The 137,830-nt window shown below is 37.1% G+C and overlaps 1 protein-coding gene across 1 annotated transcript; it reads right to left on the reverse strand.

The window, feature by feature from the left end:
* Positions 1-17,066: 17,066 nt before the first annotated feature.
* LOC131437040 (LIM/homeobox protein Awh-like) lies at positions 17,067-121,569 on the reverse strand. The gene is made up of 6 exons (XM_058606085.1): positions 120,990-121,569; positions 47,840-48,021; positions 17,996-18,213; positions 17,684-17,902; positions 17,496-17,621; positions 17,067-17,417 (listed from the first exon to the last, which is right to left on the reverse strand). The coding sequence occupies exons 1-6, from the start codon at positions 121,014-121,016 to the stop codon at positions 17,392-17,394; spliced, it is 798 nt and encodes a 265-aa protein (XP_058462068.1). The 5' UTR covers positions 121,017-121,569; the 3' UTR covers positions 17,067-17,391.
* Positions 121,570-137,830: the final 16,261 nt, after the last annotated feature.

The following is a 137,830-nucleotide window of genomic DNA, read 5'->3' on the forward strand; positions in this document are numbered from 1 at the left end:
CGATGGACACGGACTTTCAAAACCTGCTTTCGAGAAAAACGCGTTTAAAGTTTATTGTCTATAAAATCCAAGGAAACAATTTTTTACTCAAGGGAGCCCGTTAGCTCTAACATTCTCAAAAAGCCATATTTTTTCTTTTGTATTTTGAAACATTTCGAGAATGTTTTGTCAAGTTTTTAAGTCAATCGAAGTAGAAATCTTGGGCCTGTGTGCGCAGCTCTTATTTCTTCGTAGTATGAGATCGGCAAAGATAAATGCCCATAACTTGCTGAGTTTTGTTCCGATAGGCTTCAAAATTTCACAGAATATTCTTGAAATGTTTTACTATCAGAAAATAGAAAGAAAACAATAAATGATTTTTCAAAAGTGTGAGACCCTACCCGCCCCTTAAGCAGTAAGAAAACAACGCGTTTTTATACCATTAAATCTCTAGAACCAGAAACGACAACCAATTCATCTTGAAGCAATAGGAAAGTCTGAGAAATCAATCGAAACTTGAAAAGTAACTCCGATAACATGTGGGATGTTGCACGGAGAACCCTTCGATCATAAAATTGCGATATCGCAGTTTTTGATTTTTGCGATAGTTGATTTAACTAATTTATTTTTGATTCAACCAATAACGTTTTTGATTTTCATATATTCAAGTAGTTGAAAAATATGTTGTTTTGAATGCTGTCAAATGCCGGAGACAGTTGAAAGCAAAACAATAATTGCAATGCAAAATCAATAACTTTTTTAGTTGAAATCTGTTCGCGTCGCTTCAAAATGTCAATGAAAACAACATCGATGGTTAAAGCGTTTGGTGAAATTGTGTTCATTCGATTTGAGAAATTTATGATAACAAGTGTTTATCTAATATCGGTGTTGTGATAAAGTTAACCTCGTTTAAGATGAAAAAGATTTGGTGACAAATTATAAAATGTTAATGAATGATCATCTCGTAATCTTTCAGGTATGCGCAAAAATTTTATGCTTCAAATTCGATCATTTTACTTTCAGCAGACTGTTTTACTTCCAGCTGTTTGATACCGATGATGATGTTCATGCATTAGAAATAAAACGCTTTTTGACATGAATTTAATTTATGAAAGTAACAGGAGCGAAGGGTTTCAAACACACAGAACGCGCTGCGATTGAATGGCGCGTTTGAATTGCCGTCGCAAAATTCCAATTCCCATTGTTCGAATTGATTCAACTATTTGCAATGTCTAAAACAAATAAAACCGATTTATTTTTCAACTAACAGAATTTTGTTTCAATAACAACACCAGTTATTTCAACTAAAATATTTGTTGAAATTGAAAGGTATGTGTCCTCACTAATTGACAGCATTTTTTTCAAGCAGTTAAATTAGTTATTTCAACCATCGTTTCTGCTAATCGAAAAACAAAAATGACAGTTTAGTTAAAACAACAATCGATTAGTTGTACCAAATTTTAACCAATCGAATTCAGAAAATCAACTAATATTCTGGTTGAAATGGGATCGCGGGTGGTTCCGTGTGGATTTGAAAATTACATGGCTTGAAATTGAATGAGAAATAAAACAAAACATTGATAGCAATAGCGCGACTAGAACCGATAAACATTAGATCACAGAGCACGTTAATCGACTGAACCACAGAAGCCCATATTTACATAATGAATAATTGATACATATAAATCCATACACCGGCACTTTGTAGCCGAGTTAAAATTACGATCGAAGCCTGTAAAATTCTGTACGAGTAGAATATTACGTAATTTGAAAATTCAAGCAGTTATGTCACCTGTTAAATTCATAACTTTTTTCTGTTTAGACGATTCGTCAACTATAACAAATATCAACGAAAGTTTTCAATGTTGTATTTTCACGCAGTAGAATAAACGGTAAAGTTCGATAAAATAAATCTGATAATAGATCAAAACAAACCTTCGTTAGTAGTCATCTGGTGAAGACGCACTTAACAGAGGAAGTCAATGTTGGTTTGTTTTCGACTATCGGTTACTAAATGCTAAACTGTTTTTTCTTATTCCAGGCACACTGGAGAAGTTTCTATATATGACAAAAGTGATGTAAAAGTGGATTTAAAATTATGTGATACAAGAACAGGAAATTGGATCTTGTCAGTCAGAGCACAAATAGATCGATTTGGTGTTGTCGTTACTGTCGTGTATCTGTCAAATAATTCAAGTAACTTCGAATTTATGAGATTTCTTAATCGACGCCAAATAGAAAATCTGTTTTGTGGGGATTTTAACATGAACTATAGTGTAGAGTCAGATAACTGAGAATTATGATGACTAATGGAAACTACGACTATTTCGCAGATAGCATCGCTGAAATATTTCAAATTTTTGCGCCAACCCGCCTTTCGAACCCCTCCTCCCTTGAACCCCCACACCCCTTAAACCCCCTTGGTTGACTCCTGCGAACGGGCCTGGAATAGAGATTTCAGTGTTGAAGACTGGCCTCGCTCTGGACAAGCAAAAAAATCGAAGACAAACAGTTGGAAGTGGCTCGACAAACAGTTTCTGTATGATTAAAATCCATGAGAATGATTCAAAAGTAGTACAGTGTAGTGCCTTAAGAAATGGAACCGAGAGACATTGAAAGGCGATTTTTCACTCGCGAGTAGCTGATTCAAAGGGATCAAAGTAAGGGTTGATTAGGTACTGTGTATGAAAAATGGATATTCTATGATACTACTACGCTAACCTCACCATTAACACCAAAGCCGAATATGTATGGTTCGAAGGTCATGTTGTGCATCTACTGATACTGAAAATGGTGTGTGTTTTGTAAGCTGCTGCAACGTGGTGATACTATGACGAGCGGTCGGAAAAAGCTACAATCGATGCGTTTGAGCCGTGCATTGCGAGAAGAACGTCCGGAATACAAGCAAAGACACGATAAAGTTATTCTCCTGCATGACAACGCTCGGCCTCATGTCGCAAAAGTCCAGAAAAAATATTTGGAAATTCACAAGTGGGACATTTTGTCGCATCCGCCTTATTCTACTGACATTGCTCCTTCTGAATACTGGTCGTTCCGACGAATGCAGCACGATCTGGCAGGCCATCGGTTTACTTCTTTCGCGGAAATCTAAAATTGGCTTCAAACATCACTTCAAAAGACGAAACATTTTTTCGAGATGGAATTCGAAAATTGCCTGAGAGGTGGGAAAACTTTGATTAATCTTTAAATTTTGAAATAAATGCATTTTTGACCCCAAAAATGGATCGAATCAATTTGTACTCCTAATAGTATTGGATGCACAAACAAATTCTACACTACTGTTCGAAAGTTTCGAAGTTGTTTCGGAATACGAATTGTCAAATAATATCAAGATTTAAAAACAACTACAGGTATTGACGATGTTACTACAGGTGTTTTCAAAGATGCTACTATTGTTTCATTCCTAAAGACAACAAACACGAGAGATACCACGCTTTACAGGCCTGTCAACTTGTTAGAGTTGCAAGAATAGAAGATATTTGAAGTTATAGTAAAAGAACAGTTATTAAGATTTGTAAATTTAAATAACACTTAAATTGCGAAACAATAAGGTTTTAGGAGGCACTCAACGAAAACAGCGATAAATCTTCTTTTGCGGAACTGGAAATATAATGTTGACGGTGGTAAATTAACTGTAGCGATTTTGGTAACTCCTTTTCAAATCTTCGACACAACGATTTGGGTGTGCCTCAAGGAAGTGTCTTAGGTTCACAATTGTTCATCATATACATAAATGATATAAAAAATCGTCTGGACAGAGAAAACTTTTCGCCGACGACTTTGCCTTATACTGCCCAGTACCAGTAAATATTCTACTTAGAATTTAAAAACTTTGAAATTTTGAACATTATTTCCGAACATAATTTATGCAGGTACGCTGGAGATTTTTTTTTTTAATTTGTTAATCATTTTTATGTACCAATAACAAATTGACGCGTCATTTTTAAATATTTTAAACACAATTTTTTAACAATACTAAATCCTATATTTTGTATCTGTAACTATTCAAACATTCTAAAGCTTTTTTATCTACTTCTTCAAAATCTGGGTAGGATCTTGCTCAACACCACCTTATAATTCATTTAAAATTGTTTGGGTGGTCACACATAAAAACATTCAAAAAGATCTAGAATCAAATATAGTAATCACGCTAGTAATTTCAATTATATTATACACAAACTCACCCTGAACTACTTGCACTTGCTGGTCAATGACAGCCAAACGATCTTTTCATATCGCATTGCCGTGGCCTATACGTAGCGCTCTGAATACGAGTACTTCGTCTTGTGCACCGAAATTGCGTGTATTTATACACATTTCATTTACACATAACTTCAAATTTCAAGTATCTCTTGTCACTGTTTTAGTGTCTTTTCCGTGCACATAGGTTCCTGCATAGATTCAAGAAAAGTAGGAATGACTTAGCTCAGCTCTAAGATTTGTTGTTCTTTGTCACTTTTGGCTCCGTGACAGCTTGTATGCACACCTTCAGGAGAGGTTTCAGTAGCTTATGCTTATGGTAGTTGAAAACAATGTGCTGTCTCAGTTGCAACTTCGAAGCGGTTTTATTGATGAAGTTATTAACAGGTTTGCTCGACGTACAGAGGGCCGAATTCTTCTCTTGTATCATGAAACGTTTAATAAAAAAATTCCCATCCAAAAATATACCGCTCTTTTATTGTATTGGAAACCACAGGCGATTATCCATTCCTCAATCTTTAGTTATCACTTACAACGAATTGTTACAGTTGATATCATACCACATAAACAGTGCACAATCTGTAAAGTTTCCATGCAAAAATCAATACATTTGCTCTGAAAGTGCCGGCTAAGATTTTATCCGGTTAATACGAAAATTTGCTTATTTCCACCTCTGGTATATGTAATATGCTTATATCTTTGGAACCGGAAGCATCTGAGATTTATTCATCGAATTTCAATGATTTTTCAAACGAGCCTAGAATTGTTAAAATCAGTTCAGCCCTCTTCTAAAAAATTGAGTGGAGAAACATGAAAGCGTTTCATTTATTACATCACTTATACTATTACTATAATTGCTTTCAAACGAGCAAAAGCTTCGTTTAAACTATCTCCGAGAAAAATTAGCAGTGAAAAACAAGGCATTTTATCGGTTACGTCACTTATGCAATTATATTTTCGAAATCAGAAGTGACAGCCATTTGATCTTCAAACTAGATTAATGATCAAATAGTACTTATAAAACAAGCCTAATCTTGTTAAAATTAGTTCAGTCATATCCGAGAAAATCGAACGGCTGAAAATCTTTGAAAGGTACACACACAGACTTTTTCCGTTCTTGTCGAACCACCTAATGATGTGATAATGCCGTTCTATTGCAATTTAAATAGTCTTATTAAAATGTATAGATTATATAGCCGGCTTTTACTGCAGCGAACACTTTTTGCCTTTCTCTATAGAAAGGTAGAAGAATTGCTGAACGAACGCAAGACTTTCGAACGGAGCCTCGTTCAACTTTCTCGAAAATTACTGATACGATTTCAACAAACTTAAGCTCATTTGAAATCTTCTATTGAGCCATTGATCAAGTTCGACGATCAAATAGCAGTGGCTCATAGTTCCGGAGATATAATGATATAAGTGACATAACCTACAAAACGCGTTGATTTTTTCTGCTAAATTTTCTCAAAGCTGGCTGAATCGATTTCAACAAATTTGAGGGCGGGGGGGTTAGGGTCTAAATGATGAAAAATATCATCATTTTTGAGAATTTTTTTCAGAGTTATCGTGCAACAAAATAAATAAATAAATTCAAATTTTTTGCATGATAAAAAGCATCATTCGAACAACATTTTGTAATCTTATTAATTTTTTCGTAGAAAAATATTGAGAAATAAGTCGGTGAAGAGGTATTTTTGCGAACGCTTCTTAAAAATCATGATTTGCGGTGTCCACTGTATCTCAGCGCAGACTGATAAGAAGTCAACAAATCAAAGCAGCATAGATAGAGTAGAACTTTTTCTAGACCCCATTGTTGATATGATATTTTTTTAATTTTTTAAATTTTTGGTGGTTGTTCAAAGTGAATAACAATGTATAACATCAATGGAAACAATTTATTACTCCAAACAGACAGTAGGGTCTAACATTTTCTAAACATCATATTTTTTTCTTTTATAATTTATTATAATGAAACATTTCAAGAATGTTTTGTCTAGTTTCGAAGTCAATCGAAGTAAAAATTTTGAACCTGTGTACCGAGCTCTTATCTCTTCGCAGTAAGAGATAAGTAAAGATAAAGGCCCATAACTTGCTGAGTTTTGCTACGATAGGCTTGGAAATTTCACAAAATATTCTTGGAATGTTTTACTATAAGAAAATACAAAGAAAAAAATAAATGACTTTTTAAACGTGTTAGATCCTACCCGCCCCTTGACACATGAACTAAGCAATCCATGGCAATGCCATGAAATGAAGAGTTCGCTTTCGTTAGTACTGTACAGGTTTCTTGGAAGTTTACACTATGTATCCTAGGAACACTAAAAGTAATGTTCTATTTAATATTCTTTTTAATAATCATTGGAACTAAAAGATGTGAATCTAGTTTTCTCATAGGCATCTACAATATGAGAACCATTCTGCGAACCGCATGAAGCATAGTCATCAGCTGGTGCACATATTCATGAACTAATGAATGGATTGCGTTGTGAATTTTACCCTACATACGAATGTGTGTGAATAGTACAGAGGGTGAAACTCTTTTGTTAATATTCGTTGCTTCACTTTGCAAGCCCTAAAATGAGTAGCGAATTGCAGTGCAGTGAACACCCACACAAACGAATACATATTTGACATACCCACATACCGCACCGCACTGTACACCGACCAGATGACTACTCGCTAAGCGGATGGTGAGACGAATTTGAACCATTTTTAATACTTATATTATGCTTCATAAGACTATATCAATTTCTAATCATCCAATTAGGTTACATGATTATTGTTTTCTTTCAATAATAGTAGCTAACGACTTACGCTGCACGGAACGACTGAAATTAGCTCTGCGCCTAATTCGTATTACTGTTTTTGAATTAGTTGATTTTAACAACAAAATTTTTAAAATAACTATGAAATTAGTTAAAAGTGATAATTTAATTTGCTGAAAAAAACTTTTATTTTTAGAGGATGTGTTTAGTTGGCAAATATCCTGGACACAAACCAGCAATATTTCAATCCAACACGCAATTTTCATTGACAACTAATTTTGTTATTAAAATCAGAAAATTTGTTTCTATTTATCTATCACCAGAATTGCTGAAGGACAGCACAAAGAAAACAAAAATTAAATTGGTTTTATGACAAAGTTTCTTAGCCAAAAACTCATAATAAGTGGTTTAGAAGTGATTTCAAAACCCATATTCAAAAATGCCGTAAACTCTTAGTGGAAAGTGTATTTATTCGAAATTTGTGCGCATTTGAAGCGATTGTGTGTAATAATGTTTTTACGCGGAACAGTGAAGTGAGTTTCGAATGTTGCACTCTAGTTGTATATGTCAAATGATATTTTTTGTATCTTCCAACCTTCCGGGCTACGCCGTCCGGTGTAATACTTGTATTCGGTTTTTGTTTTCCGAGTGCTCAAAGTTTTCAGTGAGCGAGTCGATTTTGCGAAGTCGAATGAAGAAAACAGCGATTTAGAAGAAAAATTTTCTAAAAGAAGTTTGTAATTCGTTTATGTCTTTTTCTCCAATGCAACATCGTATTTATATTTGCCAATATAGAAAAGATATCCGCGACTGAAATTTGGTAGTGTGCCATCTAGTGGCTAGTAGTCATAACGGTGTTAACGTTTTTTCGGTGACAGTACGTCATATAGCTGCAAATTGCAGAAGCCAATTCGACCATTTGTGTCGGTTGAAAACAACGTTTTATTTCTTTAATTCAACTAGAAAATTAGTTGAATGGAAATGAAGTGTGCCTTAGCTAAGAAATGACAGCACGTTTAATTGGTGAATTCAACTAAAAATATAGCCAATTCAACAAATATTTTAATATTATTAAGGGAATGAGAATTAAAACATCTAAATTAGCAAAAGAAAGATATTTTTAGTTTGCTGAAAAAATAACTAACTAAAATCAGAAAATCAATTATTTTTTTTGCCTACATGCTGATTTCGGTCTTTCCGTGTGAAAGATAGCTCATTGCGTTTAGCCACATTTAAACATTTCAAGAAAATAAATAAATTGTTTCCTTCGATTTTCTAGACAATAAACTTTAAGCGTGTGTCCGTGTCCATCTTCATTTGAAAACTATTTCACCTTTTTTTCAAATTTTGAACACTTTTTCTTCACGTAAAATACCAGTCCTTAACGTTTTCCTTTTCGTTTTTTGTTACTGCGTGGAAGTTTCACAGCTACAAAATGGCGGAATTTTTTTGTTAAAAACCGCAGTTTGACTTTAAGCAACCACCAAAAATTTAAAAAAAAAGTCAAACAAAAACGTTGGACTTAATAAAAACATCTACTATAACTATGCTCCTTCGATTTGTTGACGTCTGATTAGTTTGCCCTGAGAGTCCTCAAAAATACTTCTTCGCCGGCCTATTTCTTAATATTTTCCCGAAAAAATTACAGTGCAGTGCCTTCCCTTCCCATAGTTGCCACGTCTGGTAAAGTTTTATTTAAATTGGAGAAAGTCGATCCTGATTTTGCCACCATTTCGGCTGTTAATTTCTGGAAATACTCTCGTGACCTAACCTAATGGTAACGTTTCAAAATGTTCAGTGGTGGTGAGGGTGCTTCATGTATCATCAATGTTTTCAATTTCAATGTTTTATTTAACAATTACTTCACAAGTTCACAGTAACGGCTCTTTTCATCTTCAATATCGTCCCCCTGTCATTGAAATTCATATTTCCAGGACGGCTTGAATTCCACAAGGGAAATTTACCATAGAACACGTTTACAATTGACAATACGTCAACGTCAACCTACCACCACCAGCGTCCAGGCCACGTCAGCATTGACAGAAACACTTTTCAAATTGTTACTGTATGCAGCCACTCTCGTTCGCAGCGGGCTACCTATTTAAGGTACAGTAAAGAAGATTATGACTTCCATTCAATCGGGGTATGATTTTTGAGGACTTCCGCATTTCTTCTCTGTACGTTGGTACGAATTGTATATCCGAATACAGGACTCGTTTACCAGGTTTTGCGAACGACCGGAATCTATCAAGAGTCTACCGTCTAGTTTTTCAATTGCATAATTGCGCTCTATTCAAATGGAAATATTGCACTGAAGATTTGTCATCCCGCGCAAAAGGACGATTGCCTTCAACATTGCAGGTAGATTTGGATTCACGCGTTTTAAAGCAATTGAAGATTTTATATCAGTTGAAAAATCAGTGAAATACCCGCCTTACATGAACTAATCCTTCTGGACACATCTGGACAGTTTTAGTCTATTAAATGTAAATTTCACACTCTGCGTCGTTCTTTAATCCAGCAGAAGAAAAACTGACAGATGTACAACCTGTACGCTTATGCTATTACGCCAAACCAAACAAGATTATTGCTTTCGTTCGGAACTTGCGGAAATCTGAAACTTCACCCGCAGACACACCCTTCACTTGGAAGTTAACACCCCGAGCGACCGAAACCGTGCAAAGTTTGAGCATTCAAACAATAATTATTGTTTGTTTGTTTGTCGATTTACTTTTTCGCTTGCAACATACTTTTTCCGCTGCCAGCTTTCGGGACGTGCTGCAAATCAAATAAAATAAATATACACAAACAGAAGGACCCAAACAAGCGCTCTTTCTGTTAAATAGAAATGCACACCCTCATCGGGAAAATTTTGCCAATGCGGGAATGCGTGGGTGACGAAAACTGTTCTTCGATTCGATACACCATCACCGTCTCGGTGGTCCGCCGTTCGCTGCCGTACATTTGCCGACTGGTTTTTGGTTCTGGACTGGGAGGGAAACGATTTATATTCACCTAATTTAATTACCAATTTGGTCCCTTTTTCAACCAAGCGCATCACTTGAAAATTCGATGAGTCGATGGCTCGAGACGGAACGACCATCGGCGGCGAGGTAGTGGAAAGGGGGGAGGGGGACGTGAAGGGAAAACTCCGTTCGTGCTTGGCATACATCCGATCCGTCCGACCGACCGACCGAGAACGCCAGGAGAAATTCGCCAACCGGAATACGGGTGGCTGTGGGATGAGGATGAGATTAAACAATTCCTTTTCTGTTGCGTTTAAATACTGTCTAGGGGATCGAGTGCTGGATATGTTTTTTTTCGAGCTTGTAGGATAGGATTGCTCAAAAATCTTCTGTTCCTAGTTTGTGTTTTAATTTCTCAACCTTCACATATATATTTTTCCAAATTACAAGTCCCGCGAGAGAAATACATATTTCAAATTCATGACATCCCTACCACTCATTACTGTTCTGTTTCCGACTACCTAAAACGGTAGCAATTGTCTGTCAGCTACCGGAAACGTCGCTCTGTTCCAATACACCCAGGAACGTCACAGTATTATTGTTCGTCATCATCCTCGAATAGGGGTTAAAGCGACTGTTGCCTGCTGTCACATTCTATCGCAACCCCACAACTTGAGTAGTCACTTGGTGAGAGGTTCGAACTTACCACTTTAATGTCTTTATTAGTGACATCTAACGCCTTCTCAATGCCGCCGGAGACATTAACATTCAATGCGCGCGCGATGCAGTCTTGCTGCCCGTCGAAAGGGGTGCGCGGATTGTGGTTGGCTTGCCCAGCAGGGTGTGAGGGTGGGCCTTTGAAATACGAGATGCCTTCAGCTCATCGGTTGGGTCGGCGGTTATAAATCGGCGATCACCTGAGGCGCTCGGAGGTAGCGCGATGAAAGACCAGGCAATTTACCAGTAACGCCGTCAGGCTGAAATTGATCATTTATTTATTCGTTTGTGCGCGAGTTCAGATTACACAAACGGTTCCCAACACCAATTTACACCTCTTCTCTATAACTACGGCTTCTACGGCTCCCACTAATCTGACTCCGGGCTGTTTGTTCGATCTATGCTACTATCGGCTGCATAGCACCTTGGTGCATGTGGGCCAGAAGGAGGAAAAAACTTTAGTGATGTGGCGATTTTGTGCGGAGAATGTGCGTAAATGCAATCTCTGGAGGGTGAATGTTCTAACGAACTGCCCGGAGGGAAATGTCAAACACCGGATAAGTGTGTGATAATTGGAACAATCACCCGGGAGGTGATTTGTTTTCTCTGGTGTATTTCATTAGTGAGCAATTCACGAAAACTTCTAGGAGATTCGTAGAAATGTTTCTTACGGCGGAAAGCAGGCGATACTCTACACACTTCGAAAAAACCCTGTGATTTTACATCTTATTAAATGCACATAAATGGAGCGTCGCATTTCACGCAAATTTACGTGAAAGAACATTTAATATTGTGTCTAAAATTCCATAACATGAAATTCGTTGAAATAAAAAAATGAATACTGATAGCGACCGTCGCGACTTGAACCGAGAATCGTTGGATCGCAAAGTACGTCTGATAATCGACTGAGCCACAGAAGCACACATTTGTTTGGCTGCTAAAAAGGTGCATTTAAATACATACAGTCGCACCTGCTAGAAGATGCAAGTTACAGTCGTAACCAGTAAAATTTGTATGCAAGTTACAGTCGTAACCAGTACATCGTATGAGGGATTATGTCACCTGTGAAATTCAAATTTTTTTGGTGTGTACTCTTAAAACTCTTAACAAAAAAGAACTTATGCTAGACGTAAATTCAAGCATGCCGTAATGTCTTCGTTGATGTCACAATATTACATCTATTAACATGTAAATATAAATTTTGCTTTTGTATCGATGAAAGCTTCAGCTAAAAGAACCGTGAAATTAATGATATGACTTATTTTTACATGATTTGAATTGTGAATGTCAGTGAATCGCGACGCTCCTTTTATGTACATCTATAGAGATGTAAATTTTTCTATGTGTGTACACACCTAGAAAAAATTGTGTAAATTTACGTCTTCTGAGACCGACATATACGGGCGTCAAAAATAACTCATTTTTATAGTAGATCTGACACTTATTTAATACATTATGTTATATTTTTAAGTGCTGAAACAAGTAAATTTACATGTTTGCTTAAAAGGCGGAATGCATTTAATACATATTTAAATCATTTTTGCACTCACTTCTCTCGGGTAACGCTGAACCGATTTTCTTAAGCTAAGATTCAAATAAAAGGTCATATAAAATTCCTGAGCGTAATTCGAATCCGACTTCCGATTCCAGAATTACAGGGTGAAAAAATGAAAATAAGTGCACTAACTTTTCTCAGAGACGGCTGAACCGATTCTCACAAATTTAGATTCAAATGAAAGGTACGATCATCTCATACAAAATTCCTGTATTTTCTTTTCATCTGAGTTCTAGACTAACAGGGTGATTCGTGTAAAAATTCCAACTTCTAATTACTTCCCTCACTTTTCTCCAAGATGACGAGACCGATTTCAGTAAAGTTGGGTTCAAAAAAAACTTTTACCCGAGCCCGAGGTAAATTTTCCTTCCAAACCGGAACCCGACACGTACTCGATAAAAAATTAAAGATCTTTACCCATACCCGACACAAAACCAAAAAAATACCGAAATCCGACCAAATTTTTTAATCCGAACCTATCCCGTACCCGTTAAAAAGTTGAAAAAAATCGACACCCGTAACCGGCCCAAACCCGACCCCCCCGAGGGTTCGGGTCGAGTTTCGGATACAAATAACCGAAACCCGACCATCTCTATTGAGCAGTTACTGAAACTATTTCGTTGTCCCCCATGTTTCTTTGACTTTTGTAGAATGACCGACCGAAACCGATGGTTTTTTATTACCTTTATGACGTAAAGTAGCTTTTACAATATATTTGTGCCTTCAATGAATAAGTACCACTCGTTTGTGTAATGGTTTTCTCTTAATTTAATAAACAAATCGTAGTAAGTCATTTGCTTAAAAAAATTTATTCCAACTTCTCACCCCGGTTTTGATAATACATGACTTTTGTCCCTGACTCCAAATACGTGCGTTCTTGTAATCATAAAGCTGACAACACAGACTTTTCTTTCGATAAGTGTAGCTCACGACATCAGAGATGCCAGATCTGCAGATTTGTCTGTAAACCTGGAGATTTCGGATATACATATATATATACTACACTGCTGCAGACATTTTTAAATGTGCAGAATTTTGCAGACTTTTGAAAATCGAGTTTTTCGCAGACTTTGCTCGCCAAATCAGTTTACTTAATAGAGAAATTGCTGCCATCAAGGCATGCTAGCTGAATGCAGAATTATTTTTCACATTTACAGACTTTTGAAACGCTGTCTGCAGATATTTGAAATTTTTACCTGGCATCTCTGCACGACATAGATCATTCAGGACCTGCCATCTCTGCACGACATAGATCAATGCGAACAGTACCATTCGAATTTGTTTCGTTTTCTGACTTTTGATATTTTTGATAATAGTGGCTCTTGTTTTGAATACTGTTTAGAATGTGGTTTTGTTTTGGTCACTGATGATACGTCGGATATATAGCTTTGCAAAATATTCCTCCTTCTTTTCCTTTCATGTTAAAATGTTTATAGTTGAATTTTTTCGTGCTCCTTCGTTGAATATATACGAACCACAAACAGAACAAAATGTATCTGTCGAGTTCTTGCACGATTTGATTTTATTTCCAGAGAGACTTATCTAAGGCAAAAACAAAAGACAATTGTAAAGATCAGAGATGCCAGGTAATTTTTTTTTTTAGACAGGGTTCCAAAAGTCAGTAAATCCGAAAAAATATCTGCAGTCAGCAAGTATGCCTTGCTGGCACCAATTCTTCTATAAAGTATGATACGCTAAACTGAGTCTACAAAAAATTCGATTTTCTAAAGTCTGCGAAAATCTGCACAACAAAAAATGTCTGCAGCACTATATACGAAATCTGCAGATTTACAGACAAATCTGCAGGTCTGGCATCTCTGGTAAAGATTATTGACAACTGTCACACAAAAGTAAAAACTACACGCTGCAAAAGAAGTACTCAATTTTAAGTACTTTAAATATTCCTTGTCTCCTAAAAGAGTAAATGAAAAGTACAATTTCGAAGTACGTAAGTAAAAAGCACCCAACTGTTGGGTACTTTTTTGTCTCCGAACGATCTCTGCCGGAAAAAAATTTGATAAAACTATACAACAGTCTATTGTTGTTCGATGCTCATACCACCACAAATTTCTTCGTTGATAACTATACCAATGCACAGTGAGAAAAAATCTATAAAAACCCGCAAAGAATTCTGTAACTAATGAACTAATTGAGATAGGTCAACAAACTAAAGCGTTTCTTATGTACAAATGTCCAAGAAATTCAATGGAATGGTTAACAATGGCCGCACGAATAGCAATCCTGCTCGTTTTACCCCAAATGTACAGCAGTTTTTGGGTTTCCTATAACATTCGCTCTGTAACTTAAAAAGAAGTCGATTGCGGTATTCTGGAATAGCCTACTTTCATGTAAAAAAGTCTAGAGAATCGATTAGAAGAAACCACACTGGCCGCACGAAACGTTTTGGTTGCTATTTTACCCCAATTCCTCTATTTCAGGATATCTTATTGTAAATCATCCTTAAATCTCGGTAAATCTTATTGTAAGTTTACTAAATCTAGCTTATCTTATGTGAAAAAGTCTGTAGAATCGAATGAAAGAACCTACACTGGCCGCACGAAACGTTTTGATGACTATTTTACCGAGATTTAAGGACGATTTACAATAAGATATCATGAAACGGAGAAATGGGGTAAAATATTCACCAGAACGTTTCGTGCGGCCAGTGTAGGTTCTTCCATTCGGTACTACAGACTTTTTCTATAAGATAAGTTTTACCATGGTTTAAGACCGATTTACAATAAAATACCATAAAATGGAGGAAATTGGAATGTTTTCTTCTTCCATGTTATTGATTGTCTTTCAGGGTTATAAATTGAATGGTAAAAATTAACTATTGCGCAGATCCGTTGATATTACAACGTTAATAACAGAGATAACATATATCGGTATATTGAATACATAGTAAAAAAACACTTGCTATTAATATTGAAACAATAAATTAATATTTTTCTCGGTAACCGACTGCCCAGATCAACCGGTATAACCAATTAATAATGTTAATAAATAGTTAAAATAATAAAGCGGAAATAATACAGAATCAAGACGCGTGTGAAATCTGTTGACCTCTGTTTGGTGATTTAAAATGATTTTATAACAACTGTTTAGAATATGTCAATGCAATGAATCAAATATTTTGTCCAAATTCTATTCACTCGTTTATTTTGTATCACGTAATTTCATTTATAAAGAGCTGTGCAATTTCGAATAAGAGCTGTGAATCAAGACTTCTCGGAACTTCAATATAGGATGTTGTTGAGGCGTTCACTCGGGAAGTCAGTGAGTTTAGTGGTGCATCCGAGCATCTTGAAACCGGAACATACTGAGTCGCGTGCGAATAATAACAATACTGAAATTTTAACTAACAAATATCCTTCAGCCGTGACACTTGTGGAGTGCGCAGTAGTATATACGGCCTCTAGTAACAACAAGTGTTGGACTAACATCCCTTCCCATTTCTTAGACGATCTACGATCGGGCTGATCAATGAATTCTGGTGTTACCAGAAGATGAACATTGAAGGATGATTTACCAGTCTTAGGTAGGATCATCTAGAAATTCCTTGTATAATTTCAGCTAATCCCGATCAGTAACGGAGTAGCAACTAGGGGTGGTCGCTCAAGCTCAAGCTGAAAACAAAATTGTAAAGTTTTAAAGTCCTACCTCGAAGACTTTCTGAGATATAGTTCTTTGAGTTTACTCGCGCCCAGCTACTCGAATACATAATTCACTAGGAACTCAATAAGATCGTACCACTAGCTATGCAATGTAAGATTAGTCAAGTTCTAAAAATGAAATATAATTCCTATACTTTACTTCCACACGAATCTTGCCGATTTACCAAACTGTTTTTTTTTCTAGGTACGGAACAGTTCTTGGAAAACCCCTGGAATATCACGTAGGCTGAAATTATAAATTGTGTTTTTTTTTTCCTTATTGTTCGACCGGTAAAGACATTTGAGGTTAATTGTAAGCCTATCTACGCGGTCTCATATAGGACGAACATTCTCGAAACATTTCAAAAGTCGGAAGCTACCTTTTTTGAACAAAAAAGTATGCAACTTTTGGTTTTTGAACAAAATTTCCCCATGCAGCTGGTTCAGCTTGGTTCATTTTTTTAAATTTTAATTTTGGCGTAAGTTACGATACGAACGAACTTTAATAGAAAAGCTGTGATTAGAGGTGTCAATTATATTTACCATGTCCTTAGGCTGGTTAGAAATAAGTCTATTCAAACGACCGTCCGAAATGGCTCTATTTGCATCTTCCTAAGATTTTCAATGACCCCTCGTTAGTAATTGAAAAATTAAATGCATACAAACCTATAATACTACTTCGTGAAGACTCTGAGCACTAGTTTATCCGCGTAGAATAGAATACGAATTGAAAAAAAAACTAGAAGAAACCACAGATGGATAGCTTACATCAGCTTTAACCCAAAGATTTTCTTAAAATAAGATCATGTTTTTACATCGTCAGCTCAGCTGAATATTCTTGCTGCAAATGTTGTACAAAGTATTTTCTGAGTGCTTCTTATTGTGAGCTATTAAAAGTCATCGCGACGTTGAACTCAACAGATCCGATTTATTATCCCAATATCACATAGCTACGCTCGAGCTCACGTAATCAAACCTGTTAAAACCGACTTGAAAATGTCCGATCGGGAATTCGAACTGCACCACCACTTTCATTCCTCAGATATGGCGCCAACCGATTTTCACTTGCTCCGTTCTATGGCTAGTGGAATACAATACGACCTAAATTGCTTCTTTTATATATTTAATATTAAAATTATTTCGGTAAAAATCAAAACATATGATATCAGAACAACAAAATTTTATTTACAATACAACTATTTCCAGCAATGTTCATTGAAATCTATGTATTTACAAGCATAACCGGCGAACCATTGGTCACATAAATTTGACGTGCAAACATTTTTGATCGCAAGTAATTTCTTTCGAATATTTTACTACAAAACTTACAACAATTGATGTTTTAGTACAATCTAACTAAAATGCACGAATAACGTACTTTGAGATCTTTGGTGCCTAAACTCCTGATGATACATCCGAAGAAATTTATTTTATTTGTAGTACTCAATAAGCTCAACTGAACCGTCTCAGCAATCATCCATTGGACAGCTTGCTCCGGATGGCAAGTGCAATAATGATTGCATTCCCATGTGCTACACCATCAAGTTGATGAGATTTACTGTTTAGAGAAACATAATCAAATCAAATAGAGCGAGATTAGTCACAATGATTTTAAAATTTCTGGAAATCTGCTCACCGTGTGAATTAAACATGGATGGAGATTTGCCCATTCCACTGTCGTTATCACTGAGACTTGCGTTGCTGTTGTTGTTCAGATCTTGCCTCAGGGCACTAAACATCGCTGCACTGTGATCCCGAGGAACTGCAAATATGAATTCACACCTGAATCAGTCTGGACTGCCGTCTGTGGTGACTGTGACCTACCGTGAGTGTGCTTTTTCTGCCTAGCTCGGGAGTTCTGAAACCAAACCTGAGTGACCCTCTTGCTGAGCCCCGTCAGCTGTGCTATCCGCTCGAGGTCCTGCCCGTCCGGATTGCTATCGATTTGGAAGTTAGCCTGCAGGATGTGAAGTTGCTCTTCGGTGAACGTGGTCCGCACCCGTTTCGATTTGTTTTTATTGAAACCGTCGGTACTGCAGCCATCTGCACGATAGAACATTCACAACAATTTATTGAGCCATTAAAAACCCATATAAACAATCAAGCCGCTCGGGTCCGAACCACCGCACAACATACCATCGCTCGAGTTGGAGCCCTCGTCCGCGGTGTCCATGTAGTGGATCTTGCACATGACCTTATCATCGATCAGCGCAAACTGCTCGCCGGTGGACAACTGCCGGCCGCAGGTGTCACAGGAGAAGCATGCCAGATGAAACACCAGATCGCGGGCTTTCCGCACCCAGTCGGAGGGTGCAATCGTGCGGCAGCATTTCGAACATTTGGCGCCAAAAGTTCTGGAAGGGAAAATAGTTTAAATATTAGAAAAAAAAAACTCTTTTGATACTATTGCTTTTGTTTTCGTTTATAGCTAACACGAAGAACAGTTTGATTTATTCAAACAAGAAACAGTTACACCTTATAATCAATAATATCTTCTAAATCAGATCGCTTTTTACACAAGTTCTTTAAATATTGAAAATATTGTACTTGATCACCGTCCAATTGACAGGTCATATTCTTTATCGGAATGTAGCACAGGGGCTTTGCATTGTTTTTACAAAACAGTTTATTATTTACCAGTTTATATGGAAATAATGCTATAAAATGATGCCAATATGTAACTTGTTGCTTCAAAAATATTTAATTCACGCTAACGGCCAATTTTACTTGACGAAAAATAATTGTAGTCGTTTTGTCCTGAAAATAAGTGAATAAACCATCGAAAAGTTGACCGTTAAAGCAACAAATAACCAAATATCCATCTTTTAATGAAATAAACAAAAATGTTCGTACCCGTTACCAGTAAAATCAGCTATAATATATATTCTAACGAAAAGAAAGTGTGAAAGAATTTTTTACCCATAATTTGAATGGCATACGTTTATAAAGCATTCGTTTGAAGAATGTGGTTTCTTTGTGACTTTCTGTCAGGCACAAGAATTTCGTGTAAGTCGCTTGTCACCTACGATAATCAGCTGGCTACATTTCATTACTGTCAAAACAAAGTTCGTTACGGTAAACCCTGAGATGAACTTGATCAGAAGATATCTACACCAAAAAACGCAAAGCTTTTTATTTGAGCCCCAAAGACCCCTAGTGCTACCTACTATTCAACTTCACTCAACGAGATTGGAAGATGTCGGCGTGTGTGCACCTTTTTAAGGATTTTTCTCTAAGCGCAATTTGCTCATTGATTACTGAACCGATTTTAACGGGCTACGTTCGAAAGCTACTACACCGAAACCTCCATTTACGAACTAAACGGGGGTTCGTAAAAAGAGGTAGTTCGTAAAAAAAGTTTACGTTATTTGGGATTTGGTTCGTAAAAAAAGTTTACGTTATTTGGGATTTGGTTCGTAAAAAAAGTTTACGTTATTTGGAATTTACTTCGTAAAAAAAGTTTTGTGTGATTATTGTGGAAACCGCGCATCATATGTTTATTTTCGGAACGGATGTGAAGAGTAAGTGCAAGAAAATGATGTTTGGGTTCGTTTCAAAATCCAAGATGGCGGCTTCCGGTTTATTGAGATTGCCTGAAACCCCTAACAATATGGGTATCTTTGGAACGGAATTGATGAGTAGATGTCGGAAAACGATGTTTGAAGTGGTTCTGAAATCCAAGATGGCGACTTCCGGTTTCTTGATATTCCTTGAAAACCCTTACAATATGGATATTTTCGGAACGGAATTGATAAGTAGATGTCATAAAACGGTGTTTGAGGTAGTTTTGAAATTCAGGATGGCGACTTCCGTTTTGTTGATATTCCTTTAAAAATCCTTACAATATGCGTATGTTCGGAACGGGGTTAAGGTGTACATATCACAAAAGGATGTTTGAAGTGGTTCTGAAATCCAAGATGGCGACTTCCGGTTTCTTGATATTCCTTAAAACCCTTACAATATGGATATTTTCGGAACGGAATTGATGAGTAGATGTCAGAAAACGATGTTTGAGGTAGTTTTGAAATTCAAAATGGCGACTTCCGGTTTGTTGATATTTCTTGAGAACCCTTGCAATATGGGTATTTTCGGAACGGAATTGATGAGTAGATGTCAGAAAACGTTGTTTGAGGTAGTTTTGAAATTCAAGATGGCGACTTCCGGTTTATTGATATTCCTTGAAAACCCTTGCAATATGGGTATTTTCGGAACGGGGTTAATGAGTAGGTATCAGAAAACGATGTTTGAGGTAGTTTTGAAATTCAAGATGGCGACTTCCGGTTTGTCGATATTCCTTGAAAACCCTTACAATATGGGTATTTTTGGAACGGGGTTAATGAGTAGATGTCGGAAAATGATGTTTGAAGTGGTTCTGAAATCCAAGATGGCTACTTCCGGTTTGTTGATATTCCGTGAAAACCCTTACAATATGGATATTTTCGGAACGTGATTGATGAGTAGATATCAGAAAACGATGTTTGAGGTGGTTCTGACATCCAATATGGTGTCATCCGGTTTCTTGATATTCCTTGAAAACCCTTACATAATGCGTATTTTCGGAACGGGATTGATGATTAGTTGTCAGAACACGATGTTTGAGGTGGTTCTTGAATCTAAGATGGTAACTTCCGATTTGTTGATATTCTTTGAAACCCCTTACAATATGGGTACTTTCGGAAAGAGATTTAAAAGTAGACGTCGGGAAATTATATTTAAGGTGATCTTGAAATACAAAACAGTGACTTCCGGTTGATTATTATCTTTTGAAAGTTTTTACCATTTTCCCTTAACTCTTTATTCCTTTAAAACACTATACCGTTCCGAAAATACCCATATTGTATGGGTTTTCAGGGTATATCAACAAACCGGAAGTCGCCATCTTGAATTTCAAAACTACCTCAAACATTATTTTCTGACATCTACTCATTAACCCCGTTCCGAAAATACCCATATCGTAAGGGTTCTCGAGGAATATTAACAAACCGGAAGTCGCCATCTTGAATTTCTAAACTACCTCAAACATCGTTTTCTGACATCTACTCATCAATTCCGTTCCGAAAATATCCATATTGTATGGGTTTTCAAGGAATATCAACACACCGGAAGTCGCCATCTTGGATTTGAGAACCACTTCAAACATAATTTTCCGACATCTACTCATCAATTTCGTTCAGAAAATACCCATATTGCAAGGGTTTTCAAGGAATATCAACACACCGGAAGTCGCCATCTTGGATTTGAGAACCACTTCAAACATAATTTTCCGACATCTTCTCATCAATTCCGTTCCGAAAATACCCATATTGCAAGGGTTTTCAAGGAATATCGATAAACCGGAAATCGACATCTTGGATTTCAGAACCACCTCAAACATCATTTTCCGACATCTACTAATTAACCCCGTTCCGGAAATACCCATATTGTATGGGTTTTCAAGGAATATCAACACACCGGAAGTCGCCATCTTGGATTTGAGAACCACTTCAAACATAATTTTCCGACATCTACTCATCAATTTCGTTCAGAAAATACCCATATTGCAAGGGTTTTCAAGGAATATCAACACACCGGAAGTCGCCATCTTGGATTTGAGAACCACTTCAAACATAATTTTCCGACATCTTCTCATCAATTCCGTTCCGAAAATACCCATATTGTATGGGTTTTCAAGGAATATCAATCAACCAGAAGTCGCCATCTTGGATTTCCAAAATACTTAAAACATCATTTTCCGGAATCTACTCTTTAAACCCGTTCCAAAAATACCAATATTGTAGTAGTTTCCATGGAGTCGGAAATCACTTTCGATGAATGACAAAACCTCTTTTTACGAAGTAGGTTCGTAAACCTACACTACTTTTTGATGAAAAAAAGTGCCGCCGATACCAAAAAAATGGCTTGATGAGTGTTATCCAGACTCTGCACCGGGCGAAGCAACAATTGGTAAGTGGTTTGCAAAATTTCGTACTGGTCATATGAGCACCGAAGACGATGAACACAGTGGAAGTCCAAAAGAGGCTGTTACCAATGAAAACGTGAAAAAAATCCACAAAATGATTTTCAATGACCGTAAAGAGAAGTTGATCGAAATAGCTGACACCCTAAAGATATCAAAGGAACGTGTTGGACATATTATTCACGAATATTTGGATATGAGAAAGCTTTGTGCAAAATGGGTGCCGCGTGAGCTCACAATCGATCAAAAACAACAACGAATTGATGATTCTGAGCAGTGTTTGGAGCTGTTATATCGAAATAAAACCGATTTTTTTCGTCGATATATAACAATGGACGAAACATGGCTCCATCATTTCACTCCGGAGTCCAATCGACAGTCAGCTGAGTGGACTGCACGCGATGAACCGAACCCAAAGCGTGGAAAGACTCAACAATCGGCCGGTAAGGTTATGGCGTCTGTATTTTGGGATTCGCATGGTATAATTTTCATCGACTACCTTGAAAAGGGAAAAACCATCAACAGTGACTATTATATAGCGTTATTAGAGCGTTTGAAGGACGAAATTTCAAAAAAACGGCCTCATTTGAAGAAGAAAAAAGTTTTGTTTCATCAAGACAATGCACCGTGTCACAAGTCGATGAAAACCATGCTGAAATTGAACGAATTGGGCTTCGAATTGCTCCCTCATCCACCGTATTCTCCAGATTTGCCCCCCAGTGACTTTTTCCTGTTCTCAGACCTCAAGAGAATGCTCGCTGGTGAAAAATTTAGAAGCAATGAAGAGGTAATCGCTGAAACTGAGGCCTATTTTGAGGCAAAGGACAAATCGTACTACAAAAATGGTATCGAAAAGTTGGAAGATCGCTATAATCGCTGTATCGCCTCTGATGGCAATTATGTTGAATAATAAAAACGAAAAAATGTATGTTTCTATTAAACGATACGAACTTTTCAGCCGAACTGTTATATTGTTATTCCGCTCGATTTTCTTCGAAATGGCTGATCCGATTTTTACAAGGTTTGGCTTATTTGAAAGCTACTATAGAGTTGTGAGCGAAGTTGGAAAATCAATTGGTTATTACTTCCGTAATAACGTAATGACGTAACCGCCAAATACATATTTTTCTCTTCGCTCAATTTTCTCATATATGACTTAACCAATTTTAATGAATTCAGACGCGTTTAAAAGCTACGTTAAAGCTAAGTCTGCAACAATAAAGGTCTTGAAGTTGTTTCAAAGGCTCCCTTCAGATCCAAGAACACAGCAAAAAACTTTTTTTAGCTTCGATTTTCTCCTTTCATTTTGCCAATACTAGGATAAAAAAAAAATATTGAAAGTGTCGTATCCGACAAAATGCATTTTTCTTTCCACTTTATTTTCTCGGATATGGATTAAAAAATTTCACTTCAATTGACAGCTACTATTGGGTTGTAAATCAAGTTTGAACAACTGTCACTTCCGGCTCCGGAGATATAAAGACATAAATCACATAACCGACAAAATGCATTTACTTTCTCTCCGCACAATTATCTCCGAAATGGTTCAACCGATTATAATAAACATAGGCTCAATTGAAAGCTACTATTGAGTTGTCAACCAAGTTCAAAGATAAATTGACTGTTACTTTCGATTCCGGAGATATGACGGTATGAGTGACGTAACCGACAAAACCCGTTTTTTGCCTCTTTTCTCTGAAAGTAATTAATGATCCAGTTCGAAATTTTTGATTTCGATAATATAGGCGGATTTGCAACGTAAGCGTTGAATCACGCTCACCGAAACAATCTGAATTATTTTTTTGTCGGAAAATTATTCTAACGAAAGAAAATGTTTTAATGAAACTCTTTGAATTAGAAGAGAAATGCATTATCAAACCACTAGGTGGATAAAGAAGAGATTTTTTTAATACTTTCGAAAAATTTTAGACGCATTTGAAAGTTATCAGACGCATTTGAAAGTAATTTGATAAGTTTACAGTGCACTTGGCTAGCACTTTTTGTTCCGAGGATATATTCGTATAAATGACGTAACCGTAAAGTCCATTTTATTCTAACCGCATTCTCAGATGAGTGGCGTAAGCACTGAAACATGAGCTTGTGAACTGCAGGAATCAATCTGAATGAATTTGTTTCAAAACTGCCCAAATCCTTGTCAAAAATTTTTCTGAATGAAAAAATTAAATGGTTTGAATGGTAAGAAAAAGGCATTATCACAATACTAGGTGAGAGGAGGGTTTTCCTGAAATGGCTTAACCGTTTTCGTAGACCTAGATTGAAATGAAAAATTTTACTACCTCTTCGACTACTACTGAATTTTGTCCCGATATGTGTACTAAGAAAAGTGAGTTTATTAGGAGATTTGAAATTAGATTAAAATGAAAGGTTTTATAGCCCAATAAAAAATTCCCGGATTCCATCTTGATCCGACCTCCGGAATTACAAGATGATGAGTGTTCAAAAGTTTTAATCTCCATATAATACGCAACGGTAGGTATATGCACTGGTACGGAAGAAGAAAACACAGAACCACCTCTACGAACGAAACACGCTGTGTGTGGTGTTCGATTTCATACACGCGGTAAAGGTAACGAAAACCAACACCGAAGCTCGATTTTGAAAACACCAGCAATTCCATCGGCACCGAGCACACATAAGCCCGAGTTTTCAACCGTTTTGAAGTAAATAGAATCACGGCACAGGCACAAATGTCTGTTACCGGTGTGTGATTTTTGTTGAATACGGTGCTGAGGTAGAAACAAATCATAGCTACCTTACGAGATGTACAATCGGGAGAAATAAGGGATATCAATGGATTCAAGTTTATTTGAGAAGATATTTGCATCGGAATGTACATAAAATTTTGCATGCTTCACGATATAAAAAGTGTATCGAAAAGTAGTTAGCAACATTGATTATTCAATAAAAAAGCGAAAAAAAAATGACAATTTCGTATAAAATTGCGGTCCGGGCGCTCGAGAGTCTTCCTTGGCGTAGGTTTCGTCGTCGATCAGGATGCATCCGTCTTTATTCTGTAGAATCCGGTTAAACAGTTTTCGCGCTCTTGTTTTGGCCTGAACTTGCTGTACCAGGGACTTTTTCGGTACCGTCTGTTTCTTGTACGTTTTCAGGGAGTTCCGAACTTTGATTCGTTGAATCATCCCGATGCTGGTATTGAACTGCTATTGCCAATGGGTTTTTCCTGATGTACTCAACCACTTTTAGGTCCCGTCCGGGCTGGCTGGGACCCGTTTTCCTACCGGATCGGGGCAAATCCTTCATAGAAAGGGTCTTACCGAACTTCTCGATAGTATTTTTGTCACTGGTGTGGTGCACTTTCACCCGTTTTGCAATTTCGTTGTACGTGACACCACTTTCTGAGCACCAAGTGTGCAGAATTCTCTTTCGCGTTTCCGGATCAATTCGACTCATCATTGAAACGATAAACCGTACCGAAACCAACCTATTGCGCAGCTGTTATTGACATGTAAACAAACATGTCACCGCAAAACACGCTGCAAAAAAAATAAGCCATTTCAGAGTAATAACTGTTTGAATGTTGCTAACTACTTATCGATACACTCCTTACATAAAATTTTTACAGCCGGTAGTACAGTAATATCGTACCGGTGGTGTAGTAATGTAAATTAAACCTATAAATAATATTTTCATATATGCTATGACCATGCACCATCATTTATGCAGCTGATTTAAAAATAATACCCTGTTTAGCTTGAATTTCATATACAAAAGTAACATAAGTGCAGGATTTCGCTTATTTCGTTTATTTTCGAATAATCGGTATAATCGATAAGAGCATGAGAGGTAAGCCAAACTGGAATGTATCTATAATCAATATTCGGGATGAAATATTTTTTATTGAATTTATTGTTAGTGGGTATTGATCCCGAGTTAGCGGTTCATTGCAACAAACACTGGTCTCACAAGCCTGTTGTCATATGTTCGAGTCCCGACCTAGAAGGATTCTTAGGGTCAGAAGAATCGTAGTACTAGTCATGCAATGATTTTGTACGCTAAGAATCGGCTGCGAAGTGTGTTGAAACAGAATGGCCAAATCCCACAAAAGAAATGTAATGCCAAAACTCTGCTTTGCACTACGTAATAGCAATAATCAATGCAAAATTAGTGAAAAAATATTTCACACTACATAGTTATTATAGTAACAAAGACCTTGTTTTTCTTTCATCTGGTTGATGCTGATTGTTGTATTTATGCACCCAATAAAACGCTATTTGACATGAATTTGATTTATAGAAATAACAGGAGCACAGGGTTTGGCATGTTTCAAATACACAGCAGGCGCAGGTTTTGAATGGCGCGTTTGAGTTGGTGTAGCAAAATCCTGCACGGTATTACTGAGTAAATTTCAAATACAGCATGAAGCATAGAGTTTCGTTGCGACCGACCAAATAAACTCATTGAAATATTTCGATTCTTTCTGCTAAACAGTGAGAACAGACTTTCGTACCGGCTCCGTGATTCTGGTTTTCCCAACACGGTTTAAAATTCGCGCACATATCAAACAAAACCAAGTTTTGCTGCTTACCACCTATCATTAGATTCCCGAAAGTTAGAAAATTGATAATTCCCAGCGATTGGTGTGCCAAAGTTCATACAAATTGACTAAAATTATCAATGGTTTGAAGGCATCATCTTTCAATACTCATATTATGCAAAATGCTCTGTTGCGCGACTCCTTGCGATCTGTCAAGTTTCACTTCGCGTCGCGTGTCGCTTTCTCTCTGGCTTCACCCTTAGATTACCAATGATTTTTGATTTTCAGTGCTTTTCCAGTCCTGTGCGAACTTTTTTCTTAAATATCATCGTGGTGAATGTTCGCTAGTGAACTTTTCACAACTGTCCATCAGTAGTGGACTTTTCTTCAGTAAGTTTTCTGATCGACGATTATTTTGTATGTAAATCACTTGCGAAAAATTACGATTTTCAAAATTTTGATTTGGTCCCAATACTATTAACGTACTAGGTGGATCAAAACAGTTTATGTTCATAAAAATTTTATAAACAGTATACGTACATCAGTAAAAATACACATAATTACTATGAAATGTATGATATTTACTGTAACATCTGTTATTTCTTATGTTCGTCAAATGCTTTCGTCGAAAATGATACCAAACACTTTAATCAGAGTGAGAGAAAAATATTCCAAATGGAAAATAGTATTAAAAATATCTTAACAAAATTACCAATGGCGCTCCGTCTCATAGCGCATTACCAAACCGGGAACTGCCTGCTTAAGGGTATCTTCTACTGTCATTTCAGCTGAATTTGCTGACTGTGTACTTGTTTTCTTTTCCCCAACTCAATTTTAATTATAAGCATTTCTTTGCCGGATACCCCAAGCATTTGCTTATTCATGTTCGCTGTTGTGTTATTTTCTCGCGAATCATGTTTTCGTGCGACTCGCGCGCTTTTATATTTATTCCATTTGTTATTTATTTAGTTTTAATTGAGAGAACGCTTCACGCGATCATCGCGCCAGCAGCAGTGGGAATCGGGCAAGCGGAGGGCTTTTTTCCGTTGTTCAAACGACAGTTTCGCGAACAGAAGACAAACTGTGCAGACCAAAGTTCCGGCTGGATGCCGAAACCGTACCACGGGAAAGACTGTCCATCCCAGAAGCAACAGCGCAGCCTGCCGAAAGAAACCTCGACAAAGAAGTGCTTTTTTTTACACTTCACACGTACTTCTTTCGGGCATGGTCATGGTGCATGTTTAAAAGTGTTTTGCTCCCGAATCGCGATTTGCATATTACAACGAGATCGAATTATCGTCAATGTTTAAAGCATGTACGGGCCACCCTCGCTTGCTTGTTTCGGAACACGGAACGGAACCTTGCGTTCGGATCACTTCACAGGAATCCTCAAAACATGTACGATCAACATCGCGTTAAGCGACTGTATTTTATTCACCAGTGAGTTTCCTTTATTTTGCAACCAAACAAATTGTGCTTCATAGATTTGTATCGGAACAGAGTTATTGGTTTCATTACCCAAAATCTCCAAGATCGGAAAGCATAAAAATAATCTGAAGAAAATTTGAAAACTTTGTTGAAAGGAGAATAAAAATAAACCTCGCCCAATGTGACAAAGCCCTCAAATCGTAATATCCTAGGTAAAACCACATCTTAACCTAATTGAGACTTAACATATGATCGGATGATCATTTCCATCGGTCCTCGGAACTAATCCTGAGCTCAATCATGGCCACAGCCAACGCAACTATTTAGGCGATTTAAGAACATTAATAACCGTTAAAGTTCGATGGTACCACACAGGTCCTGTCAATCATGCCGGAGGCCACAGAAAGCAAACAAAAGACCCTGGTCATAACTCACATGGCTAAATCAAATCCATACGATAGATCCGCAACGAGCAAACAGTGCCGAGCCACCAGTGCCCCCACGAATACCGTGGTCCCTTCCGTGGCCGCTGGTCACGGCACGAACTGAGATATTTCCATCAATAACTCAAAACACAACAAACAAGCGTCACGGCAAAAAAAAAATAGTTGAACTCTTTCACTTCACCGGTGGTGAATTCGTGTGATATGTTCGTGCTTTATTGATCGAAGGAAATTAATCATTTTACCGAGCTTATAAAGTGGAATAATTTATTGATATTCGTTCCCGGCGCATTTGGAACTGCTGGCCGCAGTTGATGTTTTTCTTTTTTCGCTGGCTTGCTGAAAAGGGTTCACATTCCTTCTCACGTACCCGACGGTCTGAGCCTTCAATGCCGCTCACCTGCCTCAACCACCTGATCCTCTTCGCGGCACACCGAGAGGATTATTAATCTTTCGCTTTTAGTGTACCCTGTTTGATGTGTGTTTATGCTGTACGATCGCACATGCACAGTCAATGAATATTGAGACCTCGCGCGCCGACTGGTCAATGCGATCTCAATAAGTTTTTTTTTCTCCATTTGTTGCTTTCTGAATAAAATACAGAGATATTGGAAATTCCAGCCGATGGGACAGCCAGCGGAAGGGGTACAGACTCTGCCAGTAAAGTGACTTGTTTTGACAGTTATTTATTTATATGAAATTGAAATTATTATATCAAACTATTTTATCTGACGTTTATTCAATGAGTGTTATTGGGCAAAACAAACGAGCCAGATGGGCAAAACTAGCAGGCGAACGTTGAGATTGTTTTCACCCTTGATGATGATGTTTTCATTTCGTGTCTGCAATTCTCCTATAAAACCGTAAAAGAGAACGTTTATAACAGACGCTGTCGGACGAGATCAATCTAGTGATCCGACATGAGAACGATTTAGTCAGGCGCCACTGGTATTAAGAATGTTAAGCATTCAGTAACTTACATGAATACTTCCAAATCTCTGATATCATTAGAACAGTACATTTTCTTCTTTCTTTTAATCGAATATTCAAAAACGCATTTTTTGATGTTTTATTAAAAGTATTAGCCGTTGCTACCAAAAACTTTGCTCCTTCTCCTGGGCAATTGAATAAATATTACCAAAAAAACCCTAGAAGAGGCAGCATTAGGGCGTATGTATTTATATATGCAGTGCAACGTGCAAAGTGGTTTGAACGATTGAGTTTAAAATAATCTTTTTTTGGCAATAATTTATTCTCATACGAATGTTAAGCCTGACTTTTTGGATGAAATTTCAGTGTTGAACCAATGTTTGATGGAAAATTGCTTACATTTTATGAATTTAGATTTTATTTATCTAATAAAAAAAAGTTGGCTACACTGCTTCAATGAACTTGTATTAGATCGCGCTACACAAAATAAACAAAACTCCTAAATATTTTCTGTTAAAAAGCAGTTTTCCGGAAAAATAAATAATTTTACGACAATCTTCCATATCCATTGCCTTTCGCGTGTTAAATTAAAGATTCCTATTTTGCGGGATTACTAAAAGAAGGTACGTAAATTTTTATTTCGCAACAATTTCTGCAAGATAAAATCCATACAGAAATGTGTGCGTTGCCAATCAAATGTGTTAGTGGAGGTAATCTGAAATTGAAATAATTTTTCTCAAGCAGTTTTCAGAAAAATGGAAGAGTTTTAAAATAAGATTTTCGCTTTACTTGAATTGCAATTCTAAGCTGGATGAACTGATTTGTTTATTTTTCAGGAATTTGTTTTTACACATACATTGTTGACATTACTCATACGCTTGCAAAATGTCTTGCTCCTTAAGGACTGGACAAATGTAACAAATGTGTTGCCATCCAGTGCGTGTCCAATCGATCAAAAGAGGTGATAATCAGAAAGTGCCTGGTCTGGTAATATGGTAAGAGTGGTAGGAATACTCAACTAAGCGTAGACATTGCGTTGTTAAAATTTGAATGAATTGTTCAAACTGATCATTTGTTAATGGTATCATATGGCCCAAGTAATCACAAAACCGTATGTATATATAGAATTATTGTACGGCAGTGTAGTCGTATATCTGCTCATATACGTGTCAGAGCCGTAGTGAAAATTTTTAGCGCCCGAGGCGAACTCAAAAATAATCGCTCCCTTCAATTTTTTAACAAATACCATAAAGACCATTTCATTTTCCTGTAAGGTTATCTCAAGTAACATTTTCAATTTTATTAAATACTTGTATGGAATGAATGAATGGAAAGCTGAATTCTGAAAATGCATTATGAACCTGAGCCCTAATATTGAACTCTCGACTTACTCCTGCATTCTGGATTCTGGACCTGAATTTTAGATTCTGTACTAGAATTATAAAAATTGATTCTATATCTGAGTTATAAATTTGTATGCTGGAGCTGTATTCTGATTCTGGGAATGAATTCTGGACCTTAGATCTGAGCTTTTATTCAGGACCTGGATTCTGCATCCGATTCATGGACTTGAATTATGGACCTGAATTGGGAGTCTGAATTCTGGACCAGAATTCTAGGACTGTATTCTGTATCTGAATTCTGGACATGAATTTTAAGTTCTGTGTTCTGGAGTTGGATTCTGTAAATGAATTCTGGATCAGGAACTGAATTTTAGAGCTGGATTCTGGTTCTGTTGTCTGGGAATGAATTCTGGACCTGGGTTCAGAGCTTTTATTCAGGACCTGGAGCAGGTGAATTACTGAAGAATCAGTAAAATGTCGTGTTGCCGATCTATTTCGGCATTTCAATATGTCGAGCTCGAAAATCGGTTTTAAGTGTGTGGACTTGGATTTTGGACCAGAATTCTGGATTCTGGACTTCTAGAATTCTAGATCTTAAAAATAAATCTGGATCTGGTTTCGGTACCTGAAGTCTAGACCAGAATTCTACAACTGGATTCTGTATCTGAACTCTGGATATGAATTCTAAATCTGTTCTGGAATTGGATTTTGTAAATCAATTTTGGACCTGGATTCTGAATTGATAACTGGATTTTGAACTTGGATTCTGGTTCTAGAATCCGGAGTTCTTGACTTGACTGAACTTGACTAATGAACGTTAATTCAGAACCTGGACTCTGTATCCGATTTCTGGACTTGGATTTTTAACCTAGAATTTTTATCAGTATTGTTTTCGCATCGCATTCACTCTGACTTGCTTTGGATCAAATGGAACCAGCTCGCATGTTGAGGTTGAAGTAGATAGTTAGTTAGTATTCTTTATGACTTTCAGCCGGTGGCTGGTTAAAGTTGAAGTAATTATTTTCATGCCAAATGTAATAAAATTGCATGAAACATCAAGATCTAGGGTCATCTCGAAAATAATTTGAAGAAATTAACAGGGGAAAAAATTGACAATGGTAGTTTTGAGATTTCAAAAATCTAATTATTTCTTTATTAAAAATCTCTTTGAATTGCATGAAAAGTCGAGATCTAGTGTCATATAAAACAAAATTATTTTTAAAATCGATTTTCTAGAACTTTGAATTTTTAGATTTCCGAACTGGAATTTTGAGAATTCCGAAATCGAAAATTCTCTTTTTTGATGCCAATGTCTTAAGAATATCTTAAACATCGAAAACTAGTGTTACCTCAAAAAAATTTGTTGGAAAAAAATCGACTCTGGAACTCCGGAATCGATTTTTTTTATCGAATGTATTAGAATTGCATAAAATGTCGTGATCTGTTGTTACCTCGACGTTAAAGGCAGTTTTAAGATATTTAGCATCAAAAATAAATTTACGATCTCAAAATACCCAGCGTTCAGCATCTCGAATGGAAAAAATAGGCAGAACTCCTACAAAAATCATTGCCTCTCAGACAAAAAAGCACATTAAAACCCATAGAAACCTGATGAGCATAGAATCTTATTCACGGCACAAACGAATCGCACAAGTCGATTCAATACTAGTTCCGATTGTGGGAAGAGGCTCAGTTTAAATAATCGACCTTTGCTCAGACTTACAACTGAACTAAAAACAAAACAACTTAATATTGCTTTCAAACATTTTGATCAATTCAGTTCTTTCAAAAAACTAATTTTGTACATGTATGTGTGTTCGCTGGATGACAGTTTTACTCGCAGTAAATTTTATGGTTTTGAAGGACATTTATAACGCATTTGCTGTGGGCTATGGAGTTTATCACATTTTAGATTAAGTGTAATTTGCTTTAAACCATTATGTACTAGCCACACACCTAGAAAAAATCGTTTAAATTTAGGTCTTCAGAGACCGACATATTAAAGCATCAAAAATGATTCATTTTTACCGTAGATCTAACAAACATTTAATGCATTCTGACAGCCTGCCTGAAATGCGGAGTATGTTTGACACATATTTAAATTATTCTAGTAAAATTCAGTCATTTTACGAATTACGTCCTTATGTATTATGTCATATATGGATTCGGGTCACTTGTAAGTTTCATAATTTTTTGCTGTGTAGTGATCCTAAAACCGGAGAGTAGCGGAAATTAAAAACGTTGAACTGGCAACAAGATAAACATAACAAAAATTCTGGCACCGCTTGCATTTGTAATTGTGTGCGAGTGACTTTTTGAATGTTCGAGTTTGTTCATTTGTAAAGTATCACATACACTATTAAAAGCCGCTACTTAATTTTGGATCAACACCTAACCCAAAATCAGCTAAAGTGCATCTCCCCAATTTTAGGTAACGAGTAATGACCTCAAAATTTTGGTAAATGTAAATTTACCCAAAGTGTCATACCATGGCAATGCACGCTACCCATTTTTTACGATCTAGTCAAAGTTTGAGTGGATCACGGCCTAATTTTGGGTAGCTTATACAGGGTGATTTTTTAAGAGCTTGAGAACTTTTTTAAACAATAAAACGCATAAAATTTGCAAAATCTCATCGGTTCTTTATTTTAAACGTTAGATTGGTACATGACATTTACTTTTTGAAGATAATTTCATTTAAATGTTGACCGCGGCTGCGTCTTAGGTGGTCCATTCGGAAAGTCCAATTTTGGGCAACTTTTTTGAGCATTTCGGCCGGAATAGCCCGAATTTCTTCGGAAATGTTGTCTTCCAAAGCTGGAACAGTTACTGGCTTATTTCTGTAGACTTTAGACTTGACGTAGCCCCACAAAAAATAGTCTAAAGGCGTCAAATCGCATGATCTTGGTGGCCAACTTACCGGTCCATTTCTTGAGATGAATTGTTCTCCGAAGTTTTCCCTCAAAATGGCCATAGAATCGCGAGCTGTGTGGCATGTAGCGCCATCTTGTTGAAACCACATGTCAACCAAGTTCAGTTCTTCCATTTTTGGCAACAAAAAGTTTGTTAGCATCGAACGATAGCGATCGCCATTCACTGTAACGTTGCGTCCAACAGCATCTTTGAAAAAATACGGTCCAATGATTCCACCAGCGTACAAACCACACCAAACAGTGCATTTTTCGGGATGCATGGGCAGTTCTTGAACGGCTTCTGGTTGCTCTTCACTCCAAATGCGGCAATTTTGCTTATTTACGTAGCCATTCAACCAGAAATGAGCCTCATCGCTGAACAAAATTTGTCGATAAAAAAGCGGATTTTCCGAATGGACCACCTAAGACGCAGCCGCGGTCAACATTTAAATGAAATTATCTTCAAAAAGTAAATGTCATGTACCAATCTAACGTTTAAAATAAAGAACCGATGAGATTTTGCAAATTTTATGCGTTTTATTGTTTAAAAAAGTTCTCAAGCTCTTAAAAAATCACCCTGTAGAAGAGTTCGACAATGAGTGATTTCTCCTCATAAATGAGGGAAACCTGATTTTCAGTGTAGCAAAAGCATCTAGTGTATCCATCAGTTTTACTCAAATTCAGTGAGAAAAAACATTAAAAAAAATGGTTTATTATTTCAACTTCAAATATCACATACTCACTATTTGGTATCAATACTTCCCAGTGATGGTGAACAACGAGCAACAAGACGATTGTAAATCATAACAATGTCTCCGTTGATCTCTGGTTAAAGGATCACAAGTCCTAGCGTAAAATATACCATACGCAAAACTGCATATCTTTTAATGCATGCATGCTATAGAAGTTTAATACCTGCCAGATTCACTAGAACACTAGCTTTAAGATTTGGCGAGGACATGAATATGTACCTCCAAAGTAAAAAAAAATAATAGATAAAATCAAATGAGTTTTTCTATACTAATACTGATTATTCATATTTATACTTATTTTGCAATATCTATATTTTAACTTTATTGCTCATGACAATGTGTCAAATAATGCGATTTATATTGTACTTTAATCTCTGATAGTACTTCTATTGGTACTGTTTAAATGAAATTCATTCGTTTACCAAAAAAAAAATTTTATGGTGTAATGATGCTTTTCTCATATCAATCATATTATCATGTAACAGTTCGGCTGAAAAGTTCGTATCGTTTAATAGAAACACACATTTTTTTGCCAAAATTCGTTTTTATTATTCAACATAATTGCCATCAGAGGCGATATAGCGATTATAGCGATCTTCCAACTTTTCGATACCATTTTTGTAGTACGATTTGTCGTTTGCCTCAAAATAGGCCTCAGTTTCAGCGATTACCTCTTCATTGCTTCTAATTTTTTTACCAGCGAGCATTCTCTTGAGGTCTGAGAACAGGAAAAAATCACTGGGGGCCAAATCTGGAGAATACGGTGGATGAGGGAGCAATTCGAAGCCCAATTCGTTCAATTTCAGCATGGTTTTCAATCATCAATTCGTTGTTGTTTTTGATCGATTGTGAGCTCACGCGGCACTTATTTTGCACAAAGCTTTCTCATATCCAAATATTCGTGAATAATATGTCCAACACGTTCCTTTGATATCTTTAGGGTGTCAGCTATCTCGATCAACCTCACTTTACGGTCATTGAAAATCATTTTGTGGATTTTTTTCACGTTTTCATCGGTAACAGCCTCTTTTGGACGTCCACTGCGTTCATCGTCTTCGGTGCTCATATGACCAGTACGAAATTTTGCAAACCACTTACGAATTGTTGCTTCGCCCGGTGCAGAGTCTGGATAACACTCATCAAGCCATTTTTTGGTATCGGCGGCACTTTTTTTCATCAAAAAGTAGTGTTTCATCAACACACGAAATTCCTTTTTTTCCATTTTTTTCACAATAACAAAAGTAGCTTCACTCAAAATGCAATATCTCACAAACTAATAATCAGACAGCTGTCAAATTTATACACGTATCTTTTGAAGGTTGGTACTAACTGAAAATGGTATGGATTTAATTCTAGTGGCGCCCTCTCATAGAAACGATACGAACTTTTCAGCCGATCTGTTATAATACTGTGGTATCCTTCAAAATAATTTTCTTCGATTCTTGAAGGAATAACGGGAATCGCTTTGTTTGACCGTCTACTGATAATGACTACCAATTGAAGCAGTTTTGATGTAGATTTAGAAGTTTTGCCTTTCTCATATAGAAAGATTATGCAACCACTGTGAAAACAGACATTTGAACCGAGGCCCGGAGGGTCGAGTGTCATATACCATTCGACTCAGTTCGTCGAGTACGCAAAATTGTGGAAATATATGTACCAACTTTTTTCAGAGATGGCCAAACCGATTCTCACAAACTTAGATTCAAATGAAAGTTCCTTAGGTCACATACTAAATTTCTGAGTTTTTGTTGGATCTGACTTCCGGTTCCGGAGTTATGTGGTAAAATGTGCAAAAAATGAAAATATGTATTCTAACTTTTCTCAGAAATCAGATATCCTGTGGTTCCTTACGGAATTCCTGAATTTCATCCGGATCCGACTTCCGGTTTCGGAAATACAGTGCGATTAGTTCCGAAAGCACCGATAATGGTGAAGAAAATCACCAAAAATGGAACTTACTTCGATTTCTTAGCAACGGTTAAGCCAATTTTCACGAATAATGATCCAAACTAAAGCTCTTGTTGTCTTCAAATATAGTGTGCAATTTCATCCAGATCCGATTTCAGGTTCCGAAATTATAGGGCATTCAAATTGTCATTCAATGACGATGCAAATCTAGTACGGTACGTGCGGCTTTGCTCCGTTCACAGCGTGCTTTGTTCAATTTCGTATAGCGTGTAGGATTGCCACATTTGAATTTATATTTTTTAGGTGAAATGTAAATTTCTAAATCTTTCATTTAATTTGTACTTACTTGTTAGTGTTATTACAAAATCATGATAACTATGATTTTCTGTAGAAGTACACTTATTGCCTTTCTCATATAGAAAGTTAATACAATCACTTGAAAAATTGACTAGTGCAAATTGGCCAACACGGCTAAGTGTTCTATACCACTCGACACAGTTCATCGAGCTGTCAAATAATGTCACTCATAAAATAAAAAATCTCGTCCCATAAGTTGCTATTGAATTTCACACCGTCATTTAGAGCGACGATGCAAAAAAGAGTAAAATTCGTCTAGATTTGGCGTAAAACTGATCCAATTTGTAGGCTATATTAGTTACTTACTAAACGAACCGACTTCGGCTATACTGGTTCCAAGTTCCAGGTTCCAGAAGACCGAAAATAGCGATCAAAAAGTCTAAAACGAGACTCACTCAATTTTCTCAGAGATGATTGGATTGATTTCCACAAACAGGATCAAATAAAAGTTCCTATAGTCTCATAGGTTGCTATTTAATTTCATGCGGATCCGACCTCCGGTTCCAGAACTATAGGGTAAAGTGTGTTTAAGCATTTAGAGCGACGATGCAAAATAAAGAAAAATTCTTATTAACTTGACATAACTAATTTGCAAATTGAAAAGGTTATGTTAGTTCATACCCAGAGAAAGTTTCTTATTTTATTCAAGATTGAAAAAAATTTCTTCACAGAATCTTCTAGTGATATTTTTGAAAATATAAGTAATATGAGAAAGGCATCATTACACCACTAGGTGAATAAAAACAGGTTTTTTTCCACTGTATTGACCCAGCGTATGATATATCATATATACATAGGATAATTTCTTTTGGAGGCGATTTCGGATAATGATGTGGCGCCTTCGACACAAAAGTGAAATTGATGATACCAGTTCATTTGATTCAAATTTGATAAACTGTGAAGACGGGACTCGAACCCGAAACTGTGCCTGCACGAAGAAATCGTTCAGCCCATTGAACTATTCTGAATATGCAAAATACAACTTAGAAAACAACCAAATGAACAAAACAACAATTTAGATTTAAATCAGTAGTTCATTAGTAGATGCTGTGCCAAATATCTACTAAGAATTAAGAAGCTATTCAAATCGTCCCAAATCAAATGGTCAAATCGTTGGTTCGCCAATTACTTTTATGCATATTTATGTATATTGATATCTGATGACTTACTAACATGAACAATAATTGGCCAATCAAAACAAAGGTTATTCGAAAGACACTTCGAAGGCATATAATGAAAAATTAGACCTTCAACAACTGTATAAATCACCTTCTTCCTCAGCGCCATCGCGAACCGTGTACGTCCAGATAGATAGATCCTCGGGCCGGGCGTTCGCGTGATAAATGCATTCAGATGCAACACACGATACTACCGCTTATCAACACCTGAATCTACAAGAACCGAACGCAAAACAACGCACAGTACAAATCTGCAAATCTTCCTGCCACGGGTTGCCACGAACAGCCTCCTTTTGGTCTTCTCATTCCAACCTCCGACGGTCTCCGACGGTCCCCTCCCTCCCACCATCAGCGGAAACACCAATCCTGACCGTCGTCGTCCAATAAATCAAAAACACAGTTCTGGAGATACAAACCACATTTATCACTCACTATGCATCACTCAACTGGTTCAACATGCATTGGTTTGTATGCCTTCTTGTAACGTCCACCGGAGTCGCGGTGAGCACAGAGCTTCGTATTTTTTGTTTTGTGGTTTGGATTGTACCTCACTCGTTAGCAGATGTAGGCACATATTTTGGCACAACGAGAAAAAATGTGTCATAGTTTTCTGGAGAATTTTTCGTGATTAACAAATACTGTCAAAAATTTAACATGTATCAAACAATTATTGGCCATTTTCAACAAGTTTGTGTTAGATGAATTTATGATTCTTGGGACTCTAAATATTGGTTTAAAGCTAACATAGGTACAGAAGTCACCCTGAATTAAATTGTGTCTACGGTCTCTTCACCAGTAACTATTCCCTACCGGATGTTTGTGCTTTTCGTACTTCCACCGGGAACATTTCTATGCTTGACTACTGGGCTTCAAATATCCCTTATTTAACAATGTATGTTCGTTTTCAGAGATAACCATAAATTTCCCAATCAATTAGCTAACAATTCCGACAAGGAAAGAATTAAACTTTAATTAACTGTATGTGCTCAAAACTAATAAAAGAATAGTGTTCGTATCTTGTAACGAGCAACCCGTCGCATGCCAGCTTCTAGTCACAATATCTGGCTGGAATACAAACACCCAATAAAAAAACCCAGATTCCAAGCCGTTTCCCCCGCGTGGCCCGTAATGGCGAGAAGGCTACACGGTACAAGATCTAATCTCAACCGAAACACATGCAATACTTGTGTACTTCTCAGTTTCGTTTCCCCCGTCGTCCGAGCACTGGATTCGCCCGAAACCGTTCGTTTTTATCGCGTTCTGTTCATAACATATAAGCTGCTAATATTGAATTTAAAAACAGTAAACTGGCCCAACTGCGACGACGACGACGACGACCCGGTGCACGATGCACATGTGCAGTCACATTAGCATTGCATGGCACCATCCGATCAGTAAGCGAAGTATGTGAGCATTCCTGCCGGAGATTGCGCACTCCGCGGGTTGATGTGCGACCTCTGGATGCGTGTCCTTCCCACCGTCGGAATTCACGGCAGAGTGACAGTGGGTTCCGTAGTATATGGCCGTGTTCAAGGCTCTTTGATAGAAAAAGCAATGCAATAATATTATCTGTACTATCTGTATTACTTTTATTGCAATTATTAATTTTCGTAACAAATCTCAAAAACCGCCAGTAACATTTTCCAAATGCGCATAGAAATCCCTAAGTAGTCAATCTATCCAACAATAGCTTCCTTTATTCGCAGCACTTGCTCGACCCACTGTGACAGCTTCCGAGGTTATACACTGACCCATTCAAGCCTACCACAGTTGATGGCAAGCGACGGTCGGGCTGTCACAGGGCCCAGATTTTGTAACCGCAAACATCTTTCATACTTAACAATTCTTCCTACGGAATCGGACTGCATCATCGACTGGCAAGCTTCTGCCTTTCCGAACCACACCTACCGCCGATGGGATCCGAGGCGGGATGGGTGTTTTTGTTGTTGTTGCGGCCCGGGACAACGGCACAATGCGATACAAGGCGCGATATGTCTTGCTTAATTACAATTTGATATGAGCTTTAATTTTGTCTCCTGCGTTTTACTGCTACTACTTTGAAAGGCACCCTGAAATCAGTAGTCCAGACCTTGGCGCGAATCCGACAGCCAGAACAATGATCGTCAACCGTTTTGCTGCGTGAAAAAGAGGGTTGCCACGCCAACCGAGACAGTCGTTGTCATTGTCGTCGTCGTCATCCGACCGATCTTCGAATCTGGATCTGGATGGTATGGATTGAAGGATGCTGCTGCTGCTGTCACTGCGTGGTTCGATCTCACTTCATCCACCGGTTGTACACCCGTTCGAGTGGATTCCTATACTTCCACTTCATGAATATTTATTAGCCTCCCTGGCCCCACGTGGCTCTTCGGAGCCGGTTTCCCTTCAGTCAGGCGAAGATTGATGGATTTATTTTTTTATTACTCTCGCGACGTGCTCCAAATGGAATATTGTTTTATTTATAGAGTTTAATTGATAAATATGATAATTGGTTTCGCTGCTCAGAATCCATCGTCTTATCACCCCATTGCCTCTGAGCAAACCACGGAGAGTTCCGACTGTTTTGTTGGGACCCATCAATTAATGACGTAACGTAATTAAATAATATCTGAATTCTGAATAACTTGTATTACAATGCAACTAGACCTGAATTCAAGCAGGAATGAGCAATACGAATAGATTACCAATGAAAAATACTGCAGGTGTATGAAATAATTGAAGATGATCAAGTTTTACTGAAGAACCATGCAATGTACAGTGAAGAAAAAGAATAATAATGCGATTTTACTATATAATGTCCTAGAAATCTATGAAAATATCTCCAAACTAGGCATTTCTCATGAAAAAATACTAGCAGAATCGATTGATGATAGTTAGAGTAGCAGAAAAAATTCTTTATCAGGTCCGTTTCATCTCAATTTCTCACTTGTTTTTGCTTTACCTCGAAGGCTGGCTGTACAATTATGGAAAAATGTTCCTAAATGGAATACCCAGAATGGTGAACACTTTAAATGGTCCGATCTACTAATGACGGTTTTTCTTCTGATAAGATGGAAAGATGGTGGTCTTCGTCATAATTACAATAAACGCTACCTCTAAACATTTTTCAGCTTCGATTTAATGACTTTTTCAATTCGTTGCGCTTCAATTTCCTATTATTTTTCATACACAGATTTTCATTACATAATTTTAATCCCCCGATACAGATTAACTAATTGTTCTCCTGAAAAAATAGATCTATATATGGCATCTCTGTACGCTATACGAAATTGAACAAGGCACGCTGTGTGCTTCGTTCGCAAAGACGGTGGCGTTTTTCGTTCCGCAACAGAACGCATCGATGCGTATCGGTTTTGCATCGGCATTTTGTATGACGGTTTTTCTCAACTTTTCTTTGATTTTTTTGTCGCTTTTCCATTGAAAAACACTGTGGCGTGGTTTGCTCTGGTTTTACACTCTGGAGCAGAAGCACAATTTTTTGAAGTTCGTTGCCATTTCTGCTCGAAAATGCAAGTATTTTTTAATGGAAAACGACAAAAATTCACATCAAAATTGAGGTTCATTTATTAAAACCATATGTAATCTTTTTGTTCTCTTCACGTTTTTCCTTCGGCTCATTAAACCAGCTTAAGGTCTGAGGACAGAGGGTCACGTGTTGAGTTTTAAATCGACCACATGGCTCGCTCAATTCCCTTTGCTCATCGTATTTCACATGTACTCTCTCGTATATGAGCAAACTGTATCGGGTTGCCAGCATACATTTTATTATTTTGATGAGAAGTTTTATCACATTAATCTATCGTATGGGTTGGACATTACGTGGATTCCAATGAACAATGAAAAAATATTCAACTTTCACAAAGATAGAATGTTTGTGTGTTTGGCAGCCTTGTCGAGCCAATTTTATTTCTCTCTCCTTTTTCAGAATGCTATTAGGAAATCAAAGCGAAAAAAAATGGTGGATACATTGAAACTGACCTTGTTTCACAGAAAAATACAAGACTTTATTTTTATCGCGATAACATGTTATATGTTTTTATGTACTAATCGTATCTAAACTAAATTATCTAGATTTTGTCACGGTAGATTTATGATACAAGCCTAAAAAGCCGAGATATTCGATGAACAAGTAGAGGTATGCATTTCCGAGCGTTCCAATTTTCAGCAGTTCTTCAGTCAGAAAAAATACAACACGACCGCTAAACTCAATAAATCATTCTGAATATTTCACAGAATATTCTCAACTCAATTTCGAAGACATTGTCAGATGGGTTTTTCTATATTCTGCACTGTTTCCAAGAAAATTTAATTTGAAACAGGAAAATAGCAAAAAACCTACCACTTTACGGTACTGATTTTCTCAGAAACGATGACGAATATCAAAAAACTCAACTGACAATCTTTTAGAAAATTAGTTTAGATCATTCTGTGAAAATTTCAGAGTGATTCATTGTCTTTAGCGGTCGGGAAAGTCTTTTTTCTGAAGGAAGATTTGCATAGCTAAATACGCAGTCTTTCAACTTGTTCATTGAATATCTCGCGATTAGTGCATAAAAACATATATGTTGTCGCGATAAAAATGAAGTGAATGTTATTTTTGTGAAAGTAAGTCGATTTCTATGGCGGCGCCATTTTAATTCCCTGGTAACGTAACGAAACATGAGAGAAACATAAAATCGGCTCAAAAAGGCTGTCAAACAAGCGGTAGCTTTCTTGGATTTTATGTCAAACTTGTAACCGAAAATATTAAAACTTTCTTGGACACCCGGCCACATCGAGAGTCATTTTGCACTTTTTTTTTATTTAAAAGATAGTTTTTATTCAGGCCGATTTGCGTACAAGCTTCACGTGGCCGATTGAGCCGATTTTTTAAATAATTTTTCTTTGAGTTGGATCTCGTTGTCACCCGGGAGAGGAGCTTCCATTTCCCTCCTGCGAGGATTGAGGGGCACTTCGTTCGTGGTTCGTCTCGTCATCCATTGCCGCTTCGATGGTATTGGTGTTGGTTTCGTTGCTAGTTGCTGTAGATGAGCCTTGTTGTACATTGTTTGCAGTTGCTGGTTGGTTGGATGGTAAGTTGTTAACTGCAGCTAATGTACTTTGTTCTATAAGGGATACGTTGGATGGTTTCGTTGAAGGGGATGCTTCACTGTTGTTGGTGACTGTTATAGGTGTACTGTGGTTGCTTTGGGTTGGTGTGAAGGAAGCACCGTTGTCCTTTAGTGTAGTTGTCTACTTGTCCAGTTTATCACATGGCTTACCTTAGTGAACAGTTTTTTGGCAATATTGACATGTGGCCATCTGATTGTCATAGGTAACAAGTGATTTGCACGGAATTCTTGTATCTTGACCGAAAATCACATAAGAAGGTATAGGCCTCTTCAAGTGTATGCGTAATAAACGTACGCCATTTAGAATACCGGGGAAAAAATTCTTCCACTTTTCTTTTTCGATAGAGAGAATCTCTCCGTATTGGGACATAATTTTGCGAATATATGAATCGGTGACGCTTGAGGGAAGATCATGCACACGCACTTCTATAGCACTATCTTCCATATGTTGACTATATAGCACTATCTTCTGGAATGTTGTACTTAATGTTCTCGTGCTCCACATACTGCACATTGTTATTGTCTTTTGCGAATTGAATTGCATCCAACTCTTTATAAAACTGAATGTGAACAACATTATTCGTCTTATTGCATTGAAGTAAATGCACACGTTTAATGTCAAGATGCATTTGCTCCTTAAGCAAACCTTCAAGTTCTCGTATCGAAGGTCGAATTTTGCACTGCCTGAAGTCAACAACAATTGTATTTTTTCGTGTCGGCGGTAGCTTTTGTTCGTTTGGTTCACTCATTTCGAGGTCGTTCTATTGTTCACTACACAATACTGTACTTGGTTTCTTCTGTCCAAAACGTAAAACCGCTTAAGTTTTGGACAGACTTATCGACTTTTATCGACTGACTTGGATGAGATATGAAACCGAACTATTTTGCACATTTGCGAGAGAGCATGGAGAGGAATGTAATTCGCACAGCGAGCCACGTGGTTTTACGCGACCTACTGGCCTCAGCCCTTAAGGGGTTACACGACTGTAGAAAAAAAAAGAGAAGGACGCTTTTGGGGAATTATTATCTAAAAAATGGAGTAATCCGAATTTTGTATAAAGCACTTTTTAATATGTATATTTAAGCACAAAAAAAGATTAGTTTTAATAATTGAAAAACAAAATGGCGGCTTGGCGGCATTTCCGCGAAAGTACTGCATTTTGACGGTCGAAAATTCAGCTCCCGCAATTTTCGATCTAAAACAAAAAACAAAACATTTTCTTATTTCATATAACAGTGTACCTGGAGATACGTAGGTTTTTTTTAATTAATTCATTTTGTGTAAAATGTCAGCCCTTTGAAAATAAAACCGCATTTTTTCATCACAAAATTGTTCATAAAAAAATATTCACAATTTTCAAAAAACCCCTACGTACCTCTGTGGAGATAACTATCGAGAATATTTTATAAAATTTTTGAGTCGATTGGTCAAGATTTACTGGACTTATGCTTCCGGCCAGCTCAAAAAACGTGGTTCAGAACACAAAAGGCGCTCGGAGTATAATAGACGGAGTCTCGCGGTAAAACGCGAAATTAAGACGTCTAGAAATTTTTCCCGCTTCTCATCTTCTGGAATATTATTTTTAAGATTATACATGACCTTTTGCAATGAAAAAACATTTCCATTTTTTTTTTTATTTCTACAGTGGTTTAACCCCTAACTATGTTCAACTAGCAGTTCATTCTAAACCACTAAGCAGATGAAAGGATTATACCATTTATATAACATTTTATGGATATTCGTTCTGATATCTTGGACGTCAACGATTGAAAACTGAATCTAATTTGAGGGGTGTAAGTTAAACTCTACAATTCCGAAGCAGGTCAAATACGACCTTTTTAAATTTATCCATAATACGTATAAATCAACTACATTTCAAATGCACAGTAAGAATTACATCACTAACACATTAAGCCCATTTTTTCCATTTCTTGTCATAATTCCAATCTTATGGAACTCTCAGTTTTTATTTAATTCATAAAAACGCAATTCAAAAATTGACTGAATTTTACACGAAAAGTTTTTATATGTGTCCTAAATACTCAACTTTTCATGCATTCGTGTGAATCTAAATGTTTTAGAACGTAGACATATGTCAGACTACTCCATTTTAGACACTCGAATATGTCGGTCTCGGAAAACGTAAATTTACATGATTTTCCAGGCGTGTGGTTCGAAATACAGAGATTCATATTTGTTTTCAGGTAGAAGTAATGTGATTTATTTTTGGAGTGTAGAAATCGGTGTGATTTCCATTTTTAGATTTTTGATCACATTTTTCTACTCTTTTGGAATCGAAAATCGGAGACATTTCAAAGCAAATGACATCGGAAAATTATAGTTTCAAATTACTGCATTGTATTGGGAGTGGAAATTAATTCGGTCAGTTTAATCAATGTATCATCCACCGCTAGTTACTACTTTTTCCCACATCTCAGACAATTTTCGAATTCCATCTCAAAAAATACCTCGTCTTTTAAGGTGATCCAAGTTTGAAGCCAATTTTCCATTTCTGCGAAAGAAGTAAACCGATTACCTGCCAGGTCTTGCTGCATCCATCGGAACAACCAGTAATCAGAATGTCAGGAGAATACGGCGAATGCCGCAAAAAGTCCCACTTGAGCGGTTTCAAATATTTGTTCACAACCCTTGCGACATGAGGCCGAGCTTTGTCATGCAGGAGAATAACTTTATCATGTCTTTGCTTGTATTCGGATCGTTCTTCTTGTAATGCACGGTTCAAACGCATCAATTTCAGTCTATACCGTTCGTTCGTTATAGTATCGCCTGGTTGTAGCAGCTCATAGTGCACATCATAGAATATCCATTTTCCATCCCCAGTAACAATAAGATGTAGGAAACCCTTTCTTTGTTTTGTTTAAATCAGCTGCTCGCAAGTGAAAATTCGTCTTTCGATGTCTCTCGGTTTCAGATCATAAGGCACCAAACTGCCTTGCTTTTAAATCATTTCCATGGGTTTTAATAGTACAAAACCTGCTTCCAATGATTCTGCAAGCTCCTCTAGCGTTTGGCTCGGATCTTCAACGAGTAATGCCTCCAAGATGTGTTTTCAACGCTAAGATATCAATTCTTGAAACGTCGGAACCATTCCCTACATGATTTATCACCATAAACATCCACAGGCATTTGATGCGCTTCAGCTGCACCTTTCTTCCGATTGAAAATCAGGGCATCAATCTGTCTTATCAATTGAAATCTAGCAAACAATGCAACAGATTCAGAAACTGACGTGGCAGTCACATCTCCAAAAAATTGCTCTTTTAGTAACAGTTTATACTCATTCACTATCGGATGAATACCATTAAGTTGTTGACAGAGTGAAAGCTTCAAGTGAAGCGTCCGGAAGCGCGTGTGAGCTAGTTACATTTGATCAAAGCAAATCTGTCAGAGTGAAAGTGATGCGAAAACAATATATCGCATTGAATCGCTCCGCGCTTACTCTGACATCAACCTTACGCTTAAAATCAATACTAAGTGGCCCTTATCGCACAAACTGCGGCAGAAGCACCTATTGCTCATTGCGATTATTCATCTCGATAATCGCAGTCACCAAAATCACCGAAGACCTCACACTTTTGGGATGAAGCGAGCAGCAGAGATGTGCCGAAGAACTGTCGCAACAGGACACACAGCAAAACCATACTAACAGCCTGCTAAACGCGATAGAATGAAGCGAGCAGCAGAACGTTGTATAGGATCTTCATTGAGAGAAATTCATAGGATCTTCATTGGGGGAATTTTTTTTTTGGAGTCGTCAGTCGTCATGGGAGACCCTATCGGTCATGGCAAAGAATTATTTGAATTTTCTCTATTTCTTAACAAAAGCATCGAAATCTTCTAAATGGATGTTGAAAAAAGTTTGCGTCGTCACTAACACATTTAATTACGACGGGCAACGCTCCCACTGAATGCCAAAATGAAAGTATTGATATGGAATACTATTTTATACTAGTATGCGTGTCGTTTCGAATCAACGATAAAATCTTCGAGCCTGTCTTAATATGGAGCCGGGGCAGGGATGCCAAGTATTCAAAATGAAAATCTGTATATTTCGAAAATAGGGCTGACGAAAACTGGAAGGTGGAATTTAATTTAAGCAGCATAATAATTGCAACCTGACGCAATTCATTAACGATTTAGAAAAAAAATTAGAAACTACCCTGCGTTCTTCGAATTTTATAGTATGAGATACTGATGTATGCTAGCATTTGCCAAGCGATCATCTTAATCTTATTAGACTATTAAAATAATTGCAAATTTGTGTACACGAAACGATTGTTTGCGATGACAATAAAATGCAGTAATTGAAACATTAACACAATTGTATTAATGGTAGAGGTCACGATTCTAGGTTCTATATACACGGAATAATATTCTTCACAGAACATTTTCACTGCTTTGTAAAACAACTCTAGTTTAAATATTTATCATATTGAATAGCGCATGCGTTATTCTAAAGAACTTCTTATGCTTTCATTGTGTATTATGATATTTGATATTGAACTTATGATTTATTTATTTAATTTATTTATTCATGTATTATTGATACGAAATCTACATGGATATGAGTGGAGAAAAACCCCTTTGAACTGAACATTATATATGTCAATCTCAAATCTGTCTGATGTAAATTAAAAAAAAATATTATCATATATGTTTTATATAACCCACTTTTGACCTGTTGATATCGCCTTTTTTCATTATTCGTAATATTTTCAACAACTGTTCGAGTGAATAAACTATGCAAAACTAATTGCATGAGCAATTATCATTATAATTTTATTTTTGATACTATCAAAGTGTGCATAGCCGCAAACCTCAAAGATATAGTACATGGTTTAACACACATATCCATAACGAAGCCCAAGGAATTACATACATAAATATAAAAAGCATCGTTTATCGTTCATTATTATGAAAGCATAAAAATAACATAATACTTCCTATTTTAGTGAAACAAATAGGCAATCTCTACAATATCATAAAATTTGGATAAATGTCATTCAAACGGTGACTGCCATAATAACCAGTATACAGATGCTTCACCGCCGACTGTAACATGTCTGAGCCAGCAAACCCCCAAACAAACATGAAACTACATCCATTACTACCAATACTTACTTTGCATAATCCGTCCGACAGTAAACCTGCCGGTCGCGAAAGTAGCACGACGGTTGACGCTCCAGCACGGTCAGACAGACGGAACAGCGCAGACAGGAACCGTGCCACGAGCATCCATCAACGTCGAAGAGGTACTTATCGGCGATCGGTTCACCGCAAGCCGTGCAAGTCTTTAGCTCAGTCTGAAAAGCAAAACCAGAACAAAAAAAAAACAAAACCTATTACAAATCGATATTAAAAATTAAATTCCCACGAGCGACCGCCATCCGCGGCGATATGCTGGCAGCAAGTCCAACCCTCATCCCGGAACAAACATGGGAAATCCTGGATCTGTAATGGTTCCTGTCTGGGACAAATGGCTTCCCTTGACACCTCCGGCCGGCCGAGACAGGGGAAAACATATTTTCTAGAATGATAAATTGTCCCAAGTTTAAAACGGACTGCCGAGATTACCGAGTGAAGAAGCGAACATTGAATTGCAACGATGAAAAAACATCAACGATCACATGTTTAATCTTCCGCACAATTTGAGCGAATTCTTGGAACTGAACCCACAATGAAAAGACCCTTCGCTTATGAGTAAATCTAGCAAAAATAATAAACTGTCACTTACGCAACAATAGCGTGAACCGGTAGATTGACAATAATATTCTAGTCATGAGTAGGGGTTTCCAGTCATCTCGGAATGACTTGTAGACCTCGGTGGGTATCTATTCGGCGCCATTGTTACGCTTCGGATCTGATGGTTAGCTTTCTTGCGAACATTGGCAGAACGTTGAATACTGAACATCCCATCATGCATGCCACTATGAACCAGCTGCAAGCATGATTCCTAGCTGTTGCAGAACGATACAAGCGAAATCATCCCGATTTTACTGCTCACTCACTCCCCTTCTATTCCCGCCGTTGTTCAAAGTTGTTTAACACGGTTTGCGGATGTGTCATTCAGAACAAATTTATTATTTATTATCTTGATATTAACTACCAACCATTGCCTGTTCTGAGCCTCAGAACGGCCGTGCCGTGATTCTATTTCGGTGTCTATTATTCGCTGGCCACACAAAAAGGGCGCGTGAGGACTCTTCCGAATGATAGATGATTTTCGTATTGCAAACGATCGTTTTGTTCCACTCCATTACGGTCTCAAGAGGAAAAGTGTGCACTTTGATTCCTTTGCTACCAGGAGGGTTTGGCCCCTTTTTAACGCCAGGGAAACAAAACGCAAAAACAATTAGGTGGGAAAAACATATGTTTGGCTTTGGTGCCTGTCAAGCACTGCCGGACGAATGTGGTTTTAGTTTTGGCTGTGGAATTTTTAGAAGCATTCATCAAACCTTATTATCATAACTAATTCTGGTAAATAGTCATCACAAGGTGGGAGCTTAAAGTTAAAGTTAGGTAGAATGAGAACTATGCAAAACCATTTGATGCGGCTCAATTGTTACAGGACTAATGTTACAATTGATGTAGGTTAGTAATATTACAGTATCACTTCTAGGAAAAATTACGACTCTTCCGAGGGATTAGCATAGAGTGATGAGTAAAACGCAGCCTACCTGGGATCGACTGTCAATCCCGGACATTCTTATTTAACTTATTTTGACCAAGTTCCAAAATTTTGCCACTATCTTCTGATTAGGTGAAAACAACATTTAACTAAACGGATACGTATTTCGACATCTACTTGTGATCGTTTGCCGAGTGATCGTATTTTTTGTTTGTTTCGATTACGAAAGCATTAATCTTGTAGTCATTCGCCTATCGGGTTAGCAAAACTAGGTGACCCTATCTGTGGAGTTAGGCTTAGAACCCAGGTAGCCAGAGTGAAAGATATCAAGTGAAAATCATGGTGCATCCAAGACATTTCGGGCATGGAAGTCTGATTTCATGTATCTTATTGAAAGCTCGGGTATTTGTAAGCTACATTATATCATTATATTCAGGCACGTACCCAAGATTTCGTTTCGAGAGGGGCCCTTTGAAAAAAATAATGTTACTTAATATTTCTTATGCACATAATTTTCGGTGCGCCTTTTAGCACTATTTTTAACAGACACTTTCAACATTTCTACTGGAATTGTATTACATTTGTTGTTGTATTACATTTCTTAACATTTCTTTCACACATGTCTATGACCATCTAAACGTCCATTACAAGGTCATCGACAAGACTTGTGATGATGTGATAGATTTCGAGAAGTGGGCCGGGATAGTTCCGTTACTTCGATTCGTGGAAAACCGGAAACATGTTTTAAATTTGTAGCTCATATTAGTTGTACTGTAGGCCATACAAACTTACTTTGGTTATACTTGTTTCGGTATCAGGTTCCGAGAGTAGCTGTTAAAAATTTCAAAATGAAACTCATATCGTTTTCTCAGAGATGACTTCAGGTTTGGGAACAGTTAATAGTTCGAGTAAGCCAAAGATTGCAACCATGGTAACGATTCTCATGGGTTTCATGTAAGGCCCTTTCATAGCGATTTCGGTTTTAATCGCTTTATTAATGCTGACAATCCCAGAGAACCGGCATCATGATCTTTCCGGCTCATTGAGCCTTCCTTCCAGGCACTTGTGCCGCTTTGAAATACGACTACAGTCCATTGTCAGGTAATCATTCTGTTCTCTGGCGTTTAATAATGGATCCAGCCAAGCATGTACTCGAAGTGCGCTTGCGTTCGTCTTTTTATTTATACATAAGCATGTGCGGGATCCAGCGACAACTATGGCAAGATTGTGCACTTTCAATTTCCAGTCATCTAAGACAATTTTATTGTATTTGTCGTTTATTTTGCCCCGGTTTTAAAATAAATTCTATTTAGTTTTGATACTGTTTGCTTCGCATCAAAAATTTTTGTTTTGCTTTTTATTCGCGCATATATCTGAATCGGCCAGTATAAGCCGAAAACAAAGTTTTCGTTCGGCACGTCACACAGTGGTTCGAATCAATAAAAACGTGGACATAAATCAGTAGCTGCCAAACCGTTCTGTTAATGCATATTGTTGCTTTTGAGAATTTTTATACAAATATATACCGCGTAATTTGATTCTATCCCTAATTGTCCATGGCCTACTTTTACAAAAAATATAACCATAACTTTTTTTTCTGAAGAAAAATTTTTTACTTCTACAAAGTTTTAGAACTATTGAAAATAATTTACTTTGTCAAATATACCAAAAGTCTAGGTCGCACCGTTTCGGATATACAAAGCGTTTTCATGGCAACCCCCCTAAAATCAGTTTTTTACTCATAACTTGTTTCGAGTTATTTTTTTATGCATACTTTGTTTGGAATAATTGAAGCAAATGAAAAATCCCATATTTTTGTTGAAGGTAGTGCATAGGTTTGTTGTTTCCGGGCAAAGTTATACATCATTTCACCTTTTTTTACATATGATAAAACCTTACACCGAAGCGAAATATGCAACTTTACGCAGCTGATTTTAAAAAATTTATAGGAAAAGATATGCTCAATACTATAAAAAATTCTAAGTGGAACTCGATGGAACTTTTTTTAGGCCTTTTCAAAGTTAGTTTTAGTTATTGAATTATGACAACCCCCTTAAAACTTGTTTTTAATCATAACTTGTTTCAAGTTATTTTTTTATACATACTTTATTTGGAATAATTGTAGAAAATATAAAATCACTTTAAATTTTGTAGAAGGTAATGCATAGGTTTATTCTTTTCTGGAACAGTTATCATTTTACCTATTTGACCTTGTTCTGAAGCGAAATATGCAACTTAATGCAGCGAACTTTTACAATACTTATAGGAAAATATATTCCCAATCCCATTTATTTTCCAATGAGAATATCCTGAGTACTATTCGTGTGACTCATTTTCACAATGGCCATGCTGAAAGCATTAATGGTTAAGAAACGGAGGGCGTCATTTCTGTAACTCACTTTTGCAATGAGCGTAGAGATGTGCAATTCGCTCCTGAGCTATTCCAGTGAATCGAATCTTTAAAGTGAGCTGATAGCTCACATCTCTTTTTAAAAGAACCGCAGCTCACCAGTTCACCGCACTGGTAAGCAGGGATGCCAGGTTCACAGATTTTCAACCTTTTGCACGGATTTCAAAAATGGCACAGATTCTCACAGGTTTCTAAAAATAGTCACAGATTCACACAGATTGAACACGCTCTGTTTTTTTTTTAAATAACTATTTATTGGAATATGAGTTAAAATTAAATTATTAACATTTAAATTGGGTGTTCAGCCACAAATTGTGACTTTTCAGCCCTATTATATATATGATTTGGTTATTACCATGAGGACATTATTTGCTTCCGCAATTCTGAGATTTTTGTGTAGGGAAAATTCTAAACCTACTTGTATTGTGTAATGGGGAAAAGGAACTTATATACTAACTTACTAACTAATACAGAGAGCGAATCGATTCAATTGAAGATTGCATCGATTTTTGTCGGAATTTGCTTATAATATTATGTGACATTACATCTAATGGTTCTATATTTGTAAGTCTGTGTAACTCATTTGTACTAAACCAGGGAGGACGCTTCAAAATCATTTTCAGAATTTTATTTTGAATCCTTTGAAGCGTTTTCTTCCTGGTGGAACAACAACTTGACCAAATTGGTACTGCATAAAGCATGGCTGGTCTGAAAATTTGTTTATAAATTAACAACTTGTTTTTTAGACAGAGCTTAGAATTTCTGTTTATAAGAGGATATAAACATTTAATATATTTATTACACTTTGCCTGGATTCCTTCAATGTGATCCTTGAAAGTGAGTTTTTTGTCATACGTTAAACCTAAGTATTTAGCTTGATCAGACCATGTCAATTCCAAGCCATTCAATTTGAGAATGTGATTATTGTTTGGTTTAAGAAAAGAAGCTCTTGGCTTATGAGGAAAGATAATTAATTGCGTTTTTGCTGCATTTGGTTTAATTTTCCATTTTGACAGATAATCACTGAAAATATTTAAACTTCTTTGTAGGCGACTGCAGATCACTCTTAGATTTCTACCTGTGGCTAACAGACTTGTGTCGTCACAGAATAGCGATTTCTGACAACCAACGGGTAGATTTGGAAGATCAGAAGTGAAAATATTATACAAGATTGGAGCTATGCTCGAACCCTGCGGAATACCGGCTCGTACGGGTAGCAATTCAGATTTACTATTCTGATAGCTAACCTGAAGAGTACGATCAGTTAAATAATTTTGAATCATTTTGATCAAATAAATAGGAAACTGGAAATCAGACATTTTTGCTATTAATCCTTTGTGCCAAACACTGTCGAATGCTTTTTCTATGTCTAGAAGAGCAACTCCACTGGATAACCCAGAAGATTTATTTGCTTTTATCATGTTCGTTACTCTGACAAGTTGATGAGTAGTTGAATGTTCATGACGAAATCCAAACTGTTCTGGTAAAAAAATTGAATTCTCATTTATATGAGACATCATTCTCAACAAGATAATTTTTTCAAAAAGTTTACTGATAGAAGAAAGTAAGCTAATTGGTCGATAACTTGATGTTTCTGCTGGATTTTTATCAGGTTTCAGGATAGGAATTACTTTAGCGTTCTTCCATCTTTTTGGGAAGTAAGCTAATGAAAAACACTTGTTGAAAATTTTAACCAGGAATCTCAAGGCAACATCGGGAAGATTTTTAATAAGAATATTAAAAAATTCCATCATTACCAGGAGCCTTCATGTTTTTGAGTTTCCTAATAATTGATTTAATTTCGTCAAAATTCGTCTCAATAATGTCATCGTGTGATAACACTTGGGTTGAAATATGCTCATATATCAGTGAGACTTCATTTTCAATAGGACTCACAACGTTCAAATTAAAATTGTGTACACTCTCAAACTGCTTTGTTCGTTTTGTGTTTTCATCTTCTTTCGGTGTTGTACATATTGTCACTCTATATGGCGATTTGAAAACTTTGACACTCATCGCCCTGCAACTGCGGAACCGGAAGTCGGATCCGAAAGAAATTTCACAGTAGGTTTAAAGACAGTATGAACTTTAATTCAAATCAAGATTTGTGAAAATCGGTTCAAGCATCGCAGAGAAATCGAAATGAATTTAGTTTTAGGAGTTTTTCTTCTCCACTTTCGGTGCTAATTAAGTTTTCATGCCCACAAACTAACAAGCTCTGCAAACTAGAAGAATTTATCAGACAGTTTTATGGGATTTGTATCTGTTTTTAACAATCGTTCGTGGAAAAATACTTATAAAATTGGTAATTTTCCACTTACCACTTATAGTTCCGGAACCGGAAGTCGGATCCAGATGAAATGTTATACAAATTTTTAGGATATTATAAGACCTTTCATTTGAATCTTAGTTTGCAAAAATCGGTAGAGTTGTTCCAGAGATAATTGAGTGTAAACTTTTTCTCAAAGTTTCACATATTACCATATAACTCCGGAACCGAAAGTAACATTCAAATGAAATTCAATAGCAAGCTATGGAACTATAATACCTTTCATTTGAATCTTAGTTTGTGGAAATCGGTTCAGCCATCTCTGAAAAAAGTGAGTGCATATTTTTTTCACTTTTTTGGTGCATATCATCCTATACCTCCGGAACCGGAAGTCGGATCGGAATGAAATTCAATAGCAGGCTATGGGACTATGAGACCTTTCATTTGAATCTTTGTTTGTGAAAATCGGTTTCGCCATCTCTGAGAAAAGTGAGTGCATATTTTTGTTACATACACACACACATACACACACGGACACATACACACACAGACATTTGCTCAGTTCGTCGAACTGAGTCGAATAGTATATGACATTAGTCCCTCCGGGCCTCGGTTAAAATGTCGATTTTCACAGTGATTGCATAGCCTTTCTATATGAGAAAGGCAAAATCTGTTTATAAAATAAAGTGAATATATCTCAAAAAAAATTTTTTTTTACATTATTTATAGCTTCAGCAAAAATACTTCAAATGTTTTTTTCTTCAAAATGAGATAGAAAAAAAAATTGAAATTGTAGTAACAATACCGAAAAAAAATTTTTTTTTCTAAATTGGTACTACACCCTTAACAAAAATCAAGGTGCCACTTTCAAAAGAAGCGTAATATAATCTTGTTAAACTTCTTCGAAGACACGTTAGCTCTTAAAAATCAGTTAAAGTCAGTATAGACTTTTGACCGTCTTTTTCCAGTTTTGGACCACTGTGCGTCAGGGAAGACGTGGTATTTCGGTACCAAATATGTAAGTGTTTTGCAAGTAGCATTAACGTTACGTCTGCTTGACGGTTCAAGTTGAACATTTTAAGTTTGCAATAAGCAGTTCAATTGGTACAGAAAAGATTTATTCGATTCGCTTTGCGGGATCTTCCCTGGCGGAACCCACTAGATCTCCCACCGTATCCTGACCGTTACTTGTGGCTAGAGTGATTAACGGTGATATTGACTCTCCAAAGATCTTATCTCTTTTTGCTGCTCAGCGACCTCTACGCTCGACTAGTCTACTTCAACCCAAGTTCCGTCGTACTACATACGGACTCCATGAACCTATAACAGCATGTATTCGAACATTTTCCAAAGTAGAGCATCTGTTCGAATTTGATGAACCATTGCATAAGTTTGCACAAAAATTATCAACCGTTTCCTTCTTGTAAATTGACCGTTTGTACCTAGTATTATTCATTAAGTCTATTATTTGTGAGATGAATTTTTTATAACAAATAAACAAATTAGCAGTTTTTCTTTGTTTACTTTCTCATCCCTTTGCTGCGGTACGATTATTATGTTTTTACCAATTTTACTATACACTCATGCTAAAATTATATACAATTTCATTATGATATCGTATGGCTTCTTGTCACAAGGATGTCGTATGCGCCTTAGGCCACCCGCCGGGTCTTCGCAGCCTGGGGGTGTTTCCCGCGGACCCACAGAAGGATGCGACAATTTTAGATACATTTTCACGTCACCTGGCTGATTCCAAGAACGGCGGACCACTCCTGTCGATAACTAGCACGCGGGCCACTGGCCGGCTCTTTGACTCGGGGGTGTTTTCCATGAACCCATACGGACAAGCATACGGCCACTACCATTGAGAAGCAACGTCACCAGTAAAACATGAGAGGCCAGCCACTACGCAATCCTAATTATTAGAAAACGCCTTTGGCATCATAGAGCTAACGCAATATATCTTATGAAAAAAAATAAGGCCGCCTTATGCAGTCTCGAATATTGGAATTCCAATAAAAACCTAATGAAATTCATACGAAATTTTTCGAAACATTGTGCGAAATTTCTATGACAAACATAACTTCTATCATATGCTGTGGAATTCATAAGTTGTTCGTATGAAAACTATAATAGGGATAATTGAGATGTATATGGCAGTGTCATAAACATTTTAATAGAGGTAAATTTTTCATATTAATCTTTTGAAATGGTGATCTTGGTGATTTTTGATGCATGATAAAGTTTGCCTTATGATTTTTAATACTCGTTTTGCCTGAGTGTACTCAGTCGATAACTTAAGTTGTCACACAAAAAGTTAGGATGATCGAATAAACAAAGAGAATTCACCAGTGTGAAAAATTTCTGGAATACATGATGGAAAATTGGATTCAATCAACTCACAATGCTTCTTTCTGCCATTTTGTTCAAAACTTTATTATATTTTTGACACTTAATAGTGGCGCAATTGATCAAACAAATAAATACTATTGAGAAGACATCTCTTCAAACTAACATGTTATGACATTGAACTTTGTCACAATGTTACATACTTCAGTCTCAGGTTCAAATCATTCGATATTAACATGTCAACACTTGAGAATTGAATGTGGTGACACTCGTACGAAATTACGCATCAGCTCAATCGAAGTAATCAAAAATTAATTGCTCGATTCGTTCCTAGGCTCAAACTACTATAATATTTCTAAAATATCAGAAATGGGAAAAAGCTTCGATGAACAATATTACGAATCAAACAAGTGCTACTAATCTCCAGACAAGCCTCAAATTTTGGAGAAAAAAAACCGTAAACGAACTATTAGATTCATAGGTTCGTGTTTTTTTTCATTATATTAGCCTCCAACGAGAATCCAATTTTTGCAGAGATAGCTACACCGACTTCAACAAACTGTGGCTTGTTTGAAAGTTTGATAGCTACTAATATTATTTTTTCTCATCGCTCACTTTTCTCGAAGATGGTTGAGCGATTTCTACAAGCTTAGGTTCATTTGAAATCTTTTATTGGACTATTGATCAAGTTTAAAAACCAAACTGCGCTCACTTCTGGTTTCGGAGGTATAATGGAATAAGTGACGTATGCGACAAAATGGTCTTGTTTATCTCCGATGGCTGAACCGATTTTAACAAGCTTCGACTCGTTTGAGAGATACTATTGCAAATGGCTGCCAATTACGATTCCTATGATATAATGGTATAAGTGACGTAAATGACAAAACTCATCGCCGCTCAATTTTCTCGGATATTGATGAACCGATTTCAACCTCTATAGGTTTGTTTGAAACTAATATTTGGTAGTCGATCGAGTTCGAAGATCTGTCACTTCAAGTTTGGGAGATATAATCGTACGAGTTTTGTAAATGACAAGTCAATTTTTTTCTATCCGCATAACTATTTCTGAAAGTGACATGCAATCACGACGAATATGGACCATGGAACAATTCCGTTATCGGTTAAATTCTCTGTTAATTAAATTAACAGATAATAGGCGAAAGTTGTCTAATGTTGGAATGGTTATGTTTTAATTAGTAGCATGCATCGTGTTTGCACAAGTTCGATGAAGTCTTTTGCATCACCCGCCGGCCTTTTCTTCCTCGGGTAGAAGACGTATTTATTAATCCATTAGTGGTTGTAGATTACTGAATTCATTGATTGGTTCTTCATCCCTTTCTTTCTTTCCATTGATATCATTGCTATATTCTCGTTCCTGATGGAATGTTGAATAGTTCTATTTATATTGCTGTTCAGATGTCATCGCTGATTGGTGATTGAATTCTAGTAGTTAGACTGACTGATATTAATTCAACATGATTTCAAACATCTCATAATCATGTTACTCATGGATGCTCAAAAATGTTTTGGATATGAAAAAACAAAATGAACAAACATTCCGAAATTCCATAAACAACACAATGCTCAGTGATTGATCACCCTTAATCAGCTAATATTCCATCGCTCGGTATCGATCCGTGCGATTGAGTAAGTGTCACACAACGAGCAATCGTAGTGACGTTACGATACCGAGTAGCAGCTTCCGGTATTGTCAGACCGTTGTCCGACTAACTCGATCTTGGGCCATGCCCAGGAGCTATCTTGTCGTGACATTGTGCGCATCGAATCTCTATCGGTTTCATCCTCTTTTGCGTGGCAATTCTCACTCACTTCAAATCGAATTAAACACCATGACGGACTGCGATCTCCATAGGCAAGCTTACTCTCGTCCCACGCAGCATCTGTCAAGTCGAAACAACGGAGTGATGCCAATGTTGTTTTCTTCCGTTGCCCACCTTTCCGGCTCGCTCGGTGGCTCTTTTTGGCAGCCAATGCCGAGAGTGCGAACAATCTTACCGGCTTACGAACTGTTCCAAGTGTCAAGATCGAAATCTTGCATTTATCTTGTCCTTATGGCTTGTTTTCTTTCTCGGGTTTTCATTTTCGGAAATTTCATTATACACGACGAGCGGCCGTCTCTACCCACTTGTTGTACGTTGAACGGTATGTTGGTACAGCGAAGGTACGTAACAAATGTGGAAGAGAGAGAGAGAGAAAGAAAAAACTGTTTGCATTTTACAATCCGGATGATGGAAATCGAGAGTCAATAGCGTGTGCGCAGAAGCGAAAAAGGATAATCCCTGAACCGACCGGATTAGGATTAATGTCTGCCTGACTTTCGGGATTAACATAAGTATAAGCTTTACGCGATAATCACTTATTATTGTTATTGCCGTGATGTGTTGAGATGAGTGTGTGGGGTTCAGCGAGAGGTCGCTTGTGTGGAATTGTAACCGATTGTGCAGTAACCAAAACAAGCATTTTTAACATGAAATATCAATATAAGTCAATATAAGACTTCACAGTAACTATCGGTTACTTGAGTTATTGTAAATAATTGTTGTATTTATTGCATTTATTTAGAATGTGGCACTACAGCTGATGTGGTACCCATTTTCCATACTTCTTGATCTTTCCCATGACTATAAAACGTTGTCTCGACTTTTTTGTTTACTGAAGCATACTCGCCATAAATTTCTTTGGTGAGCTTAGCTTTATTCTTTTGGTGGAATAATTCTCCGCCAAAGCGATTTAATTGAAACTCGACTAGTTCACTGAGGTAAACCACTACGACACTATTATGTGATGGAATGTTTCTCAAATTTAGATTCAAATTAAAGGTATTTTGGTCCCATCGACTGAATTTTATCTAGATTCCTATTCCAGTCAGAGTTGAGTTTAAAAAAAGGAAAAAAATCTCTACTAAGTAATTAGCTTCGAATTACAGGTTTCAACGACTGAAGAACAAATGAAACTCAAGTGACCACATAATTCTTTGATACTGATAGTTTCTTGTTTTTTTTTAAGTTCATGAACAAGCGGTTAAATTGTACGGAATGGAGTTCCCATCCATTTCCAAAAGATTGATCAACCGGTTTTCTTCAAATCACACAATGCTAGTTAACAAAGGAGCGTTTTATAGCTAACGATTAAGAAAAAATCTTTGTCAACACTAAATTGCCCAAAGAAGCCATTTTGACAGCTTTTCAATTCCAATTAGAGAAACAATATGTACACAATTTGCCTAAAGTTTTGTGACTTTTTGTAAAACATAACTTTTAATATGACTGTAAATAATACACAAATTATAAAAAAATTGTTTAAATAATTCTTTTTTTAAGATTAGTCATTCTATTATTGGTTTCTTTACTTTGCTCCTCTAGTCATTTTGACTGCTTTTGTGCACTCCGGACTTTCTAGTGTTAGACTATGATAATCAGTGTGGTAAAACTTCATATCAATCGAATATTATTAGATCAAAATGAAATTTATGGCATATCCCTCCTCATTCATTTTTCTTTGGTTGACGAAGCTCCCAGAATTGATCGTCAATTGAGTAACCATAGCTAGTCACTTGAAGTTTTGCTTGCTCAGTTCATAGTGCCAAGTAGTCTACCTGTTTCGTTGTCTTCCTTGTCTTCACTGCGGGTAGTGAGCAAGTGCGGATGAATAGGCATAAACATCAACTCGATAACACAAAACTCTCTCCGACCATAATGATAAATAGAGGGTGGCGGTTCTCATTTGAGTTTTCAATTATCACCAGCAAGTTAAAACCGATAATTTCGACTGTTTGCAATGTATTGAGATATCTTTTGATAGATAAAAATTAAAAACTGAAAACCAGTCGGTGTTGAACAGTCGTTCGCACCGCACGCGTATAGCTCTTGGCTCCTGGAAATTTTTTCTGGCTACCTAGAGTTTCATTGATTCAAGGCTTCAGTCTTTTTCAAGGCTACCTGAATCACTAACTAAGTGATTAAGTGATACAAAGAGTGATATTAGAGTGACTAAGTGATATTAGAGTGACTAAGAAATTAATCAGCCTTTTTTAAGGCTAGCTAGGAGTCTAATCGAAGACTAATTTAGCCTAGTTAATTTAATTTAAAATTTCATTAATTTCAAAAATGCCTGCGTCCAACCGGAAAGGCAACAAGCCTAAGGCTAAAAATAATTCAATACGGAATAAATCACAATCCGTTATTCAACATTTTTCTAATAACATTCACGATCTTATAGAATCTGAATGTAAAAATAAAAGACAACGGACGGATTTCCCTTCCGTTGATCCTATGCCGTCTAACAATATTTACGAGATTCTTCCTGAATCCGATTGTAGTGACATAGAAGAAAATTCTTCAAAAATTCCCAAAATGGACGCTTGTCGTTCTGGGAAGAAACATCAATCTATGCCACCAGTGACGGTGATGATTTCCGACTTCAAAGCATTCCGTACTGAGCTTTCTACTTTTCTCCCGGAAGTAAAAGTCTCATTTCAAATCGGACGAAGAGGAGAATGTCGAGTCTTGGTGGATGGATTGGAAGATTACGAACGTCTTATTCGATATTTGTCCGAAAAACTTCATAAATTTTATTCATATGATATAAAATCAGACAGACCCTTCAAGGCTGTCTTGAAAGGATTATCAAATGATCAAAGTATTGATGAAATTAAAAATGAACTAAAAGAATTGCTTGGTTTTGCCCCTTCCCAAGTAATACTTATGAAAAAAAGAGCGAATGGTACTTCTAAACCACGCTCTGGAATTTCCCATGAACTTTACCTAATACACTTCAATCGAAGTGATGTAAACAATTTGAAAACTTTAGAAAAAGTACGTTTCATTTCCCACATTAAAATTCATTGGGAACATTATAAACGGCATAATCGTATTGCTAACTTAACGCAATGTCGTCGTTGCCAAGGCTTCGGTCATGGAACCAAAAATTGTCATATGGATATACGGTGTTTGAATTGTGGTGAATCGCATTCGAAAGACGTTTGTCCAATGAATGAAACCACTGATAAATTTTCATGTTCAAATTGCAATGGAAATCATAAATCCAATTATTTGAAATGTCCTGTCAGGGAAAAAATTTTAAACGCTCGTTCGCTTAGACAACAAGTCAAATCAACGACCTTAAATTTACAGAATATACCTGAAAATTCTTCTAAGGCACCTGCCAATTCGTCTTCTAACGAAAACAATTTATTGACAGGTAGATCGACCTCGTCATCATCTTCTTCTAATGTCAGTTATGCTGGTATATTAGGTAGAAATCTATCTCCTATTTCTTCTAATGTAAATAATCAAAACACAGGACCGCCTTGCAGTTCTTCTTCTAACGAAAACAATTTATTAATAGGTAGACCGGCCAAATCATCTTCTTCTAATGGCAGTCTACCTACAAATATTCCTTCAATGCCATTCGCTTCTTTAAATGAAGTCGATTTAGGCGATATAACTGAAAATAAAATGATCTACCTACAAGATCAACTTTTTCAAATGATCATCCAAATGAATTCGACTTCATCACTTTTTGAAGCATTTCAAATCGGATGGAAATTTGCAAATAATATTATAATGAATTTAAAATTTAACAGTGATGTTAAATAATTATTTGAATATTTTAAATTGGAATGCTCGATCTTTGAAATCGAGTGAAGATGAATTTTATAATTTTCTCAAAGTTCACAAAATTCATATTGCCATTGTGACAGAAACTTTTCTTAAACCAAATGTAAAATTGAAAAGTAATCCACATTATGTGGTTCATCGATTTGACAGGTTTACTGGAATTGGTGGTGGAGTTGCCATTTTTGTCCAACGGCAAATTAAACATCGAATTTTACCTTCTTTCAATACTAAAGTTATTGAAAGCTTGGGAATCGAAGTTGAAACCATTCATGGAATTTATTTCATCGCTGGAGCATATTTGCCATTCCAATGCACCGGCGAACAATTAAATTTCTTTAAAGGCGATTTGCAAAAACTTACAAGATATCGATCGAAATTTTTCGTAATAGGGGACTTAAATGCTAAGCATGTCCAGTGGAATTGTAGGCAAAATAACAGTAATGGTAAAATACTTCATAATCAACTCTCAGCTGGTTACTTTACAGTTCTTCATCCCAGTAATCCTACTTGTTTCTCTTCCGTGAAAAACCCGTCTACAATTGATCTGGTTCTAACAGATCAAAGTCACATTTGTAGTGAACCGATTACACATGCTGACTTTGACTCAGATCATCTTCCTGTAACATTCAGACTTTCCAACGAAGCTATAATTAATCCAATTAGTTCTATTTTCAACTATCATAGAGCTAATTGGTTGGATTACAGATCTCACATTGAAAATCACGTGGATCATGAAACTATTTTAGAAAATTCTGCGGACATCGACACAGCAATTGATAATTTGAATCATTATATTATCGAAGCTAGAAATCTTTCAGTTCCCAAAGCTCAAACTAAATTAAATTCTCCTATCATCGATGACAATCTTCAACTGCTCATTCGGTTGAAGAATGTTCGTCGACGACAATATCAACGTTCTCGTGATCCTGCTATGAAAAACATAGTTAAGGATTTACAAAAAGAAATTAAACATAGATTTACTCTTTTGCGAAATGAAAATTTCGCTAAAGAAGTTGAACAAATTAAACCATATTCTAAACCTTTCTGGAAACTTTCTAAGGTTCTTAAGAAACCTCAGAAACCAATTCCTGCTCTCAAGGAAGGAAATCAAATACTTCTTACAAATGGTGAAAAAGCTCAAAAACTAGCTCAGCAGTTCGAGAGTGTCCACAATTTTAATTTAAACGTTGTGAGTCCTATTGAAAATGAAGTCTCACTGAAGTATGATCATATTTCAACCCAAGTGTTATCACACGATGACATTATTGAGACGAATTTTGATGAAATTAAATCAATTATTAGGAAACTCAAAAACATGAAGGCTCCTGGTAATGATGGAATTTTTAATATTCTTATTAAAAATCTTCCCGATGTTGCCTTGAGACTCCTGGTTAAAATTTTCAACAAGTGTTTTTCATTAGCTTACTTCCCAAAAAGATGGAAAAACGCTAAAGTAATTCCTATCCTAAAACCTGATAAAAACCCAGCAGAAACATCAAGTTATCGCCCAATTAGCTTACTTTCTTCTATCAGTAAACTTTTTGAAAAAACTATCTTGTTGAGAATGATGACTCATATTAATGAGAATTCAATTTTTTTACCAGAGCAGTTTGGATTTCGTCATGAACATTCAACTACTCATCAACTTGTCAGAGTAACGAACATGATAAAATCAAATAAATCTTCTGGGTTATCCACTGGAGTTGCTCTTCTAGACATAGAAAAAGCATTCGACAGTGTTTGGCACAAAGGTTTAATAGCAAAAATGTCTGATTTCCAGTTTCCTATTTATTTGATCAAAATGATTCAAAATTATTTAACTGATCGTACTCTTCAGGTTAGCTATCAGAATTGTAAATCTGAATTGCTACCCGTACGAGCCGGTGTTCCGCAGGGTTCGAGTGTAGCTCCAATCTTGTATAATATTTTCACTTCTGATCTTCCAAATCTACCCGTTGGTTGTCAGAAATCGCTATTCTGTGACGACACAAGTCTGTTAGCCACAGGTAGAAATCTAAGAGTGATCTGCAGTCGCCTACAAAGAAGTTTAAATATTTTCAGTGATTATCTGTCAAAATGGAAAATTAAACCAAATGCAGCAAAAACGCAATTAATTATCTTTCCTCACAAGCCAAGAGCTTCTTTTCTAAAACCAAACAATAATCACATTCTCAAATTGAATGGCTTGGAATTGACATGGTCTGATCAAGCTAAATACTTAGGTTTAACGTATGACAAAAAACTCACTTTCAAGGATCACATTGAAGGAATCCAGGCAAAGTGTAATAAATATATTAAATGTTTATATCCCCTTATAAACAGAAATTCTAAGCTCTGTCTAAAAAACAAATTGTTAATTTATAAACAAATTTTCAGACCAGCCATGCTTTATGCGGTACCAATTTGGTCAAGCTGTTGTTCCACCAGGAAGAAAACGCTTCAAAGGATTCAGAATAAAATTCTGAAAATGATTCTGAAGCGTCCTCCCTGGTTTAGTACAAATGAGTTACACAGACTCACAAATATAGAACCATTAGATGTAATGTCACATAATATTATAAGCAAATTCCGACAAAAATCGATGCAATCTTCAATTGAATCGATTCGCTCTCTGTATTAGTTAGTAAGTTAGTATATAAGTTCCTTTTCCCCATTACACAATACAAGTAGGTTTAGAATTTTCCCTACACAAAAATCTCAGAATTGCGGAAGCAAATGATGTCTTCATGGTAATAACCAAATCATATATATAACAGGGCTGAAAAGTCACCACTTGTGGCTGAACACCCAATTTAAATCTTAATAATTTAATTTTAACTCATATTCCAATAAATAGTTATTTAAAAAAAAAAAAAAAAAAAAAAAAAAAAAACTGAAAGCGGGAACAATTAATTTATGTTTATTTCGTAATTGATATTTCAGTTATCATGACTATGTTGAAGCAATTCGAATGTTTACATGAACCTCACTTGAAAGCCACTCTCTCATTCAATTATAAGAGATACTTTGTTACTTCATGAGATAAACTGACGGTGGTTAAACTGAGCTTCGGTAGAAAGAGAAACGAATGAACGACGACGAAGGTTGTGTATTAGAATGTGAAGTTTACTGCAGTAGAGTGATCGTCAGTGTGTGCTCACATTCGATTTCAATTGAATTGAATGAAGTTTTTCAGCACTGATGATAATAGGCGAAAAACCAAAAGCTTGCTCAGTTTTATCTGCACAATTTTTGTTAGTTAAATGATTTTTGATTTGCTATTTAGTCTACTATATCGAATAAGTTTACAGCTCCAAAAGATGATGCCTCCAATAAAATTCGGGCAGGAACGTTGGATTTCATATGTTCTTATGAATCTCTGGACATCTAGTAGCTATATTACATAATCGCATTTGTGCATTTCTATCGGCGTCACTTAGTTTTTCGTTGACAATTGATGAAATGGTGGAGTCGAATAAACATCGTTTGTGTTTTTTATATTTTATGAGGTAGAATCAGGGTGTTTTAGGGGCCCAAACTCCCTAAAAAATCTAAAAAATGTCATATAAAAACTCTTCTCTTCAAATATTTAAGTCATGTATAAAACAAATAATTTTCAGCAAACGACTGTATAACAAAACATTTTTCAAGTAATTTCACACATATTTACATACGTATATTCTGAAACTCACATCGGAAAAAATTTCTGGGTACGAATCTGGGTAGAATAAATAAGTTAATTGACATGTCAAATATTCACATAGACAAGCTCTGCATATTTTGAGATCCAAAGAGTGTCGTATACTGCGAACTGCTTCTGAGTTGACCATACCGATTCATATATCGAACCCTACTTATTTGTTCGAAGTAGTCATTGATTTAAAAAAATTGTAATATGAGACTTGGCATTAAATCTCTAACACTACCCAGATCACATACACCTAACAAAAAACCCATAAAAATCACCCCGATACGAAAACCTAGAAACATGTCATGAAAACCCAGAAACCCGCTTGAAATATAAACTTCACCTACATGAAGCAATTAAAGTGTCAGCACTTACTTCGACTCAACGAAAACACCGCGACCATACGACAACAATAAATAAGGAAGCGTCAGCGACATGTTTCAAGCGTTAAGTCACCCAAAACAAAAACAGCTACGTAATTTCCCGTTTCTTCACGTCCCACACCTCTCTCATTCAAGTGCCATACGACATGACCTAGAATAACAGTAACCCAGGAAAACACACTGTCTCGAACCGACACTCACGAGAGTTTAACCTGACTACTCTCACCCTTTCCTCTCTGTATCACACTCACACACTTGTCTGTCACTCTCTCCTACTGAAATCATACAATGGCCGAGACATGCCAATGGTTAAATCAGATTTACGCTGCGCGTTCTAACTCCTCCCCCCGGATTTTTAGTAATCCATACTGTAAAACTCAATTAGCTAAGTTAGGAGAGGATGGGATATAAATAAGCGATTAATTTATATAAAAGACATCTTATAGTCTTATAGTCCAGACTTGGCACTATCAGACTATCACTTGTATCGATCGATGCAAAACATTCTTTCCTTAGCTCCTCTTCAGTCGAGGGGATCGGAGATAAATAGTTTCAAAATGATGTTGGGTGTGAAATTGTAGGATATAAACTAAGGTCTTTTTTACGCGGCTTTTTTTCTACGGTTTTTTTACGCAGCTTTTTTCAAGCGGATTTCCGAAGTAACGTTTTTTTTACACGGATTTCCAAAGATGCGCAATTTTTTTACGCAAATAACCGAAGTCACGCGGTTTTTATAGGCGAATTTTTAAAATTATCCGGTTTTCTTGTTTTGTTTTTGAGAAATTAAGAAACGTTGTTTTGGAAAACGTCGAGATCAGGTGTTATCGCGTTCTTATGTCCACTCTCTGACACATTTTAAATATTTATGTTTCGTCTTTGACTCTTGCTATTTTTGCTATTTTTGCTATTTTTGCTATTTTTGCTATTTTTGCTATTTTTGCTATTTTTGCTATTTTTGCTATTTTTGCTAATTTTATCTATTTTGTCTATTTGTTTTTTTGAATAATATTGTTATTTATTTACAAAAATATTGTCAAAAATAAACATTTATACTTTGCACATAACTGATTGCTGTTCGACAAATGACAGTTTTGTAAGTTTTCTACCTTTAATGAATCCAAAACTTATCTACGCAGTAAAAACGAGAATTTTTGTGCAGTTCGCCACATAATTATAAAAACCTTTAATTCAAAAACAAAAGATCCTCAGAAAATAGAACCTAATTGAAAAACAGGATACAAAATCAGAGGTTTACTATACTGTTTATTTTTCAATTTAGAATACTGCACATCAAACATCGTTCTCATAACACTACCTGGATGAACCTTAAATCGGAATTCATCTAATATTATGTAAACAAACTATCTTTCTAGCTTTTGTTCTTGAACATTATAACGTGTGAAGATCAATTTCTTGGATTCAATAAAATAAAAACAATTGAATTAGAAAAGTGCTTTAGGCAGATTGTTAAACATAGAAAACAATCCTGAACCTCAAAATGATGCTGGTATTTTTAAACAAGGGGCGTTTCACCTTAACAGGCAGTCGAGAATTATCTACTTTGAAACCACTGGGCCCCATTGAAGAAAATTAAGTCATAAAAAGCAACAGGTACACCGAACGATAGACATGACGCTCTTGCCGATGCAGGTTTACCACGAAGTGAAGAATATCGAAATACTTTTAAAAAACATCCGTGAAAACATCATCACCCACTGAATAAGGATTCCCTACCGGGTCTGCAGAGTGCCAACATTCAATGCGACCTGCTGCTGACCAGCTGGTCAATGGTACACCGCCAGAGCAGGTATCGAAAACAAAACAAAAACAGATTCCAATTTCACGAAAACGCCAGAACGGAAAAAAAATATAAAGCCTTCCCAAAGCCCATATACCGGAGATGCCGAAACAAAGAGCCATAAAAAACGACCTGAATTTATTTCAACTGTGTCCATGTCCAAAAAATCGGTTATCAAATGAAGAAGGGGGTAGAGGGCAGAAATCGAAAACAGCTATTCCGATGGAGGAATTCGAAAATAACATGTGAACAGGTTCAAAATTTATGACTAAAATATTCTAAATCGTTTTGTCTTTGCTGGGATTTATGAAAAATGTGAAGCCTCGACCCCAGCACCACGAAGCGATGGGTTTTTATTTTGGTGCTCGGTAGGATTAGTAAGGAAAGGAGATTTCGAATAAATCATACGATTTTTTTCCTCTCTCGATGGGAATTAGTTCAGCATAGCAAGTCTGACTAAAGAATGCTGCACGCAGAATTTATGGCTATCCAATAAACTTTCAACTCGAACTACCCGCGCTTATTCGGTCAACGGTGCTAGCGCAGCTTTTGGCAAAGTGTTATTTTTTTCTTTCTTGAAAGCGTCATAATCCTGTGCTGCTCTGATATAAATACCCTTCAATCTGAAAGGTAAACAATCTACGATATTAACATACATCATTCAGGCAACACGACAACAGTCCATTGTTCTAAATATCCACTCGTGCAGCGTTTTGTCTTCGCCAGACTAAAGCTGACATTGATGAAAAATATCAATCCCTAAACAGGCCGGGCCGGACCGGGCCGATTCCTTGAGGTCCGTCGATAATCCTCGTCACCATCTCGACTCGCACACGCACTCGAACAGATGAGCTTACGTTTTGTACCGATTAGCTTTGGGTACGATTGACTGAATCTTCTTGTTTTTTTGTTGTTGAACATGTCTCAGTCCAAGGTTGGTGACAAAAAAATAACGGAACTCGATTAGTGGAACTTATGTGGAATAAAATTTACTCTCGCTAGCTTGTAGATATTATATGGAACTATTACCCCTATCCATAGAATAGGAACGTGACTTAATCAATTACATTTGTCCTTCCTAAATTAGAAGTGACACTAAGCGAAAGCATTAATTCTTGGTTTAACCATTAACAAACAACAAGGAAACTTTTCATCAACCATGTATCAGGCTACAGTATGCTGTAAGTTTTCTTTATCTGAGACACCACAAAGTTAGGTTGCTGTCAGATTGCAAGCGTCACACGAAACGTCAAGTCGCCCGTGCGAGCTAGTTCCATTTGATCAAGGCAAACCTATCCCTAAACTCTAAAGGTGAAGCCAGAGTGGACGCGATACGCGATGCGAAGCGTGACAAATAGCATGAACTCGAGCAACATAGGTATTCATTGATTTCCTCAAGTGAATGAACACTGAATAATGGAAACGGATATTGCAAGGGTTTGATTCCCATCTTCGCACAAAGCGTAGAAAAATATCTGAACCAATATGTGAATTGCCACAAAGTTCAAACTTTTACAATTGAATCTTAAATACACCAAACCAAAACTTTTACTTATATATTAGGTATATACTGCTCAACTTTTACTTATATATTAAGTACAGCAGTATGTTTCCAGCCTATCACTTAAGATGGTTTCAACCGCTTCAGTTGAACGAATCGTCGCACAAAGCATAACAAGAAAAACCGACACATAGAGACCAGGAATATTCTCAGTGATTGACCGCAGTGGGCTTACTACACGTTTTGTTGGCTTGTAAAAAAGTGACTTTTTGTGATTCGAAACGGATTTGTGAATATTTCACAATTTCAATTTCTATTGCTGTTGATTACTATTACACTAGAACTATGAACCAATAATATTTAGAATTGACTAACATGAGGTGATATGTATATACGTATGTATTGTCTAACATGTTAACAACATATATGAATTAGTTTAGTAGCAGATATAGATTTTCCTTCAAAAAATAAAGTATTTTCGGTATATTTGCCAGTTTCAAATTCTAATTCACTGCATTAAAGAGCGCGGTTGAAAAAAACTGTCAAAATAAGAAAATACTGGACATTCACAAGATAACGAAAATCTATCAAATGAAAATATTTTACATAAACGTATATATTTTCGAGACGTTATTCTTGTTTCAATGTTTTAAATGAACTACGGTACTTGGCTTGTGTTCATTTCATTCAGTAGCCTGTCTAGGTTAAATTTTTAGTTTTGCTACAATCTGAAGTATTATCTATTATATGATAATACACACCAAAGCAACATCAATTCATTGAACTAAACAGAGTTGAACATAATTAGCATCATAAGTATCAGTTACCTTAGAAAATATACGATTTCTTATAATACCCACTTTATTGTATTTTACTCGACTTGGTTGTGATAAATTTAATTGCGAAAGCTTAAGCTTAGTTTTTCGAAAATCTGTGTGCTTTTTGAATAATTGATCAAAAACGCGACGCGCGCACTACGCCACCTTAAGTGATGACTGTTCGCTAGTTCACGATACCAGCATTCTATCCAACTCATCACTCCTCTCGGACAAGGTTTAACCGATTCTCACGAAATGTCTTATAGTTCCAAAACAAACTTCTAAGTTTTATTCGGATCCGATTTTCGGTGTCGGAGATACAGAGTGATATGTGCAAATTAAATGAGAAATTGTGCACTCATTTATCAGTTAATTACCCAATAGTCTGACTTTGGCTTTACTGTTCCCTAATTTCCAGTTTCAGGAAACGCCGAAAATTGTGGTCAATAACTTCAAAATGCATCCCATTTTGATATCTAAGAAGTTGGTCAAACCGGTGTTTATAAAATTGGATTCAAATAAAAGGTCTCATGGGTTTATAGGTGACTATTAAACCCATCTTCAACTCCGATATTACAGGGTGATGAGTGTTACAAATTTCAAACCATCATTTCAAGTTTCGAATAAGATTACGTAGAAACTTTTTGAAAGTCAGTTTATGGTTCTAAAAATACCGGAAATGATGGTTAAAAATTCCAAAAAGCAATTCTTTCCTCCATCATCTATGGAGTATGGCAAACCTGTTATGCGTGAGTGCGATACTAAAACTGAATACTGAATGCACAGCTTCTGCAGCTGAATGTAGATGAAAATATTTGCCACCTGACCGTTACAAACAGCTTCCAATGAAAATCTTTCAACTGGTCTTCTCGCTAGTGTCTGACGAATGCTAGTCAACAAAATTGCCGGCCACACATCTGAGCACGGTGGGAATGTCATCCATACTGTTAGCTGAGTGACCACAAGAACAACAAACCGAATTTCATTCTTGATTATTGTGTTGATTTGTAGATTCGCTTATTTCATATAAAACATTATATAGTGCACTGTTCGTATTGAAAACTGGTAATAATTTTCAACGATATTCAATAGCAAAATCTACGCATTCAAGAAAAGGGTTCGCGACCATGTTTAACATGGAAGTAATTACTCAATTCGCTTTTTTTAGAACTGAAAACCGATCACGTGGAACTCTGTAATGTTTTTATATAATTTTTTTCATAGCCTGAGCCACATTCACTGTTGAACCAAATTGGGTTTTTCTCGGATGGTGCTAGCTACTAATTTTCTTTTATACTAGTGGGCACGCAAGCGTATTTAATTTTAATCCTTGATACTCGTTTTTTTAAAAACTTTAGGAAAACTTAAATTTTAATGATTTTTTTAGTCTTGCTAAGACGTAGAGCCGTCTTGAACTAGTTTCAAGTTTGATCTGTATCTAACTAAGAAAACAAATTGAAAAAATTGCCTTCAAATATAACTATCTAATGAAAACTGCGAAAAAAGCTACCGAATAGACGGGACTCGAACCCATAGCTAGCTCCTATCCGGAAAATGATATTGTCAATTAAACTACCCTGTATGTGAAAACACATGCAGAAACAGTCTAATTGACTAGAAGAACCGAGCATGCTTCACTGTGCTCGGTCGCCATATTTTGATGGCAACCCCTCCGCCAGCAATCACTACACGTCGTATCACAAGTCTATCTTCACTCTCTGCTGACACTGATTTGAGATTTTCAATATATTGTGTTCGAGATCATAATCGTCACTCCTGCGACCACATTTCAGCTGAGATCATCAAATAGACGTGCCCTGCTAGGCAGCGAAAGAAACAAAAACAAAATTTCAAATCATCGTCTGACGGCAAAGCAGAAAATTGAAGATAGATTTGCGATACGACGTGTAGTGATTGTTGGGGGAGGGTTTGCCATATTGATATGAGAATAGTTTAATGCCGTGGCGCCCGCGCTCAGCGAAGCATGCTTGGATCTTCTAGTCAATTAGTTTGTTTCTTCATGTATTTTCACATACAAGGTAGTTTAATTGGATAAACAATTTCCCCGAATAGGAGCTAGCTATTAGTTGGAGTCCCGTCTCTGCAGTAACTTTTTCGCGGCTTTCATTACATAGTATGATGATGAAATCCGACTTTCATTTTTCCAATCTGATTTCCTCGTCTGATAATGATCAAACTTAATTGTTATATTTTTGCATTTTATACTGCTTTTACCTTAAATTGCTTATCATATTCCCAATGGCATGGAGAAAGAATAATGTTATGTTTTAAACACCTTGAGATTTCTATAATCAGAAACTTATCACTGTTCCACGTGGTAAATTCTGAAAATGCCCCTCCTCTTAAAGTGATTTAAAACACGTGGTGTTTTTTCCGATGTTTGCACTGAGGATTTTCTGTTATTCATTTGTTGTGGAATTCAGGTGTATAACTGAAGCATCGCATTATTATAAACAGAGTTATTTTTAAACATTGTTTACTTTTAGCACTTAATTTTTTTACCCTCAGTTTTTAAATAGTTTTCAATTTTATTTTGCGAAAGTCGCATCATTCATCCAACGCATTGGCTGACTCTAAGGATGTGTTCACAAATGAAATGTATGTTAAAAATTACCTTCCGAAATATGCGAAAATCAAGAATAAATAAATAAGCATACCAAGACCCGAAGGATCCGTTCAACAAAGCGCATAAACCTATGCCTCGTACGGTAGCTCCAGGTGGTTTCGTTCTGTCCAGATCCAACACACGGAACACACAGAAGATATCCGCTACCGACGCCGATTGATGACAGATTTGCTGACATTCGAATATCCAGTCGAATGTTTGTTCCATTCACGTATGGGTGCTTTTCTTCTCTATTCTTGTGCGTTTTTTTTCCTGACAGCCTTCAACATTCTATGGGTTTTCAGTTCGTTTGTTCGTCCCTCAAGCGGGGAGTAAATAGCCATCTGAATGGGGCCCATTGAAACTGGTCCATCTAGGTGTATAACTATTTGAGTATGATGTCAAACTGTTTTAAAGAGCGGCATCGGAGAGAACATGGTGTAATCCGATTAAAATGTTATTATTGGAATTATTCCGGTTCTGTTTCCTCGTTTTTCCGTAGCTTCGAAGCTTTTCGGGTTGTTGTTGTTCTCATTGTTGTGCGCTTAGGAAGTAGGTTCTTATTATCGAACATCGTTATCTTTCTAGGAGTTTGAAGTATTGTCGTAGTGAAAAAATACCTTTAGTTCTGTAATAATTGACAGTTTTCTAATTTCTACCATTAAAAAAACCGCGAATATGTTCTCCTAAACTGGTATATAAGATGAACTGTCGATTCACATATAAAGATAATTTCGCTTCCGATGGATGGCTGAAATGTTAAAGCTGATTGATGTAAATCGATCCAAAACGTTAACATTTATTTGCTTTAATAACGTATTCCGGATAAACAAAATTTCGCTTTTTGAGCCAAGCTTTTATTTCCAAGAGGTTTTGCTCTTATATTACGCTTCGAAGAATTGTGCCACTGAAACTCGACGAATGCGCTCGAATATGTGCCGGGAGGATGATTTTTGTGAAACGCAGAAAAGTCATGGAGAAAGCCAGGACATGCTTCCACGTCCCATGCTTCACGAGAGAGTTATTCATTCGATTAATTTATCTAATTATCAATTCCGTAAATAGATATTACTATTGCATCTGGTCTTCCAATATTTAGTTTCAAAGCAATTTTTATTGCATTCATTTTCATTTTTGATTTGACAATGACTCGTCAGTGAATAGCAGTTCAAATCAAACAGCTCGTGCAACTTAGCAATTTAACTCGAATCAATATTTGTTCAAATTTATTGCATCCTATTGTTAGTATGACAATGTTTAGATTTGGTCACACTTTAAAATAACCTTTACCAAAAAGGTAAATTTAAAAACAACATGGTTGTTGGTTTTCTGCTTGTACATGATTTTACATTTTAAATATTTCTTCACAACAAATACATAAATCTTTTTTGCATGTTACGACTAATTGCGCGGTAATAAAACGGAAACTGAACAAATTTAAAAGCACGCTACGAATTTTTTTATTCTCATTTGACTATTTTTAACAATCACTATCGAGACTCGAACGATTTTTTGTTTGAGCCTGTGTAAGTTTTAAATTTGCCATACGTTGTAAACACTACCGTCACCTACTCGACTGTTCGACTCAACCTTTTTAAAGCGTTCCAAGACACAGTGGCGTACCGATGAAATTTGGCGCCTGGGGCAAAATGATGGCGTTTTTCATTGAGAAACACTGGTGGCGTGGATTGCTCTGGTTTTGCACTTTCGAGCAGAAATCGCAATGAAACACCGTCAGAATGTTGCATTTATGCTCGAAAGTGCAAAACTAGAGCAATCCACGCCACCAGTGTTTTTCAATAAAAAACGGCATGAGATTTGCCGCTCGGTTTAGTGAGCAAAACATAAAAACAGTTGAACTCCATCCGAAAGATGGCTTCGACCAGCAAAAATAAGGTCCCAAGGATTGGTTTGCCGCCCCCTTATAAAAGTTGCGTCCGGGCCGACTGCCCCCTTCGCCCCCTTAGATACGCCACTGCCAAGACATATAATTAAAACAAAAATTATGTGTGTTAGAAATGCTGGGAGTCATACTTTTCGTCAAACGTAAAAAAAATTATAATCGAAAAAAAAATTATAATCTTTACGCAATAAGTTCAAGATTATTTTATCATCTACGATCTGTGAAAGTTTCCTTCAAATACGTTTATTTAGGAAAGAGCGGCATGACTGTTGAAAATTTGATGAAAAATTGTATTGTGCCAAAACTTTCAGAAAAATTGTTTTTTTCAACGTTTCTCCAGAAAGTCATTTTAAAGATCAAGTAGAACCGAATATTCAACACTTGAACAAAAAATGCTATTTTTTGCGAGATTTTACGAATTCTGACCCACTTCTCAGAAAGCAACCCCTTTAAAAAGGAGTTCCGGACATGTTCCGACAATGCATGATCGGCGTGGCTCAATTTTTCGACTTCAAGAGAACAAAACTATCGTCAGTTGTAAACTTTGAAATTCATTGAAGCAAAATACGCCCAAGTTTATTTTATGTGTAGCATGCATACCGAATAGAAAAAAAACATATCGCATAAAAAACCGCGTAACTTCGAAAATTCGCATCAAAACCGCATAATTTTGAAAATTCGCATAAAAAGTCGAATGACTCTAAAAATTCACCTATAAAATAACCGGAGAGTTTTGAAAATTCGCAAAAAAACTGCAAAGCTAAGGAAAAATTATGTTAGATGTTTCAAAAATACATAAAACGTCGAGTTTGGTATAATCTGAAAAACTACAAGGATCAGCCCCATGGGGTTGTTCGAGCCATTGATGTGGAACAAGGCAACCAAAATTTCTAATGATCTACAATCAAAAAGTTCAATCAATCCGAACCAACACCGAACATCATTTGTCTTGATTTGCATTTGTTTTATGACCGACGAAATTACACCATTATCCCAAATATATGCAATTATATCACACATACTTGCGATTTCGATAATTCTTTTGGTTGATTTTTCAATAGGACGTTTAAGCAAGTGACAGTTTCTCTTCAATCACTCTCTCTTTCGATTATTGTGATGTGATTAAAAAGATTTTCTTTGATATCACTATTCTGTTTGAAAGTCGAGTGTTTCGGGTATCATTACATGCAAAGAGTTGAGTGATAAACGTAGAAACCGCTTGGTAATTAATAGAAGAGAAAGTAAACAAAGAGAAACTGTCACTTGCTTATACACCCTTTTGAAAAATTAACCGAGAATTAAACTTCTCTTCGCCAAGCTTGTGTTCAAGTTTTTTATGCAAGTAGTTTTTTAGCGTTAAGTTTCTCTACCATTCTGCGATTTCGGTTGAAGCGATAAACTATTTCTCATTATCAATCGAGTTCATCTAATATAAATTAGAAATTAATCTTAAGCACTCAAAATTTATCCAGAGGTAGTTGTCAATCAGATCAGAGTATATCAATAAAGGGCTGAGGCCAGTGTGTTTTAGGGTGTTTCACGCTTCAAATCTGATTTTCTCAGAAACGGTGACGAATATAAAAAAAACCCAACAGACAATCAGGCTTCGAAACTCAAAGTTTTCCTCTTTTCAATTTTTCGCCAATTGAACTTCCCAATTATTGTTGACTGAAGACGTTGTTACATGTTATTTAAGATTTAGGTCAACTTTATTGATTTTAGCACACAACACGTTTCGAAAACTCGAAAGAAAATTCTTCACTAAAATCAAAGTTAGGATTCCATATTCCTTGGCAAAACTTGACATTTCATTTCTACAGACTTCGCAACCATTCGTAAGTGTACATGAATGCATGACTCGTGTTACCATCCATTGACACTAAGTATCTTTCCACGTCGGCGTTCGAACATACGAACATTGGCTTGATAAACTAAAGCCTTTTGCTGTAAACCTCAGACCTGGGTTTACAGCAAAAGGCCAGTTATTGTAAAAATGGAAATTCTGCATAGACTTTTAATTCAGTGAAGGAGGTATGTTTGAAAAATATACCGAAATAGTCAAATGTAACTCTACGCAAATAATTTATCGTATTTATCAGGTTCAAAAAATTTAGAAGTTTACCAAGAAATAACTTCATTGGGAACCAAAAAATGACCAACTGAACTCCACTAGATTGATTAAACATTGCATATATCAACAATTGGATAACATAACTATTCAATAATACTTGGACTGTTTACTGCAATCACTGCTAATATGTTGTTTTAGTATAGAAAGATCCGACTGATACAAAAATATGCCGCTGAATTATCACTAGATATCAATCGAAACACAGTTTTTCACTTCCTAGAAGGTGCCCCACAAACGCTGAAGATCGCGATCTTCCGTTCCCACAATGTTGCGCACTCCCAAAGGAAACAAAATTAAAACCAAATGTAAATAAATTTTTCAACTTCTCACCGGGATCTCGCGCATCAAACAACCAGCGGCGGAGGCAGCAGTGCGATGGCGGCACGGGCGACGGACTCGTTTTGTCCCACTGTCATCGGTTATCGCTTATCGATTCGAACATTTTTATAAAACAGATGAGTCCGATTATCATACCAATAAGCCCGTTTCACTAGTGATAGTGTGAAACTAGAGACGCTCTGAATAAAACCCGAAAAATTCGGTATAACTTTTAAGGACAAGAATCCGCAAATGCTGGCTTGCTACGAAATCGAGTTTGTCATCCCTAGTGCAGCCACATGGTCTTCATATGATACTCAGTCCGGAACGATACCGGCTGTAGAATATTTTTTTTACGACCGACAAGCTTGATCCGATGCAAGCTTCCTTACTGGTCAGACTCAAATGTCTACATAAAAACCGATAAAAGACTTCGGTCACTCTGTGGTGATGATAGCTATTTCTGTTTCAACGTTTCCATACGTAAATATTCTCATCTCCGCAAGCGTTCCGTTTGTTTGGAACGGCAGTGCGGCATCGATGCTTTGGTCTTCCCAAAGGGATGTCGTTGATGATGATCGCCATCGTTCAGCAAGATTGCTCTACGGTGCAGTCTCCTAAATTGTTTGCCCAAACGTAGAGTGACACGATTGAAGAGCGCTGAAATCGTGGAAGAGAAGGGCACCGAGTGGATCAGTCAGATCGATATTATCTAAATTTATCGGTAATCGTCACAATAACTTGGCACGATGGTTAATAACTGTCACGGGACAAGGTGTAGAAAGCTGCCCGGTAAATAAACGCAGTCGGGGGTCCGCTCGAACTGGCATTGGATCAAGAGCATCCTCGCCAATGGACACTACAAATGAGGTTACACGGAGCTTAGAGATTTCAATGCGTTGGAGAGAGGAACGGATTGGTGTTATTAAAACATAAATGGCTCGAGCTTTATCTCGTCGGGAGCATGAACCAATCATGCTAAATGTGCTGTATTTGGTACGTCTATAGTTGCTCACAATCGGTGACAATCTATTAAAACCTTAAACGGTTGTAATCGTTTAAATGTTTAGATAACACTGGTACTATCAAAACGATGTGCTAAGTCTTAGTTAAACCATTTCTAGAATACGTTACGTTCAACATTTAAGTAAAGAGTAAGTCTTCTGGTTTGGGCTTTGCTTACATTTGAAAAAGGTGGATAAAACTCGAGAACACCGTTGAAGAGGAATTCAAGAACACATCGAGCCGTCAGTGATGTTTTTTTAAAATTTCAATTATAGAGGTTTTAACCATAAGGTCATTCGCCTCTTCGGACCAGAGAAGCTTTCTGACCCTATGTACGGTTGTTGGGATTCGCGCCAGTGCAGTAAAACTTCATTCAATTCAATTGAAACTGAACTAGTAACACTGCAGTTATGCACTCCTTTTAATCTAAACGTGTGACAATCGATTAAGCATTCCATGAGATTTAGAAGTGAGTTCCTCTTTCAAGTTTTTGTCATTATTTTCCTGAAACGGTATTCAGAGACCATCATAACAAAAAATAGTCGTATGTCCATGAATTAGTTTGACGAATAAATTGAAATAACTTTGAACCCAACTTTGAACATTTTTTGGTATCGTCATATCGTTTAAATTTTAAAAGCTCATCACCCTGTAATTTCAGAATTGGAAGTCGGAGTCGGATAAAATTCATCAATTTAATTTGGGACCATAAGTTTAGTTTAATTCAAATTTTTGTAATGGATTGTTAACCATTTCACTACCTTCGAAATTTTTCCAAATCACTGTAGCCATCTTAGAGAAATCGTAGTGCATTCAACATAAAAATTTTGGGTGCTCTCCGGGATCGAAAACCGAAAACCGGTACAACTGAAATAAGTTATTTGGACTCTCAAAATCTGTGAACCCGATAAATTTATGTGAAACTTGTACACTAATCGCCCTGTATCTCCTGAACCGGAAGTCTGATCTGATGAAATAACAAGCAGCTTTTATGGGACTTAAAGAACTTTCATTTAAATGTTAAATTGACGAAATCGGCTCAGACATCTACCAGCAAAATGAGTGACATATACCATTCTGTAGTTCTGGAATCAGAAGTCGGATCCAAATGAAATTTAGAAACCTTATATGGGAGCATAAGACTGTTCATTTGAGTCGAAGTTTGTAGCAATCAGTTAAGCCATCTCCGAGAAAAAATAATGAAAAAATATTCACACACAAATTTGCTTATCTCGAAGAACTTCTTCGATTGGTATAAGGGTGTAAGAAGTTGTTTTTTTTCTAGCAATTTTTGTTGCAAGCAGTATAAATCGATATAAATATGAAATTGTTTTGAATTTGAAAATCGTGTTTCACTTTGCTCTCCGTTAAAAATGAGCGGATTTTAACAATTTATGGATTGTTAGATAGCTAATACCATGTGACATCTAAGTGTAAAAACATATTCTGTTTTCAAGGTCAATTGTGACAGATATTGTCAAAAAACTGAAAATTTTGACATAAAACTTCATATAACTCAAAAAATAAACATCCGATCTCAACGACTAGTTTGATCAAAATCGGTCCAATCATCTTTGAGATCACGACCACTCTGTTGACATCACACATACAGACACACACACAAAAAAATTTTTCCTAGTGAAATTATTCTGTTCAAACAATCAAACGCTGATAACAAAAACTTGTTCATTAAATCATGAATGATGATGATGATTGAAATTTTTTTTTGCCCAAGATGGAAAAATTGGACATACCTAATATGTGGTTTCAACAAGACGGTGCCACACCCACCACGGCACGCGAAACAATGACTAAATTGAGAGCCGCCTTCGGTGAACAGTTTATCTCACGTTTTGGGCCCGTCAATTGGCCGCCTAGATCGTGTGATTTAACGCCTTTGTAATATTCCTCGTGGGTCCAGGTTAAGACCCATGTCTACAAGGATAAACCAGCAATGATTGAAGCTCTGTAAACCACTGTAAACCTACATTTTGAACTCTGCGGGAGCTTTCAATGCAAAATTTGTAGCGCTGCGTATTGAGTAATTTGTCCCAGTAAATGCTGCATTATATCAAATCATTCGATGGCTCGTAATATTCGCTCATTATTTGTGCTGTCGATGTCGAATGTGCTTTACAAACGTTTAGAAATGTCGGTAATATCGTATTTGTGATTATCGATTATGACCAAAGTTTGAGGATTTTTGGACTATTTTGTTTATTTGGAACCGGATACCGGGAACCAGGATAGCCAGGATCGGTTTGTTTGTCAAAATCGTCACACACACACACACACACACACACACACACACACACACACACACACACACACACACACACACACACACACACACACACACACACACACACACACACACACACACACACACACACACACACACACACACACACACACACACACACACACACACACACACACACACACACACACACACACACACACACACACACACACACACACACACACACACACACACACACACACACACACACACACACACACACACACACACACACACACACACACACACACACACACACACACACACACACACACACACACACACACACACACACACACACACACACACACACACACACACACACACACACACACACACACACACACACACACACACACACACACACACAGACATTGCTCAGCTCTATGAACCGAGTCGAATGGTATATTTTCACTAGTCGGTTTTTCAAGTGATTACATTACCTTGCTATATGAGAAAGGCAAAACGTGGACATAAATCATAAATTAATGCATATAGTTGCTTTTTAGAAATTATTTACATATATATACCGCGTAATTTGATTCTATCCCTAATAGTTCGTGGCCTACTTTGACAAAAAATATAACCATAACTTTTTTTTCTGAAGAAATAGAAAATTTTTTTCTTCCACAAAGTCTATGTCGCACCATTTCTGATATACAAAGCGTTTTTATGGCAAACCCCTTTAAATCAGTTTTTTATTCATAACTTTTTTCGAGTTATTTTGTTATGCATACTTTGTACATACTTTGGAATAATTGTAGAAAATAAAAAATCCCATATTTTTTTTTTCATAAATACGTTTATTTCTTAAGGCAGTTTACATAAGTTTTTCTTCGCCGTAGCATCACTTTTACATAAAATTCTTATCCTAATTTAATTCTAACATAGTCACAACGATTTGAATTTATTAAAACATATTCCTCTTATTACTTAAACATCATCTTAGGTAACTCGCCATTAATTATGAAATCTACTCGGAAATATTAATTGAACCAAACGATTAACTTCTATAAATTATAAAATAAGCTGATATTTTCAGACATTTTGTTGATAATTTCATAAACTGTTTCGAGTTTGTTTGTATCATTACATAATTTTTATTCTAATTTAGCTATTGGTTGAACTCATGGACGCAGCTGGAATCAGAACTAAGTCTTAAGAGGGGCCTTTATTAAATTGAAACTCCAATTTTCTTTATGAAATGATAAATAAGTTTCATGTATGAAAGGTCACGATAGGCAAGAATGTCTCGAACTGGCACATTGGATAGTCTACCTTGGGTACGCAAAGAATTTATTAGTTGAGATCTGACATCACGATACTCCACGCATGTCCAAACGACATGATCAATATCCCGATAACCTTCTCCGCAAGCACAATGATTAGTCTCGGAGAGCCCAATTCGAAGGAGATGTGCTTCTAACGTGTAGTGATTGGACATGAGTCTGGACATCACACGAATGAAATCCCTACTCACATCCAGTCCCCTGAACCATGCCTTTGTCGATATTTTCGGAATAATTGAGTGCATCCACCGACCCAAATCATCTTTATCCCAAGAAGCTTGCCAGCTGGCAAGTGTTCTTTGGCGAGACGAGCTATAGAATTCGTTGAAAGCAATCGGTCTCTCATAAATTTCACCCTCAATAGCACCACGTTTGGCTAAAATATCGGCTCTTTCATTGCCAGGAATGGAGCAATGAGCCGGGACCCAGACTATAGTGATTAGATAATTATTGTTCAATATGTCGTTCAGGCGCTGTTTTATTTTGCCCAGGAAAAACGGTTCAGTCTTGCCAGTCATGTTTGAGCGAATGGCTTCAATTGCACTCAGACTATCTGTGAAGAGGAAATAATGGTTTGGAGATAATGTGACGATTACACTCAAACTATAATGAACTGCTGCTAGCTCTGCTATATAAACAGATGCAGGTTCTTGAAGCCTAAATGAGGCCGAAACATTATTGTTGAACATACCAAACCCTGTCGCTTCTTCAATTCGCGATCCATCAGTGTAAAACATTTTCTCAGAGTCAATATGCCTGAACTTACTTGAAAATATTTTTGGGATTTCCGCCGAGCGTAGATGATCCGGGATTCCACGCACTTCGCGCTGCATGGATGTATCGAAAAATAAAGTTGAGTCAGGGGCACTTAGGATGCTGACACGGATAGGAATATATCTTGATGGGTTGATTTCCTGTGACATGTGATTAAAATATACTGTCATGAATTTTGTTTGAGATCGAAGCTCGACTAGTCGTTCGAAATTATTAATTACCATGGGATTAAGCACCTCACATCTTATTAGCAGGCGTGATGAAAGCTCCCAAAAACGATCTTTCAATGGAAGAACTCCCGCCAGAACTTCAAGACTCATTGTATGTGTCGAATGCATGCAGCCTAAGGCAATTCGCAAACAACGGTACTGAATTCGCTCAAGTTTGATAATATGAGAGTTTGCAGCGGAACGAAAACAAACGCATCCATATTCCATCACTGAAAGTATCGTTGTTTGATACAATTTTATTAGATCTTGCGGATGAGCACCCCACCAAGATCCTGTTATTGTTCGAAGAAAATTTACTCTTTGTTGGCATTTCGTTATCAGATACCTAATGTGTCCTCCCCACGTGCATTTGGAATCGAACCACACCCCGAGGTATTTAAAAGTTGAAACCTGTTGGATCATTCTTCCCATCATATGGAGCTGAAGCTGCGCGGGATCATGCTTTCTTGAAAAGACGACTAACTCTGTTTTCTCCGCAGAGAATTCGATACCAAGATGAACAGCCCAAACGGACAAGTTATCTAAGGTATCTTGCAATGGTTTATGCAGATCAATAGCTTTGGGTCCAGTAACTGAAACCACGCCATCATCTGCCAATTGTCTTAGTGTACATGGGGTTACAAAACAGCTGTCAATGTCATTCACGTAAAAATTATAGAGAAGCGGACTGAGGCATGAGCCTTGCGGGAGACCCATGTAGCTAATTCTGAATGTTGCCAAATCGCCATGTGAAAAATGCATGCGTTTCTCTGACAAAAGATTGTGCAAATAATTATTTATAACCGCTGGGAGTCCATGTTGGTGGAGCTTGTCTGAAAGAACATCAATGGAAACTGAATCAAATGCTCCTTTAATGTCTAAAAATACAGATGCCATTTGTTGCTTTTGAGCGAAGGCAATTTGGATGTCAGACGAAAGTAATGCAAGGCAATCATTCGTCCCTTTATTTCTACGGAAGCCAAACTGAGTATCTGACAACAAACCGTTCGTCTCGACCCAAGTGTCGAGACGTCGCAGAATAATTTTTTCGAACAATTTTCTGATGCAGGACAACATCGCAATGGGTCTATATGAGTTGTGATTGGAAGCTGGTTTCCCCGGCTTTTGAATGGCGATAACTTTCACTTGTCTCCAGTCAGGTGGAACAATATTTTGCTCAAGAAACTTGTTGAACAATTCCAACAAACGTCTTTTTGCGAGGTCGGGCAGATTCTTCACCAAGTTGAATTTGATTCTGTCCAACCCAGGAGCGTTATTGTTACAAGACAAGAGTGCTATAGAAAATTCCATCATTGAAAATGGGTTATTAATAAAATCATTATTTGGAGGAGATTCCCGTATAATGCTCTGCGTAGGAACAGAATCTGGGCAAACTTTCCTAGCAAAGTCAAATATCCATCGGTTCGAGTATTCATCACTCTCATTGCCCATGTTACGATTCCTCATTCGTCTGGCCGTGTTCCAAAGAGTGCTCATTGAGGTTTCTCTTGACAAACCTTCGACAAAATGTCTCCAATAGCAACATTTTTTGGCTCGAAGTATGCTCTTGTACTTGGTTTCTAACACCATAAGTTTTTCAAAATTCTGAGGAGTTCCTCCTCCCCGTTTTAGAAACGTCTTGCAAGCATTTTGTTTTGCGAGTTTAGCCTCTGAGCACTCTTTGTCCCACCAGGGGTTGGGAGGCCTTCTGTTAGTCGTTGGCCCAGGAAAGCGTTTAGTTTGGGATTGTTCGGCTGCGTCCAGAATCGAACAAATGAGGAAGTCATATTCTTCAAGTGGAGGGAGCTCTTCCATTGAAATCAAAATACTAGAGATACTACTTTGGTATTTAATCCAGTCGATATTTTTTGTCAAATCATATGGAATACTAGCTGAAGTAGCATTGCAATTGCTACTGCTAATTGAGATGATGATTGGTAAATGATCGCTACCGTGTAAATCAGGCAATATTTTCCAGGTGCAATCTAGTCGAATTGATGTTGAGCAAAGAGATAGATCTAATGCACTTGGGCGTGCAGGAGGTCTTGGGATCCGTGTCATGCTACCCATATTTAATACCGTCATGTTAAAATTGTCACAAATGTTTTGTATTAAAGATGATCTGCTATCATTGTAAACGGAACCCCACATAATACCGTGCGAATTTAAATCCCCCAGAATCAATCGTGGAGCAGGAAGGGCTTCAACCATTTCATTAAGCTGTCGCTGTCCAACTTGTGCTTTTGGAGGAATATAAACTGAAGCTATGCAAATATCTTTGTCTTTAATGTTTATTTGGCAAGCAACAACTTCTATACTAGAAGTTGAAGGGATGTTTAATCTATAAAAGGAATAGCATTTCTTAATTCCCAAAAGCACTCCACCATACGGAGAGTCTCTATCGAGACGTATAATGTTAAAGTCATTAAAATTTAAGGCTATGTTTGATGTAAGCCATGTTTCACACAAAGCAAATACATCACATTTTTGACTATGCAACAAAACCTTAAATGAATCAAGTTTTGGCATGATGCTTCGACAATTCCACTGCAGGACAGTGATTGTATCATTTGTGGCGGGTGATAAATTATCCATCAAAAGATACAAAACCTGAGACAATTGGCCATTGAGCTGATAACTGCTTCAAAAAGGTTCTAGCTATTGGAAGGAATGCCATTATGAGGGTCTTTAAGGGTTCAGATATATTGAATGCTGAGAAAATCCATTCAACAATTTCCGAAAACTTCAGTAATCCTGTTGGTGGCTGTGAAATGGAGCCCACTGGATTATTATCTTTTTCTGTGCTAGATCCTGGATTGGTTTGTGAGTTTAACAAACCAGGAGGCACAGTCTTTGGTTTTGACTTTTTTTGTTTAACACGGGGATCTTTTTTTGAAGATGAAATTTTAGGTGTCTTTTTTGGTAATTTGGAGGAAGACTTCTTTCTCTTAACTGACCCTTGGGTAGTGATAAACGAATTACCTTCACTATTTTCGTCTGAGTCAGAGTCCTCTGGTTCCTCTAGATTTGAAAACCCGTTTTCGGTTTCCAAAGGAGGGACATCAATGACCGTTTTAAGCATTTCTGCATATGTGCGCTTAGACCGTGCTTTTAAAGAAAGCTTAATTTTGTCTTTGTGCACTTTGAATGCAGTGCATACTGAAATATCATCATGAGGGCTATCCCCACAATAAATACATTTTTCAATTTCCTTGTTGCAATCATTATCTTTATGAGGCCCTTCACACTTAATACATTTTGATTTATTACTACAGTAAGTAGCTGTGTGGCCGAATTTATCCCATATTTTTGTTGAAGGTAATGCATCGGTTTTTTATTTCCTGGCTAACTTATACATTTTACCTTTTTTTAACCTATAATAAAACCTTAAACCGAACCGAAATATGTAACTTCATGCAGCTGATTTTCACAAAAATTATAGAAAAAGATATGCTCAATACTATTACAAACTCGATGGAACATTTTTTTAGGCCTTTTCAAAGTTAGTTTTAGTTATTGAATTATGGCGACCCCCTTAAAACTAGTTTTCTAATCATAACTTGTTTCGCTTTATTTTTTATGCACACTTTGTTTGGAATAATTGTATAAAATATAAAATTCCATAATTCTGTAGAAGGTAATGTACAGGTTTATTCTTTTCTGGAAAAGTAAAACATCATATTACCTTTTTTAACAAGGAAATTTGTGCCGAAGCGAAATACGCAACTTAATGCAGGCAGCAAACTTATAGGAAAATAAATTCCTAATTCAATTTATTTTAAAATAAGATTATCTTGAGTACTATTCGTGTGACTCATTTTCACTATGGCCATACTGAAACCATGAATGGTTGAAAAACGGAAGGCTTCACGCGTCTGCTATTTCTGTTACTCACTTTTGCAGTGAGCGTCGCACGATCAACGTCTCGTCTTAACAATCGTGGTGCTTCGCAATAACTCAATTTATTTACACGTTTAAACATGGAATCTCTTCGTAAAGTTTCGTACTTTTACAATAATTTATCATATTTTGTTAAAAAATATTTTTCCATTTTTTAAATTTGTGTTTAAGTTTAGATAAATTTTCGAATTTTCAATAATTAAAACTAACTTTGAAAAGGCCTTCCACTGATTGATCGAATGCAATGCGACTAAGTGATATAATTTATTAGTGCGACTAAGTGATATTGATTTATTAGGTAATATTGATTACCTAATTGATTGATTAGGTTGTGAAAAGTTACTTATTTAAATGCTATCTAAAACTTTGTAGTAAATACTTAGGTAATAGAGGTTAATTCTACGGAGATAAATCCAAAAAAACTGCTTTAAAAAAAGCGAATATATCTCAAAAAAACTTTTTTACATTATTTATCTTCATCAAAAATACTGTTGTTTTCTTCAAAATGAGATAGAAAAAAAAACAAATTATTTTTATTCGAAATACCGATATACTACCTCCTTAACAAAAATTAAGGGGCCACTTTCAAAGGAAGCGTTCTATAAACTTCCTCGAAAACAGGTTAGCTCTTAAAAATCAGTGAAAGTCAGTACATACTTTTGACCGTCTTTTTCCAGTTTTGGACCGCTTTGCTTTAATTTTACAAAAGTCAAAATACAGACTAAAATAATTTTATTAAAAAACCACTAGAACCATTCGATTCAGCGCATTCCAATTAACTAGAAACACCCACCGTTAATGGTTTGTCTCTGGTAATATATTTTACAACTCCAAAATACTGGAACAAAAAAATTTTACTTCTGACGCAAAAATCAACACTGTCGCACTCACCGACTTCTGAGACTCAACTGAGTGGACGGCATGTCAAACGAACATGATTCATTTGTAGCTAATGCTCGAGCCCACGTATTGAATGCTTAGCCGATGGGATGCGACTTTTAGTGTTCGAATTATTGCGAGTGGCTATTTTGATCCCGTGGCCATTTTCGACCCGGTCTCCCCTAATTGAAACAACGAAACTATATGGTAGAGGTCACGATTGGAGGTTCTAGATACAAGGAATAATATTCTTCACAAAGTATTTCCACTACTTTGTAAAACAACTCTAGTTCAAATGTTTATTACATTCGATAGTGCACGTGTTATAATGCAGAACTATTTCTAACATTTCCTATACTTTCGTTGCGTGTCAATCCGGTTATGTCTCTGACATTACCCACCCATCTTTTTTTCAATTTGTCCCCGTTGGATACTGATAAAAATAGTTTAATTTTCAATTTAAATCGTTATGACCATGAACTTTTTCTTCACTTATCAGCCTTTTTGCCTTTCTCTATACAATCACTATGAAAACCGACTTTTTATCTGAAGCCTGGAGAGCCAAATGTCATATACCATTCAATTCAGTTTGACGAATTGCGCAAATGTCTGTATGTGTCTACGTATGTCTCAAAAATATGCACTCACTTTTCTCGGAGATAGCTGAACCGATTGTCACATACTTAGATTCATATGAAAACTCTTATGGTTCCATAGCCAGCTATTGTATTTCATTTGGTTCCGACTTTTTTTCCGAGTTATAGAGTAATATGTGCAAACTAAGGAAAATATGTGCACTAAATTTTAAGTTTGGATTTTATTCAGATTTAACTTCCGGTTTCGGATCTAAAGGACCATAAGCGGAAAATTTTTAATTTAATGAGTATTTTTCCACAAACGGTGGCTAAAAGAGGTACAACTGACCGAAACTGACTGATAAATTCGTCTATTTTGCAGAACTTGTTAGTTTGTGGGTATATGAACTTAATTCGGCACTACTGGTCCCCCATTTACTGTTCCGGAAGCACCCAAAGTAGTGAAGAAAAAATTCCAAAAGTAGAACTCACTTCGATTTCGCAGCGATGTTTGAACTGATTTTCACAAATCTTGATTCAAATTAAAGCTCATATTGTCTCTGTGAAATTTCATCCCGATCCGACTTCCGGTTTCGCAATTACAGAGCGATGTGACACTCAATGACTTTCAAACCGCCATATAAAATGAAGATACAAAACCGGTACGTGCTTTTACGGAAAAACGAAAACCCAACTCGGCCTAACAATCGATGCACACAGTATACTTTGTTCAATTTTGTACACGCTATAAAGAAAACGCAAACCAACACCTAAGCTGATTACTTACTCACTTTCCTCAGATATAGCATGACCGATTTTTACAAACGTAATGTGATGTGACGTGATATGAAGTAAACCCAAGTAACAATTCGAATGCCTTATGGTTTTGATTATAATTTATAGGAGTTTTGTAATTGATTTTTCAGTCACTACTTGTTTTATATCAACTATAATAAGTGTCGCTTTTGACTAGTAATATCATAGTTTTTAAAGCTTCTATAAAACCTTTTACCGAGACTAACAACTGGACTAAAAATAAATCAATTTGTACTAGAATAAAACCATGCAAACGCTCTTAATATTGCTTTAAAAATTGTTCTTTAAAACATTATTGTCAGTTAAATTCTTTCATAAATCTAGTTTTGTGTGTGTGCGTGTTCGTTGAATGACAGTTTCACTCAGAGTAAATTTGAGGGTTCTAAAGGACATTTATGACACTCTTGTTGTGGGCTATTTGATTTATTGCTTCTTAGATTAAGTGTAATTTGCATTAAAGAAAATTTCATGGTCGCCATTATGATGTTCGTTGCCGTAGCCATTATTGACATCAAATAATCTTCGAAATGCAAAAACGAGGAAGTATGATGGACTGTTATTATTCATTTTCAGAACGTATGCACAAGTTTTATCGCCACGAAATAGTTTTATACAAAAAAGACGATGAATCACAGAAAATAATTTTCATAAATCATGGAGACTGTCACAAAAACCGTATTTATTTCAAGGCGATTAGTTATAATTCTTATTTTTATCCAAACATTCACGATAAAAATGAAAGCGCATGAAGTTTTTACGTTCGGTAAAAGTCTCAAACTTGTAAATAAAATCCAATAAATTCTTACTGTTTGCATTCAAAGCAGACATGACACACACATAGTCAAGAAAAATATTATCAAAACGACAGTTTATTCAAAGCGAAATTCATTCAATCCAAATAAATTTAATGTTCATCGTAAATCTGGTTTCAAAATTTTCTTGAATTTGAAGTTTTAACGCAGCTTTATGCTACCATACCTCATGAAGAATGGTCCACTTGGCAGGAACATGCTCTTATAGAGGTTTTCAGTAGGCTTTCGTGGAGTTTAAAGTTTTAATGCAAGATTTATTATGTAGCATTGCAGATAGCTACAAGTATTTATTAATATTAAAAATGTTACTTGGGAAGCCACCATCAGTTCAAGGACTTACCAGTGGATGCGGGTAGACTTACAGTAGCTTCGATATGACTCATCCATTCACCTTTTCACTATAGCTGTTACCGAAAAGCGAACAAAAGGATTGGGCGGATGTGTAAGTAGAGTCACTTACTCGTATAAGAATAAAAAATGCTCTTCTAACCATAATATCCAGTGCATGGATGAAGTATACCGCTATACATGCTTGAAACCGCCTGATGGTTTGTTTGAGAAGGGCGCGCCAGACTCATGTCAAACCTTCAGAAGGAAACAAGTTTCCTTCAAGTGACTTGGGCTGGCCATCCACAATCCCTCGTCCAGTCATCAATTCGTCCGATGCCCTAACGCTCCCTCCCCTTTACGTCCCCGTGATAAATGTTTTATTTTGATAAATACAATGAAACATAGTGTAATGAAATTAATATAACATAAAATGATAGAATAGATTACAAAATAATATAATATAATAAAATATAATATAATATATTATAAAACAATATACAAAATAACAGTTAATTTAGAATGTCAGTTATGCTCTTCTATCTTCGCAATATTTCTCTTCTAATAGTAATAATAATATCCACATCTATAAAAATAATATACACCCTCATTGAACATAACTCAAAATTGAGTGACACATCACTCAAATTCATAAAAAATGCACGTACTCTAAACTTGAGTTACCACCTATCTACTCATTTTTTAGTTAAAGGATGAAATTGTCAAAACTTGAGTAATTTTAACTTATAATAAGAAAAAAATATTTTGTTCAAAATTTGAGTAAGTTCAACTCAAATGTATGAAATAATATGCTATGATACTATATAACAGTTGATGTCGCAGTGTACGTTATGCTCTTCTAATAATTATATATTGTAATATACTATGATAAACATTACACTTTAGGATGAGCTTCAACTTATAAGTCATTTCGCAAACTCTCATTCTGCTACTAACGCAGAAGGCGATAGCACCAAGCCGAAGCCGTTCTAATGACCAAATGTCATCATAGACACACGGGGAGGCATGAAATAGGAACTTGTGAGGACTTAGTTATCTCACCATTTGACGACCCGTGACTGATTTTTACAAACGTAGGTTTGAATTAAACATTTATGCTCGCATATAAAGCTTCAGAATTTCATCCGGATACCACTTTCGGTTCCGGAATTACATGGTGAAGAGTATTCAAAAATTTAAATCGTCGGAATTACATGGTGAAGAGTATTAAAAAGGTTATATATCAGCGAAACAAAAAATCATAAAAAGATATCTAAACTGAGCTGAAAACCATTTCAATATTTCACCGAAGATAGTACCGAGGCACTCGAAAATAAAACTCAGTCTACTTTCTCAGAGATAGTTTGACCGAATTTCAAGAACTTTAGATCAAGTAGAAGGTCTTATGGTCCCATATAAAATTCCTGCATTTCATCTGGATCCGACTTCCGAATCCGGAACTACTGGGTCCGAAATTTTTAACAAAGCGTTAAAAATTTTATACCGCCACGTAAAGTGACGAAGTGAAAAAGTGACAAATTCTTTTTCATTAGGCTCAAAACTGTTCCAATGTGTAGGTCATATTTGTTGCTGACCATACTAACCAACCTTAGCTATTCTGGTCCTCGAAATCCAGTTTCGGAAGTATTGGAAATAGAACTCGCTTTTCTTCAAGATGGACAAATCGATTTTCACAAACTTATAGATTCAAAGGAAAAGACTTACGGTTTCATAAGAAATCCCTGGAATTTGTTGTAGATAATACTTCCGGTTTCGGAACTGTAGGGTGTTTTGGTTTGTAGATTTTGCTAGATTACATTCGAACAAACTTTCCTCTTTCTATTTAATAAACAGTGGTTTTTGGAATTCCACAGTAATATTTATGATGGTATGAGTAATATGCGAAAGGTATTAATCAAGACAAGTGCAATGAAATGATAAACAATGCAATAATGCGAGCGAATTTAATTATTTTTAAACAAGAAACAGAGATAGTTGCCTAGATAGCACATCTTTGAGTTGAATTTAATTCAAACTGATTATGATATACTTATCGTGAAGTACTATTCGATAGCAATACGTGAAAGAATAGCAAATTATCAACTGAAATTGATGTGAATATTGATCAATTAAAGCAAATAACAATGTGCTCTACTGTCCACTTTTGTGATCCGGAGTCCACATGGTCTTGAAGCCTTCTAATCTTGTACAAACTAGCTTAAAATTTATGACGACATTCTACATGATATCTCTATGAACCAACTTGTCTTCTCGTCCATCAACACCCCCAAAGAGTCATCGTGGGCTGTGGCCTCTCGCTGCTTCTGAACAGATAAAACCGCCTGACAAATAGCTTTCTGGTATGTCAAGTCCGGATTAGACGGGCTGAGACAACGACGTCGACGGCGATGGCGACGAGAGTGACTAGTCTAGCAGTTTCCAGCGGTGTGCCGGTTTTTTTTTACTGTGTCCCATTAAACGATGACAGCGTATTAAAATGGTTGAACATGTCAATAAAACAAGCAACCAGCATGGCTTTAGTCAAGATATTTTAGACAAGTTTTGTTTTGGGAAGTTTCCTGATCGGTACTAGCACTGTCGACGATAAGCGGCAGTTTCAGCCGACGTGTTGTCAGTCCTACCGCAGGAGGGGGTGGCTATCAATCGACCGAATAATGTGTCTGGTGGACCGATTTTATACACCTTCAACGCAGTTAGTCACTCCACTTTGATGCCCATTAAAATTTGTTGTTGTCTCAATAAAACGCACCGGTGGGATGTGAATGTTCGCTCGTAGGAATGTAGCCGGGGCCCTACGAAGAGACGGCAGAAGTCTCACTCAGGTTCAGCTACATACGAAATAGACTGTCTAAGAAAGATGATGACAATCGTGAGCTAACTCTGGAAACCATTAGTAGTTAACACTAAACTATTTTCTTTGATCGAATTTTTGATTTCGATAATTCAATTAAAGTCATTTGTTAATGACATGCGATTTAAGGAAAGAGTTTGAATAGGCTTTTATAGATCTGCAAAGTGGGTGGCAAATCTTTGAAGCTTGTTTTTTGACGTTTTCATGAAGGTCTAAGAGATTGAACTTCTTTCACTAGCCGTGCACATAAGCTTGGTATTTGATGACTACCTGTTGAAGAAAAAAACGTATAGTGTTTCTAATGGAAGATACCTCTTCACGCACGTTGAACCATGAAAATCAGACTTCACCCATGAAGAAATTACGATCACAGCTTCCAACGACAAAACAAAAGAAGATCCTCGCATACGAATTATTAATGATCCAGGGATAATGTTAAAATATTGTCTATGAAATTTTAATGCCTTCTCGATCCCAAAGCGCACGGTGAGTAATAACCGAATCGACATGGATTTTAAGCTTCGCGGTCTGTGCCAACGCGGGATTTCGGGTTATTTTTTTTTTCTCTCAACCAAAGCGAAAGAATGCACACCGGGACCCGGGAAAATCTTGAGGCGGGCCACTTAAAAAACAAACAAATGACCACTCATCGATCCATGTTTTTCTACGGTCCGTAAAAGTCCGAAAGAATCCTGCTGCGTCACTGAGTGTAGCAAATTCAAAAATCGTCTCCTCTGAATGGGCGCGTGCAACACGGGCCAGATGAGACGGCAAAGACCATTCCAACCTCGTTCGGATCGATTCTGCTGGGTGCTCGGTCGGTTCCTCCGCAAGGCTCTCATCAGCTGTCCCGAAAGCCAAACTGCAGATTTTCACGCTAATTTCTGATAAAAATGTTAATAAATAACAAATAGAGAATAGATAGATAGAAATACCGAACAACAGGCAAGAAAGTAATAAAAACCCTAATCTCACCTGGACTTGACAGTTGTGAAATTTGCCAACCGAAGTCACTCGCCCTTCTCCTAAAGCTAACGATTTTTGTATTTGTTCTCTAGGTTGTCAGGGTTTTTTTTTCCTTCAGGTGGGTCAGCAAAACGGAAGGGACGCGATCAGCACAAAGGTGAATGACAAGAGAAAAATTACATCAAAAATTTATTTATCTTCAGCCGTTTTGTCTAGCGCTAACCTCACTTTAAGGGTGTCGTAAAGTGGGTATTTGTCGGTTCTGCCAATAGCTCGGCACTCTAGCGGGCACGGGGATGTTTGCAGGATACATTTGTTGTTGTTTTTTTTTGTTCGCCTGCTTGGCTGTTGGCTCCGAGTGCTAATCGACGGGTGGTACTCGGGTGCCGAAATTTATTGCTTTGAAACAGATGATACCTCTTGAGAGAGTGTATCACTATTTTCCTGTTTAGTTTTGTCTATTTTTTTGTTTTGGGTTTGAGTCGGAAACATCGAAGCGATATTGGCAATCGATGCCTGACATGCCTTCAGAGGTGGAAACAAACGGAAAGAGCAATATGTAAAATACGACCGGCCAATTTTGGACTGGAGCAATAAATTTCCCGATGGAAAGATCTAGGATAAATGAAATCGAATGGTACATAGTTTTAAAACAAAACAAAAAATATACCGATCTGATTAAGGTAAGCTGACACACTGAAACACTTTTATTCAAAAATAAAGTTAACATTTTTTTCTTTTATGTTTTGTTTAGTCAAACCAAATCCAAAGCAATCGAGTCCCACTGCTATTATTTTTCGACGATCCTAAATCGCTCCCAACAAAGAAAGCGAGCAAAATTTTAAATCGAACTCGGCTCTTACGACGAACCTATGGTTTACTACAAAAATGGATAAATGGTTGGAAAATGATTGATGGACGATTTACGATGGCGTGACGACGAGTACAACGGCGGTTACCTGAAAGCGATTGCGCCAAACTCGTAATGCCTAATCTGGGGTGCTACCGATTGACTGACTCTCTGCTCTGCGCCGGCGGCTGCAGATCGCTTTGTTTATAACACACACAAAAATATGTACCTCAAGCGTTTTCGACTCGAGTCAAACTTTTTCCACTTCACAACAATAATGATTTTGTCGGCCCGATGATTGATAATAATCGATCGGGGGAAGAAAACGTGTGTAGTATGATATTTAGGTACAGATCGATTATTTCTGAGAAAGAAAGCGTCACAAATAAATGAAAGTTGTTTCCTAGACATACGTACTGCAATGTTCATTATCGAATATCATTTTGAAAACAAGTTCAAAATAATGCATTTTCTCAATATTGAAATACCCGCTATCTTAATCAAATTAGTAGGATAGTGAAACGCTTATACATGCTTGCTAAAAAGAATTTTTAAACTGTACACAGTATGCTTCGCTACACTCATTGGAACAAAATAATGTATATATTGGTGGGACAAAGCGTACTCAGATGCTAAACACGCGAAACAAAATGCTTTCAAGATAAGGAGGACGAACTCCTCAGAATTTTGAAAAATCCTTGACTTTAGAAACCTAGTACAACAGCATACTTCGAGTCAAGAAATGTAGCTATTGGAGACATTTGGTCGAAGGTTTGTAAAGAAAAACCTCAATGAGCACTCTTTGGAATACGGCCAGACAAATGAATAATCGTAACGTAAGAAATGAAAGTGAGGAATACTCGAACGATGGATATTTGATTTTGCGAGGAAAGTTTATCCAGATTCTGTTCCTACGCATAGCATTATTAGGGAATCTTTTCCAAATAATGGTTCCATTGATAGCCCCTTTTCAATGATGAAATTTTCCATAGCACTCATGTCTTGTAACAATAACGCTCCTGGGTTGGACAGAATTGAATTCAACTTGGTGAAGAATCTGCCCGACCTCGCAAAAAGACGTATGTTGGAATTGTTCAACAAGTTTCTTGAGCAAAATATTGTTTCACCTGACTGGAGGCAAGTGAAAGTTATCGCCATTCAAAAGCCAGAGAAACTAGCTTCCAATCACAACTCATATAGACCCATTGCAATGTTGTCCTGTATCAGAACATAGTTCGAAAAAATTATTCTTCGACGTCTCGACACTTGGGTCTAGACGAACGGTATGTTGTCAGATACTCAGTTTGGCTTCCGTAGAAATAAAGGGACGAACGATTTCCTTGCATTACTTTCGTCTGACTTCCAAATTGCCTTCGCTCTAAAACAACAAATGGCATCTGTATTTTTAGACAGTAAAGGAGCATTTTATGCAGTTTCCATTGATGTTCTTTCAGACAAGTTGACAAAGTTATTGATCTGCAAAAACCATTGCAAGATACTTTAGATAGCTTGTCCGTTTGGGCTGTTCATCTGGGTATCGAATTCTCTGCGGAGAAAACAGAGCTGGTCGTCTTTTCAAGAAAACATGATCCCACGCAGCTTCAGCTTCATATGATGGGAAGAATGATCCAACAGGTTTTGACTTTCAAATACCTTGGGGTGTGGTTTAATTCCAAATGCACGTGGGGAGGACACATTAGATATCTGATAACAAAATGCCAACAAAGAGTAAATTTTCTTCTGACAATAATAGGATCTTGATGGGGTGCTCATCCGGAAGATCTAATAAAGTTGTATCAGACAACGATACTTTCAGTGATGGAATATGGATGCGTTTGCTTTCGTTCCGCTGCAAACTCTCATATTATCAAACTTGAGTGAATTCAGTATCGTTGTTTGCGAATTGCTTTAGGCTGCATGCACTCGACACATACAATGAGTCTCGAAGTTCTGGCTGGAGTTCTTCCATTGAAAGATCGTTTTTGGGAGCTTTCATCGCGACTTCTAATAAGATGTGAGGTACTGAATCCCCTGGTTATTAGTAACTTCGAAAAATTATTCGAGCTTCAATTTCAAACAAGATTTATGACAATATATTTTAACCGTAGGAACCCCAGGAATTTTTGGAACTTTGTGAATTCGAAGCGAAAATGTTCAATCATTCCTCAGAACGTTTGTTTTGACGGTGTGACGTCTGCATCAACATCAGACTCATGTGAGTTGTTTGCTAAATTCTTCGCTTCCGTGTTTACTGAGAAAGTGGCCTCCAACATCGAAGCTGAAGTCGCCGCATCATATGTTTTTGAAAACTTGGTGGATTTGCGTACATTTATAATCACTCCCGAAATGATCAGTGCTGCAGCAAAGAAACTGAAGAGTTCGTACTCGGCTGGACCTAATGGAATTCCTTCTGTCGTTTATACTCGCTGTGCAACTGCTCTGCTCGAACCATTATGTTACGTGTTCAACAAATCGTTCGAGCATGGTATATTTCCAACGATATGGAAGCAGTCGTTCATATTTCCAGTCTACAAAAACGGTGATCGAAAGGATGTGAGAAATTATCGTGGTATTACGAGCCTATCTGCTGCCTCCAAGCTATTCGAAATAGTTGTCAGCTCTGTTGTTCTTTCTCGTACAAAAAGTTATATATCAACCGATCAGCATGGATTTATGCCAGGACGATCCGTTAGTACAAATTTGCTCGATTTTACCTCGACCTGCTTTTCGCGTATGGAGGAAAGGGTACAAATTGATGCAGTATACACCGATCTAAAAGCGGCTTTTGATCGTATAGACCACCGAATTCTATTATGTAAACTGATGCGACTTGGTGCATCATACAAGTTCGTTGAATGGTTGAGTTCCTATTTGTGTGGTAGAGTCCTACGCGTACAATTGGGAACCTCAGTTTCATCCCCGTTTACGAATAAATCAGGGGTTCCGCAGGGCAGTAATATGGGTCCCCTTTTGTTTGCACTGTTTTTCAACGATGCCGCTTTGCTGCTTGGTTATGGATGCAAGCTGATCTACGCTGACGATTTGAAGCTGTACTTAGTAATTCGTAATTATGAGGACTGCGTCCATCTTCAAGAACTGCTAGATGAATTTGTCGCATGGTGTCGACGAAACCATCTGGTGATCAGCATTACCAAATGTCAAGTAATTACATTTCACCGAATACTTCGTCCATTAATCTTCGACTACAAAATTGATGGACAAACACTTACAAGAGTTGACTGTGTTAATGACCTTGGTGTTGTATTGGATGCAAAACTCACATTTAATCAGCATCGTTCTGCTTTAATATCTAAGGCAACGAAACAACTCGGATTCGTAGCTAAAATCAGCAGAGATTTTAAGGATCCACATTGTTGGAAGGCGTTATACTGTTCCTTAGTGCGACCATTGCTGGAAAATGCCAGTTTGGTATGGAGTCCATATCAACTCGTTTGGAACTTGCGGATTGAGCGTGTTCAGAAAAGATTTATTCGGCTTGCGCTAAGAGACCTTTCCTGGCGAAATCCCTTGGATCTGCCACCGTACCCTGATCGATGTCGCCTGTTAGGTCTTGACACTCTGGAACGACGAAGGAAGATTCAACAAGCTGCGTTTGTGGCGAAGATTATCAACGGCGAAATCGACTCTCCAAAAATCCTGTCTCTCATCGACTTCCGGGTTTCACAACGAACTCTACGATCAACAGGTTTGCTACAACGAAGATTCCATCGAACATCGTTTGGAGCCAACGAACCTATTGCAGCGTGTGTTCGAACTTTCTCCCTAGTTGAAAATTTATTCGATTTTGGTGAATCATCGCATAAGTTTGTTCAGAAAGTGTCGCAATCCTCGATTTTATAACTTAACTTTATATTCATTAAGACTTTTATTGTCAGATGGAACAAGCAAACAAATAAATAAATAAATAAATAAATAAACCATATGTCACAGGAAATCAATCCTTCAAGATATATTCCTATCCGTGACAGCCTCCTAAATGTCCCTGACTCAACTTTATTTTTCGACACATCCATGCAGCGCGAAGTGCGTGGAATACCGGAACACCTACACTCGATGGAAATCCCACAAATATTCAGGCACATTGACTCTGAGAAAATATTTCACACGGACGGATCACGAATAGAGAAGCTACTGGGTTTGGTATATTCAACAATAATGTTTCAGCTTCATTTAGGCTTCAATCCTGCATCTGTTTATATAGCAGAGTTAGCAGCAGTTCATTGAGTTTAATCGTGCAATTGAAGCCATTCGCTCAAACGCTGCTGGCAAAAATAAACCTTTTTTCTTGAGCAAAATAAAACAGTTCCTGAACGACATTTTGAATAATAATGATCAAATCACAATAGTTTGGGTCCCGGCTCATTGGTCCATTCCAGGCAATGAAAGAACAGATATTTTAGCCAAACGTGGTGCTATTGAGGATGAAATTTATGAGAGACCAATTGCTTTCAACGAATTCTATAGCGCGTCTCGCTAAAGAACACTTGCCAGCTGGCAAGCTTCTTGGGATAAAGATGATCTGGGTCGGTGGATGCACTCAATTATTCCTAAAATATCGACAAAGGCATGGTTCAATGGGACTAGAAGTGAGTAGGGATTTCATTTGTGTGATGTCCAGACTCATGTCCAATCACTACACGTTAGATGCACATCTCCTTCGAATTGGACTGTCCGAGACTAATCATTGTGCTTGTGGCGAAGGTTATCGCGATATTGATGATTTGTGGAGTATCGTGATGTCAGATCTCAAACTAATAAATTCCTTGCGTACTCAAGGTAGACTATCCAATGTCCCAATTCGCGACATTCTTGCTTGTCGTGATCTTCCTTACATGAAACTTCTTTATCATTTCATTAAGTCCATTGGAGTTCCAATTTGAATTTTATTTTATTTTAGACCCCTATCTCTTCCATGAGTTCAACCAATAGCCAGCTATATTATATGAATAAAAGTGATGAACTGATACAAACAAACCTGAAATAGTTATAAGATCATGTACAAAATAAATGTATTTTATTTAATGTAATTTATAATATTAAATCGCTTGATAAAAACAGTGTTTAGATTAACTAATGAATACCAACATACTATGATATTCGAAATTTATTAGGTTTAAAGTACTATATATTGTGGATGCCACGGCGAAGAAAAACTTATGTATATTGCCTATGAAATAAACGTATTTATGAAAAAAATTGGTATATAATATTTTTTTACGTTTCGTCTTCGTGCAAAATGCACATGACTTATTTAGTATTTTTTACATTTCATCCGTCTTCGACTCATTAGTGCATTAGCAGGTTATATGAAATCGCTAATACCACCTGGTGGATGAACATTAGTTAGAACTTTTTTCTAAGAACTTATTTGAACCGACGTGCAATGTCTATCTTGTCGTGCCGAAAAGACGAAACAATTTAACGGAACGGCCGCTAACAGCTATTCAGGGGTTTTGGTACCGCATAGGCATTTCTGGATAGATATTGCACATCGGTGCAAATAAGTGTTTCGCAGAAAGCATTAACTTTACGTCTGCTTAGCGGATCATGTGAATCCGCTAAGTGGTATTTGCCATTCAATATAATCTGCTAATGCACAAAGACGGACGAAACGTAAAAAATGCGAAATAAGTCATGTGCATTTTGTACAAACTCACAAGGTACTAAAACCCCTGAATGACAAGGTATATAATGTCGCGATGCAAAGTTAATGTAAAAATTTAATGTAAAAATTTAATGTAAAAAAGCTTCACAAAAGTTCCCTGATAATGGACGCAACTAATCTTAGTGCAAAAACAATATAATAACAAAAACTGAAAACGAAATGAGAAAACAACTACAATACAAACTTCAAGATGTGTAATTAACGTAAGTGGAATCCCAGAGGAATTGAATTTTTTAAGGGATCCTCAATGAGCATTGAAACTAATAAATAATTGAAAAAAAAAAACTTTTTTAATTCACCTAGTGGTGTAATGATGGCTTTCTCATATTACTCATGTTTTCAAAAACATTACTAGAAGTTTCTGTCAAGAATTTTTTCTTCAAACTTTAAAAAAAAACAAATACATTCTGTGGGTATAAATTACCATAATCTTTCTAGTTTGTAAACAGTTATGTCAAGTTAATATAGATTTGAATGTGACAACCCTATACAAAATTGAACAAAGCACGCTGTGTGTTAGACGGTGGCGTTTGCTTCTTCCGTACCAGCATATACCGATGCGTACTGGTTTTGAATAATTTTGTATGAGAGATTGAAAGTTTCGACACTCATCGTCTTATAATTGCGGAACCGAAAATCGGATCTGGATAAAATTGACCAGTATCTTTTAAGACAATAAGAGCTTTATTTTCAATCATGATTTGTGAAAATAGGTTTAACCATTGCTGAGAAATCGAAGTGAGTTCCGTTTTTGGAACTTTTCTTTGCTCTTACCGGTACGTTCGGAAGCGGAAACCGTAGACTAGTAGTCTCAAAGTAGATTTACATATCCACTAACTAACAGTCTGCCAACTAGATGAATTTACCAGCAAGTTTTATAAAAATTTACACCTCGTTTCACCTTTACTTTTTTTGGTATGACGTGAAGTCGTTATTAGCCTAATTGTATCCAACGACTTTTATTCCTATCGTTCATCCGTTAAAAACGTTTTAGTTTTATTGTACCTTTATGCCGTTTGGGATCCTTAATTACTGAGAATTCAATGCAATATTCCAGGACAGCGAAATTATCGTTACAGATGGTCCAGTTTTGGGATTTTCTATGTAAGAACCAACTAACAATAAGTGCGCCGGTTTTACATTGCCATGTATTGATCCCTGTCCCATGGTCCGATTTTTGCCTTTCTCATATAGAAAGACTATACAATCACGGCAAAAACCGACTTTTGAACCGAGGGCCGGAGGGCCTCAATGTTATACACCATTCGATTCAGCTCGACGAACTGAGCAAATGTCTGTGTGTATGTGTGTGTGACAAATATTGTCACTCACTTTTCTCGGAGATGGCAGAACCGATTTCCACAAGCTTAGATTCAAATAAAATGTCTTATGGTCGCATACAAAGTTCCGCAATTTCGTTCGGATTCGACTTCCGGTTCACGGAACTTCACCAAGATATGCTTTACTTAAGTCAAAAGAATAAAAAATTAGTACGGTTCCTTCTAGGGATTTAAAGACGAAATATCATTTCTTTCCAGAATTAATAAATTGCAAAAAAAAATGTTAGATATGTAGTTTGATTCTTTTCTAACCGAGAGTTTAAAGGGTTTCATAAAAATGCATCTTTTTCTATGAGGGGAGAGTCTGGGATTGTCTACGCAGAGAAATGGTAGTGTTAAAAGTGCCAAATTGTGGGTCATCCACGGCCTTCTAATGGAGCTATTATTTCTGGCAGTTCAGTTCAAAAACAATTGACTCGAGCTATTTGCTTATGACCACCATTGTCTTAGAGATTTCCTCATACCACACTCGAACGACACCACGTTCAATCCAATGCCAAGGTCGTCCAGCGGATGCCGCCAGTAATCTTCAAAGACAGTTATTAATTTCTGTATCATATGGGCAATTATGCGTGCGCTGGAGGTGACCAGGTTGAAGGAATTAATTTATTTTCTTTGATTTCCTGGCCGCGCGACGACGGACAACGGAGACGCCATATCATCATCGACCGGCACGCTCAGCAGGTTTCCAGTGTCTATTTTTTTCGTTGTTGTTGAACCCAATTCCAGCCGAATAAACTAATCTGCTGAAGCGGTGTTTGTAAGACTTTGGGCCGAATAGGCGGCATCCGCGGGTGGCGGCACAACACGATTCCGAGTCGCCGCCGCGTTGATAGCATTATAAGAGCCAGATAATGTTTTGTCGAAGAATGGATGCACATCGCACTAGGTTAGGCCAGCTTCGGAGGATTCGGGTATTAGAAATTCCAGTTCTTCGACCGTTCATGCAGGTACTGATCTTTCGCTAGGTCCATTTTTACTGATTTATTGTTTTATTGAATCCATATATTTTATGATTTTATTATGATAAAAGTTATTAATCGCCGAGGTGGCTCGGACCGGTGGGTGCCTAGCGATCGGAGGTTCACCTACATCGGTAGATAAAGAAATAACATAATAAAATGCTTAGTGTTCGAGTAGGATGTGCCGACTGTCGAGCAAGGAGATCGTGTGGGAACCGGACCGTCAGGGGTATCATTTAAATATAATCGTAGTCTGTTATGTTCGAAACAGGTGGCAAGCTTTAGATGTTGGTAAATCATGACGTTGGTGGTTTGTGGATTCATTGCTTCGTGGATAAAAAAGTGAATTTTCAGAGTTTTACAGACTTCCGGATTGCGCAACCTAAGGTTTTTTATTAATTTATTGTAGTTGAATTTAAAATCTTAGGTTGTGGCTTAGTAGAACTCGAAGAACTAAGTAATAAATCCTTAATGATAGGTCTAGGAATTTGGGATGAAATGATTCTAATAAAATGGTTTCTTCGGAAAACAAAGTAGGAAGTATCAAGGTTACATTTGAGTGTCGTGTGTGGCACTTATACATGCTTCATCATTCCAAATATTGCGCCCGCAAAGCAAGATGGTTCTCGAGAGAAAAGATTCAACCGAATAGCGTAATGAATCTTTAAACACATCTATCGCGAACGTTTCATGGAACATGTAGACACTTTCCTGAAGACACTGGTATGTTGTATCTATCCGACGTCTTCATGCTTAACACAGTGCACATCTCGATTTTGGCGACTAACCTTATTCGTCAAAACCATCTTGCCTATCGCATTGTGGAACCATCTTGTGGGCACTGCATTGTTCTTTGTTTCTACGGCTTCGACCGTGAGCGGTTTATGACTGTGTAAAACGAGACACTTAAACTAACTGAGGTAAGTTTAGTTTGCTTTCAAGATGAAACCTAAAGATGGAGAATACAAAATAATGACTTATCAGAGAAAAATAAGACACCCGAGAATATTCTCCAATAATTGAAGAATCCAATCAGTGTGGTCTCCATGAGATATCGTGATGACAATTTTTTTTGACATATCTCATGAATTTTGCAAATTTTTGGACTTATTTCCCAATTTACTGGACTTTGAACGAATGCAGATAGTAAAATGTTACAAATATGAGAAAAAACATAATTGTTCGCGTGTTGAATAAAAAAAATTAATTAAAATTAATTCCGATCATAATTTATCAACTGATCTCTAAATCCTACCATAAAAACTAAGAAATTCCCAGCATGCGAAACAGCACCCAAACTCACTTTTTCGAATTTTATGATTCATCTTACGATTTCCCCATAAATAAACATCAAATACACTACGGAAAATTTTTAAGTCATCAATGAACAAGTTATTTATTAAATTTACGTTTTGCGTCTTTTTACGCGGATTTCCGAAGTTACGCGGTTTTTGTTTACGCGGTACGTATCCGCTGTCGTACCGTAAAAAGAGACATCATCGTTGTTTCGGTGACAGTTGCTCTTGTTTTCGTATTATTCACACTCTAAAATGTCTGTTTATGTGCCCAATTCTCGCCATTTGCGGAAAATTTTACTTTTCTGTTACAATTCATAAAAAAATGCAGCTGAAGCGCATCGAATGCTCTCAGAAACTTGCGGTGATGCTGCTCTGAGTAAAAGAACACGTCGAAGGGGGGTTTCAACGTTTTAAAAATGGCGATTTCGATGTCGAAGACAAACATGGTGGTGGAAGAGAAAAAACCTTCAAAGATGAACAACTAGAAGCATTGCTTAATGAAGATTCGTGCCAAACTCAAACCAGCTTGCCAAAGCATTGGGAGTGAGTCAGCAAACCATTTCGAAACATCTCAAGGCCCTGGGCATGATTCAAAAAGAAGGAAACTGGGTGCCGTACGAGTTGAAACCGAGGGACATCGAGCGCCGTCTATTTGTATGTGAGCAACTGCTTCAAAGACAAAATCGTAAGGGGTTTTTACATCGAATCGTAACCGGTGATGAAAAGTGGGTTCGATACGATAATCCTAAACGCAGAAAATTATGGGGAAAGTCCGGGCATGCAACTTCGTCGAAGGCAAAACCGAATATTCACGGCGCCAAGGTTATGATTTGTATTTGGTGGGATCAGCTCGGTGTGATTTACTACGAGCTCTTAAAACCGGGTGAAACCATCACAAGAGATCGCTACCGAACGCAACTGATGCGCCTTATGTTGACGTCAGAGTGAGCGCGGAACGCGGAACGCGGACTGAAGCGAAGCGATTCAATGCGATGTACTGTTTTCGCATTACATTCACTCTGACAGGTTTGCTTTGATCAAATCCAACTAGCTCGCACGCGTACCTAGACGTTTCGCGTTACGCTTTCACTCTGACAGCAACCTTAGGCGCGCGCTAAAAGAAAAAAGCAAAGTCTTGGCATTACATTTCTTTTATGGAATTTGGCCTTTCTGTTTCAACAGACTTCGCAGCCGATTCTTAGTGTACAGAATCATTGCATGGCTAGTACTATGGAGCCTACTGACACTAAAAGAAAAGCGGCCACAATACCAAGAGCGACATGACAAGTCATCCTCCAACACGACAATGCTCGGCCTCACGTCGCAAAAGTGGTCAAAAAGTACCTGGAAACGCTGAAATGGGAAGTCTTGCCCCACCCGCCGTATTCCCCAGATGTCACCCCTTCTGACTTCCACCTATTCCGTTCGATGGCACACGGCCTGGCAGATCAACATTTTGTATCCTTCGAAGAGTTGGAAAAATGGATTGATTCATAGTGTCAAATAAGGACTCCTTTTTTCGAGCCGGGATCCGAAAATTGCCGGAAAGATGGGAGAAAGTTGTCGCTAGGGACGGACAATACTTTGAATAATACATCTGTAAGCACTTTTTCGCAATAAAGCTTTTAATTTTGGAAAAAAACGGCGGAAGCAAAGTTGTACACCTGATATATTAATTAGGAGTATATTATACAAATTTACTGTGAAGTAGTTTAATAAACATTCAACTATTTTTCGGAAGTAATAGTAATTATCATAAAGCTGCGACTGAAGTTGTCTAGCGTTACCTAATCATATGTGCTTACAATAAAATATTCAAATACAAACAATTTAGAGCCGATGATGTTTGACAAATTTATATGTGTAGTTTTAATTAATCCGAACTCAGTAGATAGCTGACAAAGTAAATATTGATTTTGTATAAAAATGCTTATAAATACGTTGTCACATTCCATTCGGAATGAGAAAAATTCGTGAAAGGCTACTCAGAAATCTCGGTAAAAACTATTCATCTGTGTCGCAGGGTTGAAAACATTGGACCTCGTCGAAGCACCGTTCGTCGAATATTATGGCAAAACTGAAACCTTTTCAGAGCTAACACACCTTGTCCAAACAAATGTTGTTTACAAAATCACATCCAAGCCCATCCCGTACTCCTCAAGAAGCATCAAACCTGTCAGTCAGACAAGTCCAACCAATCGTCCAAAGCTCCGGCACAGTTCAAAGCTTCAGCTCAAGTGCTCTGCTGGGGCCCCAAAAGTAACACATCCTCTCGGCCGCCCCTGTCCGACCGTCAGAGCCAAGCATAACAGAGTTTTTCTTTCAGTCTACTTGCTCTGCTCTGCCCTGCTGCAGTACTCCAGCGAGATTAGAAGAACCGCGCATCTGTGGAACCGCGCGGACATCTTTATAAATCTTTCGAAAAGTCACTTGAACGGTGGTTCAAACCTGCGACGAGTAGCCCTCGAAAACCGAAGCTACGAGTTTTGGGTGCTGATACCTCCTCTTCAGGCGGGGCGCGAGTATCGGCGGAGAGGCAAAAGTTGTTTAGAAGAAGCTCAAGTGGTAGCACTCAAGTGGCCCTATCGGTAACAGTTTTGTTTTGGATCCGTGAGATCTTGGTCGGGGCCCGGAGGCCTGCGAATCACTGCGGGTATGTCTGGTGCTAAGGAACACGCATGACCGAAGGCTGTTTTGGGTTGCTGAAGAGTGTTATGATCTCTGCCAGTAAGATCAACGTAAGATGAAACTAAAGTGAAAGGGGTTTCTTTCATTTGCGCAGGGTACCCGCGTACCAGTAAATTTGTCTGCCTTTGGAAGGTTGTTTTCGGCAGACTGTGAAATGTTAAACGGGCCGTCATTTCGATTGCTTCGGCAAACAGCCACCGGATGATCAAGATTGTTTCCAACTAGAGTCCAAGGCGTCGATTTTGAAGCATCTTTCTTAAGTGTCGCACCTAAGATCTGCTGAATGAGTCAACCACAGAACCAATTGTCAGTCGTGATGAGAGAGACACACTTTTACGAAACCCACTGTTTAAGACTATTAAAAGACCATAAAAAACCTCGGCGCTTCTTCAATCCGCTCTCTTATGGTAGCAGATTCTGCGGAACGACCGAATGACACGATGTCAAGAATAACTACTCAAAAGGCTTTCAGAATCCAGAATCAGAACTAGTTTCACCGCGGTAGTGCATACCATTCGTCGTCCAACAACCGAAACAGTTGATTATCCGTAAACGGATTTCGTATGAGATTCTTAGCATAAATAATGTAAAAAGTCACATCATTAGCATAAATATGAATAAAATGTAAATTATCTCGTCGTACGTGCTCCGCTGCCGTAGTCCGACAGTCCGTCAGTCATTCAGATGGTCGTGGCTACGAGAAAGACCCGGCGAAGAATGAAATTGGTCGGGTGGAACTTTATCGGTTTGCGGAATGGTGCGGAAGCTGAAGTGAAATTTTTTTCAATGGGTGCTGGTAAGAGACTTGTTGGGAGCAAAAGTATTCCCTAAGAACGATTTCGTGTGTTTGCAAACATTATTGCGTACTGGAGATTTTGAACAGTTACTTCTCGGAAAAGAGGGGAAATGGTTCAATGGCAAATGGTGTCGAGCTTTTGAGATCCACAAAAAAGAAGATGAGACAAGCAACAAAATACGATGTTTGTTAAAAGAAAAACACTATGACCGTAAGTGAATCTTCATTGATTTATTTAATTTTTCCTTCATCTGACTTATTGTAGTATTTATGAAATGTTGCAAAGGGGAAAGTCCGATTAAAGACCATAACAGAAACGGTCTTCAATTGGGCGAATCATCCCTTTCATCTTTTCTGTTTTTTTTTTTCTATATAGTGACAATACTACAATCATTACTCATACATTCATTTTAATCTCCTAATTCTATTTTAGAAACATCGAATGGAACGGAAAAGTAAAAAACAATAATAGACACCGTTAAGAATACTACATACCTTTAGGGCATGTTCTGGAAATTATAACAAGAAAAACTGGCAGCCCCAATAGCGTTTCACTCGTGTTTTCAAAATACAAAAAATAAACGACAGCGTATACCAATTTCAAATTTGATAGTAGAACTGTTCGAATAGATAAAACGATAAAGGCTTACTGGAGATACGTTTGTTCCAGTTTCAGTTCTATTATAGATCTTCCATATAAAACTTCCAGCTACTGAATTTGCTCTTAAAGGTTCGTTTTATCCAAAATCAGTACCTTGACCCTGCTTAGAATGTTTCGTGATCTTGAATCTCAAGTGCATATAGAAGGAGTATGGAATCAAATAACATCACAAAAAATATGCAATACAATTCTCCATTAGCCATTTCAATTATTCACAACTTAAGAACGTGGTTATGAGGTTCGTAAGAATATTGCGCATTATTTTGTTTAACTCAAATTTTCTAGCATACTTGAGCTATAGTCAGCTATGTATCAGGATAAATTCAAAGCAAAATTTATCGTGGATGATATAAGATGTTAGAGGACATAAGATTTTGTTCCCACACAAACATACCCACAATTTTACCACGAAGAAGTCCGATGGGGAAAAATTGTTGAAATTATAAATATTAAGTTCAGTTTTAACCCTAATTGTTATTTACTATTCTTGTTGCCATCGTTGGAACGAATAGCTGTTAAAAATTATGTTGACGTCATCTAATATTAGGTTGGTAACTCAATGCATAGAGCATTGGTCATCCTGGAAGGTGTCATAGTGTCAATAGCATCGGATAGAATAGGTTAGGATAGTATAGTACTATCCATACAATGATTTTGTACGCTCAGAAATTGCTGCGAAGTCTGTCGAAACTGAATGGTAAAATACCACAATGGGAAGGTAATGCTGTGTGAATAAGTAAGACAGTTTATTAAAAAAACAAATCACTTTTCCTTCAAGTCACAAGTTCGATTGATACAGAATGAAGTAAAAATATTCCTTCCACCTTCCTTTTTTGCGATTGCACCGAATCTTTCAGGAATTAGTGGCCTTCATCGGTAACGGCAAGAAGCCAAATCCACCCAAATAAAAACGGAGTCACCACTTTCTTCTATGTCGCCCGTCCGAATCAATTTTCAACTGCTTCAGTAGGGGTTCAGCTTACAAAAGTTGGTCATTCTTTTTGACGATGCTTCTAATTCCGCCACAATCCAGTTTTCCTGACTATCGACCAACGGCAAACTTGGCGAGTGGTTCGAATTTTCACGCGAGCAAAACTTTATCGCATCGTTTCTTTTACTTAGCTGGCATTTTCACATCTGAAGAGAAAATGTCAAAACCAAAGAGTACACATTGCTTGAACATAGCTCAAAAATGAGTGATATGCCACTCAATTTAAAAAAAAGCGCACGTACTAGAAGGTGTATGGAATCAAATTGCATCACAAGAAAATATTCAATATAATTCTCCCATTCAAACGATCATCTCTAAAATTTCGGGGAATCAAATCAAAAATATTATTTAACAAACATGGTCGCTTGATTCAATTTTCATTTCATATCCAAATGCATTCATCCAACATCGTTTGGACCAACACTCTTTTGCGTGTAAATCCATTTTTTCTCACATTTTTCTCCAGTTTAACTTCTTTAAGATGACCCAAAACATCTTTCGAGTAATGTTACGAAGCTTAGAAGTGGAAGTAGATGCTTTGGGAGGCATTTCTTTATGTATACGTGCCTATTGATCGTACCGGTTGTCACAAATGGAGTGCTTCGCTTTTCACTTTTTGGCAAACTTTGACATTTTCTGCTTTCTGACGTCTTTTAGGACCTTTGATGGGCAGTAAAAAACAGGAGTCGCGGAAGAAGCTGCCGAAACTTTGAACTTTGTACGTGTTAGTCATTAACGTCCGTCAGTTTTACTCAAATACAGTCTTTTCAACACATCCCTTAAAGTATACTGTTTGGATTCCTTTTGAAAGCTTGAACTACCCGATTGTGATTCTTTTCACTATACGGAAAGACATTTTGGTCCCAATTTTCCTTCCGAAACTTTTGATTGGCCACCAGACGGCTACCAAAATTGATTCAGTGACGGTTGTCAAATCCAATTTGACAAAACAAAATCGCCTGTATCTAAGTTTGCCGAGCGTTTTCATCTTCTCACCTTCGCTGAAAATGTCAAAGATTTCAATGTGGAAAAATCCTGGTGGATCCGATTGTATCGTTTGAGTTGTATATCTGGCAGCGGCGAAGCAGTCGGTCACCAGAATGTCTGCCAGCCATATACAAAACAAATTGTTTTAGGACTGATCCTAAGTGTTTAATAAATCCTAATATACTATTTGCTTTACTGCTATTGTAATGTTCGATGAATGTGAGCTTCGAGTCTTAAATAATACCTTATTCACGCACAGTTTTATATTTTTTGCTGGTTGGTTTCCTGAATATATGTTTAATTTTTCCACTGAATGATATTGTATTACACTATTTTACATTGAGTTCAAGTAGAGTTTTGCTGCAAAATTTCTGCATCAATGCCGTTTCTTTTTTCCATATGAAGAATGTCATCAACATACAAAATAAAAAGGGCCTAGGTGGGAACCTTGCGAAAAACGAGAATTGGCATGGATTGGTACAGAAAATTTATTCTGAAAGCGAACAACTTGCTTGTCATTCGTGAGGCTTGATTTTAGCCATTTAAATTTTTTACAACTTAAGAGCGTAGTTATAAATTTTCGTAAGAATATTGCGCATTATTTTATTTAACTCAAATTTACTTGCAAACTTAAGCTATAGTCAGCTATGTATCCGGATAAATTTAATGCAAAATTTGTCGTGGATGATATAAGATGTTAGAGGACATAAGATTTTGTTCCCACACAAACATACCAACAATTTTACCACGAATAAGTCCGATCGGAAAAAATTGTTTAAAATTTAGATATTATAAGTTCAGTTTTAACCCTAATTGTTATTTATTATTCTTGTTGCCATGGTTCGAACGAATAGCTGTTAAGAATTATATTGACGTCATCTAATATTATTAATATATTTACCTCTCGGTAGTCGGCTGCCAATAAATTAGAAATTCAAAGACTGTTCTATATTTGAAAGGTCCAATTGAGAACAAAGTATTTTGTAACAAATTTATCAAAAAGTGTTGCGATCAAAAATTACTCAGACAATGGTGTGTGTGTGCGTGTGTAAATCGGTTTTCTTAGCTACCACAATGCATACACGGATAAAAATCTATTACCGGTTCCATAATTTTTTACTCATGAAATCATGAACCATGCCTTCTCATGAAATTTCATGAGCAAAATAATTGATATCATGAAAATTTTCATGAAAGAAATGTTATCATTCATGATATCAATCATTTTGCTCATGAAACCATGACTTATTATTCATGATAGACATGGTTTCATGATTTTTAATCATGATACCTGCAATGGATTTTTATCTGTGTAGGGCTAGTCTTTCAAGCCAGTTGTCGTATGGTCGTCTTGGAAGGTGTCATAGTGTCAATAGTAGCGGTTATGATATCATAGGATAAGATAGTACTATCTATGCAATGATTCTGTTAAGAAACTGCAACGAAGTCTGTCGAAACAGAACGGTAAAACATCACAATGGGAAGGTAATGCTGAGTGAATCAGTGAGACAGTTTATCAAAAAATCAAATCACTTTTTCTTTCTAAGTTCAATTAATATAGAATAAAGAAAAAATATTCCCCCCAGCTCCCTGTTTTGCAATTGCACCGAGTTATTTAGGATTTTGTGGCCTTCATCTGTAACAGCAAGAAGCCAAATCCACCCAAATTAAAATGGAGTCACCACTTTCTTGTATGTTGACCGTCCGGATCAATTTTCTGCGAGAGGCTCCGCTTGCAATAGATGATCATTCTTTTCTATGTTTTTGCGGTGCTTTCAATTTCGCCAGAATCCAGTTTTCCTGGCTGTTGACCAACGGCCAATTTGGCGAGTAGTTCGAATTTTCGCACAGCGTGAGCAAAATTTTATAGTATTGTGTCACATCTGAAGAGTAAATGTCAAAACCAAAAAGTACACGCTTCGTGAACATAGCTAAAAAATGAGTGACATGCCACTCAATTTCATAAAAAGTGCAAAGCAAATTCTTAGCATTACATTCCTTTTGAGAAATTTGACCTTTCTGTTTCAACAGACTTCGCAGCATGGCTAGTACTGTGGATCCTACTGATACTAAGAATCCTTCCAGCTCGGGGTCGAACATACGACAACTGACTTGTAAGACCAGCATTCTATGCATTGAACCGCCAGCCCGGGACTAAAAAGTGCAGGTAGTCTGAATTTGTGCTTTTCCACATTTACTCATTTTTTAGTTGAAGAGTAAAGCTGTCTAATTTTTAGTAATTATTACTCCAAATTTTAAAAACAATATTCATGAAATCTGGGGTGAATTTCCTCCAAATATGATTTCTTTGTACTCAAAATAATCAAGCAAGTTTTTTCACTTATATTTGAGTATTATTATACTTCCCAAAGTACAATAGAAGTGATGTTCAATGATATATATTATCAAAACAAGATCTAGATTCGATGTGTTCTTGTGTTCTTGATATATTCTTTTCTCGTTAATGAAAAAGCACCGAACGACACAACGCGGTTGAAATATTAGTTTCACTCAAGAGTTAGAAAACTTAACTCTAATGAATGATTAAACGCAAAAGAACTCATGTCGAGTGAATTTTACCGATATACAAATTTTGACAAGTCGATATAGTTTCTGAATTTGAGTTTCTGAATCGCAACTCAAATTATGAGTTATGTTCAATGAACGTGTAGGCATAATAAGCATGATACCCTTTTCCTTTCTAAGTTCGATTCATACAGAATAAAGAAAATATTTTCCCTCCAGCTTCTTTTTTTTGCAATTGTACCGAGTTCTTTTGGATTTTGTGGCCTTCATCGGTAACGGCAAGAAGCCAAATCCACCCAAATAAAAAAAAGGAGTCACCACTTTTTTGTACGTCGACCGTCCGGATCAATTTTCAAAATTCGTTCAGTTTGTCTGGCTGTCTATCAAAGTTCGCGAACACTTTTATAAAACTGGTGACCGTTGTTTTGGACACATTCAACAATCTTGCCAACCTGACGAGTAGTTCGAATTTTCGCGGAGCGCGAGCAAAACTTTATCGCATCGTTTCTTTTACTTAGCTGGCTTTTTTACATCTGAAGAGAAAATGTCAATACCCAAGAGTACTGCTTGAGTAAAAGCCAAGCAAAACTGAGCAAACTCTTGGAATTACATTCCTTTTGTGGAATTTGGCCTCCTGTTTCAACAGACTTCGCCGATTTATAGCGTACATGATCATTGCATGGATAGTACTACGATCCTACTGACACTAAGAACCCTTCCAGGTCGTGACTCGTACATACGACTACATCTTTGAAATTAGGAATGTGCTGGTTTGCTCGAGCATAATGAAAATTATGCGTCAAATTCAAGTTATCCATTTATTTCGATTAAGAATTCTTTTAGACTATTTTTTTTTGGCACACTACTAATTTATATCGAGACTTCATTCATATCGCGAGACGATATAAAAATAAGACGAATAAAAAACAAGACTACTTACTTTATTGAATTGCTGTTTCGACTCCATTTTGTGCAAGTCCTAATTGAGCCTTCTCTTGGAGGTAATCCGATAAAAACAGCTATCGGCGCCATTATTTTTCGATAGTAAATGATTCAGAAGAGTCGATAGATATAAACTTTCAATTCCTATGCACAATTAATTTGCTTTCCTGTGTCTCATATGGTGATTTGCATCTCGGAATGGTAGCATTCAGCAAAATTTCGATTAACACTTCCTTCAAATTTAGTGTACTTTCGTAAAATGATGTCAAAGTTTATTAAAATTACAGATCTCGCACATTCTAGTAAAGCTACTCATATTTGCAGGACTAACTTTTTTGTTCAATATTTCTTTTTTTTTTATCGTTTATTTATACCCGGCTTTACCCAAGTTGCGGTCGTTCGCCAGGTTTGTATCGTTTGAGGGGGGATTTGGGTGGTGGGGGGGGGGGGGGGGTGGTGTTAGTGTGGTTCGGTGAAGAGGAGGGGAGATTTTTACATTTGTGTCGTTCAAATTACATTGCATTTGTTGATAGTTACATTTTTTTGATATCAGTGGGATGAGTCGTGAAAAAAAGGGGGGGGGGGGGGGGGGAGGGTGGTACTACGGTTAACTGTTGGTTTCTTGTGAGACAGAGAGAGAAAGAGATGTAGAGGAGGTGAAGATAGAAGAAGCTTAGACTTGAGTTGAATCGCTGTGTGGGTCTGCTGCGGACGGTCCTGGTTGCTGGTTCGCGGTATCCATTGTAGTGTGGCCACGGACGACGCCCCCAGGGGAGTCCCTCTGGCGGGCGGCCCACGGCTGAGATGAAGGTAGTTATCGGTGTTCGGGGCTGTGTTGGCAGAATTCGAAAACTTCCAAGGATTTTCTCAATAGAGTGGCGAAAATTGTGAATTGATGATGCATATGGTTACTTGTGATCGTAACCTAAACATTATATTTCAATAACTACAGAAATTTCATCGAAGTTCATTAAATGTTAAAATCTTAGCAAGCATCTACCGAATGCAGAATCGATGCATATGTAATTGAATAGAAATCCCAATGCAAAGACGAAGCTCAAAATATCTTACCACTGGATCACAATGAGTTACTGCAACAACAACGATCGCACCTTGATCCTCACCTGCCGCGAAAGCCCCCAACGTGACACCAATCCATCAGAACCAGGCAAGAGCCACACAAAAATCCCATCCGTGGCATTTCAAATATTTTGACATGCCGCCTGTCAAAACCGATCTCCGGTCGAATCCAGTCAGAGATCGCCGCGTTGTGACTTTAGCTGCGCGGTGATCGGTCTTGTTCGGCCATCACCCGCACCTTCGTGAGGGGTAAGATGACTGGCAAGATTAGACCGAACTTGACAAAACGGAGAACCTCCGCAGAACACGGTTCGTGTCATTCCCAGCCGTGTAGACTTCAACACCTTCACCCGTATCGTGGCCGCACTAGCAGGCTGTCCGTTCGGACCCCACACTCTGGCATGGTATGGACTTTATACGACTGTAGTTTAGCAGTCCAACGATGGATGGGTAGTGGGTGTGTGTGTATGTGTGTTTCACTTACCTTACATTGTAGAGTTGCGCGATCATCAACAGTGACGGCGCGCGACTACACACGATTTCATTGCCGTGGCCGCGGGAGTACGATAAAATCAAATTAAAAGCTTAAATAATGAAAATGGAATGATTCTGTACTTTTTACGATCTCCGTGAGTTTGCTCGGTGGACAGCCTGGTTCAATGCTTCGATGTGGTTCGCTTTCATATCTTTATTGTTCATAAGTTATAATATTTTATTTTTGTTCGTTTTCATTTTTTTTACTTGCCCAGCACGGCACTGCTAAAAGCAGTGGGAATCTCATTGACATGTTTTTATGTTTTCTGTAGCGGAATCTACCGACAAAAAAACCATGGGCAATGTGTCCGATCTAAAGAACAGGCGTGCAACGATAAAAGACTAAATTTGGTTTCCTAAGGTGCCGACATGAACGCAGTGGAGGTCGAAATATCAACAATGCTTCAGAAACGGGTGAATTTATTATGAAGTTTATTACAGTAACAATTTTAAAAAATGATAACTCTTGTCTTGTTTTTCATGAAATTATTGGAAATTTTACGATACCAGTAGTACTGTCAATTTTATTTCAACTTAGTAGTTCCAATCTTAATTACTTTATGCAAAACCATGCAAAAATATCATTCAATAGAATGTACATTTTTATTTCTTATTCTCAACATCCACAAAAATCACAGGGGAACTCTACTATTGTCAATTGTTGCTCTTGAGCCGAGATTTCTACTAGAAACGCCCGGAGTCATATGGTAGGTGGCAGGTTGTAAAAATTAACCTACAAACGTTAAAATGAGTGGTCCTACCGCACCAGTCATTCTACCCAGAAATAGTACCTCTAAACTACTGTGCCCAAAAAATACCCGGAATCGGTCAAATTGAAACTGCAACCTTTAGTTTTTTTTTCCTGGGTGGCAGCACTGTTTTCTGACATCAATGTTAAATTTAAGTCAACAAAGTCATTTGAGATACGCATGGAACCGCGTTTCGAGTCGATTGAAGAGATAGAAGTCAAATCGAAAAAGGTACTTCAGGCCAGTGTTGGTGATTGCCGAAAATTTGGCAGAAGCTGCTCGATATTTATCTACATTACATACAACATTTTCAATCCATTAGAAAATGCTACAAGAACTCGAGTCTCTCAATGCATGAACCGCGAGAGAATTTTTCTACATTTCTTCGCTCCACTTAAAACTCTGAGTATTTCACAGCCCTTAAAAAAATTGCAGTCTGATAATGATTGGTGCTGTGTGGAATTTACCAAGAGAGAACCTCAAGTTGACCATTATCGCAGAAAATCGAATCGATGATTCGACTTGATGATTCTCATACTAGGTTGCAATATTTCAAAACCCTTGTGTGGAGCATTCACATACATTTTTATGGACAAAGCTTATACAAAGGTTATAATGCACATAGTAAGAATAAGCGGCAATAGTAAAATGATTCTATCGCGATTATCCACTGCCCATACAGAATCGGATCGCGAAACGTTTGTTGCTTCAGAGAGAATCCCCACAGCAGCGTGTTAACCTTTGATTCTCAGATAGGTCATCGAGAGGAATTCGCTCTCGCACTGGTGTCTGTTCTATGTTAAATGTACCATGCCGGTTTTTTTTGTTCCTGCGATGATATCCATCTCTCTTTGATGGCACTGATTGAATCGTGTGAAGAGTTGCTAGTGAGCGTTCTTTGATACGATAAAAGCCATCCTTGCTTCAGGCCATACCGGAGGAAGCCTGTTTGGCATCCTTCGAGGACTGCAAGAAAATCGTTGGCTTGAGTGCATTTTGTCGCGAGAGTGTTACATTCAAGAGAATGAAATTGATTCAGAAGGATAAAACAATTTTTTTCATTTTATAACCACATTGCGGGTGTTCTTCAGACACAGTAGTATTTCTATCCGTTCCGATAACTGACGCATAAACTTACCTGATAACGATTTACATTACAGGAGAGAAATCTATGAAATGGCTTCAAAAGTAAGACTGAAAAAATGACATGCGAATGTAACTATATAATGAAAGCCTCGAAAATGTTACCGCAGAGACGGGGCTCTAGCCCGTTGATAGCTCCTAACCGGGGAAATTGTTTTGCCAATTAAACTACCCTGTATATGAAAACACATGAAGAGACACCCCATTGACTAGAATAACCGAGCATGCTATCTATCTGTTTTTCTCATTAGAAACTCATCAAATTTAAAACTAGCTTAAAACGGCTCTACGTCCTCACAATACTAAAATAAATCAATCAAAAATCAGTTTTTACCTTTCTCATACAGAAAGGTTATGCAATCACTGTGAAAACCGACTTTTGAAACGAATCTCGGAGGTCCATAAACCTTCGACGAGTACGCAAAATGCCTTAGTGTATGTGTGTATGTAACGTTTTTTTTTTTTTTTGCACTAACTTTTCTCGCAGATGGCTGAACCGATTTTCACAAACTTAGATTCAAATATAAGGTCTTATGATTTAAAACCGTATTTTCAAGAGCACCGGTATGTACATGCGGTGGTACGGAAAAAGAGAACACAACACCGCCTCTATGAACGAAACACGCTGTGTTTGGTGTTCGATTTCATACAAGTGAAAAAAACGAAAGCTACAGTGAATGCATCGGCACCGAGCTCACGACAGTTCGAGTTTTCAACCGTTTTGAAGTCACGTCACAGCCACGAATGACTGTTACCGGTATGTGATTTTTGTTGAATATGGTGCCTGAGGTAGAAATAAATCACATTAAGAGATGTGCGCCCGAAAGAAAGAAATTATTTCAATGAATTCAAGTTTATTTGAAAAGAAACAAAATTAAAATTGCATGCTTTGCGATGTACATAAAATTTTTACAGCCGATAGTACAGTAATATCGTATTGATGGTGCAGTGTTGTCAATGAACACTGTAACTAACGCCGTTTTTGTTTTTAGCACTGCACGGGTGTAGTGTAGCAGTGACTATATTCGCTCCAATTTGGGTGTAATCGAAGCACCTTTTTCTTCCCTACACCGGTGTAGTGGCACCGTTAAAAACGAAAATGCCATAATATTTACATACATGCTGTGACCAAAATCGATAAAAATCCAATCACAAAGTAGGTTTTATGCAAGTGATCAAAAAGTTATACCCTGTTTAGCTTGAATTTCATATACAAAAGAAACTAAAGTTCAGAATTTCGCTTTGTTCGTTTGTTTTTAAATAATTGGTTCATTCGAAGAGCATGACAAATAAGCCAAACAACAGGAATTAAAACAAAGACTTTGTCTCTAAAATCTATACTCGGAATTCAATAATTTCCTCATTGAATTTACCGCTAGTGGGGTTTGAAAATGGAACAAATTCCTTAAAACTAACCAGTAAATACTCCTAGCATGCAGGTTTTATTAACTTATTATCAAACAAACTAACCGTGATTGAACCGATCGAACTTTGATTCAAATAAGTGTCTTATTATTTTATTGAATGAGATTGAATTTTATCCGGATTCGACACACAAACAAATTTAAATTTTACCGGTGACTGAATCCCTCGTACGATGTAATTCATAAAGACCTTAGTCATTTGTAATGACTTGATGTTAGATTAACATGAATTTTACTGCTGGTAGGTTCGACTATATGCATTTCAATGCACCTTTTACCAGCCAAGATGTGTGCTTCTGTGGCTCAGTCGATTAACAGACGTACTTTGGGATCCAGTGGTTCTCGGTTCAAGTCGCGCGGCTGTCGCAATGAGTATTCTTTTTTTTATTTCAATGAATTTCATGTCATGGAATTTGAGATACAATATTGAATGTTATTCTACATGAATTTGCGTGAGCTGCGACGCCCCATTTATGTGCATCCAATAAGATGTAAAATCACAGAGATTTTTCGATTTGTGCAGGATATTGAGAGATAAAAATGTCTATTGTTCATATAGTAGACGACACAAAAAAATACGAAATTTTCTATGCAGAATGTTAAACTATTCGAACTTGTAGGCCTGGCTATTTAATGATTAAATTTTAATTTTATGACACGATAATTGTAATATAAATGGAATCATCTTCCTTTTTTCTCTATTTAAATCAATTTCAATACTATAATAAGAAAATTCATGATTCAGCGAAATGACACTTTCGACGAAATGATCCTGGCTCGTGTATTGTCATCCAAATCAAGTCAGATGTCGTATGTTAGAGCCCGGGAATGATTCGAAAGTTCTCCCCAAACAGTTTTTCATCTGACGTTGAAATTAAAACATGTAACAAAGAGCGGTCATTGCAATTCAACGCAAAACTTGGTAAAAGTTCATCAGAAACATTCCGATTTATGCAACAAGAGTACGGCGATCAGTGTTTGTCTCGAGAAAATGTTTTTTTTTTGTGGCCGAGTGTCGCTAGAGGTTGACAATCGAGAAGGATGAATGTTGCGAATGATCCTAATACTTCTCTGAAAATGATAGAAGCGGCTTTGAAAATCGGCAAAAAAACGATTCGTCTCATTCTTCACGAGGATTTGGGCAAATCAAAAGTCTGTGCGTCAAAGTTCGAAATACTCACTACAAGCCAAAAAAAACTCAACACAAGCCAAAAAATGTGAAAATCTCCATTCGTCAGTTTTTGGCCCGAAATCAAGTCTGTGTGTTAGACCACCCACCGTATTCACCTGATTTGACGCCGTGTGACTTCTCCTTGTCCTCAAAGACAAAGTTAAAGTTGAAAAGATGCATTTTTGAAGATGTTGAGACCATCGAAACGCACGCATTCGAAATGTATTAAATCGAAGAGAGAATACTTCGAATAATATATTTGAAAAACTCATGAAATCTTGTTTATTTTGAATGGTGGAACAGATATGAATGGGGGTACGGTTACTCTTTGATTAAATTTTGTCACCTGTATACTAACTTGATCCAAAAGTTAAAGATATTTATTTAGAAAATAAAAATAATACAAGATTATTCATCAAAATCGATATTGTCCCCTTCAAAGTACTCCTCATCGACTGCAACGCACTTATGCCAGCGCTCGATCCAATTCTTGAAACATTTTTTATATTCAGTTTTCGGTCATCGGTGATTTTTCCATAATCTCATCTCGCGTGCTGAAACGCGTTCCACGGAGCGGTTTTTAAAAAAAAGTCGTAGGAAGCCAAATCAGGCCAATTTAGTGGTTGATGAATGGTATTCGTTTCGTTTTTAGACAAATGTTCACGGACAACGATGGCATTGTGTGACGGTGCGGTATTGTGGTGCAAGATCGACGTGTTGTTTACCCTCAAATCTGGTCTTTTTCGACGAATTACTTCACGAAAACGTCTCATGCCGCCCAAATAATACTCCTTGTTTTCTGGCCTTGTTGAAGGAATTCATGGTACACAACACCCTTGTGATCAGTAAAAACTGTGAGCATCGCCTACCGCTTCTCTCATCATCATTTACAGACTCACGATCACTGCTGAAACGTTCGTGCCACTGATAAACGACTGTTTTCATCAGAGTATCGTTGCCCAAACACTCTTCTAACATTTGCAATATCGTCGCACCATTGAAACCGTTTTTAATGCAAATTCAATTCCATTTTGAAAATTTTGCAAAATCGAGGACTCGCACAATCTCAGATGTACGCATTACAGCGTAACTTTTACAAATGTCTAGGTATCAATCTGAAAATTTGATAGAATATCAATGACAGATGTGGCAACCTAAAATAAACTAATCGGGTAGAGGGTGACGACCCAGCGAACTACTAATATTTGTTGCTAATCCATCTTATACCTTCTTTATATCTGGGATTTCAACACATACTTTATGTACTATGGTCTTACCTTCATTTTTTCTATTTTGATATCCATGATTCAAACTTCCGGTTATCACGTGAGATATGTTCTACCAATCTTTCAGAATAACACTCAACCCTAGTTATATAAAAACATTTTCGTTATCACTTCTTCACATGGACCACAGACCATAAGTAGATTCACACAGTAACATTCTCGTCACATATTTTTCAAACGTTGAATACTTCAACACAATCAAGCAACCATAAACTAACTTTACATACAAAGATTCCAGCGAAATCACTTACGACAACCGTGCCGTTTTCAATCCGCACAGTTCCCGTCGGTATGGTTGTACCAGCACGGTCCCGTATCCACCCACGGATGTACGATCGCGATCGCGATTTCACGAAACTACTTGCCAGTCAGCGAAATACCGTCGCATTTGCGATACACGCAACACTCGCTACACCTGATCCAATCCGATCACATCGGTTCGAATGACTAAACTGGCCAATCTCGCACTCTCTCCCGCCCGATTCCATTGATCTCTTCTTCTCACTCACGGTTGGATGCTGTGCGATCTTATCTGCTTTGCTCGACGCCGTCGAGCTGCGTAACCATGGGCCAGCATCCATCCATTCATGAACCGTAAACTTTGCGGGACCTTTCATTTTGAATCGGCACACCACCAACCTAACGGCGCCTACTCAGAGCGCAAAAGCGAGAAAAAAGAGCAGAGGACAGAGCGAATATTGTTGTATTGCAGCCAGCAGAGCTTTCGTGAGAATCAACTTAAGACGCTCTCACACTGACTACTTGTATATAAACAGCTACACGTAAAATGAGAGAAGCGTAGCATAAAACAAAATCCATATCATGTAGAGGTAGGCGTGGTTTATAATCCCACCTCACTTAGCACGTTCATTGTATACTCGAGCGGTTCGGTGGTTTCTATCATTCTCTTTCATTCTCCCATGTTTCAACTCGCCCGTTCAATCTCATCTGAAATATATTTGAGTATTTATTATCTACTCGAGGGTTGCGAACGATGTCTCAATTTGATACGAGCTCCGGGAGGAAATTTGTTACTCCAGCGTAATGTCGGTCCCGATGAGTGTGCAGTTTTACCTTTCGCACCCATCCTGCCCAAACACACTTTTTTGCTGTTGTTGAACGAAAGTTTGCCATTTTATTGAGAGCAATTGAAATCGAATTACCATACGAATGAATAATGTTGTATCGCCCGCTCTTCAACATCTCCAACAAGGAGAAGGTGTTGAAATTTAAAGGGGTTGGATCGTTTCATGGCGATTTTGATGTTAATAATAATAATATTGAACGCATCTTTAAAACAGTTTTGATTGAATTCTCTGTAATTGAAGCTGGAGCTGGAGCAAATGACAGCAACAACTCACTTCAAAATGGTTGAAAGGACTCATTTAATGAACATTATACCGAGAAATATTTAAGGTATCGAAGTTCGTACAATTTACTATCTTGAAAACTAAACACAACTAATACTATAATACAATTACCGCTTTCGAATGTTCCGAAAACTACGAGAAGAGGACACCGACACACAGAGCAGATGAAAGTTTGGTATTAAGGATATTAACATTCTAACATTCTTTAAACACTAAACGTAAACTCCTATCAATAGGGCTATGATATTTTAGAAATGTTTATAATTTTTTCAATGAAAGATTCAACAGATTCGGTTTTGAAATTTTTGAAATTCTCGTTTGTCAGATGGAATTCTCGATATATAAAAGTATATTTAGTTGCAGAATTCGATGAAATCTCCGCACAATTCATTTCGTTTCATTGAATTGTGAGATGATTGCGACCTTCGTTGACTTAGTTTCCATTAAAAAAGAGAATGAAAAATAAAATTAGTTTTTAAGCAAAACTTTTTTCTTTAAGGTTCTACTTACAATCTCAGGAAAACAGCAATTGTTGAAAAACGCAAAAGCAGTTTTCTCCCCAACTGCTTGATTAATCTTCAAAGGAAAAGCATGAGTTTGCTTAGCTTAGAAAAATGATCCACACAAACTGATATTTTTAGGCTGCATGCATTCGACACATACAATGAGTCTTGAAGTTCTGGCGGGAGTTCTTCCATTAAAAGATCGATTTTGGGAGCTTTCATCACGCCTGCTAATAAGATGTGAGGTGCTGAATCCCATGGTAATTAATAATTTCGAACGACTAGTCGAGCTTCGATCTCAAACAAAATTCATGACAGTATATTTTAACCATATGTCACAGGAAATCAACCCATCAAGATATATTCCTATCCGTGTCAGCCTCCTGAATGTCCCTGACTCAACGTTATTTTTCGACACATCCATACAGCGCAAAGTGCGTGGAATCCCGGAACACCTACGCTCGTTGGAAATCCCAAAAATATTTACAAGTAAGTTCAGGCATATTGACTCTGAGAAAATATTTTTCACGGATGGATCACGAATTGAAGAGGCTACTGAATTTTGTATATTCAACAATAATGTTTCGGCTTCATTTAGGCTTCAAGAACCTGCATCTGTTTATATAGCAGAGTTAGCAGAGTTCATTACAGTTTAAGTGTAATCGTCACATTATCTCCAAACCATTATTTTCTCTTCACAGATAGTCTGAGAGCAATTGAAGCCATTCGCTCAAACGCTGCTGGCAAGACTGAACCGTTTTTCCTGGGCAAAATAAAACAGTACCTGAACGACATATTGAACAATAATTATCTAATCACTATAGTCTGGGTCCCGGCTCATTGCTCCATTCCTGGCAACGAAAAAGCCGATATTTTAGCCAAACGTGGTGCTATTGAGGGTGAAATTTATGAGAGACCGATTGCTTTCAACGAATTCTATAGCTCGTCTCGCCAAAGAACACTTGCCAGCTGACAAGCTTCTTGGAATAAAGATGATCTGGGTCGGTGGATGCACTCAATTATTCCGAAAATATCGACAAAGGCATGGTTCAGGGGACTGGATGTGAGTAAGGATTTCATTCGTGTGATGTCCAGACTCATGTCCAATCACTACACGTTAGATGCACATCTCCTTCGAATTGGGCTCTCCGAGACTAATCATTATGCTTGCGGAGAAGGTTATCGGGATATTGATCATGTCGTTTGGACATGCGTGGAGTATCGTGATGTCAGATCTCAACTAATGAATTCTTTGCGTACCCAAGGTAGACTATCCAATGTCCCAGTTCGAGACATTCTTGCTTGTCGTGACCTTTCATATATGAAACTTATTTATCATTTCATAAAGAAAATTGGAGTTTCAATTTAATAAAGGCCCCTCTTAAGACTTAGTTCTGATTCCAACTGCGTCCATGAGTTCAACCAATAGCTAAATTAGAATAAAAATTATGTAATGATACAAACAAACTCGAAACAGTTTATGAAATTATCAACAAAATGTCTGAAAATAACAGCTTATTTTATAATTTATAGAAGTGAATCGTTTGGTTCAAATAATATTTCCGAGTAGATTTCATAATTAATGACGAGTTACCTAAGATGATATTTAAGTAATAAGAGGAATATGTTTTAATAAATTCAAATCGTTGTGACTATGTTAGAATTAAATTAGGATAAGAATTTTATGTAAAAGTGATGCTACGGCGAAGAAAAACTTATGTAAACTTCCTTAAGAAATAAACGTATTTATGAAAAAAAAAACTGATATTTCTCTTTTGAACTTCCGTTCAACGACGGCGAAGAAAACTACTTTTCCGTTTCGCGAAAATGGCCGTTTTCCTAAGATTGTAAATTGCCCCTTGAATATGCCCGGCTTCAAATGTGGCACGACGGTCTGAAGAAAAAAAAACCTGTACTAATCCACCAAGATTACACTACATTTGAATTTAAGTTAGTGAAAATCTATTCAATCATATGTGAAAAAGTGAAGTGAGCTCCATTTTATCATATTTGATTATTTTTGCCGGTACTTCCGGAACCGAAAGCTGGATATCGGAACCGGAAGTTGCATCCAAATAAAATTCCGGAACTTTGTCCGAGACAATAAGACCTTTTATAGGGATCTAAATCTAAGTTTGTGAAAATCAGTTCTGCCATCTCCGAGGAAAGTGAGTGACATAATTTTCACATTTTGGGTGCATATCACTCTGTAATTCCGGAAGCGGAAGTCGGATCTAAATGATATTCAGGAACTTTTATGGGATTGTGAGACTTTTCATTTGAATCTTAGTTTGTGAAAATCGATTTAGCCATCTCTGAGAAAAGAGAATGACATTATTTTCACATTTTTGATGCATATCACCCTGAAATTTCGGAAGCGGAAGTCGTATCTAAATGATATTCAGGAAATTTGTATGGGATTGTGCGATCTTTCATTTGAATCTAAGTTTGTGAAAATCGGTTCAGCCATATCTGAGAAAAGTGAGTGACATTATTTTCACATTTTTAATGTATTATTTTTACATTTTGGGTGCATATCACTCTGTAATTCCGGAAGCGGAAGTCGGATCTAAATGATATTCAGGAACTTTGTATAGGACCGTAAGACCTTTCATTTGAATCTAAGCTTGTGAAAATCGGTTCAGCCATCTCTGAGAAAAGTGAGTGACAATATTTGTCACACACACATACACACAGAGACATTTACTCAGCTCGTCGAACTGAGTCGAATGGTATATGACATTAGGCCCTTCGGGCCTCGGTTCAAAAGTCGGGTTTTTCAATGATTGTATAGCCTTTCTATATGATAAAGGCAAAAACACTTGTTCTCATTGAAGAGCAATACAATTGTTTTAATGGTCTTTTGAAAACCGAAAATAGTCACCGGGGGCTAAATCTAGTGAATTTTGTGTATGCGGTAGCAATGCGATCTTCAGGAACTTTGTCATCGTAATGATCGACTTGTGGCACAGTTCATTTGATCAGCTGTGGAAAGCGCGGCCACCCCTTTGTGAACATTTTTTTCATATTCACTTGCTGATGCGAAATTGTGAACATCCTTTAGATATCATTACGATGTCAGTTATTAACTGCAACATCACTTTTCGATAAAAGTGCCATAACTGAATAATGAGGTAATGAGCCGAATGTCATGAAATTATGACAGATACCGTCTGAAGAAACTGCTAAGCAGAACACGGCCAGAAAAAAGGCGAAAACACCTTTCGTTCGGCAAGTCAGTAAAGACATTGCACTCCGTTGCAAAAAAAAGTGTTCTGCAAATAGCAGAAACTTTACGTCTCCTTAGCGGTTCAAACTGAACTTCCGAGTTTGGCATAAAGCAGTTCAATTTGAAATGCTCTGCATTGATGAGTTAAAGACGAAACGTAAAAAATATTAAACATGGTCATATGCCCTAGCACAGCATTTGGCTAACCTCTAAATGATCTGAAAGAAGTCTCTATTGAACAGTAGAGAGATTTTCAATTAGTGAGCCTATCTTGAGACAAAATTTCTTCCAAATCAAATATAATCCGATTTCTTCGCGTAATCGCCTTCGGCTCATCAGTGCTTAAAGCAGCTCAAATTCAACGGCCATCTCCGCCCGCCAAGCAGCTCAATTTAAACCTCTAAGTAGATGCACTATATATGGAACACCTCAGTTTGTAGTAATTTCCAACGATAGCTTTATTTTTTGATTTTCACATAAACTATATGCATTCTACTCCATTATTACGCTATCATTTAAATCTAAGTTTGTGAGAATCGGTATGTCTCAGAAAGAAGTTAGTGCACTCATTTTTTTTTTGCACATATTATCCTGTAATTCCGAAACCAGAAGTCAAATTCGAATAAAATTCAGGAGCTTTGTATGGGACTACAAGACCTTTCATTTGAATTTAAGTTCATGAAAATCGGTTAAGCCACCTCCAAAGAAAGTGAGTGCAAAAAAAACACACACATACAGACATTTTCGTACTCGATGAACTGAGTCGAATGGTATATGACAATCGGCCTTCCGAGCCTCGATTCAAAAGTCGGTTTTTACAGTATTTGCATAACATTTCTATATGAGAGAGGCAAAAGTCAATACGTCTATCTGTGCTGTTTAAATTATATACGAATGAAAAATAAATGCACCCAGAAAAAAAATTTTCTTTATACTTAAAAATTCGTTTTTGGAGGCATCCAGTCTAGTAAATCTCACAACTGTTTCAATGAAAATACACGCCTGCCAATTTAAAGATTTCGTTGCGAATTTCTACCTTTTCTTCTTTTTAAAACCTACACGTCCTTCAGATTCATCTTTTCCGATGTGAAAATTCGGTTCTGGTATTTTTAGATGTCAACCTAAACGTATGTCTCGTCATCAATCGCGAAAAGAGTACTCTCTGAATTGAACATTCCAGATTGACTGACTGAATTACTAGGTGTTCGTTTATCAATCAGGCAAATCGTCATACTGTTTCGTTAACTGAGCGCAAGCAAAAAATGTACTAATGTGATGTTACTACAGATGTCACAAGAAATTAGTATTGAGTGCATGAGGATGAAATTTAGCAGATAAAAAATGCTGCCGTCTGAGCCGCGCATGCAGATTGCGGACCAAACCACCGAACGCAAGCGCGCTTCAGGAGCGTGTTTGGCCAAACTGATGCAGAATGTACTGATCTGTTGGAGTCGATTGATAACATTATTGAAACTATCGAAGGTCGAATAACATGATCGAAGACACAAAAAAAAGATTTTCCGAAGAGTGCATACCGGCACCCAGCAACATCCTAACCATGGCCTAAATCATCGATTCGGGACTCTTGACATTTATGCCCATTTATTTCATTTGCCTCGAACTACTATCTGTTCACAAACCTCAAAATATGACTTATCAATAACAAAAATAACGCAAGGAGATCACCGACACCTCTGAATGGAATAATTTTTGTTTTCGAAAAACAAAAATTTCCACCGCGCAGAATAATTATAAAGTTTTAATTATGCTTTATCTTCAATAAATAACTCAGAATATTCGTGCGAAAAGCACACATTTATTTTCGTTTTTTCTCCGTTTCATCTTCGACTCATCAGTGCTTAAAGCAGCTCAAATTAAGCTACCATTGCCACCTAACAGTTCACTTTAAACCGTTCACTCTTTAAGAAGTATTGTACAAATGTGCAATATCCTTTCTGATGTCTTGGGCGTAAAGGAAAACCCAACAGAACAACGCTTTTAGGTTTCCTTAACGCTTCGTCTTTTATAGATTAGAACATAACAGCTCGAACTGAATTCCTCGTACAACCTATCGGTTTAGCTTGCACCGCTAGCAAGTATAAATTGTAATTTGAGCAAACAATTTATTAAAGAAGAAGTGAATTTTGGAAAATGATGTTTGAGATATTTTGGAAATTCAAGATGGCGACTTCCGATGTATTGATATTCTTGGAAAACCCTTAGAGTATGGGTATTTTCGAAACGGTTTTAATAAGTATATGTCGGAAAACGGTGTTTGGGAAGGTTCTGAAATCTAAGATGACAACTTCCGGTATATTGATTTTTCTTGAAACCATTGTTTTTCAGTACCGTTTCGTTTTTCAGTTTAGACGACCCCAAACATTGTCCACTTTTTTAAAGGCTAGGATTTTTACCGAATTCCGTATTCAAATTAATTGAATTCCAGAAACACAATTATGAGTCCACATTCACCGAATTCACACTTCATTGGTTGGGTCGTTGCAGGTATATAAAGCATTCCGCTGTTCATCAAATATGGTTAACATCGAACGACAATGGACACTGGCAAAAAGCTGAGAGCAAAAAAATCCTACAACAGCACGAAAAAGTCAAACCATTCGGCTGCGGCTTCACGTTGCGTGGTATTCGTAAATATCGTCCATTTCGGGCTTTCTGGCAATAATCTCCGCCAATGGTCCCTGGACAGGAGAATGTGCTATAAATTTTCCAACTATATTCTCCCATAAAGCTCCAAGATTAATGAGCCTAATTTATCATAATATAATGAAAAAAACATGAACAATATTAGCGGCAAGGATTACCCAGACTTTAAACGTTGCGATAAGATACAATTCGGGGAAGGCTGTCTGTCCGATGTGGTACCGACCTCCCTAAAATTGACAATTGGGTTGGCTTTGGTGATAGCAAATCGTTCGGCCCCAGCCACGGCCACGCAAAGAGACCACAAAGTGTGCGTTAATTTGTATCGCGTGCTGCTCGGTAATTTGGGGTGCCCCACCGACATCAAAGTCCTTTATTTTCTCACTGTCGGTGCGAACTGTTCGACAAGAAAGAGAATGGTTAGCGCGATAAGAGGCCCGCGACTCGTCCGTGTTTGGATTAATTTATTTAGATTCTGTTGAATATTAAATTTATTAGCCTTTGCCGAGCTGGTGACTACCGTATTCATTTGCGGTGGATACGAGGAGAAGCGCATTCATTCGCACTCATTGGTATTCCGTGTTTTAGCAATGAATCTGTTATCGTGTTTTGATGATTGTAGGGTGTTCTGATGCCGAACACTAACTCCCGCAAACAGTCGGGGGAGGCGTTTTGACACGTCAGCACAAAGTTGAAAGAAGTTGCGAAATTAATTTGATAAAGTCAAACATTCTCACTAACGAACGAAAATATGTTAAGGCTGTCGTTGATGTTTTGCTAAAGTTTAAAATCTGCTAAATTCAATATCAAGTTTAACGAAAGAAACTGATTTTTCAAGATTGTTTAAAATTATCTAGGAAACCTGGAAGTTCTATGATAGAAAAAAACCTGTCTTTTTCATAAAGCCTGGGTTATGAAAAAAAACTAGAAGAATGTTACAACCGCGTAACTTCGGAAATCCACGCTGAAAAAAAAGCCTCGTAACTTCGGAAATTCGCGTAAAAAAACATGTAACTTCGGGAATCCACAAAACAAAGAGATTTTTTTGGTGCCAAATATCTTAGAAATGCCGTTTTGTGCAGATCTGGTGTAATATAAAAAAAATTTGAAATCGAAAATGTATTTTCGATGCCAAATATCTTAGGAATGCATGAAACGTTGAGATATGATGTAACCCCCAAATTTTTTTTGAAAAATAACGGCTGGAAATTTTTTTTCGAAAATAACGAAAATTTAAAACCACGTAACTTTGGAAATCCGCGTAGAGAAAAACCACAAAACTAAAACGTTGAGATTTGGGGTATTCTCAAAAAAAAATTGGGAAAAAACGTCTTTGGGTCTTGAAGAATTTGAGACCGTGTAATTCAGGAAATCCGCGAGGAAAAAAAACCGCAGCATTGAAGAAATTTTTTTCTGATTTCAAATTTATATCTCAAAAAATGGTGAATAGGAAGAATTACAATCGATTGCTTTATTAAAAATAATCTGAACAACTTCAATGAATATACGTATTTTCTTGAATATATTTAAGTAATATGTTAATATTCGATTTCTTCGCGTTTCACCTTCGGCTCATCAGTGCTTAAAGCAGTTCAAATTGAACCGCCATCGCCGCCTAACAGTTCAATTTGAACCGCTAAGCAGACGCAAAGTCCACACTATTTATGTGACCCTTTAAGGATATGACACCTGAGGTCCCATGCGTAATTCCTCAATTTCATCCGGATCCGACTTCCGGATCCGGAAATATTGGGTAAAGTGTGTTAAAAATTTTATACCATCATTGAAAAGGGCGAAAACCCGTAAAAAGTTTTCCAAATTGACCTCAAATCTTCTCCAATTGATAGTTTTTATCAGTAGACGGTCAAACAATCCGATTTCGGTTATTCTTTTAAGAATCGAAGAAACTTATTTTGAAGAATACCACAGTATTAAATATGACAGTATGATTGATATGAGAAAGGCACTAGGTGAATGAAAGCAGGTTGTTTTTTAATTATTTATTTTTCAACAGAATGGTATGCAAAAGTATATTGTCTACTCGATGTAATTTTTTAACCTACATGGGGTAAAACATATTTTAGATCGTTCTAAAAAATTACTCAACGTAACGAATATTTGCGGTGAAAATAGTTTTTAGTCGGGTTATAAAAATCTCATTGAGCCAAAATGTCCCCGATTTACCCCTCCCCATATATTCATAAAACAGGTAAAACAATCAATAACGTTCTATGTAGTGAAAGTTATTGTTTGAATGCAAAACGGCTTATTATGTCGCAATGGCAATGGCAATGCACCGATTCACAAGTCGATAGTAACGATAGTTGAATTGATCGAATTACGCTTCGACTTGCTTCCGCATCCACCGTATAGTCCAGATCTGACCTCCAGTGACTACTGGCTATTCGCTTCGGTCTCAGAAAAATGCTCATCGACCAGAAATAAGATTCAAAAGAAAAGGCATTTACTGAATGTGAAGCCTATTTTGAAGAAAAGAACGAATCCTTCTACAAGCACGGCATCGAGAAGTTATAGGAATTGTATTGCTCTTGAAGAAGATTAGATTACTGATTCACATGGATTTTTGGCCCAGAAAAGTGTTTTTCTTAGTTAGTTACGGGAGCGGGTCATATCGCCGAAAGCCATTTCGCCGAAAATCGTTTCGCCGAATGCCATTTCGTCGGAAGTCGTTTCGCCGAATAGGTCATTTCGCCAAAAGTTGTTTCGCCGAGAGGGTCATTTCGCCGAAAGGGTCATTTCGCTGAAAGGGTAATTTTGCCGAAAGGGTAATTTCGCCGAAAAGGCCATATCTCTTGCATGTTATGTCTCCTGTATAATTGATGTGGCGCACAAAGCCGCCGAGTCGACGTCAGCTGAGTCGGCCGCCGACCCGCCATCGGAAGCGGCGGCCTCTTGCATACAAACCTGTAACCGCCTCGTTTGCCTGGTCTACTCAAAGTTAGGTTTATTTGATTTAGTTAGGTCCGAACGAGCGATAGCGAGGTCGGACAGCACGTGAACCAAAGCGATGTGGCGTAGCCGCATTAGATATTTTTTCATTTTCACTTAATAAACGGAAAATACCACCTACATTTACCTGGTAGATACACCTATGGAATTGCTTTGATGCTAACTTGCTAACAGTCAACAAGTTTTCTTGGGAACTACTTTCTGAGGTTCATGAATCAATCTTTATTCAAGAGTACAACAATCAATCATTATTCAAGAAGTACAATGGTAGGTCAACAAAACGGGCGTTAACGCTCTTTCGTTTGTCTTCAATTTAAATCAATTCTAATTACGATTTCAAGACGATTTCAGCATTCGGCGAAATGACCCTTTCGGAGAAATGACATTCGGCGAAGTGAGCCATTTGGCGAAATGTCATTCGGCGAAATAACCCTTTCGGCGAAATGACTTTCGGTGAAACGGCTTTCAGCAAAATGGCTTTCGGCGAAATGACCCTGATCAGTTAGATACACGTCTTATTGAGTGATGTTTTAACATGGATATCTTTGCCATTGGCAAAAAGTAATTTAATTACAAATTTCTTGCTGAACCAATGATTAAAAAACCAAAACAATCTTTTCCATTTCACAATCATTGAGAATCTGTCAATCTATGTGGCTGCATCCAGTTGATTTCACTTTTCTCTCGAATCTTGTGTAACCGTCAATTTGTTACCATCAGTTTGTTTCAAAATGCGGGGACTTTCAGCAGAACAACGTCAAATATTGACCCTTTTTACCGTTCTCACTTCCACTTTCACTGTCACTTCACTCACATATCACTTCACTTGATTTTATCTATTACCAATGCGTAATAGTCAAGTGACTGTCACTCAGAATGATAGCAAACATTGGAGAAGTGAGTGATAAAACCGTACGAATACTTGTTTGCTATGAATTCGTACTGTGTGGTCATGGACGGCGGAATCTACTTGAAATTCTATGACAAGTCCTTCCCGGGACCACTATGTCATACTTTGCAAGGGGGGTTAGTATTTACCCAGTCCGAAACATCGATTCAAGATGGTACATTTCGTAAGAAAGCAATGGTATGGCAAGCTATTTGTGGCTGCGATAAGATTTCGAAACCGTTCATCACAACTGCTTCGTTGAAAAACATACATCATGTACCAAAATAGACTTCTACCCTTGAAACGATGTCACAAAGATCCTACATCATGTCATTACGCGAAATCAATGGTAGAAAGATATACTCCTGTGGGCAAAAAGTAGTAAGACTTTTGAATTATATTTCGCACGGAAAACTTATCAGTCGAAATATTGTTTTTATAGGTTGGTATGACTGTCAGTGACATCTGTGTCAAGTGTCACGTGCAAATCTTCATTAAAGTTTAGTATACGTCTGCTTTCTAAAGTATTAAAAGTGTAATTCGCGAGTGAAATTATTCAACAAAGTAGTTCCATTAAATTTTGTGTGCGGAATCAACGCCGAAACGTTCAGAATGTTGTAAAAGAACTTCGGTAATAATTGTATGTCGCGAGCAAGTGTTTTTGATTGGTACAAGTTGTTCAAAGACGGTTAAGAACGCGTTGACGACGAACCACGTTCAGGACGGCCATCAACATCAACTGATGATGAACACGTCAATAAAATCAAGGAATTGGTGATCGAGAGTCGACCATTAACAGTTAGAGACCTTACTAGGATAGTTGGAATATCGAAAGAATCAGTATAAACCATTTTGAAAAATCATTTGGACCTCATAAAAGTGAAAGCACGATTATATCCAAAATCACTTATTGATTTTTTGTGATTTTTTCGCCAAAAATTCAATCAATATCGTTCCGCAACCACCGTGTTCGCCTGATTTAGCTCCGTATGACTTCTGGCTATTCAGCAAACTCAAACGACCGTTCCGGGAAAACCGGTTTGAGTCAATTGAAGACATCAAACGTGAATCGCTACGAGCATTGAAGGCTATTTCGGAAATTGACTATAACAACTGTTTCGTGAATTGGAAAAAAAAAAAACGCTGACACAAGGGTATTGGGGCCGGGAAGGATTACTTTGAGGGAAACGAAATAGATGTTCAAGAGTAAATAAAGAATTTTGAAATTATGAACAAAGTCCTACCTTTTTTTTCCACAGTACAAAAATAAAAATAACGACCTTTATAGGACACGTAAATCAATAGTCCTATGAAATAGACATCAGTTGAATCAAAACCCTAATTTAAAACCATGACCGATGTAAAATTAAATTGGAATACATTGATTTTTCGAACATTTTTATCTACACAGATAACAATATTTACATCTATTTTCATTCACATATTTGGAGCAGGAAATTGAATATACAGTTACTCCTCAGATCCTTACTTTTCAATATACTTTAATGGCAAAACTAAGCGTAAATACAAATATGTTGTATAATTCATTGAAAAATCAAGGCATTCTAATTTACTTTTACATCGATCGTGGTTTTCAATCACATTTTTAATTCAGTTGATGTCTATTTCCAAGTGCCATGGAATTACATGTCGTGTAAATATCATTATTTTTTCTGTGTATGTAATATGTAGGTATGTATGTATGTGTGAAGCCACCATCAGTTCAAGGCATTACCAGTGTATACGGGTAGACTTACAGTAGATCCGAATTTGATTATCAGATAGCTTTCATAAAATTTCTGTTGAGAAGGCCAAAATGGGTTTTGAGGACCCGGCGCCTTCCAGCAAGAACATCCGGACATACAATAAAGACTTTCGCTGTACCAGCTTAAACCCGCCTGATGGTTTGTTTGTTAGAAGGGCGCGTCTTAGTCATTTCAGACCTTCAGAAAGGAACACAAAGCATCCCCCTCGTGACTCAGGTTGGCAATCCACTCCGTCATCCAGTCATTCACTTGTAAGATACCCTGATGCACTCCCTGCCTCTCCCCATTGTCGATATACTTGAGCATAATACAATATAATATAATACAATATAATATAGTATAATATAATATAATATAATATAACATAATATAATGCAATACAGTATACTACAATATAATATAATATAATTCAATATAATATAGTATAATATAATATAATATAATATAATATAATATAATATAATATAATAAAATACAATATAAGATGATATAATGAAATGCAGTATAATACCATACAACATAATATAACATAAAAGAAGATAATATATAAAATAATATGCTATGATACAATGTATAACAGTTGATGTCGCAGTGTAAGTTATGCTCTTGTTTCGCCGCAGTACTGCAGGAAATATAATATTTCATTTCAAATAATAATAATAATTATAATAATAGTAATAATAATAATAATAATAATAATATTAAAAATAATAATAATAATAATAATAATAATAATAATAATAATAATAATAATAATATTAATAATAATAATAATAATAACAATAGTAATGATTATAATAGTAATAACAACAATATATAATACAATGTAATATAATTCAATTCAATATATAACAAATAATGCAACAAACAACAGAACCACATGTTGCAATATACTATGATAAATATTGCACTTTAGGATATGCTTCAAACTACAAGCCTTTTCGCACCCTCTCATTTTGCTACTAATGCAGAAGGTGATAGCACCCAGTCGACGCCGTTCTATTGACCAAATGTCATCATAGACGCTCGATAAGGCATGAGATAGGGACTTGTGAGGACTTAGTTATCTCACCATTTGACGACCACATATCGTGTAAATTTCATTATTTTTTTCTGTGTATGTAATATCACCATAAACATTGGGTACTTCACTCCAAACAAATATAAACCAACAGATTTGGCCCCAAATTCGACCAATTGAAAAATGTTGTACATTGTTGAAAACACATCTTAGAAAACATGTCTTAGATAGCAAAAAATGAGACTACTATTCCACTGTGTGCCACACACATTAAAATATTTCGTAAATTTACAGGTTTTGCCATGTACATGTTTGGAGCAGGATATTGAACGTAGAAATACTTCACAGTTCATCATTGTTCAATATACTTTAAAAGCAAACTAAGCGTTTATTTTAAAATGCACGGTTATTCATTGTAAAGTCAATGTATTCCAATTTAGTTTTACATCATTAACGATTTTCAATAAAATTTCCGGCGGAGCTGATGTCAATTTTACATTATTATTGACGGGTAAATTTAATTTTGTTGTTGTGTACTCTAATCCAAGAAAAATTGGATATCGAACACTTTAAAATAATTTTCACTGAAAACTACGTGCGTCCATAATTTCCGGTACATTCTGCAAATGATTGAAAACTTAAAATACTCTATTCAACAATTGTGAGATGAACCTGTATCTTTATTAGAGAAATTTATCTTACCATATGTTATCCGTTACATCATTACATAAAAAAACATCCAGAATCCATTACAAACATTATATAAGGTCATTTGAAAACTCATCAGTATGAACAACTTTCTATATAACCAGTGCTAAATTAAAACCAATCTTCTCAAACTCAACTAGAAATACAATTCACGAAGTAAACTAAGATTCCCACACCATTTTCTTAGTCTAAATTTTACTATGTTAAACCTGCTGCAAGATATCTAATTTCAATATTTGATTTATTTTATTGAGCACTCGTCATCACCCCAGACACCGTGTACCACATTTTTGGAATCAAGACATACCCGTCTAGACCTTTAGGTCATAATGGTCTCCTCAGGGGGGCCTTAGGTTTCCAATATAGCTGTCGCTAGTAGGAATTCTAGTCCACTGGCTGGCCTGTGACCGGCTTAGGAATGATGACAAACCCATCACCGAAAAGATTTCCCCCCCGCGGAATCGAATCTCATTGGCCGGTATAAATTAGTGCGATAAATGCCCAGTCACAAAGAAATATCTTTATTACCGGATGATCGATTTGAACGCTTTCGATTGGAACATTATGAAGCGATTTGTTGTAGTGCCTGCCGTTTTTTATGGTTCATTCTAGAATAAAACGAGTCCTGTTCCAATTGTCGTTCGAAAGTAGTATTGTTATTTCATTCAGCACGATACCACGGCAATCCTTGCCGGCCCTGCTAGATGATTGACTCTAGCAGTTTTTATTCGAGTCAGCCCCCGATTGTTAAACACAAACGCTGGAACAGCCATCAATTTTATTGACACCTCTATAAAACAGAACACATATATGTATTGATAGCCACACGACGTCCCAGCCAACGACGACGTCTTGGTGGCGACAACGAGGACGGCAGCTAGAGAACAGTCGCGTTGACGCCATTGCAAACTGTCTAAATAGTTTCCTAAATATGTTAAAACAGGCGTTTTGATTTCTTACCCAATAAACAATGGCCAGCGATAAAATCCTCCGAAATCAATCGAGACAACAGCTTTAATAGATTGTTAATAGAATTTATTGATATAGCTTATGAAACGCCATAAAGCAATAAATCTGATCTGAGCTTGGTCTGTCAGCAGCAGATAGCATCACTGCCCTGACTCAAAGGGGGCAAACGCCATCGCAAAGGCTCATCGAGCGGGTTAAAACAAACATAAAGCCAGATTATGGCTTACGGCATGAGCATGGTAGAATTTTTGTGCGGTCGTTATCAGAGAACATTTTTACACCGGCACTACCCTCCGGCAGCCAGCTTACGTAAATGGAATTCGAGGTACAATAAAGTGAACTAGAAGCCTACCTCCAGACATGCGGATCTCAGCAACCCACATGAATCACCATTGTAATAATTTCAATAAAAACCAACACAACTTTACGATGGATTCGAAGCAACCCTGAAACCATCGCAGCTAACCATTCGTCTTAGCAGCGTGAGAAGTTTTTCTGTCAAATCAACTTGACTGTCACGGTGAAAACACGCAGCAAACAAGAACATAATTTCGCGATTTGATGCGAAATAAAAGGGGTCTGCGCAGTTTTACAAGGCTACACAACATAACATAATAGACCGAGGTTGATTTGCCCGCAGGCACTTGTCACAATCATCTCTGATTCCTGGACACGTGGCAAAGCTATGAATGTCTCGAATTTTTCGTCAATTTACGTAGAGAAGTAGGAAATTGATTCGATATTGC

Source organism: Malaya genurostris, chromosome 3 (genome assembly GCF_030247185.1).
Source record: "Malaya genurostris strain Urasoe2022 chromosome 3, Malgen_1.1, whole genome shotgun sequence".
NCBI lineage: Eukaryota > Metazoa > Arthropoda > Insecta > Diptera > Culicidae > Malaya > Malaya genurostris.

Bases quoted from the DNA above. Each gene is read 5' to 3' on its own strand.
- LOC131437040 (XM_058606085.1), bottom strand. From the start codon at position 121,016: ATGGATATCAAAATAGAAAAAATGAAG. The intron at 18,214-47,839 runs GTAAGTATTGGT...TTTCCCTTCCAG, and splicing joins TGTCGGACGGATTATGCAAA to AACTTTTGGCGCCAAATGTT. The intron at 17,622-17,683 runs GTAGGTCACAGT...TCATATTTGCAG, and splicing joins GCAGAAAAAGCACACTCACG to TTCCTCGGGATCACAGTGCA.